Source organism: Xenopus laevis, chromosome 7S, assembly GCF_017654675.1.
Source record: "Xenopus laevis strain J_2021 chromosome 7S, Xenopus_laevis_v10.1, whole genome shotgun sequence".
Classification (NCBI taxonomy): domain Eukaryota; kingdom Metazoa; phylum Chordata; class Amphibia; order Anura; family Pipidae; genus Xenopus; species Xenopus laevis.
Window position 1 is genome coordinate 34,280,811 of NC_054384.1, and position 144,179 is coordinate 34,424,989.

Sequence of the window (144,179 nt, forward strand, 5' to 3'; positions counted from 1 at the left end):
AGGAGGATGGAGCTAAGGAACTCATACAAGTTATAAATGATGTAACAGATGACATCACATAAAATGTTAAAAATAAATTGCTCATCACTAGTAATGATAATATATTCTTTATTCAGTTGCATTAAAACAATACATCTACCACTGCAGATACATATACAGTGGGCAGATGTTTATTTGTTTCTTACCATTTATGTAAATTAACTACATTTGCATTAATATGTGAAAAGAAAGGCCAAATACTTGGATTGCAATCATTGCAAATTTCCCTCTAAGTACATGCCAGCAGTGTAGGTGTGTCGTTAATACAATCTATCAGTAGTTAGGTATTTTGAAACAGCTGTTAGAGTTTTTAGCATTCTGTAGCAATAATAGAGGAAACAAGATTAATGGGCCTATTTATGAAACCTCAAAGAGGAAAAAAACAAAATTTTCAAGCGTTTTATGCTCTGTGGCTGATAAAAATTTGAATCCAAATATACTCCAGCTGGAACCCGGCGAAATCATGTAAATGTCAAATGGTCCCATTAACAATTGGAACATCTTTTTTACCTTCAGGATTCTCAATAATTTTAGTAAATTACTTTTGCACTGGTTTTCATTCGATAATCCGATAAATTCGAGTTTTGGGGCAACAGTTTGATAAAGCCGAGTTTTTGAAGTCTATTTTTTTTTTATTAGTAACAAAAAAAAGTAAACAGAGAAAGTACTGGGCAGATTGTTTATTCCCAGGACTAAAATGTTATAACAGTTCCTGCACTGTTAATTTAGTTTAAATTTGTAGATTAACTTCCGTAGAAGACCAGTCTGAGCAGTGGAAAAGATTAAATTCATTGAGAAAACGATTTATCAAGTGAAAACTTGTAGACGATTTGTAGATCAATTTGAGATGCAATTCACTGTTTATCTCGTGAAAACTCTTTTGTCTATGGGAAAAAACTTGAACTGAATTAGGAGTTTTTTCTCCTCAAATTGAATATTGTCCGTGAGTTTTCACTTGATAGATAACTTATTCTCACTTACTTCAGAACAGTCTCAGATAATTCATAAGTTGTTTTGTTGAAAACAATTGCAGCTGAAAGCTATTGAAAACATTTCCGGTCAGGTAACCAACTGCTGATCTTCAGATAAGACATCTAGGTATGGAATGGCATAACTCTTGAAAGTAACTCTCAAAAATAACATTCCCATAGTTTTTGAGCCAGAGGAGAGAGGAAATGCTGCTAGGGAGGCTGCTGATATGGGGGTTCAACACCTCCTTGGTTCAACGACTAACATTTGTTTGACCTAAGTTAGCTAAAAATAAGGATACTGGAGGGCACCAAAGGGTGTAGCGAGGGTGCCAATGACTGGGAGGAGGGATGGCAAGCCAGGGGATTGGTGATTGGGGGTTTAGGCTAGAATACTATTGGTGGGAGCAGAAGGGGAGGGCAGATATATATACAGCAAGGAGTGCCTTACCTGCTTCCTCTTCCCTCAGGATCCTGGAGCGCTGGTGGAGTTGCAGTCCTCAGTGTGTCCAGTTCTCCACGATGGCCGATTCCTTAGAGGCCCAGGTGAGGGAGAGAGTAAGGCAGCAAGGGACAGGCTGGGTGGATCAGCTTTTAGCTGAGCTGATCCCCTCTCCAGCTGCAGCGGTGTCAGGTCGCAGCAGGACTGCTGCGCGGAACACTGCTGCGGGTCCCGCTCGTCGTTCCCGCCCCCCTCCCGACTCAGTCCAAGTCCCCCCAGGAGTAAGTCCAAGGGTGCGCCTCGCAAGGCGCCCGCCGTTGCCGCTTCTAGGATTCCAGCGGGTAGCACGGTGACAGGAGCGCTTCCTCCTGTCACCACGCATGTTAGGCCCCCAGTCACTAGAGCGCGGGCTGCTGCGCGCGCAGCAGTTCGCGCTTCCCCTCCCGCTGCCACTTCTGTTCAAACAGTGCGGCTGCCTCCTTCACCTATGCTAGTTTCCCGCAGCTCCCCTCCACAAAATGCTCGCAGGCTGCGCTCTGCGCAGACTGCTCCTGCCCCTTCAGTAACCCAGCACACTGGGGCACGCAGTACACGGCATACAGCCGTAACACAGCAGCAGGTGGCCCCAGTTTGTTCCTCTGCGGACAGTTCCCCCGCCCATATGTCAGGCAGCAATAACTCTGGGGTTGGGGGGTTTCCTACAGCTATGCAGGCTTTCCACCATGCTGCCGCTTTACCCACCACTCACAGCACCCCTCTTTCACATGCTACCCTAGCTGGCCGTGGCTCGGCATCTCGGGGGGCTGACACGCGTATTCGCAATAGCCCCACTAGTGGTCATAGGAACAGAGGCGAACGACCCCCTAGGGATACCAGGGGTAGGCGAGGTTCACGGGTCCAATCCCCAGTACCCTCCTGTTCTTCCGCATGGGAGTCTCCGAGGCCATACTCCCCCTCCTCTTCCTCAAGAGGGAGTTCAGAGGATCGACAGGGGAGCAAGCGTCGCAGAACACATCAGGGTTCCAACCGGTTTCACAGCTCGTGCCGGGATGACACCACCTCTCTTCAGCGGAGTCGGGATGCTGCTACACCCTTGCCTTCAAGATCGGGTGGGTATGACTGTACTGGGGCATGGGTGGGTACTGCTGATACTAATAGTGACGTTCTTGTAGCACTTAAGCAAATTTTGGGCAAATTAGTTGCCAATAGTCCTACGCCACCGACTGAGTCCCCGTCGGCTGGCACATACAAAGATATATATTTTTGTGGGGTTAGCCCGCTGGGCTCTCATTTGTCAGCGGAGACCAGGGAAAAAATTTGGAATAATGAGTACATTGATATTTGGTCCCTGATCTCGCCTGATCAAGTGACGGTTGATAAGGAGAGGCGTTTTGACAAAAGCGAGGACAGGAAGCCTAGAGTCGCTAAAACGTTTGGAAATTGGCTGCAAGCCTTTTCTGTGCTTGCAGGGGTTATCGGTCAAAAACATCCTGGAAAGTGCTCTCAACTTTTTGTTTATCAGGACCTTATTTATGGGGCTTATAAAGTGCACGGGGGTTCAGCATGGTGGAGGTATGAGGAGGAATTCAGGAGGAAACTTGCTCTTCATCCTGATCTGGGTTGGGACATGAAAGCTACAGATGTGTGGATTCGGCTTATGATGGCCCAGCGTCCCCCTCCCTTTCTGTCGGGGGCCGCTGGGCACTCACAGGCCAGCTCTGCGGCCCCCAGAAGGCCGGGGGTTTGCTGGTTGTTCAATGAGGGTCATTGCAGATTCTTCGGAACGTGTAAATTTAAGCATGAGTGCTCCATTTGCGGTGGAGCCCACTCAGCCCTCAGGTGCTTTAAAAAGGGCAAGCCACTTTCAGCACCTCAACTCCCAGGTAGAACAGAGAACCCCAGTGAACGTGCTAGCAATGTCACCTTGGTTAGATCAGTACCCCAGGAAGCGGGAAGCCGCCCTGCTTAGATGTGGATTTCTTTTTGGATTTTTCATTCCTTTTCAGTTGAAATTCCAACCCTTGTTTTCCACTAACCTCAGGTCAGCGGAAGAGCACCACGGTGTGGTAGCCGATAAGTTAAGGAAGGAAGTAGAGTTAGGCAGGATCGCGGGCCCCTTTCAATCGTTACCTTTTCCCAACTTGAGGGTTTCCCCTTTAGGTGTGGTACCCAAAAAGGAGCCCGGTAAATTTCGTTTAATTCACCACCTATCATACCCTAAAGGCGGATCCGTCAATGATGGCATTAGTAAGGAGGATGCTTCCGTGTCTTATGCCCCCTTTGATCGGGCAATTGCATTGGTCTGTAAGGCAGGTAACGGTGCACTTTTGGCTAAAGCTGACATCGAATCCGCATTTCGGCTCCTGCCGGTCCACAAAGATTGTTTTCATCTTTTAGGTTGTTTCTTTGATGGTCAATTTTACTACGACATGTGCCTGCCTATGGGTTGTTCAATCTCCTGTTTCTACTTTGAGGTTTTCAGTTCCTTTATAGAGTGGGTTGTCAGTTGCGAGTCGGGCTCTCATTCTTTAACCCACTACCTAGATGATTTCTTGTTCGTAGGCCCGGCGAATAGCAGTAGTTGTTCAGGCCTCTTAGCCACCTTTCGTTTTGTTGCTCAGCAGTTTGGTGTCCCTCTCGCTGAGGAGAAAACAGAAGGTCCTACTGTAGTTTTGACTTTCCTCGGCATTGAGATTGACACCATTCGGATGGAATTCCGTCTTCCCAGCGATAAGATGTTTAAGTTGCTAGCGCTAGTCGAGCAGGTACAGGAGGCCTCCAAAGTTACCCTGAAACAGCTCCAATCATTGTTAGGTCTTTTGGTTTTTGCTTGCAGAATCATGCCCATGGGTAGGGTTTTTTCCCGACGCTTGTCCCTGGCTACGAAAGGAGCGAAATCCCCCCACCATTATATCAGGATCACTCGGCAGTTGAAGGCAGATCTAGAAGTGTGGAAACAATTTTTGCAGGTCTTCAATGGTAGGTCATGCTGGATGAGCCCTGAAGTTTGTAATCACGACTTATCCCTGTTTACGGATGCGGCCGGCTCGATAGGTTTTGGGGCCATCCTTGGCAATCAGTGGTGCTTTGGTGCTTGGCCCGAGTGTTGGGCTGCAGCTGGCCTTTGCAAGAATTTGACCTTACTTGAGATTTTCCCTATTGTGGTAGCGGTGGAACTCTGGGGCGAATGCATGTCAAATAAAAAAGTTTGTTTTTGGACTGATAATTTGAGTGTCGTATTTGCAATTAACAACTTGACATCTTCTTCTCTGCCTGTTTTAGCTATGTTGCGCCACCTGGTCCTGCTTTGCTTGACGCACAATATCTGGTTTCGAGCCAAGCATGTACCGGGGGTTTCCAATTCAGCAGCTGATGCTCTCTCTCGTTCACAGTGGCAGAAATTCCGGGATTTAGTCCCAGAGGCGGAGTCCCGCGGACAGGAGTGCCCAACAACCTTATGGGAGATAGTGGAGCGCAGCTTATGAACATGGTCCGAACTTCGGTGGCTCCAGCCACTTGGGCGGCGCATGGTAAGGCTTGGGCGGAGTGGTTCTCCTTGTTCCCGGTTAACACCTCCTGGGCACCCGATACCTGTTTTCAGGTGGCTGTGGATTACCTTTTGCTACTTCGAGGGAGTGGCCATTCAGTTGCAGTTGTTAAAAAGCGATTGACGGGTTTGGCATTTTTGTTCAAGCTAATGGGGGTTGAGGATGTTACGAAACGTTTTCCCATATTGCAAGCCATGAAAGGTTGGGCCCGGAATTCTGTTAAGAAGGACTCCAGACGTCCAGTCTCGTTTGCACTACTGTGCAGGCTGTTAGCTATATTACCCAACGTCTGTATATCCAGTTATGAAGTAGCTCTTTTCAGAACCGCTTTTGCTTTAGCTTTCTTCGCAGCATTGCGAGTTAGTGAACTGGTTCCGCAAAGCAAATCAAAAGCGGGAGGCCTGTTATCCGGTGATGTGCTCGGTAATTCCTCTTCCATTCTTTTGTGCATCCGGCGCTCTAAGACTGATGTTTTGGGTAAAGGGTGCTGGATCCCATTAACGGCGATTGCGGGCCCTGCCTGTCCATGTGCCCTGGTGTCTCAGTTTTCATCGATTAGATCTCTGGGAGACCGTTTTCTTTCACACCTTGATGGTTCCCCGTTGACCCGCTTTCAGTTTGCGGCCCTGTTTAAGCGTTGCTTGTGTCAGCTTGGTTTCAATCCTAACGCATTTGGAACTCACTCGTTCCGCATAGGTGCGGCAACGGAAGCGAGTCTTTGTGGCCTCAAGGATGAACACATTAAGAAACTTGGTCGCTGGAAATCAGCGTGTTTTACAACCTACGTACGGCCTGATTTACTGACGTTTTAATTTCTTTCAGGGCATCTGCGTGCGACGGTTTGGATGGTGGGCCATTCCTATATTCGGCGGGCTGAACAGAGAGCGGCATTTCGTCCAGGAGGAGACACTTTGGGTTTTACAGGGGTACAGTTTCAATGGCGTGGCATTGGCGGTTTGCGGTGGTTGCAGATCTTACCAGAAGTAGTGGCAATCAGCAGGGTTACACCGCCCCCGGTCATATTGGTCATTCACGCCGGCGGCAACGATCTAGGCAGGGTACGGGTAGCGGAGCTGTTGTCCCTCATCAGGTCTGATGTGGGCAGGTTTAACGCATTTTTCTCGGATATGGTCTTAGTTTGGTCGGAAATCGTTCCCCGGCTCTGCTGGAGGGGGGCGAGAGACCCGGGTGCTATTGAGAGAGCCCGGCGCCTTCTTAATTCCCGGATTTCCCGCTTTGTTCGCGACAGGGGGGGTATTGTAGTTCGCCATAGACTATTGGAAGGTATTGATCAGGGCCTCATGTTGCGAGATGGCGTCCACTTGAATGATATCGGCCTTGACATTTTTCTTGCTGGTTTACAGGATGGTATTGGTGCTGCTCTTGTGCGTTTGGGTGGGGGTCGGAGTCCCGTGTAGGTGTACAGGTACTCCTCCGTGGCGGGGTAAAAGTGTCCTTGCCATTGGTTATCCAGACGGTATTTGGAATGACCTACATGCCCACCGCGGCTGCGGTGGCTGGCATTTGGAAATGAATGGTTGGTAAATTAATGGCAAGTTTTTTCTGTGTACGGTATGAATAAGAATCTGTTTAAATAAAAGCTGTGGCCGACCCTAACCCACTAAAAGGAAGTTTTGTTTCAGTGTTGTTATTTACGCTATGGGTTACATTAGTTAACTGTTAAGTTATCACACATTAAGCAGGCATGCCTCCTCACAGTCGGATCAACAGAAACCTTTTTACTGTTCCAGGTGTATGAGGACAGAATAGGGCCTTCCATATGCCCACAGCATAGGATCTAGTTGCTAGTTTTTGAATTTGATTTAGATTTGTTTATGCTATAACATCAACCCTCAACATCCACCATGGACATCATTCAATCCAATTCTCTTTATCTGGTTTAATGCTGGAACAGTAAAAACAAACTGTAATATAGTTATAGAACCTGTTATACAGAATGCTTGCGACATGGAGTTTTCAGGTAAGAGGTCTTTCTGTAATTTGGATTAAAATACCTTAAAGGGATACTGTCATGGGAAAATTTTTTTTCTCAAAATGAATCAGTTAATAGTGCTGCTCCAGCAGAATTCTGCACTGAAATCCATTGCAAACAGATTTTTTTATATTCAATTTTGAAATCTGACATGGGGCTAGACATATTGTCAGTTTCCCAGCTACCCCAAGTCATGTGACTTGTGCTCTGATAAACTTCAATCACTCTTTACTGCTGTACTGCAAGTTGGAGTGATATCACCCCCTCCCTTCCCCCCCCCCAGCAGCCAAACAAAAGAACAATGGGAAGGTAACCAGATAGCAGCTCCCTAACACAAGATAACAGCTGCCTGGTAGATCTAAGAACAGCACTCAATAGTAAAAACCCATGTCCCACTGAGACACATTCAGTTACATTGAGAAGGAAAAACAACAGCCTGCCAGAAAGCATTTCTCTCCTAAAGTGCAGGCACAAGTCACATGTCCTGGGGCAGCTGGGAAATTGACAAAATGTCTAGCCCCATGTCAGATTTCAAAATTGAATATAAAAAAATCTGTTTGCTCTTTTGAGAAATGGATTTCAGTGCAGAATTCTGCAGGAGTAGCACTATTAACTGATGCGTTTTTAAAAAAACATGTTTTCCGATGACAGGATCCCTTAAAGTATAAATATAATTTAGAAATTATTAAACCCAATAGGAATGTTTTGCATCCACAAAGGATTAATTAAATCTTAGCTGGGGTTAAGTAGAAGGTACTTCTACTTATTATTATAGAGAAAAAGGACATCATTATTAATTTGAAGCTTTCTGGATAACAGGTTTCTGTATAATGGATGCCATACCCGTACAATCATCATACGGATGTTTTGATGGATAATAGGTATGTACCACGTGTTTATTATTATTTTTGCACATATAAAAATGTATTACCTAGGTCAGGATTTACCACTTAGCTCCAGGTATATATTAACCGTAGACTCTATAAAGAGCTGGGGCCCCCTTTTGACCAAATGCTCATGAAAAGGGCAAAATGCTTGTTTAGATGTAGCAGGAAAATATGTAATATTATGTGGGTTTCTGCTACTTTAGAAAAAGATCCATAGACTTCTAAATTATAAAAATAACCAGGTTATTATTTGCTGCCTTCTGGTGTAGAAAAACGGTAGAATAATGTTATAGATCAGGTATAAAGTACATTGGACATCCAATGGCATGCAATGATTGTGGGTATTGATAGCCTGTGACAAAAATGTGTTTCTATAGCGATGACGCACTTAGCATTTATTTTGTACTTGTAACTCCTGGACACCATCAGGTGTTTCCATGGCAACCCTCATTTGAAGTAAATTATTTCTAAGGTTTATTTTGATAAGTACCTCATAGACTTAACAGGACAGGTGCACATATTTTGCATATAATCTTTTAAACACCTTGAAAGCTAGTATAATGCACCTGTGCTACATGCTGTGCAATTTTGTGTAGAAACAGAATGGGTAATGTTACTTCATCCCTTATTGGTTGGTAAGTGAGCTTGAAGATTCTATACCCATTGTACATGTTTAGTAAAATTTTCTAAATTGTGTGTTCAGTTTGAAGTCAATACACTTTTACATTTTGAAGGAGAAATAAAAGTCATTTTAGGCCTCCAGCAACAGTTGTTTTAGTCCTAACAGATAAGTGTGAATATCACATTGAAATGCACAGTCCATGTCAACAATATAATCATTTCAGAATTTCAAACTATTATCTATGGATTACTGCAATCATAATGGACATGTGATTAATATGTAAACTAAAGGGAATAACTCCCATGGCATGAGAGAGAGAGAGAGAGAGAGAGAAAGAGAGAGAGAGAGAGAGAGAGAGAGAGAGCATAATTATTTTAGGAATTGCCCCTGTCTCTTTTGTGAGATGTTAGTCATGTTGACTAGGGATTGTTTAAAGGGATTCTGTCATTTTTTTTCAAAAGCATAATTTTAAAAATAAACAGATTTTGTTTTTCTAAATTTAATTTTGAAATCTAACATGCGACTAGACATGTTGTTAGATTACCAGGTACCCTCAGTCATGTGACTTGTGATCTCAGAAATTTCACTCACTCTGTACTACAAATTGGAGAACTATCTTCCCATACCTTCCCCCCCCACAGCAGTCAACAGAATATTGGGAAGGTAACAAAATAACAACTCTGACAACTTGACACAAGATACCAGCTCCCTGACAGATATGAGAATAGCTCTGAATAGTAAAAAAATACTACTACAACTCCTCCAGCTACATTGTGTAGGAGAAACTATAGGTTATCTGAAAGCAGTTCTATTGTGAACTGCTGGCTCTATTTGAAAGCACAGGATCAGGCACAATGACCTGAGTTGACTGCCTACACACAAATATTACAGCTAAAAATACACTTGTTGCTTACATGTTATGTAAACAGTATAATTTAGAAATAAATACTGCACCATAGAAATCATAACAGAATCCTTTAAACAAACTGAGTTTAAGTGCCAAGTGCCAGCTTTAAAGAAAGATGGGTACTTAACATTGATTGATATTATAGAGTTGCAGCAGGGATGGGGTTCTCTTATTGGTTTGCTAGTAGGGGTCTTTAAAGTGAACCTGTCACCCAGATATAAAAAGCTGTATAATAAAAGTCCTTTTCAAATAAAACATGAAACCCAAATTATTTTTGTTATTAAAACATTCATTACAGTTATAAACTCTTCTAAAAGTCTCAGCTGTCATATATTACCTGCCCCTCCTCTATGCCTTAGGCATAGGGGCTGGGCAGGAAATTACTTTCACTTTCTATTCTGCACTTCCTAGATTTCACTGCACTCCTCATATTTCCCTGCCCTCCTAACCATCTAATTGTGTATCCAGTGCATAGACATGGATATCAGGTGCCCCATTCTGGCACATAAACAAGATTTCGGAATGGTGCAGAGCCTACTTTAATAAAAGCGTCTTCAAAATGGCACCTGCCTGTCTGCTTTGATTTCAAGACTAATAAACACAAGATTTCATTAATTTTTATAGTGTAAGTGAAATGCATTTTACTTAAATAAACTCATAAATTAGGATCTGGAATTATTTATTACAGTGACAGGTCCCCTTTAAACAAGACTGAGTGCTGGAGAGATTAAGATGTGTAAATATGTCACTAGAGAAAGTTTGGGAGAGATCCTTTCTAAGGTACCCCCAGACTTAAACCATTTGGTGTAGCCACAAAAGATGTTCATTTTATTTGAAAATCTGTATGTCTAAAAAAATAAAGTTTGTTAGCACAAAAATAATTTTGAAGTCACAATATAAGTTTTGTCAGCACAAAATTTGACAAAATAATTTATTCAACAAAAGATAAACCCTATTAACAAAAGGATACAAATAACCATATGAACACAAATATACTTTTTTACAAAATATATTTTAGCATGAATTATATTAATACTAAATACATTTTGTGACCACATGAAATAAACAGCATGAATTCAGAAAACACAGAAAATGCAGGGGAAAAAATGACATAAAGCTTGTGTTTTCATCTTTTCTTGCATTTACACAATATTTAAAATTATGCTAAGAAAAGAGAATGGTTTCTGTTTATAAGACAGGAGTTAGTCAGAGCCTGGTGAGGAGCATGCCTCTATACTCAACTAATCAACTTTCATTCTATCTACTGATTTTAAATTCTTCTTCTATGACCTTTTCTTCCACACTGTACTGTATATCTATACATACAGTAGCTCATAAGATTACATAAGATTATTGGCATTTTTTTCCTCTAGGGAATTTTTGACAGGTTTAAGATTAGAAAGCTTCTAATTTTTGTTAAAAAAAAACTGCTCATGGAAAAATAAGTTAATTGTCATTAACCAACAAGCCACAACACTTATTTACTGGAAAGCCAAGTTCAGAAACTCGCTTGTTCTTTCATTAATCTGTTGCCCAAACATAGATGGGTCAAGATAAATTAATCTGCCCCTAGATGAAATAATCTAAAAAAGTGTTTCATTTGCCAGCAATGTCTGCTCATAGTATGGTAACAAGATGCTAGATCTGTGCTACTTTATTGTTTCCCATCCCCATTGCCATCAGGATTGAGTATTGAATTCTTCCAAGGTGCCTTCTGAAAATAGGAAGTGGCTAGTGAGCTCTGTTAAATTGGAAATCGGGAAGTGAGGACTGGCTCAGTAGGAATGCGCATTTGGAATTTTGCACACAAAGAGGTCTGTTACTGGCAAATAAATTTGGTGGCTGTTGTGTGGCTGCAGAACAGAAGATGACCTGTAGGAAAAAAAACTATATTGTTTTGAGAGATGAAGGTTGAGGCAGGATTGCAATCAGACAAGTCAGTTTTCCCTCCCATGCCCCCAGTCCCTTTCCAATATCAAACTCTGCCTCTGATCCTCCGGAAACCTGCACTTTTCACAGTAAGCCCAATGTCTTTTGCAACATCCTGGGCCCAATCACCTGTTGATTTTAGTTTCAGCTATTAGTTTGATCAAATTTCCAAAATCAAGTCCCTTTCAGACATAAAGTCAACTTCATGTACTGCAAAACTTGTCCTTTCCTGGGTGTATAGTACCATACTTTTTTTAATATTACTTTTTGTGTTATTATTTTATATCAATCTCTGGTCTCAGTTATAAATACTTGCTCCCGTTCTTTCAATAAAGTATTGAAACTAATAAAATTCATATCTGAGTTGTCTCCAAATATGTAAGTATATCAGATCTAAGTGCAAAAAAATTTAAACTGTAGTCAAAATTGTTTTGTGTGGTCCCATAAAAACGACTGTGTTTTGTGCCACATACAGTATAACATCATTCTATTGGGGAAGCTGGGTTCTCACATAAATGTCAGCAAATAATTTGCTCCAAACAAGTCATAACCACCTCTCTATTAATTAGAGTATAGCGATGGGCGAATTTATTCGCCAGGTGCGAATTTGCGGGATTCGCCACCAGCGAATAAATTTGCGAAACCGCAGTGAAAATTAGCAATCGAAAATTTGCCGGCATCTGTTTTTTGCAGATATTTTCCAAAAATATGAACGCCGGTGTAAAAAATGGATGCCGGCATCAAAAATGGACGCAGGCGTCAAAAACAAGACGCCGGCGCTGTTTCACAAAACCAAATTCGCCCATCACTATTAGAGTATTCTACATGTGTGAGAAGATATTTAGCTTAAAGATAAAATGGTCCAGTATAATGGAAAACAATGGACAAAATATTCACCACTAAAAAATTTTTTATAGCACATTTTGTATATTTTCTGCAGGTGTCCACTGTCATCCTGTAGATTTTTTTTTATTTTTTTTGGGGGGGGAGCTTAAAGGCACTAGTGGGCCCAAGGCATAGATCCTATTGGTGGACCCTGTTCAGGTTTTCCTCAAATTCCTTTAAGGCCAATGTTCACAAAAATGTTTTTTGGTCAATACACTAAAAAACTGCACATGACATGGGCCTAGTTATGTGTATGCATACAAATTTCGCATTGTGTTTCAAATTTTGTTGTTTAAATAGATATCATTATTTGTGTTTATATCCAAAAATGAATATCATAGGTGGAACATAGCCCCCACATTTCCCTTCTTCATCAAAAACCTTGTTAATGATGTCCCACCTTTCTTTCAATATACTCAAAGTTACTAGTCCCCTTTTGAAAGCAAACATCTTATTAGTTGTTATGGGTTACTACACCCAGACAAACATTGTGTCTTTTGTTACATATGAAAGAAGGACAGAAAAAAATACACATTTTCTTGTACTCTAGGAATTTACTTAAGGTAAATTAGAATATTACTTTAACTGAAGTCATTAAACTAAATTAAACTCATGTTCTTTGGGTATCTAGCATCATTTAATTAATTCCCTCTTATTCCAAGTGGCAGAAGAAATGAAGCATACAGTTTATAGCAGAGATATAAAACACTGGAATTGTTCACTAAAGCTTCTATGATGACCTGAGTTATTCCTATTTCTATTATAACAATTCGTATAACATACACTATGAATTTATCCCAAAACTAAGAAGTAATAGTATTCCCATCTAAAATGAGGGGTCTGGTATTTCTGACACAAATGTGTCAATGTATTAATTGGCAATGTGTATATAAGGACAAATCAATCTAAAACTGCAGTCACTTTTTGTTCCCTTGCTATGAAACATTATTTGTACAACTTTATAATAAGTATTTAGGTATAAAATTCACTGCATGTTTTAGGCTGGGAGGACATAAAGCAGTTTATAAAGTCACCCTCATCATCTAGTCAATGATAAATAATATACAGTATGGTTCCTGATTTCAGTTTGGGCTAAAAGGGATTGTTACATTTATAAATAACACCTTTATTGGAGCTCCCAATAAATCATTTCTGGTCAGTGTTACAAATGAGTGGTCCCTGTTTAAAAGCACAGTAGCCAATCACGGCTCTGCCTTCAGAAAGTGACAGATAAAATACAGTTCCCTGTCAGGTCTGCATAGTTGCTGAATGGCTGTAATTCTTTGGTACAGGTGCTGAGCAACAAATTCTCCTGCACAGCATGGGAAATCAGTCAGTGGAATGGTAGTACAGGTATGGGATCCATTATCTGGAAACCCATTATCCAGAAAGCTCTGAAAAAATAATTTTTACTATTGTTCAAGAAAACATTTTACATGGATAATGCCATACAATACATGTACAATCAGCAAGGAAGAGGATACACCTACCAGAAAAATGAGAATGGCCATTCTCATTTTTCTGGTAGGTGTATCCTCTTCCTTGCTGATTTCTTGCTTGCTACATGAGACTAATGGGTGATTGATTTTCTATGCTACTTTTTAACATTGTATAAATTGCGCCATGTATTGTATGGCATTATCCATGTAAAATGTTTTCTTGAACAATAGTAAAAATTATTTTTTCAAACCACCCTTATGTCCAATTGTTTTGTTCTGAGTGTGCAAACATTTTGACTTAGTATTGATATTGGTTACCTTTGGTAGGGGTAACATTTGTTTTTGCACCTCTTGCTAAATTTTGAACGTTTTTGGTGTGCCCTCCATCCATTATTAACTATATATACCCAAATTTTCCCTGTTAGATATTATTTCCTGCGAGAGTATAGCGCAGCAATAATCCATAAGGGTCTGGCCAAACATGCAGATTCAGTGAGATTAATCGCGAGGAAACTACGGCCGAATTTGGAAAACGAATTGCTCCATATGCCTGCCCCCAGGTGATTTACATTTTAGCCGGCGGAAGGCAGGGGAACGCAGATCGGGGAGATAAGTCACCATGAAGAAGAGGAGATTTGTAGCCTTGTGACTAATCTCCCCGAATCTGGCCGTGTGGCCAGACCCTAAGGCTACGTTTCTTCTGTTTAGAAAGCTGCTTCCCAAAATATTGTCAGTTGGAATTTAAATGATCTTAGGGTCATTTACTGAGACCCTGGACCCAAATGCAAGAGCATTAATAAGTTTGCCCTTTCATGCCCATTTAAAGGAGAAGGAAACCCAGACGGCGCAAAAACCCTCCCCCCCTCCCGTGTGTTGCCCACCCTTCCTCCTCCCCCCTGGCCTACCTGTCCCGCTGGGCAAATGCCCCTAACTTGTTACTTACCCTTCTGCGCAGGTCCAGTCCACAGAGTTCACAGGCACCATCTTCTTCCACGCGATCTTCTTCCTGCTTTGACCGGCATTTTGGCGCATGCGCAGTAGGAGCATTTCACCGGTACGGATCTACTGCGCATGCGCCAAAAGTCACAAAGTTTTATTCTTTTTTTCTTCGTGACTTTTGGAGGAGTTCACCGACGCCATCTTCTTCCACGCGATCTTCTTCCTGCTTTGACCGGCGCATGCGCAGTAGGAGCATTTTGCCGGTACGATCTACTGCGCATGCGCCGGTCAAAGTAGGAAGAAGATTGCGTGGAAGAAGATGGCGTCGGTGAACTCCGTAGACTGGACCTTGCGCAGAAGGGTAAGTAACAAGTTAGGGGCATTTGCCCAGCAAGACGGGTAGGCCAGGGGGGAGGAGGGAGGGTGGGCAACACACGGGAGGGGGGGAGGGTTTTTGCGCCGACTAGGTTTCCTTCTCCTTTAAAGTGTACTTGCGCCCAGCGTCTGCCTGTGCTCTCTGCACCTTGCACCAGGTATAAAATCCCGGGAAACTAGAGGCAAATATTAGCTTGCTTGTCTAAATGACAAGTTAGGGAACAGGTAGGTAGCTGGAGGAGGTTGCATACATGTCCCCCCCTCCCCTTTATGTATACAATGCTACTGATTGCAAGTAAAGATGTATCCATGGTGCAATGGCAGATCTCTGTGCTCCATTTTCTGCTACCTATAGGTCAGGGACCAAAGTGCAAAAGAACAAGCGTTTTCAGCAGTTTAAGGGATTAGCAACTTCCTCTATTACCATGCAGACTGTGATGCTGTTGAATGTTTCTAGCATCTTTCAAATGCCTACTTGCTGAAGCATAAATCAACACAAAAGGATACATATTTTTTTATTACCTGTTATTTTAAAGTAAGGTTTATATATTTAATCACTGTGGTTTTTAAAGTTTTTGTTCTATCTTTGGTGCTAAATAGCAAAGGTTGGTTTGTTATTGTGCTTACAGCAAGTTTGCCACAAACTGCTTTACTTTGCAGTACTTTTCCTTCAGTTTGAGATGGGTGGGGGTTTGATAAGAGCATCTGAACAGATGGTATAAATAGAACCCCTGGGACTCCAGTGGCACTTAATCTAGTGGATAGCTGCTCTTTACATGTGTACTCTTTAAGTGGAGTTACAAACACAGGACATTCAAACTAAAGGAGGTTAAAACAAGGTAAAAACATTTTTTTTTGTTTCTGTTCTTTGATATATAACTGGGATAATGAGTGCTAGCAAAATTGAAGGTCTGACCCAGTGCACAGTCTGCAACATGTATGCAGATGTGGAAAAAGAGTTTACCTCTGCTTACCTCTGTGATGGCTGCTTACCACTTTGATGGCTGTGAGCAAATTGCCACTTTAGAGGCTCGTGTTTGAGCAGTATAGCAACAAATTGGTCTGTGGTTGATTGACAATCTTGAGAGGAGTCTCTTGCTCACTGAGCAGGACCTAGCAGGGTCAGATAGTTTAGTGGGAACAGAACAGCAGCAGGATGATGAGGTAGTTCTCTAAAGAAATAACCATGGATTGCACTGGGGAGGGTGTGGAATCTCTCTGGGTTGATATTTTGACTAGCCAAAAGGTAACAAAGAAAATTATCATTGGTGTATAACTCTCGTGGGCCCTGCTGGCCCAGACCCGCTCCCTGCCCTTGCTGCCACAATCTCGTCTCTGGCCATGGGCGCTACAAGAGGGCAGGCATGCTGAAGGTGGCTGTGGCCGGGGGCTGCCCCAATCTCATTTCTTGCCGCCATGGGCGCTTAAAAAAACAGGTGTGCGCATGCGTGTGCGCTCTCTGCGGTAGGAGCTTGTCCTGAAGTTGTCCCCGGTAGCTTCAGAAACAGGAATGCGCATGCGCGCAAGCTCCGTGTGCATACTGAAGGTGGCTGCGGCTAGGGGCCGGTGATGGACTTGCGACAGGCTCAGGGGGCCCTGAGACAGCAGCCTCCCCCAGTCCAACCCTGTATGCTATAAACCACCTCATATAAGTGATGAGAATGAACCCCAGCTACTTTTACAAAAACAAAGGGCTTCACAACTACAGTAGGTCAAGTTATTATTATGGACAACTTTAGTTATCCAGACATTGACTGGGTTAATGGGGTTGCCAAGTCAAAGCTAGTAAGTTTGTAAATATGCTGAATGACAACTTTTTATTTCAGCTCGTTCAAGAACCTACTAGGAATGACTCTCTTTTGGACCTTGTAATTACTGAACTCATCTCTAGCATTTGTGTGAGATTATGCTGCAGAGGCAATTCTATTAGTGAGTAACAGAAACTAAATTGTAGTGCAAACTTTGACAGTATAAGGGCATCTCTGCAACATATTTAACAGTATAAGCGCATCTCTGTAACATATTAACTGGGAAAGATTTTTCATAAGGTTAAATGCAGAACAAAAATTCTGCTTAATAAATATACGTCACAAAACAAAACCTTTTACATTTATCATGTACAAGGAGGCCAATAAATCATGCAAAAGGCATCAGTCAAGCTAAAATTGAGATGGAAAAGGGTAATGCAGCAAGGAGTAAAAAGAATCCAAAATTATTGTTAAATATTTTAATAGTAAAAAGATGAAGCAGGAAGGGGATAGACCCTTAATATCAGAGGGTAAGGGGTCAGCTGGTTGATGAGAACAGAGAAAAAGCTGAGATTCTGAACTGTTGTTTCCTTTCGGTCCACAAAATGAGGAACCAGCTAATGAAGTTTTCCTTCTTAATAGTTTCATTTCTAGTAATACAACAAATGATGTATGGTTCACACAAGATGAAATTCAAAAATACCTTTCATTTGAAGCAGTGTAGGTGGTTCTTCACAGTGAGGGCAGTGAGGTTGTAGAATACACGTCAGAAGATGATGTGATGGCTCATTCTATTAAGAGTGACTTGGATGTTTTCTTGGACAAGCATAATATCATAAGATATTGTGATGCTAAAATCTATAATTAGTATAAATATTGGTATGTGCAGTTTATGTGAGTGTATGGAGGCGTTGGTGTGAGTGTGTGTATGTATGGATGCTGGGTTTCATTTGGAAGGGTTCAACTTGATGGATTTTGGTCTGCTATAAACCCAACTTAAATATGTAACTATTAAATTATCTAAAAAAAAAAATGTAATTATTAAATATCTATTGCGTTTATGGTATTGAAGTACAGTTTCTACAAGCATTTCTCTTTTCTATTCTATTTTGAAAGTACTTTGATAAACACATAATTGTGGGTCATGTGGTGTATAAAAGAACACAGTGTCAGGAGTGCCTGATGGCGATCCCGTCTCCATTGGCGCTGCTCCCAAAATAGCGGCGCCCATGGCCGACACGTGGGTAGTGGTGCCGGCAGCTCGGCGCCTGCGCAATGACGTCACCCATCTGGCGCAAATATTTGAAATAAAAAGATGCCAAAGTCACAGGTTCAATGCCCGATAATAGGATTTTGTTTCTGCATTCCTGGGTGTTCTTTATTACTTCCTGTATTGATTCCTGGACTTTGACCTTGCCTGAACCTTGACCTTGCTTGTAATCTGCCTGCCTTTAAACCTCTGCTTGGAAATTGACAACGTTTACTCCCGATCCCTATTGGTACCACAAACTTGGACTTTGAACCCTAAGCTTTCTCCTTGGTCCTGACTACTCCCTGCTGGGAGCCGATAGGCCCCTGACACACAGAGATATGACTGCACAATAACACAAATGTTTTTAGATATTGATGGGGTCACACACTTGACTATGTCTTATGTAGTAGCAGTAAAAGCGAGCAGTATGGCAACCACATACAATGCAATGTTAATAGAAATTGCTGGATATTAGGGAGGGGCAAATTTTTTCACCTCATTTCGCCGAAAAAATTACGCCCATAGACTTGTATGGCGGCATGCGTAAAAAAAACAAAAACCTTTTTTGGCGCCCATAGACTTTAATGGGCGTCTGCAACATTTTGCCAGCGACAAATTTTTGCCGAAACGAAACGGGTCAAATTCACCCATCCCTACTGGATATGGCATAACACTGAGCTACAGCATGTATTCACTTGAGATCTGCCTGCAGAGAAAGTCTCTTCTCCATCTGTCGAGTATATCTTTTTTCTCATGCCCTAAGTACTGCTGACGCTTCATTGCTTAAATCAGCTGTTTGTTCTTCAAAAAATTGGTAAAATGCACATTCAGGGACTTCATTAGAATTGAAATATATTTAGTCATAATTATGCTCAGGTAATTGGGTGGTATTTCATAAACAATGGCCCACGATATCCTATACCCGAATCATTTGACTTGTGTAATATTGTGAAAATGCTTCCTTTTGCAAACTAAACTTATGAAATAGCATGAACATATCAGGAAATATTGCCCTTTTACCTCGTACCAGCATTTTAGGGTGTTCTCTGTGTCACTTCTGATCTGATCATGACAGGTAAAATTAATGTTACAGAAAGGAATCTGGTAAAAAAAAGTAAAAGATATGGTTCTGTTCATTTATTGGGTAAAATGCATGTGCCTGGGCTTGTCTGTGAGCACCAGGGCTGAAACTGCGGGTGGGCAGGAAACTTGGGTGTATTCTAAGACAGGGCATAGTTCTTTTAAAATGTAAGTGCCCAAACTATACAAAGATAATGTCCCACAATCCCTAGCAGTGCACTCAAAAAAATTCTTCTACTGCACTTACCATGGGCTAAACTGTCGAAATTCCCCTCTTAGCTCTGACTGTTCCTGCTGGATTTGCAACTGACTGGACCCCACATCCAGTCAGCAACATGTCCACCGAGAGAATAAATGGTACACATGCTGAGGAGCAGAGAATGATACAATGGAGGAGGAGAGATAGACAGTGCTCAACCCCAGGAGAACTTTTTATCAAAGTATGTTGTGCCTGTGTAAACCTGCATTCTGCATGTCTCAGTGTTACTGATGATGTTTCACCCGGTGAAAGCTGCTATTTCTTTTAGGAAAATGTGATGGCACTGGCCAATGGAGGGAGTCTATGCTGTACAAATGATGTGGCTTGGGTGGGGAAGATATGCCCAACTTATATACATGGTAGAAAAATGTAGGCTTTACATGTCCTGTAATCAAAAGAAAATAAACAAGTGGGTATTGTGAGCAGGATCAGATGAACAGACAGTGTTTTAGCATGTTAAAGCCCAATTTATTATTCACAGTTCCAGATTCTGTGAGTGAACAGGTACAAAATAAAACAAAACCCTTGCCACACATGGGCTCTAACTAACTCTCTACTACAGGTCCCCTACTGGGATTTCTGGCCAAACACAAAAGTATAACTCCACAGGGGTCCTCTGGGGTCGTCCTTCTCTTTTGCAGCATGCCGACCTAGCCTGCTAATTATTCTCCAGATCAGACTTTCTAGGTGAATTGACCTACTCAGGGTTGCTGTAGATATGGGAGTAGGAAAGGAACCTAGAGGAAATATATCTCCCTTCAAACTGTTCTCCAGTTACCAGTTCACAGTATGTATAATTGTAAAGCTTACGAGAAACTCATAATAGGAGCTGCAATAAACCGAGAGAAAACAGCCATCCTACTTGCTCATCTTTACCAAACATCCCCAACAGTTAGAAGTGAACTATATGATTACACTCATCTTCTAGTAACAGCAATATGGTATTTATCTACTCAGCATTAAAACTATAATAAGTGGCATCTGTAGAATGGCCTTTATGCTGTGCATTAAACACATTTCTCTATCATTTTCTATATTTCACCAAGATAATCTGTTGATTCTTGAGCTGAAATGCAGAAACAGCAAAAAATATATAAATATATAAGAATAAATCTGAAAATGTGGAAACACATTGTAATTGACTAATTTGTTTGAACCTCTGCCAGATGGGTGCTAAAATAGGTGACCAGAAGTGGCTGCCTTCTCATTCCTTTATAAAAGACACATATGTGCCCCTCTAATTGTGGTGCTCATTGGTAATCATTGCAACTACATGCCTGTTTAGAAAACAGTTCAGCCTCGGTATGCTGGTGTTCTGACTGCTAATAATAAGCCTTACTACATGGAATTTCATGTGTGTCAATTTTAAAGGGAAAATGTGTAGTTATGTTCCACATTAGAAACCCACCAACTCATCCATACAGAACAAACTGTTGTTATACATGGTTAATTGTAATTAAATGTAGATGTATATTGCATATTCATTCAGCAGCATATATCTAACTGATATGCTATTGCATTTTATTTTAGGGTACAGCTACATGGACGATTTCCCCGGATCCAACGCTCTGCGCCAAAATGCAGGCATCAAGTCAGATGCGACGGAAAACAAGGTAAGCAACAGGAACGTCGGATGGTGTCGCATCGTTCGTTCGACGCAACACGACTGTCGGAGGCAGACGCTGCATCTGACATTTGTATTTCTTACCTTGTTTTCTGTTGCATCCAACTTGACGCCTGCGTTTTGCCGCAGATAGTCGGATCCGTCACAATCGCAGGGAAATTGTCGGTGTAGTTGTACCCTTACAAAACGTATCTGATTAACTTCTCTTTATTTACTCAGTTCTTAGTATAAAAGTACATATACTTACATACACACCCATGCAAACAGGCATGGGTGTCTTAACATGCATCATAAAGAGTTTTATACCAGTAACATTGGCATTTAAGTGCTGAAAATTGGGTGGGTAAATAGTTGTATACTGATCGGTTTTAGTATATCTTTATGAATAAAACTCAAGCTCAAGAAAAAATGGACATTAAAATAAATATAACCCAATTTTATCATAGCCAGAAAATTTCACATAAGGTATCAGAAAATGTCCCTGCTGCAATTGTTATGTTCAGCTCAAGTAACATCCTTCTGTTCTCACTGAGATAGATGTTCTACACAGAAGGACAGAGTGGTCAAGCATGATTTGTCAGTCGTGACTTGAGAAAATTACTTGTTCCTAGGACAATTACCTGTCATCCTTGTCAATTAGTAAAGGAACGGTCTGTTGCTTGTGAAGATATCAGAATGAAAAATAACAACTCCAAGTCAGATTTCTGAAACCTAATGTTTATTTAGTTGAGAACAAAGGGAAACCTAATAGGGTAATCAAGGCATTTTCTTCAACATGACAAGTTTGTGTTTATGTTCTTTTTATCAGCGTTGGCCCATTCAGCCAAATACAGTGTATGCCATCAGAAATGTTTCTGCTTTTTCACAGTACAATGGCTAAACACACAGTTCTAATCCATCTGTTTACACAGCTTCTCTAAACATTGAAAATCTTCACAATCTGAGTCACTCAGGTTTTAATAATGTACTATTAATGACTTCAACCCTATATCTATATATATATATATATATATATATATATATATATATATATATACATATATATACATACATATATATATATATATATATATATATATATATATATATATATACATATATATACATACATATATATATATATATATATATATATATATATATATATATATATATATATACATATACATATACACAGTAAATAACAGCCACACTCTGATCCGGATTATTTCTGTGAATATGGAAGCAGGGTCAAGTAATATACAAAAATCTTGTTGTGGACCCGCTCTCCAGTTTGTGGTTAATCAAATTGCTTTTATTAACACACACACATACATATATATATATATATATATATATATATATATATATATATATATATATATATATATATATATATATATATAAAATGTAATTCACCTATGCAAATTTACATATATGTTACCTATTTAAACTGTCAATTTAAAGGGGAACTAATGTCTAAAATAGAATAATGCTAGAAATGCTGTATTTTGTATACCAAATATAAACATGAACTTACTGCACCAGAAGCCCAATTGAACTAATGATTTATGTTTTCAAAGTTGGCCACAGGGAGCTGTCATCTTGTAACATGGTTAAACATCTTTGCAAGACCAAGACTACGCACATGTTCAGTGTGGTCTGGGCATCAGTTGGGAGGTTTAGCTAAGGGATCATCATAAATTATCAAAACAGCACAAGTCAGATAATATCTGTCATTGAAGCCGAAACAGCAAGACTGATTAATAATCAGACTAGGCAGACTGCATTGGGTCTGTGGATATGAATCTCTACACAGTCGCCAGCTGCTTTACAGGGAAACAAACCAAGCTATTCGAGGTCAGGGAAGTAAGGTGGGGGGCTCCCCCTGCCGTTTGAAAATATCATCAGTTTCCCTGCAGATCAGTTAGGGACCGTCTGCAGTTTCCTATCTACAGCTGTCAGAGCAAGTAAAACAAAGGGGGGGGGGGGGGTTTACTGCATACAGCCAAGTTTATTATAAAAATGTTGCACATTTTTTAATTAAAGTAAACTGAAGATAGATTTCTTTTTCATTAAAGAAAGTGAAAATTGGATTTCATTTTTTGCCTTTACATCCCCTTTAAGCTAACCACTAGTGATGGGCAAAACTGGCGCGAAAATTCGTCTGCAAAAATTTGGCGGCATAAAAAAAATGGACGCCAGCGCATGTTCGCCGCTGAATGTGCGCGGGGTCCAAAAAATGGACACCGGCGCCAAAAATAAAATTTTCCGCAGTTTCGTGAATTTCGTGGGACATTTACAAATTATACGGCAAAGCGAAATTGCCCAAATTCGCCTATCACTACTAACCACTTTCTGACTTTTGAGCTGTGATGATAACAGAGTTTTAATAACCTAACGAGGACCTAAGGACATTGGCTCAATTCATTCTTTCAAAGATGATACTAAACTGATCTCCAAACTCTTTTCTAGGAATACAGTTGTCACGGTTTTCACGAGTCAGGATCCTGAAACATATGCCAGGCACCTTTTGTAATTGGCTTCAGATTTGCTTAACATCTAAATTCCACAAATCAGTGAAATTCAAATTGTGGCTCCTCAGCTGTTGCTGAAGTGCAATGCCTAGACTCCTCTTACTGGGCACTATTACTAGGGATTATTTTAGGACCCTATAATATGGGAATAAGATCATTTTCATAGACATAAACTGAAGCTGCTTATAACCGCCTACAGTTATGCCTGAGTGCAGCAACATCTATGGAGCTACAGAATGAAGATCACTGCCTATGCAGTACTTTGGGATGCATTGGGGAAAGGAAAAATAAAGTTATGTACATAAAAAACTAGAATATAGTTTCCCTTTGAATAATTATACACACAAAACTAGAATTATGTTTACAAGATAACGTTTTACTTTCTTTTCCTTAAAGATTATACTGTTATAACGTTCATCAAGGTCTAAAATTGTCCAAAACAAACAAAAGAATGCTCTATAATCAACTGTGTGTGCGCCTGAATTATTTTCTGTATGTCATGAGTAGGAGTAAGTGCGGTTAAATAATTTGTTTCAATATGAGGCCATGGTTGTTGAACAGTCAGCTAAAATGGACTATTGAAAGGAAGATATGAGAAATGTTGGGGCTTGTGCTAGAAGTTTTAACAGTAACATGAATAAATGATTTCAGTAATGAATAAATAATGTAGTGTTGCCCTGCACTGGTAAAAATGGGATGTTTGCTTCAGACTATAATAGTTTATATAAATTAGCTACTGTGTATCTATGGGGGCACAGGATACACAATAGATAACAGATAAGCTATGCCGAATCGCATTGTATACGACCAGGCACGTTTCAGGCATCAATGCCGCCCCAAGGCTTACCTTAAGATCGACAATGGGAGGTCTGGCGAGGGGCACATTGCTAGTGCAGAGTGCGAAATATCGCTCTCTGCGATAGAAAAGCCGAATTTCCAGTTTAATAAACAGAAATTCGGCTCTTAACGTTACCAGGAGCGGCTTTTTGCCACCCCTGGTAACTTCTGGGGAGCTGCCGCCTGAGGCAAGGTACTCACCTTGCCTCATGGCAGAAATGCCCCTGTATACAACAGGGCTTATCTGTTATCAGCTGTGTATCCTGTGCCTTTTCTCCTTTTTTCAGCTTTGAATGGCTGCCCCCACAGCTACCCAGCAGCTTGTTTATATAAACTATAGTAGAGTTGCTGAAGCAAACAAATCAGTTTTTACCAGTGCAAGCCAACGGTGCATTATATTTTAATAAATGTTATACACTTTAATTTTTTGGTGTTACTGTTCCTTTAAGTAATAATTGTGCAGTGAGATAAGTGGCAGAAAATTCAGTGAAATTGATCCCTTTTGTTCTGAAGCAATACTGAATAATTAAAATTCCCGAGTTCTTTGACTTTGCAATAATGCCTTAAAATAATAACATAACAGCAGCTGTGTATACAAACTTTTAAGTTACTATAACAAAATGGGAATCATATATCTAACCATGTTTGTTATTGGTCTTCTTAGAAGATATCTGATATTCAATCTGAGATGCAATTAATCTGTTTTTTTTGCCTTCATCTGGATCAACTAGCAATTGGGGAGTTTAAAATAGAGTTAAAAGGTTTAACTTGATGGATGTGTGTCTTTTTTCAACCTAACTCACTATGTCACTATGTAATTCATATATATACTTACTGGTATCTCATAGTTTATCACACAAAAATTCTATTGAAGTCTAATATGAATTTACTAAAACATTTATTCTCCTTGAATTGAATTTGTCAAGGAGTTTTCACATGATAAACCATAAGATAACTTTTTCTCACCGAATCTGACCCAAATGAAAAAATGTTGCAAAACAGTGGGTGACTTTTTTTGGTTTTGGTGAATTTTTTTCATGGCAACTTTGGAGTCTATGGGGCAAATTCACTAAAGGACGAAGCACCTAACGCTAGCGTTAATTCGCTAGCATAGCACATTTTCGTTAATTCGTCGATTCACTAATGGACGCTGGCGTAAATTCGCTAGTGTTACTTCGCACCCTTACGCCTGGCGAATTTGCGCAACGGACATAACTACGAAAATTCAATGACGCGCAAATTTTTGTGAACGCTACCTTTTACGCCAGACTTCCTTCGCCACCTCAAACCAGGCGAAGTGCAATAGAGTAGATAGGGATTGCTTCAAAAAAAGTTGGCGTTTTTTCTTTTTTTATAGGTGATAAGCTGAAAAAGATCGAATTTTTTTTTTGGGGCTACCCTCCTTCCCCCCTACATTTCCTAACTCATGGCACCTTAACTATACAGTGGGCACATGTGTAGGGCAAAATAAAAATTTTATTTGCTGTTTTGAAGGTTTCCCAGGCTTGTGTAGTGATGCTACATATACCTCCATTGTAGCTTCAATTTGGCGCCGTATGCAGATTAAGCATCGCTAGCGTAACTTCGCTTTGCTTGGCGAATTAACGCTAGCGCGACTTTGCAACCTTACGCTTCCCCTGAGCGCAACTTCGGATTTTAGTGAATTTGCGTAGCGCTGGCGAAAATACGCCTGGCGAAGTGTGGCGAAGCGGATGCTGGCGCAACTACGAATCTTAGTGAATTTGCCCCTATGGCTGTTTTTTCACAGCACAACAGAAAAACTGTTTTGTAGCAAATTTGTACGTGCCGAATACATTGGAGTCTTTGGGTGTGGGTTTTTTTTTTGCGCTGACTGCTTAAAATCCTGCTTGCCTACTATTATACAAGCAAATATTTTAGAATGGTAGATTATAGGGTTTTAAGGACAGTTAACATCTGAAATCAGATATTTGTCCACATATAAAATATTGCTTCTGTGCTTTGTATCTTCAGGGATCATATGTAATCCTGGATAACAGTTCCCATTCCTTTCCATCCAGCTAGCCCACCAGAGACACAGATCATGCACAGATGGGTGTGTGCATGTATGTTCCATTGGAATATGTAGCAAGATGAAGGGAGGAGAGGAAATGTCCAGCCAGGTTACATGGTATTGTCCAAAGAAACAAAGGGTTAAACAAATTGTAATACTTGTAATGCTTAAAATGTTAGATTGTAATCAGCATGACAAATGCTGTTAGAAGGTATTAAACGTCCTTTGTCATCAAATCAATCACTTCAGAGATATATATATTTAAAAATCAATAAAAGGTTAAAAAAAAGCACAATTCTTCCAGCACAAAAGAATAAATGTAATATGTTTCACTAGTGCATAAAACAATCGCAAAGCTGCTTTCGAACATTAGCGACCATGTTTGAACAGTTTTCGACTGAGTAAAGACCTCAATGACTCCCTCTCAAAGTTCATGACCAAATTGCTTTCACGGACATTCTCAGTGTATCTTATTTAAATTTCGAAATCCCAAACCATATTTTGCGACAAAATATTTAACGAAACTGCAGGGCAGGTGTTAAAGTTTCACAATGAGCAATTAAGATTTGCAATGCAATAAAAACCTAACGAAGAATATTCGAAAAGTTTTACTCTTTGAGAATTTTATTGCGTTTCCCCCTAAGAGTGATATTACTGTTCTGGAGTATATGATTTGTTTCAGGACTCCCAGAATGGCTATATCTATGTGTGTTTTGCCCCAAATAACTGTGTTTGACTGCTTCTGTCATCATTTACCCTACTGCCCTGTTTGTTTTGGAAACCTAATCTAAAAGGCACATATCAAATGGAATGGAGGTATGGAAGGCCGGGGAAACTATTCATTTTGAATCTCCGGAAATCATAGATCTTTATGCTCTACGCTAATCCCTCTCTGCGTGTGGTCATTTTATACTCTCTGAGTGGAACCAACAGGCATTGTTAGATTATCAATCGGTTTAAGATATTCTTTAATACAGTATATCAGTTTTGTGCAATGAAAGAAGCAGATACTGAGGTACATCTATAAAATTTCCTCTGTAGGGAAGTGCAAAACACCTATCAAGAAAAATGATCTTCCTTTTGTTACAAAAGAGCCTCACAAATCTGCTTTTTTTTGCTTCAGCAAATGTCTCACGTACATTACATTCATCAGATCTTATAGGTGTTTTGTTCAATTGTTTTTTAATAACCTAAAATACTCCCCATGTTAAAGCAGAAGAACCCATAAAGCTTTGCTTTATCACTACTCATGTCTATGGGGGAGAATAAAAGAGCTCCTGAGAATACGTCCTTACCAAATTATACAAAATGAAATGTTTCATCTTCTGAGTCAGGACTGGACAACGAAGGTAATGAACAGAAGAAGACGACGTGTCTTTCTGTAAGATCACTGTAAGATCCATAGCATATTTTCAACTGCTTGACAAATTATTAAAGACAATAATAATCATCTGAAACATTTGTGTTTTATATGAAAAATTAATGGATTGCTGGAATCTTTAAATGCTGGGTTTGCTGCTGAGATTTGGTTTTGTCCAGAGATCTGAGATAAAGATGTCAGATTGTAATCAGCAGTGACATAGCAGCAAAATAGTAAGAGGACCATACAAATTTTAGAAATTTTTGTCCCAGCCTGATAGCTCATCTGGCGGTTCTTCGGATTCAGGGAGGAAATTGTCAAAATAGCTGTGATCTGTGATTCCCTTGATCTGCAATAAGAAAAATTAAGTCATATCTGGAAAAATCAGCACTGGGTCCATTTTAAAGCATTTATCTCGTAAATTTACCAACCTCTCGCTTTAATGGAGAGAGCAGCTTTCGGCTTCGAAGTCCTTCCCAATTAAATCCTTGATACCATCTAAGGAACAAATATGTGTTTCAGTTAAATGCACCAATATTGATTTTTGGTATCACAGTATAATAAAGGGTGCATTGAGGTCCCCTTTAACACACAAACATACAGTATGAATGGGCAGCTTTAATGAATGGGTATGAATGCCCATTTAGATAACTGCAATAAATAGAGTGCACTCATTGGCAAAACTCTGTCTGCCACAAATCTGCCACAATAAAAACTTTTTGGAAAAAGTTTATTAGTTAAATAAGGTGCTGGAGTACATATCAACAACCAAAAGGTTGGAACCATAAACAGTTTACTTTGCAAACTTTATTAAGACAAATACACAAAGGCGGCATGCTTTTGCAATCAAAAAGCCATTTTTGCTTAATAAGAATATTCTAATATTTAATAATGATTCCTTTTTGTCCCTATAATAATACAACTGTACTTTATACTTGATCCTGATATAATTTCTGATTGATTGCCCTGGGCTACATCACTGGTGATGTTTTTCTCCAATGTTTTACATAGCATGATAAGCCCCTTATGGGTATGGAGATCCAAATTACAGAAAGGATCCTTATCTAGAAAAACCCACGTCCCGAGCAATTTAAATAAGAGCTCCCATACTTGTAATGGCAATTCTGATCTAGAATTTTATCATGTGTTTTGTTTCACTGAAAAAAATTTTTTTTTTACTTTTGGGTAAAACAAATGCAAGAAAAAATGCTCATTGATTCCAATGCATTTGGTTAAAGAAAAAAATGACTATTGACTCCAACGCATGTGGCACAAAAAGTCATTTGACTCCAATGCATTTGGTGCAAGAAAAAAACACTCCCATTAACTCTAACATCGCGATTTCTTTGGTTTTGTGAATTTCACTGCAAAGTGAAACAGAGTAGTTTAGATCATCACTATGGGGCACATTTACTATGGGTCGAATATCGAGGGTTAATTAACCCTCGATATTCGACCATCAAAGTTAAATCCTTCGAATATCGAAGTTAAAGGATTTACCGCAATTCGTTCGAAGGAAAAATCGTTTGATTGAACGATTAAATCCTTCAAATCGAGTGATTAGAAGGATTTTAATCCATCGATCGAACGATTTTTCTTCGATCAGAAATTGCTAGGAAAGCCTATGGGGACCTTCGCCATAGGCTAACATTGGTGCTCAGTAGGTTTTAGGTGGCAAAGTAGGTGGTCGAAGTTTTTTTTAAAGAGACAGTACTTCGACTATCGAATGGTTGAATAGTCGAACGATTTTTAGTTCAAATCATTCGATGCGAAGTCGTAGTCGAAGGTCGAAGTAGCCAATTGGATGGTCGACATAGCCAAAAAAATACTTTGAAATTCGAAGTATTTTTTATTCTAATCCTTCAGTTGAGCTTAGTAAATGTGCCCCTAAATGTCATACCACTCTTATGTATTTGCTTTTATTCAGAACTGCATCCAGTATAGGCCAGATATCTTTGCACTTTTTTTTGCACCTTGCCTTGAAAAGATAAATGAGACCTATAACTTCTGTTTATTTATTTGATCAATGATACCTTAATATTGAATTTAAATAATATTAAACATAAACACGTTGCATCGATTTGTTTTTTATTGTTAGAAAAAGCAGTGTCACCAATTTTGGTATCTGAAAACCAAAGTAGCAAGAAGAAAAATATGATGGCAAATGAAATAACAGATAAAATAATTGATTAGTGCCAGGGATGGAATGACTGATGAAGTACATACTTGTGCTTTCGAATATCACTGATGCCATTTTTACGGTTTCCTAATCTTTCTGCAGGATTTATCCTATAAAAGAGAAAAGGCGAGGTTCACTTTTGCATTTAGATACATTGCAAATGTGTTTTCACTACATAGACTGAGAGAAGTACCTCTTTACTGAGGGATAACAGACACACATCTATGCATATAACAGTGGACTGGGCTTTTTGTTCTAACAGCATGCACCAGAAATAAACAATAGTGATGGGCGAATTTGGGGCGTTTCGCTTTGCTGAAAAATTCACGAATTTCCCAGAAAATTTGCGAAACAGCGAAAAATTTGCGAAACGGCGCCGGCAAATTTTTGCAGCGGTTTCACAAATTTATTCACCAGCGGTGAATCGTGGGAATTCACATCGAATTTGCGCCTGGCGAATAAATTCGCCCATCACTAATAACCAACTATTGTTATTATCTACAGCCACCAAAGAATAGATTTTTGATTCAGAAACATAGTATACAACATATTAATAGAATTTCAAAATCTTCAAATTTCAGTGAATCACATGACCTTAGATTCCCCTACACAACTTTGTGAAACTTTCTATTATAGAGACATGAATGACAAGGAAAGATACTGCCTTGGTCAGATACTGCCTTCGCCACACTTCGCCAGGGTAAACTTCGCACAGCCAACGATAATTCACTAAGTTGCGAAGTTTCGTCGCCAGCGCCAAACACTTGCGAAGTTTCACTACCGTTACTACGCCAGGCATAGTGAAGTTGCACTAGAGTTAGATAATTTTCATATGGCGGTAAGTTACATTTCAATGGACGTATATGTTGCAGCAAATAAAGTACACAAGCCCAGGGAACCTTAATAAAAGAAAATAGAGTTGTTATATTGCCCTACACATGAGCCCACAGTATAGTTTAGGTGCCATATGATAGGAAATGTAGGGGGGAAGGAGGGTACCCAAAAAATAATTACGATCCTTTTCAGCCTATCACCCTGTAAAAAGGAAAAGACGCCAGAGTTTTTTGGGACTTATTTATCTACTCTATTGCACTTCGCTTGGTCTGAGGTGGCGAAGGCCAGTCTGGCGATAGAGGTAACGTTCAGTAAAATGAAAAATGTTGAATTTGCGTAGTAAAGCTCTTTCGCCAGAGCGAAAATTCATCTGGCGTTAGAGTGCGAAGTTGCACCAGAGTCTATTTCCTTCGCTAATGTAATCAAGCCAGTGCCCGTTAGTAAATCGGCGAAGTGCCAAAATGAAGTCACGCTGGCAAATTTTCGCCAGCATTAGCCACTTCGCTCTTCAGTAAATTTGCCCCATGTCTCCTGAGTAATATAAAATTCCTTATAAAACCATAAAACACATAAGTTCAACTGGATTGTGCAGATGTAACCCATTTATTAGGATGCAGGTCCGCTTAATGCAATATTTTGAGGTGAAATGCAGCATCCCTTCTTTAGCCATGCCTGAGAAATTGAGGCTACTGTCCACTCTAAAATATTTAATTGTACTTGTGTTCATCACAATAAATGACTAAAGCTGCTACACACAATCCTATCTTTTTTACACTTTCTGAGTATGAGCATGTGTTTGAAGACTTGCATAGGATATCCCATACAGTACTCAGGTAAATATATGTTGCTATAATCAAAGTTCCTTGACTTTCACATACACAGCTATTCTGCTCCCTCCAGACTATATTCATAAAGGACTAAAGCTGACAACTTCTAGGGTCAGATAAAAGTTGGTCAGTTAGTTCCACAGGGGTGTGGAAGCAGCAGCCGGAGACCTGAGACAAACTCGTTGGAATAAAAAAAGACGCTAAAGAACTCGGATTACCAAACGGATGCGCTGCATTGATTTTAAACCGGTTTTAAAGAAGAAACTTTTGTGAGTATAATCAACTATTTATTAAAATTGTTTAAAAGCTTCCACACATGTCAGGATAAATATACTTCAAGGTGGCACGCAACAAAATTTTGGTGTGAATTAGCACTTAAAATAGTTTTTAAAGTGTATGTGAACTAGGGATGCACCGAATCCACTATTTTGGATGCGGCCGAACCCCCGAATCCTTGGCGAAGGATTTGGCCGAATACCGAACCAAATCCGAACCCTAATTTGCATATGTAAATAAGGGTGGGAAGGGGAAAACATTTTTACTTTTTGTGACGCGATTTCCCTCCCTGCCCCTAATTTACATATGTAAATTAGGGTTCGGATTCGGTTTGGCCGGGCAGAAGGATTCGGCAAAATCGGAATCCTGCTGAAAAAGGCAGAATCCTGGCCGAATCTCGAACCGAATCCTGGATTCGGTGCATACCTAATGTGAACATTTCATTCATAAGTACTACACTATATTATTTTTCTGGTTTTTTCCCCCTCATTGGCTTTTTGCCTTTGAGATATACAGCAGTCTCTCTTTGAAAAGTGTCCCTTTAAATAAATACCTTCCAAACAAACAGGCAATTATTATTCCTTAGCTGATGAGCAAAATAAGCATTCAAGTGCAATAATATAACATTAAAATGGAAGAAGAAAACATAGCCGACCCTTATGATTCACAGTCAAGAGCTTGAAACAGGTTAAAGCATCCCAAAAAAGTGCATATATAAAACCTCAGGCATGGTTTTTCTGATGCAAGGGGTTAAATCCTCTTCTATCCCCATCTATATCAACTATAGTACTACATAAGGTTGTTCCAATCATTTATCTTTTGATTTGCTTTTCTCTATGGCCCAATATAGATTAAAGTTCAACAAAATGTTCGTTTTAATTGCAGACATCAGCATCCACTTAGCTTCCATTTTACCAGCAAAAATGATTGCCATATCAAAATGCAAGACTAATTGCTATTTACTTGTGATAAATATCTAAAAACTCATGCACCAATTCCCTAAACCAATTAGACTACAATGAGGAAAAACCCTTTACCCATTGCAATGAAATGTGCTAGGAATAATGTTAAATCTTCTGTGGACTGAAGACGTGATGATGACTCACACTGCCCATGTCTGACTCAAAGGCGATATTCCCCTGGCTGCTTGTATAGTCTGCAGTCACTCATATTTTGGCTGTGTCATCTATTACAAACCATTTGAATTTCACTACAAAAGTACTATAAAAAAATATATATATATATAAAATGAAAGGGAGCTCTCCTGCTGTATAGTTAACTGCCATTCACACATTATTTGGATTTTTCTACGCTTGAGGGACTGTCTCAGCCTCATGCTCCCATTTTCACTTTTAGGCTCATTTATAATTAGATAGATGCTGGTTTGCTAAGGGACACATTTTTGCCTCCTAGAGTGCCATTCACTTAGCACTTGAAGTGCAGACACAGTAGTTCAATCATCTGGTTCAAGGCACAGGACTTCAAAGTAGCCCTGTACTTATCCCTTGTACTTCTGATGTTTTTTTCACCAAAGATGTGTTAGAGTCCGAAGGCTTCTATAGGAGTTGCGGACCAAGGAGGAAGCAGCCAGTCCAACACAGTTCACAGTATCCGAAGGGTTGAATAAGAAGAATAGTCAAGTCCAGGCAAAAGATCAATTCAGGCAGCAAGGTTTCTTAGTTGATATTACAGGTCAAAGTCAAACACACGATTCAAGAATAGTAATCAGGAAATCACACCCAGGAACACAGTTGGGCAAGGCCTGCAATGTTCTGGCATCTTATATAGGCCCAATTTTGCGACAAAGGAGCTGACGCTACACATTTTGACGTGCTGGCTTCATGACGTTGAGCACGTTTTGATGCGTTGCATCCAAGCTTGATGCGCTGCACTCGTTTTGACGCACTGGCGTCCTCTCTAAAAGGAGAACCAGCTTCTTGATTCCACCCCCAAGTACTACCTATACCCCTCAATCGGGCATTGTAAAAGTTCCCCTTAATTTAGTTTGTTTTTTGGCTTTTTGTGGTGCATAAGGTCCCATAGTCCTGTTGCATTTGCCACCTCTGCAGCTACATCCCTTATATAACATCTTGAAAAACAGGATTTAAATGTTAACTTTACTTGAACAAAACTATCTTATAAATACATTCAGCAATGGATCATTTTTCATAAATCCAAAGGCATCCACTGCACTATTAATCACAGAGATAGAGAGTTCTTTTGCAGAAGCCTGTATTATAATTCCCACAGAACTTCACACCTCCACTGCTGTAATATTGCTGTGAAGCAGAATTGCGCACATTGACAGATAACTGCTAAGTTCAAGTTTGCCAAAGCACAAGGGCTATGATGATAAGCAAAGGCATTTTTCTTTTTCTTTATAAAGAGATGCTCCAAGATACTAATCACAGAAGCTTCAAGTATTCCATGAATAACATATCTCATTGCACGTAGCTATTCAACATAGAATAGACCCATTTTGTGATATACTTGTGATAAACTTATCAATTCCAATGAAGTGACACATTTATTTTATCTAATCACCACTTTATATGCATACATTTGAAAAGTTCATTAAATTTTATGACCAAGGCCTTAACATGCATTCAACAGGGATTTCATTCATAACAACTTTATAATCCCTTTTTTATTATAAACCTTATCTAAAGCTACATTTATTTAGTAAAGCCTTCAGTGGCAGATTTGCATGAGTGGTCCATAACTGAAAGATCCCCAGTATCAACAAATGAGGACACGGCTAGAGCAAGTCCATGTGTATCGGTAGAGGAGATGGATAGGACAGTGGCAGATGGTAAGATCGAGGGTGGGGCAGGGCATAGAGACCTACCATATATTAATTTTCCCTGGAATGCATGCTTATCATGTTTATATTTCCATAAAAGCTTAGTATGTTCTATTTTCTAAAAGTAATCTATTATTTAACTAGGAACAATATACATAGTATAAAAATATAGATTATTACCTGCAAAGCCTCCTGATGACATCTTCAGAGCGTCTTCCAATACGGTGAGGGAAGTCTACTTTCTCGATACCTTTCAACACCATGTTATAAATTTTGATTGGGTCTGTTCCAGAGAAAGGTGGACTGAAAGAAAAACACACAAGCCAGTATTCAGTTTGTTTTAGAGAGATTTACTATTAATACTTGGTAGTATTATCTGTTAAGGTAGAGTGGAGTTCTAATTGGTCACTGGATACTATGATTTGTCCCCCTCACTAAAGTTGTAAAATAATTGCTCAAATTGACAGTGCAGACAGGCCCGGATTTGTGGAAAGGCCACCTAGGCCTGGGCCTAGGGCGGCAGGATTTTAGGGGGGCGGCATGCTGCCCAACCACACCCACATTGGTTCAAAAACACTGAGGATGCGTTGGAGATACAATAATTTTTTAAATTTCCCGTATGCCAATCCCCATTGCTCATGTCCCCCTGGAGGGGACAGGGACGACGAACGGTAGTGGGCCTAGGGGCGCCCACTATGTAAATCCGGCCCTGAGTGCAGATCGATTTTAACACATAACACTTCACAGACAAAAGGTGGGGTAAGAAAGATTAATTGAGCAAAATCTTTTAAAAACTATGTATTCACAAAAGCCTCATTCCAGATTCATAAATATGTGGTTTAGCATTCAATTGTTGTTTCATAACTCACCAATGTCTCAGAACAACTTAGAGCAGTTTAAGGGCGTTGCTGCTATTAACACCATTTTGCTTGTGTAAATAACACCAAATTTAGAATTATTAATTTTAACTGGTGAAATCACTGTTACACTTACTTTATGATGGAGGTAATTGGTCTACAGGTTTGTTTGTTTTTTAAATTAACGATTTGTAATATCTGTGATTTTTTTTTAAGTTTAAAATTGGTCTAGATTTATTAAGCATTCACATGATGCACAAAGAAATTTTGTGTAAAACTTTTTTAGACTTTTCATCTTCAGATTTTTTTTCTTTCTATTCTGTTACTTTCATATATTTCATCTGAATCTACCTGAACCCGAGGTTTCACTTAGTTCTGGACTTGTGGTACTTGCAGATGCTTCTAGCTCTGGTTCAGACAATAACCTTTCATAGTTTTTATCTTACTTCAATTCTAAATCTTCATCTCACTTGATTCCAGGGTCGGACTGGAGCATTGGGGGCCCACCGGGACTGCAATCCAAAGGGCCCTACTGATCACCGGGCCCCCTCCCAACTTTTAAACTATGTCCGCACGCATGTGCGAATAGGCGCGCATCATGAGCAAACAGCCGTGCAAACATTGACTTGCTAACAAGGGGAGCCGTCTGTGCCAACTCAGTCCGACCCTGCTTGATCCTCACTGGACTGGTGCTACTTGCAGATTCATGCTTGTTGCTCTTTTTCAGACAATCTTTCATAGGTTTCCTCTAACTCTTAGGGGCATATTTATTATGCTGTGTAAAAAAAAAACAGCGGGATAAAACACCACACATTGCCAAGCTTCGCCGTTAAAAAAAGGCATTTATTTCTTAATGATTGCTGCTGGAAGCAAGTAAAATAACATGGTAAAAACTGGCGCCCTCTTGGTGTAAAACTACACACACCTTGATAAATTCGCCATTTAGTTTACACAGCTTTTTACACAGTTTTTTCTGCTAATTTTGTTTTACACAGCATAATAAATATGCCCCATAATCTTCCTCTGAGGTTTACCTTGATTCTGGGCTGGTGCTATGCAAATGCTTGTAGCTCTGATTCACACCATGATCTTTAATAGGTTTCAACTGTTTCTGATTCTGAATCTTCCTCTCACTTGATTCTGGACCTACTTGCAGATGCTTGTAGCTCTGGTTCAGACAAAAATCTTTCATATGTTTCATCTGACTCTTTCAGGCATTTATTGAGTGTTTTCACTAATTTAAAGCAGCTTGCTGCATATAATAAAAACGCAAAAGCATGTATAACATGGAAATAAGAAACCAGTTCCCATACCTTCCCGTTAGTAGTTCATATATGAGTATTCCAAGTGACCAGTAATCTGCCCCAAATTCATGTCCTCTGTTCATAATTATTTCTGGAGCCACATATTCAGGTGTTCCACAGAATGTCCAAGTCTTCTTCCCTGGTCCAATCTTTTTAGCAAACCCAAAGTCCACCTAAAATGCATGGATTAAAACATGGACAACAAAACCTGAAAGATTTATAGTTAAACACATTACTATATGCTATTATGCATAGTGTAACCCCCCTCATCAAGCTACAGAGAAGTACATAGGTAAAACACATACATATATAATAATGTTAATATATTTGTAGTATAGTGTAAGTAAATTTATAGAAAAAAGAGAGACCTTAATATTTTGTAAGTGAAAAGGGAATATTCGTCATCAATATGAAAACAAATATTTTAAATTGTGAAAAAAGAAACAGATTAAAAAAAATAGCACATTAGCATGTCTCATAATAACATTATTCAAGAGCAACCATCTGTCCTAACCCAGTAACCCATAGAAACCAATGAGATACTGACATTCATTATTCTAGGTGCACTAGACCAATAAATATTGATTGATCCAGTCATTTAATAGTCATTGGTATAGAGCACCTAGAATGAGGAACACTTAGTTACAAATCCATAGCACATGTTGCCCTTGTTGTCCATAACCCCCAAGTGTCCTATGGCAGTCAAACATAATGGACTTTTCAAATGTGACCTGCATTTCTTAGAGATGTCTTTAGTCTGGATATTGCTAATTTCTGCTTTAGTAAAGCAAGTTTCAAAAGCTACTCAGTTTTATTACAATTTATTTATTTTAGTTGCAGCTGAGGACACTAAAAAGTCTATTTTAAGCAGAGTTCCACGCTCCCTGATTATGAAGAATGTTAACCTCATAAAATATGACTGCAATATTTATAGTACTGACATTTTTTATTTAGTTATTACATTATCTGTTTTTTAATCTTAAAGAAGATATAACCTTTTTTGTAGGACGTCTCCACAAATGTATACTGCATAAATTAAGAGTAGAACTCATTCGAAATAAATGTATCCTTTAACGTATACTATAACTGAATGTACTTTAAACAGCACTGATGCTGTGCGCATATCCACCATATACAGATAGGCAAATTATAGACTCGTTGTATAGTCACATGGAAATGGAGGCAGATGCAAGCCCTGCTAATGGCACATGCAGGGCTAAATTAACACAAAATATTTTGGAGCTTACCATTTTTATATATCCTTCGGAATCAAGAAGAAGATTCTCAGGCTTAAGGTCTCTGTAGACAATGCCTCTATTGTGCAAGTAATCAAAAGCCTCAAGAACACAGCCAGTGCAGAATCGTGCCGTTCCTTCCTCAAATGGACCACTTGTGTATATAAGGACATTCAAGAATACATTAACATTGTTAATAATAATCTCATTCCACAAATGAATGCATCCTCTGAAACAAGGATTGTGTTTTTTCAACATAGTCTCTAGCACAGATAATTCTAGTTTCCTCAGTAGTGTTTTACCACAAAAGGCACAATGTTCTCAATTTATGCTTTTATGCTAATTATACACAGAGTCGGACTGGGCCGATGGGACACCAGGAAAAAACCTGGTGGGCCATGCCGACCCAGACATACTCACCATCCTGGGAGATGCACCATTACTTTCACCCTGGCACTAATCGCGGCTGCAACAAGCCCCTGAGGTGGACCCCCAGCCTGACGCTGCTATACATTTAGGTCTGAGCAACAGAGATGAATTATAACATCGGTGGCACTTTTGGCAGACACAGGACTATACAACTCTTTGGTTTATCAAGGAAAATTTATGTTTGGATCCAAAATCCAATAAATATAGCATAGCCTGACGTGATGAAGCAAATCAAAGTAAATGGTCATTTTTCATTGCAAACAAAAGTCTCAGAAGTCGGCTTTTTTGGGTAAAGGTCCCTGTTGCAGAAAATAATGTTTGACTGAACCACATGTCATGTTGTTCACTCTTTGGGGTATATTTATCAAAGAGTGAAGTTAGAAGTTATGCTACAAACCATGCAAAAGTGAATTTCATAAGAAAGAAATGCACCAGTGGTATAAAAAATGGTTGCAGGGGCCTGGCACGCATAATATCCTCTATCCCCCACTAAACCCTTCCACTTGCGTCCCCCACTCCCCACCTACTTGTGCCTTGGTAGATGGGGGGGGGGGTTTCAAATAACTATAGAAGAAGCAGACCCCATGGTCTATAGCTGCAACAGTTGGTATTATTATATTTTATTCAGCTGAGTGGTTGACAGCAAGCAAAATCTGTCATAATGAAGGCTGATAGCTTTTATTATGAAACAACATCAAATTCTAGATGAAAATGTTGTTTAAAGCCTTGGTTTAATATAAAATGACTGGCAGCACAGACAAACTATATTTTACAGAGATGAAATTTCATTGAAAATTCAACTCTGGCATTTCTTTAGGGATTAACTTCCTTGTAGTTGAAATCGATTTAAGCCCTCGAGAGCAGCCCTGTAAAATTGTTCACTTTTTGTAAGGAAAAAAACATCAGATTTGTGTTTCCTGGGTTCTTTTGCAAAGATGAAAAAGCCTAGTGAACATGGCACAGAATGAAAGCATCAAGGGTTTTTGCCCTATTTAAAAAAAAAAGAGAGTTTGTTTAAAGTTATTGCTGCACAGATCATGATATAAAAACTGTTAGGATAGTGAGAGCTTTATCTCACAGTATATTTTTTATCAAACAATTTATATATTCTGTGCTTTAAATTCCACAAATGGATGTTTGTACCTTTATTCCTCCCATCCACTCAGAACTACCTTTGTCTTACGAATTAAAAAATAAGGTGTTGATACTGCATGAGAGTATGTTAGGACTACTTGGGGGTTATATTCTCAATAAGCAGTCCACCATTTGGTCAGGCCCATCTTAGCTCAGGCCAAGAGGTACTAGTGTTCAAGGCCTCGATCACTCTAGCTGCCTTATTCGCTCGCCACAACAGCCCACCCTTTCACTCATTACCCCAGTCTACTTCACTTGCCACCCATGTCCCCCTACTCAATCACCCATGGGTTGGCCCCATTTGCCATTTCAGGAATAGAGGAAAGACAGGAATTGCACCCAGCTGCCCCTTCTGCCTGCACACCTTGTTCTGCTCAAGAATCCCAATGTATTCAGGCAGGAAAATGTATTTACTACAATGCCACTAAAGGTAGTAGTAGTCAGCTGGCTTTAGTCCACAGGGATTTCCTGATGACACAAATGTGCATTGCCCAACTGGTGATTAATTCAAAAAGGCCCACTTTTAAAGTTACCTTGCCACTTTGTTTGTCTCCTTTCTTCTGTATGATCTATGTATGTATCTTGTATGATCTAGTACATACTTTCCAGCAAAATGTCTGTTTAGGCATGGATTTGCAAAATTTCACCAAAAAAATGAGAGAAGAAAAAATGGCTATTAACTCCAATGCATTTTGGGTGTCAGAAAAAATACCCATAGACACCAATGCATTTTGTCCAAAAAAGACCTTCAGTGCATTTAATGAATTGTTTTAAGTAAAACTATGCTTTATGCAATGAATTTTTATAGTAACCTACACTATTTGAAGGAATAGTTTTCATGTACCAGCCTGTTTATATCTTCACTAAATCCTTAAGGGGAAGGGCACATGGTGTTGGCTTCACTGATCTCAGAATGCATTTTTGTGCGGAAAATACCTATGTAACAGGTGGATGGGTTAGGGTCTTCCTAAACCTTCCCTTGGGTTACTGTACACTGGTTTCGGTACCCAGGCTCTATCTTCAGATGAGTAGGGATGTAGCGAACTGTTCGCCGGCGAACTAGTTCGCGCTAACTAGTTCGCGCGAACTTCGACTGTTCGCGTCCGCCGAATGTTCGCGAACGTCGCGCGACGTTCGCCAATTTGAGTTCGCGTTCGATTCGAATAAAAATCGTTCGACCATTCGACCATTCGATTCCTTCGACCGCTAAAATCGAACGATTTCCATTCGTTCGAACGATTGTAAGCATTCGATCGAATGAAAAGCATTCGATCGAATGGCTTCGATCGTTCGATTCGAACGAAAATCCTTCGATCGAACGATTAAAATCCTTCGATCGTTCGAATCAAACGATTTTGCGGGTGTTCGAAGTTCGCAAACTGTTCGCGAACTGTTCGCATTTTTGCCGGTGTTCGCGAACGGCGTTCGCGAACACCAAAACGGCAGTTCGCTACATCCCTACAGATGAGGCCCCCACTTATGGTATGGAGGAAGGTATTACCACTTGGTATAAGCACACACAGAATTCACTCTTTATCAAATAAACTTTGTACACCAGTGGTTCTTTAAAACAGTAGAACAATTTATTGAACTGATGGTACACTTCTCAATACATATTTAAGATGTGTGCTCAGCCTCAGATGGTACACTTCACGAAGTTAGAAGTGGCAGCATGTCAGTTACACAAATGTATTACTCACAGATACTGCCTGATCCTTTGTTAGACAGCTTTGTGAATTGAGCTGCCTTTCCTGCGTTTGGTGCACAATCTCCATTGAAGGTGACCTCACAGCTGGTCTCACGCTCCAAGGATCTCTCTATCCCTGAGCCTAACCACTTGAGTCCCTAACCTTGCGGCAATGTCACCATAGGGTGCTAACCCTTCACTAACTCCTCGTTGGAGCCTTAGCTGCTTACTAACTTTCCTGAACCTATCTGTCACTCCTATGGTGACCTATTACATTTTCTGACCTGACACTTATTTGTTTCTATACTGAGGCCTACCTCTACCTCAGGCCCTAGCAGCACATTCCACTTCCAAAGGGTGCACAGTACAGAGACAGAACACATGGCAACATCCCTTTTTATAACCGCTGGGGAACTACTCCCCCTCCCCCTTGGAAAAAAAGGACCCAGCCTAGCTGGCTAAAGCTGGCCATAGACGCAAAGATCTGATCTTACGAATCGAGGATTCGTACGATTTTCGGAACGTGTGTGGAGAGTCCCGACATTTTTCGTCCGGCAGAGATCGTCGTTTGGTCGATTGGACAGGTTAAAAGATTTCTGTCGGCTGCGGGTAATATCTCTGCATGTATTACCGATCGAATGATTTTCAGAAGGAGACTGTCACTAGCTTTGGTTGGACATAATTTTCGTATAATTGCTGTCAGGGGCAGAACATTGGCTGATCTGTTCTTTTTGCTTTATTTGATCGGAATGGTTAGTGGCAGGTCGGGAGATGGGAAAGTCCAATCATACTATGATTCGTACGATCGGATCTTTGCGTCTATGGCCTGCTTAAAACATTCACTGGGGCATAGAAACACCTTTACCCTTTTACATAGTGACATCTACTGGCCAGTCAATGAACTGCCAGCAAAATATTTTCACATAAGACAAAGGAAACAGCTTCCCTTGTGTAACTGAGGACCCAATCACAGTTTTTTTTGGCTTATTTATTAATACACGATTTTCATGATTTTTTTCGTTTTTTTATCCGATTTTCATGTTTTTTTTTTGGATTTTTCACCCAAAAGTCAGAATTTTGCCCAAAAACTTCGAGGTATTGCCAAAAACCCAGCGCACATCAAAAAATCATTGGGACTTCTCCCATTGACTTATATGCCGGATTTTCAGATTCTGACTTTTTTATCCACTGGGTTTAATACATTTCTGAAAAATTTGTGTTTTTTTTTTTTTAAAAACGATTTTATGTGATTTTTGCATTCAGAGTTTAGTAAATAACCCCCTAGGTGTCTAAATTATGCCCAGGGGACCAAAAGACCTAAAGGTTAGCAAAAGCTTTACCCTCCTACACCTACTTTTGTGTTTTTTGGGTCTATCTCTGTTCCATGTACCTGCGATCAGGTGGAAGTTGTACTTTCCAGTACAGATACACTGAGATGCGGAAGGGAGCAGATCCGCTCCTCTCAGCTTGCAGAAGAAGCGCATGCTGAGAGCAGCAGTACAGATGCTCCATGTGCCCTTGTCCTAGGGGGTCCCTGCTGTTCATTAGTGACTCCTGGCTTCCTGACACAAACAGATAAATTCAGAGTTATATCAAATTCAGCGTGGCAATCTATGAAACTATTTGCCAAGCTGCATTTTTAGTTTATTGCAACATGTAAACAGTTGTTGATAAGAGGACGTCCACGTTATTAATCATCATTACACGTGCCGCAGGAAAGCACAAGAACAATCTTATTTTCTTTTTTTGAAATTTCTGTTTTTGAAATAATACACTTCTTTAAAGGATGTGCTCTCTTCTGTCATTACGCTCTTCCTATGTTTTATGGAATTGCTTCTTGGCAAATAAAAACTGGCTTTATGTGATATGCAAATAAAGACTTGTACTCTAGAAGATCTTCATTAGCATATAAAAGGCAGGTTTGGGCATGTAATCTTCATTTCCTAATTAAGGCCAATGCTTGGGAGTTCTATGGAAACATGAAGTCTCCAACCCATGCAAACCAGAAAACATTGTGTAAACTCCAACCTGCTTTACTATTCTGGGAGGAAAGAAAACCCCTAACTAAAATTTGATGCAGACTAATAAACTATTTACAAATCTACTATTTATATTATCTCTATGAAATATAAATATGTGAATAAATGATACAATAATTCTATTTTACCCTTATCCTTTTTAAACTGTGATATATAACACTATATTCCAATAAGAATTCGCATAAATCTGGGAAATTTTACATAAGGTTATTTTTTATACAAACCATTTATTAATCCAAGCTAAACAGGCTTAGGCAACAAGACACAATAATCAGATTCATTAACTCACGTGTCTCGCAAAATGCTCCAGAGCTCCCCTCCTAGACACACCTCCAGAAGCATGTAGACATATTTGGCATCCCTGAATGTCCTGTAGAGCCTGCAAAAGAAAGAGAAATCCTCACATCTGCCACTGACAGTCGCCTGCCAAGACTGAAGATCAGTAATTTGCACTGTACTTTTCAAAATCATTTGTATTATTCTGTTATATTTTTAGGCAGCCTTGTGTTGTATCCACTGCAGCATCTTTTTGTAGGCTATCTATTGAAAAAACATCTGTTATGTGCAAAAACAAATATTGCTGCTCAAAAGACACTAACCAAACTTGTATTTGGAAGAGTGCACATGAACGGTTTTAATGACATATTACATAAACAAAGAAAGCTGTCACTTATCAAACTAACAGTAAGCTGAAAAAAAATAAAACAACAGCTTTTTATTCATTTTAAATGTGTGCATTCAAACATTTATAGACATAGACAGACTCTCACACTGTTCTTGGCGAGTCATATGGTGCACTAAAAAGTCATAGTTTGTACAGTCTTTAAAATTAATCTTTTATTTTGCTTTACAGTAGGACATTTAAAGCTGTTTAGTAGTGAAATTATCCAAAAATGCGGTTTATTTACTTGTATCAAGCTTGTTTGGCAAGGTCTCCCATGCCTGGGGGCAAATTGGGCAGATCCAAAATTTGCCTGGAGCCAACTATTAAACCATTCTTTGGGTCTATGGTAACCCATCCCTCAATGGGATTTTCAAACATGCTTAATAGATATCTGCCCAATCTTTGGACAGTGGCAGGTGCTCCATACAATATGTTTCCAACTTTGTCTTGGACTCAGGGGCGTAACTATAGAGGAAGCAGACCCTGCGGCTGCAGGGGGGCCCAGAAGGTATAGGGGCCCCACGAGGCTCTAATTCATATACAAATTCAATACAACTTGGTAAAACAGGTCAATCTCTAGACATTTTTGGGGCCTATAAAATTATTTGCTGTGGGGCCCAGTGATATTTAGTTACACCACTGCTTGGATGATCGAGATTGGTGTATATTTAAGTGAAAGTTTAACATATCTTTGGTTGCTGGCTGTGCTATGTATATTATAATTACATTTAAGTTTAAACTCTAGAAGTAATGATATATATATATATATATATATATATTCTGGACTGTACTCCAATGCGTCTTCAAATATTTAAAAATGCCTTTTTCAGACAAACAGTATATAAAGAAGAAGAATTTAGACTATTCCGTACAATCTAAAAAATAAATATATGGTTAGAGAGGATTCAGATTTGTATGGGATCCATTTTCCAGAAACCAATAATCCAGAAGGTGACAAAATTACGAGAAGGTCATGTCCCATAGACTCCTTTTTAATCAATTTGAATTTTTTAAAAATTATTTCATTTTTCTCTGTAATTATTATAAAGTAACTTGTACTTGAGCCTAACTAAGACAAAACAGAGGCGCCAAAAGGATAAAAATAGCTAAAAGCACTTAAAAACCCAATGGGTAATTCAGAGGAGGTAGTAATGAACTTACCTCCTCCAAGCAGACACCAACGAAAGTGGTAATTTTCAATAATAGTTTATTCACAATACTGTTTTGTGAATAAACTATTATTGAAAATTACCACTTTTGTTAGTGTCTGCTTGGAGGAGGTAAGTTCATTACTACCTCCTTTGAATTACCCATTGGGTTTTTAAGTGCTTTTAGCTATTTTTATCCTTTTGGCGCCTCTGTTTTGTCTTACTACCATATCGAGTCCACCCTGAGTGGAGGGGTATTATCCCCGTTTTCTTCTTCTACAGAGAGCGACGTCTTATTCCTGAGTGGGGTCAGGATAATTTCCCCACCTGCCTATACAGTGGTTGCCTATCAGTAACCCTGATTTGTGAGTATTAACTTGTTTACTCTACCATTACTCCTTGTAAAAATATATTACACTATTGGGGCTCTTGGTGTTCCTTTTTGAGCCTAACTAAGATATAATTAATCCTTATTGGAAGCAAAACCAGCCTTTTAGGTTTAACTAATTTTTAATTTATTTTTTAGTACACTTAGGGGCAGATTTATCAAGGGTAAAATTTTGAAGTGGAAAATACTTTGAAATTCGACCATCGAATAGAATCCTCCGACATTCGAATTCGAAGTCGGAGGATTTTATTCATCGTACAATCGTATTCCTAACATAGCACTTCGGCAGGTTTAAGTTGGCAAAGTATTGAAGTCGAAGTTTTATTAAAGAGACAGTACTTTGATCATTGAATAGTCAAACGATCTTTACTTCGAATCAAAGTCGAAGTAAATTCGAATTCTTATTCGTAATATATTCAATGGTTGAAGTATTCAAAAAATAACTTAGAAGTTCGAATTTTATTACTTCGAAAATTGCCTTGAATTCACTTCGACCCATGATAAATCTGCCCCTTAAGGTATTAAGATCCAAATTATGGAGAGAGAAACCCCCAGATCCCAAGCATTCTGGAAAGCATGTCCCATACCTGTACATGCGCAGAGCGATGGAGGGGAGGGCAGGGGAGATTGCCAGAGGGAAGGGGAGAGAGAGCGGAAAAAATGGAGGGGAGAGCTCCGGAAGGGAAGGGAGGGGAAAGGCAGAAGTGGAGAGCGCTGGAGGGGAATGGAGAGGGAGGGAAAAGCAGCGAACATGGACGAGGGGTAGGCAGAAGACCAGCCCCCCCCCCTTTCGGTGCGCCCTAGGCAGGTGACTCTTCTGCCTAACCCTAGTTCCAGCCCTGTGTATAAGTAATTGTTTTATGCAATCTCAGAAATAAATGTAAAGGGAGAGAGGAATCAGATTGTTATAGGTTTTATTATTATTTATATATTAGGCTCTGCAGATGGAAAACAGACATTATTCTCTTGCACTATGAGCTTCATTAAACAATCTGTTAACCTCTGGCTATGTTTCATTAAGCTCTTCTGGTAAATATTATTTTAAAAAACAAGGCTTCCAGGCATTTTCATTGTACAATTCTTGAAGTACAAGGATTTTATCCAGTTTCCCACTGTTTAGTGAATCTCCACTTAGCATAACATATCCTGCAATCAGTTATATCTACTTCTCTGCTCAGAAAAGATAAAGATTACATTTTTTTAAATTATCTACACTTGTCAGTATCATCATAGATTGCAATGCAATCTCACTGTCCACTTGTATCACTGTCACCAAGCATCCATCAAAATAATGTCTTAGCTAAGCATGCATCAGTATTTCAGGTGTTTTTTTATAAACTGTGTGTCAGTACTGGGGCTTATTTATCAACCCTGGGCACATTTGCCCATGGGCAGTTATCTATAGCAACCAATCAGTGATTAACTTTTTGAAGCCAGCTGCAAGTAGAACAATGAAAGCAGCAATCTGTTTGGTCGTCATGGGATACAAATTTGCCCAGTGTTGATAAATGACCCTCACGTGTGTCTTCTGCGTTGCACTGTTGACAGACTAACACAAACTAACTGGTGTATTAGTACTAGCATGCTCAAAAGATAACAATCCTTATTCATCTTATAATGCAGTTTTATTTATTGTTTAATGACTTTATAATACTTTGAGTGCAAATTACACATTTGTGTTGGACTTGTTTGCTAGAACATTGGTTGGTGCCATCCCATGGGCAGCATTCCTGCAAGTGAAACTGAAGTCTAGGGCCAAATGATTGCAGATCTCGGCCTGTGTTTCTCTGTAGGTTGGAAATCCGCTCCCCTGCTGCTCTTCTGCTCCTGTCTGCCAGCACCCCGAAGCATTGTCTCTGCTCGGGTGCAGGCAGCGTATTTCAAAAACCAGCCCTGTCTACAGAAAAAAGAATGGGAATGACTGGGCAGTGGATTATCTGCCTGCAGATAATCCACATCATCTGGCCCTAACCTAAATAAATAAAACTGCAAGTTGCTGAGTCTACTCTGAGGTCCGATACATAAACTTGTACAAACTTGTATTTAATTTGTTGCATGAAAAGAACTTTTCTTAATATTTTATGAATGTGGGAAAAAAAATGGCAGAGGCCAGTGTGGACCTGGTGTCCTTGTCTATTATCTATACAAAAGGTGCTGCCACTACTACCATTTGAGCGATTCATCCAAAAATATATATATACAGTGTATACTGTATGTGTAATTTGTGTTTGTTTGCTCTAGTTGTATAAACCCTTAATAAAATAAATTTTTCATCTCTTTGCAATAGGATATTAAACACCTGAATACAATAAAGCTAAATTTAATGGCTAGATTTTTTGCAATTCAAGGTATCTTTCCAGCATTAAAGGACAAGTAAAGGCTAATACGCTGGGTGCCAATATGTTAAGTTATCAAAATTTATATAGCCATTCATACACGTTGCCTCAGTTTATATTTATATATTATTTGGAGAATTAAATGTTTGAACTATGCTGCTATTTTTTTTACGAAAAATTAATACTGCTAATTAGAGTTTTATCACGAAAACTATTCATTCAAACCATTTGCCCTAATTAGATTTAATTAGATTAAAAGCCAAATGGGATACAGCCATTATGCAATTATTCGCTTTTTATTATAATGGCAGTTAAAATTTTACACAGGTTTTGATTGTATTCTGTCATGTTAAGGGGGTTACATTTTCTGTATTCATCTGGATTATTAAAGTCACTCTCATTAAATGAGCAACAGCCATTGCTGTACATGTTAATTAGCCTTTTTAATTAAAATAAGAGGGCTCATTTACAACCACAGCCAAATTGTGGTTTTGCAAAACTTGCCACAATGAATGCATTTGATTGACATGGTAATTATGAGGAATAAATGCTGCATTGTGGGCAAAAAACTTGGCAAATTTCATTATAAATTCAACCTTGCCCACTTTGTATAAATCTCTAATGTATAAAAGAGTAGTTAAGTAAAGAACAAAAAGGAGTGGATAGGAAAGCAGAAAGATTGGGGGTGACAAAGGGGAAAGGGAAGAGAGACTTAAAGGTAGGACAATGGGTCTAAGATATTTAATTTTGAATCTTTAAATAGAAACCAAGGAGTTCATATAGCAGAAAATGTATCAAACTGTTCAGTTGCACAGGTGGATAATGCAGTGGTGTGAAAAACTATTTGCCCCCTTCCTGATTTCTTATTCTTTTGCATGTTTGTCACACTTAAATGTTTCTGCTCATCAAAAACCGTTAACTATTAGTCAAAGATAACATAATTGAACACAAAATGCAGTTTTTAAATGAAGGTTTACGTTATTAAGGGAGAAAAAAAACTCCAAATCTACATGGGCCTGTGTGAAAAAGTGATTGCCCCCCTTGTTAAAAAAGAACTTAACTGTGGTTTATCACACCCGAGTTCAATTTCAAAGGTTATAAAGCCATTTCTAAAGCTTTGGGACTCCAGCGAACCACAGTGAGAGCCATTATCCACAAATGGCAAAAACATGGAACAGTGGTGAACCTTCCCAGGAGTGGCCGGCCGACCAAAATTACCCCAAGAGCGCAGAGACAACTCATCCGAGAGGCCACAAAAGACCCCAGGACAACATCTAAAGAACTGCAGGCCTCACTTGCCTCAATTAAGGTCAGTGTTCACGACTCCACCATAAGAAAGAGACTGGGCAAAAACGGCCTGCATGGCAGATTTCCAAGGCGCAAACCACTTTTAAGCAAAAAGAACATTAAGGCTCGTCTCAATTTTGCTAAAAAACATCTCAATGATTGCCAAGATTGGGGGTGACAAAGGGGAAAAGGGGAAAGGGAAGAGAGACTTAAAGGTAGGACAATGGGTCTAAGATATTTAATTTTGAATCTTTAAATAGAAACCAAGGAGTTCATATAGCAGAAAATGTATCAAACTGTTCAGTTGCACAGGTGGATAATACTGTATTTTAAATTAATATTCCAGATTAAAGTGCTTTTAAGTAGTTTATTTTAATATCCCCGATTAAGTGCCTTTTCAATTAACATCATTCTTTTAGAAGATGTACCTGATGATGAAGGGGCAGTTGATTTGCTGTAAAATGTTCTTCTCCCAATATACGTGTTCTTGCTGATGTGTATCTACAATATGCTTCTTTTTAATGCACTTCAGTGCAAAAGTCATATCTTCATCTTTGAGTTTTACCTGAATGAAAAAATATGCATTTTTTAGCACATCAGATTTTATTTTTGTGTGTATGACAGAAAAAACAAATGTGATTCTACCAAGTCAAAAGGATGAAATGTGCCTAATATGTTCAGAATGGGCATTTCAATAACACTTTCACTTTCAGCAACATAAAATCTAGGTTTCTGGCAAAAAGTTCCAGCACTGTGGATTGTTTAGGGCTCATTTACAAGCACTGGTGCTAAATTGCACAAATGCAGTGCCAGTGGTAACCAATAATTGCTGATATGTTGCTATTGGCACCTGTGTTTCTAAATTAGCCCCTGTGTCTTCAGGTTCAATTCATTTAAAGGGAAAAAAGTATTGCTAGCCAATACATGCCTCTGGAGTGGTATCAACCACAAGCAGTTGGGGAAAGTATTTATGTTCAGGTATAGGAATAGTTTTTCCAGAAACCCATTATTCAAAATGCTCAGAATTATGGGAAGACCATTTCCCATAAAAAACATTTTAATTAAATAATTAAAAAAAATTCTATGTAGTAATAAAACAGTACCTGTTATTGATCCTAAGTAAGAAACAATTAATTAATCCATATTGGAGTTCAAACTATCTTATTGGGTTTAATTAATGTTTGGTAACCTTAAGGAATGGTGATCCCAATTACAGAAACATCTCTTATTTAGAAGACCCCCAGGTCCAGAGGATTCTGGATAACAGGTCCCATTCCTGTACTTATGAGTAGAACTGCCGTATATTTTGGTTGTTCATTAAACAGAGGAATATGTATGTATTTGTGGTTCATATACATTAAATATCAATTCATTTAATATTTATTGGCGAAATGTCCTTAAATTATTCCGTTTACAATGTTCAACCCAAAGAAAGGAAATTTTCAGGACGTGAAACCTGAATGCACTAAAACCGACTGGGTAGATTTATTTTTAACCCAAAGCATTTTCCAGCATTAAAGGACAAGGAATGATTAGTAAATGGTAGGGATGCACCGAATCCAGGATTCGGTTTGGGATTCGGTCAGGATTCTGCCTTTTTCAGCAGGATTTGGCCGAATCCTTCTGTCCGGCTGAACCGAATCCAAATCCTAGTTTGCATATGCAAATTAGGGACAGGGAGGGAAATCATGTGACTTTTTGTCACAAAACAAGGAAGTAAAAAAATTTTCCCCTTCCCATCCATAGTTTGCATATGCAAATTGGGATTCGAATTCGGTATTTGGCCGAATCTCTCACGCAGGATTCGGGGGTTCAGCCGAATCCAAAATAGTGGATTCGGTGCATCCCTAGTAAATGGTAAGTGGGGCTTTTTTTGTGGTTTCTTCAGACTTGTAGAATTGCACAATTCACAAGTAATATTTTGCTATTTTACAATTCTATGCATTTGCCAGTTTAGAAAAACATGGCTGCACTAAAAAAAAGTGATCAGTTTAATACATTGCAATGGAGGGGGGCAGGCAATGACAATATGTTAGGCACTTTTTAAATGAAAAGTGAGTTTATCTGTACTAACCCATTTGCAAAATGCATGTTGTATTTCTTTTTATAATGGCAAAAGTATTGGGTTCTCATAGAGTTTGTCCTTTCAGCATACTAGTAAATGATTGTTTAAATAAGTGTCTTGAATTAATTAAGTGCCTTGATTGTGTTAAAAAAGGTTTTAATTGTATTGAAAGAGATGTAAAGTCATTAGAGAGCTCTTTTACAAATGCAATGCAAAATGGAAGTGCAATTTTTGGACACAATTCACCATCTTTTTTTTTCCAATAATGCAGTTTCCCTCAACAATTGTTTCTGATGCATTAAAACACATGTAATTGCACTTGATGAATTGATGGAACAAAATTACTGGAGTGTGCCTTGAATCATTTCCGACAGTCTGCGCTAATATGGTGATTGCACGTCATTTGATAATCAGATCAGACAAGATGGAAATTGTGCTTGACGCAAGTACGTGGAGCTTGTTTATTGCTTTAAATGAATGGCATCAATACATGCAATGATTGCACCCATTTTTGTATAACCAAATTTGTGACTGTCTTCATAAATTATCCATTAGTCAAATTTGTACCAGAGCATTCACCCATGACAACCAGTCAAATGTTTGCTTTCAGTGATCTATCTGCAGCTTACTGAAAACATTAGTCACCAATTGGTTACTATAGGTTAGTACCTAGGTGCAAATTTATCCACAGATGATTACTGAGCCCCTAAAATGTACAATCATTGTATATAAATATACAATATATAATGATTGTGCTTCTTACTATACCCACATTAAAATCATCTTATTAATTCAGAAGTGCCACTTTAACTTATGACTATATATTTCCATAAACAACGAATTTCAAGCCCAGGCCTACTATCTATGTGCTACTATGATGTTTGCTTATGAATCAGTCTCAATAGCAACCTTAAAACAGGGCAGTTTCTGGACAATAGTCTGTATATGTTTGCTTCTTTGATGATTTATTATACTTGTGTGTGTGTGCAATGTTAGGGTTTGTATACATCCTATAATTTCTTTTTTGTCCCTATATGCTCTCATGCAGGCAGTAGTTTCAGTGTTTATATCAAACACAGCCTGCATCAATTTGTTCTCAGCCACTGACCATTTTATGTAGAGACTGTATTTGAAGAATGAAGATGCTGACTCGTGAACAGAGGAAAGTAACATTGAACTACAATAACTTCTGAAAACCATATACTTAACTTTATACGATGTGCGGTAATCTCAGGCCACTATAGTCCATGCAAAAAGAGTGCTTGGCACTTGGAATACTTTGTGGGATAACACTCTACAGAATTTATGGATAACTAGAGAATGAAGGCACAATCTTTCAGAGGGTAATCATCTTACTCAAGTGCAGCAATTTTCACCCTTAAAGAAGAGGGTTACCTCAAACGCAATTTGTGTGCCAATTCCTCTTTTTGTACCTGTGAACAGAAGCTGAGAGAATAAGGGACAGTGTAATCTCACCAGCTCAACACGTCCAAATCCTCCTGTTCCAAGAGTAGTGATGACATCCAAATATCGAAAGGGAGATGTGCTGGAGAATTTAGAAACTATTTCTCTCAGTTGGTTGACCTCTGAATTATCTCGGGACATTGAATGATGAAGGCTTTTTCGCCTGAAGTTCAAAAATACACAGAATCAAATATTTAGTATGATGATATTCCTCGCTTGTAACGTGGAACTCTTCTGTCATCCTCTGAAATTTTGTATCAAAATTTGAACAAATATAAAATTCATAAATGACAATATGTTTGTTTTTCACAAGAATTTTAACAATAATAAATACTAATCCCCTTTATTTTGTTTCAGGACACACAGTGCTTATAGCACATAGCTATGCACAATAGCAAGCCTGGAACTCTGAAAACTTTGGCTTGAGTCCAAAATAGAAAAACAAATAGAACGCTTTTAGAAAAAATGACCTTTCAAATGTTGCTTGCAACCATGGGACTTATGCCATAATGCTATTCACAGCTCCTACATGGTTAAGAATGGAAGCATGTATAGTCCTGGTGCATAATGATGTGTCTGAGCCTCTTCCTACAGTTATTAATAGGTGTGAGAAAATTTAAAGCGTAGCCACTGTGCATATTTTCAAACTAATACCCAGTAGTATTCTTGTTCCTGTCAAAGTTATTAACTGTATTCTGCATCAGTCTACATAACATTGGCTCATCCTTTATGATACCACAGTTATGTAGTAACACTGACAAAGTTGTCATAATCATAAATTCCAATTAGCGTTCTGCATTTTTTTTTTAAATCAATCATCCCATTGATGCATATGACACACCAGAGATCTCAGTAATATAGAAACCCTTCACACACTTGTCACTCTCAAGGAGGAGGACTGGGGGCCCACAGTTAAACAATATATCCATAGGTTCAAAAAATACAAAAATTCAAAAGCAAGAGTGGTATATAAAAAAGTTTTTTTACTGTTATGCAAAATAAATCTCAAGAACAATTCAGTGTTGAATTAACAAATTCTGTATACATACATCATATATTCAAATACATATATACCACCCAGTAGCATTGCTTGGCAAAAAAGGACAACGTGTAACGGATACACCTACCAAGAGAATGAGAATAGCACCAACTTTTCGGCAAGAAAACAAAAATCCCCTTGACAAAGGCCATAGTCCATAAGGCCATTGTAACAACTTACTTCCGTGGTGATCCAATGGTGCGGCGGGGACGCCCACTGTGCCATCGGCGGGGATGCTCGCCTCACCGTCCTCCTGTGCCTGAATGCGCCGGTAACTAGGGCATGCGCGGCGCGACGTCTGATGGATTTATTGGCGTAATGGTGCGAAAGTTTAGATTATTTAAAGGGCCAATGTACTCTTTCTCACTGCCCGTTATAGGATAATCTCTAGTGATTTCCTGGTGGGTCTGACCCTTTATTCTATTTGATTCTGATTCCTGTTGTGACCACTGCCTGGTTTTTTGACGATTCTGACTTCTGTATCCTGACCCCTGACTGGTATCCGACTTCGCTTATCCCTTCTGATTGATCTCATGGTTTGACCCTTGCCTGCCTGACTCCGTTTGTACTCTGCCTGCCCTGACCCGGCCTGATCTGACTAAGATTTCTGTCTACGCCTTGTACCGTGACCGTCTGCCCAAAAGACTTTGCATTATCGTGCCCCTTTGCTCGTTCAGAACTCTTCGCTTGGCACCTCTCTTAATAAGACCTGGCGGCATCCGATTAGCCGAGGGCTCCTCCCGAGGTGAAAGGCGGCTGTTAAAGGCAGAAGCAAGAGCCGAGAACAGGGTGCTTAGCATTGGTTCGGAATTTAGGGTGCCAACCGCGATTTTGGTTTCTGCACCTCATATTTTTCTCTACTGAATATTTTGCTAAATTGGTGTGTCCTCCATCCATTGCTAACTTTGTATGTTTTGGCCCACAGTAAAATCCCAGAACAGTTGATCATGAAGAAAGCCCTAATACATGGCTGTCTTCAGAGGGGTTCCACATTTATTAGGCAGATTGTCTAGGCGGTGTTCCAGGCTTAGGACTTTATAGGGCAACATAAAGTAAACAGAAAAGCACACCCAGGTACAGTTCACATGCTATACTTATTCTACATTTGGTTATAATGACAGTCTATTCTATTGATCATGTAGAGACCCTGAGAATTCTGTGGGTTTCTATACAGGCAGTATTAGCTGTTTGGATGCCCTAGGGTCATTTGTTCACCCAGATAATGATTGGCCCAAAGCATTTCCAGTAATGGGCAGTATGTTCTGATAGAAAAGGGTAGAGCACCATGTGCTCAGGGTCTTTCCTGGGACCTCACCTCACTAAGAGGTTGATACAGGCCCAGGGTTTCCAGTTTTGGTTCAACACTAGATTAGGCTTAGCTAGTGGTATGAGCTCTATGAGTGAAAGGGAGGCCTAGGAAATGAAGTGAGCAGCCCTAGTTCCATAGAGGAGAAACAGAAGGGTTAGGACCCTGTGGTGTTGGAAACCACTAGCACAGGGACTTCTAGTGGACGCAGGGCCGGGCCAAGGTATTTTGGCACCCCAGGCAAGGGCTTCAATCAGTGCCCCCCCACCCAGTCCTGCATTATTGTTACCCCCAACCAGTACCTATGCAAGCGGCAGCCAAAAAAATCCATCATATTGCCCCTAATTTGTACCTGTGCCAGCAGGAGCCAAAAATTTATCATATTGCCCCAAACATCTGTGTACCGTACCTGTGCCAGCAGCCACCATATTGCCCCATGTACCTGTGCAAATTGCTCCCAATCTGTACCTGTGCCAGCAGCAGCCAAAAATCCATCACATTGCCCCCAAATATGTATCTGTGCTAGTAGCAGCAAAAAACCCATCATATTGCCCCTAATTATCTGTTTTCCTGTGCAAGCAGCAGCTAAGATATTGCCCACAAATATGTACCTGTGCCAGCACAGGGAGGTGGGGAGTGCTTATGCCTGCAGTAAGAATCATGGGCAAGAGGGGGTTGAAACAGGCAGTTTATAAAATTTATAAAATTAAAGGCCAAGCAAAGCAGGGTTGCCTACCCCTAGTTCCGACCCTGAGTGGACGAGTTGAAGACCAGATAGGGTGCAAAGATACAAGACTCCACATTGAAGAGGATATTAAGTCATTCCCAAGGAGGAATTTTCACACATGAATGTGGTAATCTATGCCATTTGCTTATCTTATCTCCGTGAGAGAATGTCAAAATTTTTATTGAAATTTACCTCAGGGAGGCATCTACCAATTGCATCAATTCAGTTGTTTTTCGTTAATAACACATTAATTGCTGCAAGAAAAGCTCTGTGGACTGAATCCCAGAATGTTGTGGTTTTTCTGTCCTGTAAATCTCTGCATAAAATATGGAATGAATCCCATTTGAAGACAATTAAGTGGATTGACATTTCTTTCTTAAAACATTAAGTAGCAAAATACTGACTAACAGCACCATCAAGTCAAGATTAAGGAGCCTTTATTACTTCATCACTACTTAGATCACAGACAAACAGCAATGTTTTAGGCCACAAAGTCACTCACAATTGCTGACATTACAACTGTCTGTTAAAAAATGGATTGAAGACTGGCCAAGTAATCTGTCACCTCTACTAAAATTGGCATGCCTACTAAAAACATGATAAACCTACTGCTTGCAGACAAATCGAATAGCTAATTTGCAGCCATATTGGTGCATCTTGAGCAAACTGCAATGGACAGTCGTCGTCCCCCCGATTACACTGGAATTCCGAAGGTAAAAAGCTATTTGCTGACAAATATACATTTTCCTTACCTTCTGAAATTAATGAGAATCCTTCAGTTTTCTTCATAACAATTTCACCTAGGTAGCCACTTGCCAGTACAGGAAAAATTACTTGCCAGTAAGAAAAAGTACTCTTACAGATGCATTAGAATTAAAAAGGAACTTGCAATTTTAAAATATTAATTTTTAACGTTCTTCATACCAACACATGTAATTGTATTCCATTCATACATTTCAACGGAAAAAAGTCATTTGGAGGCAATTAAAAATGCACTTGTTCATTTTCAAATAGTATCTAATGAACAGACTTGAAATACGTTTTTATCTAATTCAAACAATTAATTATTATGCATTACAAATTTTAATAGTAATTGGCAGACCTCTCTCGACCAAAAAGAAATGGCCATTTAATTTCCAATTATTTCTACATATGTGCAATAATTTGCGTACATTTGAATGTGATATATTTTAACTCTTCCAACAATTATAGATTTTCTGATATTGCTTAAGATTGCTAAAAGGGCAATAATGTCAAGAAGGCAAAAGCTATGAATTTAAAAATCATTTTCTGTTTTATGTAAAAGTTTTTCTTTACTTGGAATGTATGAGGTCGAGCTTATCTGTCATAAAGCTCTAAAACACGGCTGCCTTTGCAAAGGACTCACAATAAAAAAACAAATCAGAATAATACAGTAATAATTTTACCTGGCATTCCTTCTATCATGGTCATTAAGTGCAAGCTGGTAGACGTACTGCTGAAGGTAAGTCTGTAGCTCTTGGTAAGTTCCAACCATCTGATTGAAGGTACTAAGCAAGAAATAAAAAAGAAAATCAATCTGTAAACACTGAGGTGCATATCACATAGACATAATCATCTCTATTGCAAACGGCAGATAGGGGTTCATCATCTAGCTAATTGTAAGTATTTTCCTATCATTTCTAAGTGCTTCTGAAATTAAAAATTGGGAGCCTAGGGTTTAGGCTCAATAACTGTATACTAGAGGGCCAAAAGTATTTGGATACCTGCCTGCTCATATCAATACCTTTAGTTTGGGAAAAGGATTTTGAAGTTGGTCCTCCAACAGCTGCACTAGCAACCTCATCCATGTAGATGGCTGATAGGTGCTTGCATCCAGTCACAAGAGGATTCTTATCTCAGCAAATCTATTCTGTAGGTTTCTACTATTTCCATTGGGAACTACAGTTAAAGTACAGCTAACAGTTAAAAAACAACTGTGCCAAAAATGGAGGTACAGAAGCACATGCCTGTCTTATTTATTGTTCCTAGTGACCATTGAAATATTGGTTTTTCGTATCAATATTTTTAATTTTTAAACCTGTTGAAGATGACAGGTGTATACGTTTTTCAGTTATTTATTGCATGCAGTTATAGTTATTATTATGAAGGAACTGTTTTGCCAAAGAAACAAAATGTTTCTGCTTTAGGCATAAAATGTGAGCAAAGAGGAACTACAGACTACAGTTTTCTGTCGATTTTTCTTAACAAAGGAACGAAGAAAGGAACTGGTAAGAGTAAACGTAGAGCCTACATGCCCTGTGGTAATTTTACTTCCAACAGATACAAAGTGCTTCTACAGATTCCTATAGTAAACAAAAAAAAAAAAAAAACGAACCCAGAAGCACAGGATGGTTTCACTTAGTCAGTCATACAGAATTCTCTTAACCCATCTCTGCAGAAAGTATATTCCCTAGTGGTGCTTTTAGCCTAATATAATATGAGAGGTTTTAAAAATATAATACTGAAGATAAGGAAAACCTTTATACAGTAAATCGAAAAGCACTGGCTAGCACAGAAGTTATATAGAATTTTGGTATGAGATTCTGTGCCACTGTGTCACTTTTTTCACATAATTGAGTTTTTAACAGCTGCTGAGAAGCTAAGCATAGGGGTTGTGGAAAATTATTAAGCAGAAAATGAGATTTGCCTGTCATAAATCCTGATGCTAAAGGGCTGATTATTAAATTCTGATGCTAATTGTGCAGGTTTTCTGGGCTGCCATCTACCAATAATCTGAATTTTTTACTGATCAGTCTGATCAGAAATGTCAGTTTATGTTCTCATATTATCTATTAATAACCTAATGTAGATGTTTTCTTGCATGCACTATTATATTGTGGTTTTTGTTTACAAAGAAAAAATGTGATAGTCTGCATGGTATCATTCATGTTAAATGAATGTCAAATGTTTGATCCAGGGGATGTTAACGATCGCCATTGGGGTCAGGAAGGGATTTTTTCCCTCTTGAGGCATAATTGGCACTAGCTTCAGACTGTTTTTTTGCCTTTCTCTGGATCAAAACAGAGCACATATGATATTATATTTTAAGTTTTATTTGTAGCAGCAGCGGTAGGACCTTGCCAGAGTACTGCACAGGAAATTTAAGGAGAGGGAGAACGGAGGCTCTCTCCTGTGACAGCACAGTGGGTTGATTGATACAGATGCTACTACTGCTTGTGCTAGGTGACAGCCTGCTCGGATTTCCTATCATCGAGACACTGCAGATTCAGGGCCGCCAGCGGGGCTGCTGAACTTCTCTCATGGTGGGGGATGCAGCTCCTGTTGGTAGCAGTTTTGGGGACCATGCCTTTCTGTAGGTAGAGGCAGTCTAATACTTAGTGGTGGATATAATGACACAGTGTTGATCTCACATATTCACTGAGGAAACTCAGAGCATAGTAGCAATCTTTTATGGAATTCTGGCTGGCAAGGTCCTATTTATTTGATAAAATGTGAATAAATGCGGTGGCTCCTGGTGTTTCATTAAGATGTGTCACAATAGGGGTTTAGTGGGATTACTGATAGCGAAGGGTCAGTTGAGGAGTCCCCTTGTCATGGCCTTGTAAATAGGATGTTTACAAACCCCATGATGGTAACATATCCCATGATGCCACATTGTGCAGTTTGTTTCAACAGTTGTCTTGGTAGAGATAAAGATAAAGTCCAGCAACCACAATATGTAATTTAAACATTACATTGAGTTGTTTACTCAGCATTGCTCACATTTAGCAAAAGTAATTAGAGATTATTGTACCTTTAACAAGTTAGAAGTACAAATGAAGCAATTATACTAGACTTGCTTTTATTACCTCTCCATTTCAAATATAAACTGTAAGCCCCATAACAAATAAAATCGAATTATGAGACATTATGAGTCATTGCTTGGGGTGTTACGAGATATATTTAAAAATTCTCAATAAGATTTGGTAATGGAGTAAGAAAATATTCTAGGTAGAAAGAACTTTTTCATGTAGCAGTTAATTGTTCATTTTTTATTATACATAAATTATTATATTATTCTAATTGTTAGATGTCAAGGGCGTAAGAACATATTCTAGGTATGAAGTATTGTTTCATACAGATGGCTCATTTATCAACTTTTATTATATGAATAATTGGCCTGAGTCTCCAAATAAGACATTACAACAGATGTCCTAGTTTTAATGAACAAGTCAAACCAGCAAAAGTCCAGAATTATAAAAATAGGTTGATAAGATATAAAGGCGATTTTTAATTACTAACCGCAAAACATGGGATGGTTTTACAAGGAAGTCATGTAAATAGAGTGTTGTGAAATGTTACTACTGAAGTATACACTAATATAGATCAGGATCAGCAGGTTTTGCACTGCCAAAAGGTGCCCAGTGTAATACTTATGAAAGATTCCAAACAATAACTTAGAAAACTCAATGCATTATTGAAAAATATAGGGAAATATTTGAATAATAAATAAATAAATATTTGAATAATGAAGATCTGATTATATGTTTTTTTCTGTATAAAGCTGAAGCTTTCTGGTTTTGAATACAATTGTTTTAATGATCTGTGTCCAATGTATCGAGGGTCTAATGGATTCAAAAAGTCATGCACCGCTTCAAAATTATTATTAGCATTTTCAAACCTTCATTACTGAGATTTGCATCCTAAAAGGATATTGATAGCTTGGCAAGGAGTAGAAAAGGGAACTTTTAATCCAAGTGTCACCATCATTTACTCAAAGAAGCTACATTGAAGGTGTGGGAATGGGTAGTGCCAGTACCTTTGGCTTGCTGCTTATATATAAGAAGAACCCTAAGGGCAAGGCCAGATGTGGCATTTTTGCGGCGTTTTTACGTTGCGTTTTTAAAAAAGAACGGCCAGGCATAAATATGCCACTGAAACCACATGCGACCGTCAACATGCGTTTTTCAGAACGTAGGATTCTTTTCAGAACATGAACTTTTCATTGTTCTCATTGAAAATTTGGACACCATATTTAAAATACGCTGCGTATTTACGCAAAGTGTGGTTTCAAATATGCAGATCCCATAGAGTCTATTGATCTGGTAGTTTCCTGACGTATTGGCGTTTCTGCTAAAAAATGGCAATACTGGCGTCCTGTGGTGGATTTCAGCTTGCAAGTGCCCTGTGTGAATTGCCATAGTGTGTTTTCCATTAGTTTCAGTGGTAGTGCAGTTTATGCATATTTACGCCTGGCTGTTCTTTTTTAAAAACGCCACAAAAACTCCAGCGTCTGGCCTTGCCCTTACCATTCTGAATACACAGACTATGAGAGCAGAATTGTTTTGCTCAAGCTTAATGCATCACTTTTGATTGGGAAGTATCTACAGGCAGAATTTGCCAAAAATTAAGAAACATTTATAACTTCTATTCTATTCTTATTACCTTTATTTTTCAGATGACGGCATTTTCAACGTTTGCTTGTCATTTTTGCTGTTTTTATTTCGTACATTGCTAAGACTTTTTTTTGGCTGTAGAGTATGGTGTGTGCAGGATTTTGAGAGAGAAAGCACTTTTTTTGCAGGTCTATACTTACTCTCTGTCAATGACAAGGCACTGCGTGTCATCCTCTTCAGCAATGATGTTGGCAGAACGAACATCCTCACTTCAAAAAATGATCACAGTGAGAAATTAAGCATTAGAGATTCCATTAGCTATGTTTCACATCCTCAATCATCCCATTATCGATCAGATGATTGAAACAAACTTGATGGAGTGATTTGATGTGGCAAGAACACAAGGCAGAGATAAAAAAAACAGAGCCTTCTCATACAGTATTTGTCACATATTCAGTTAATAGTGTTTCTGATATTAACTCTATTTTCCTCCTGTAACATCACCTTGCCTTGCGCAGTGCGCACATTCCCTTGACTGTTTAATATAAGGGAGATAAAAGAAAGTAGCTAGAGACACCAGGATTTGGCCTTAGTCTCCCGCTCTCCGTTTTGCATCATTTAAACTAAATGTAAATTTGTGTAATAATTATTATCACTAATGACCAAAATGGAAGTGGGATCTGGATCAGAATACATTTCAGTTCCCACAACACATTTTTGTCTTTAGTAACAGTAGTGTATTGCCCCCAAATCCCACTTGTGTGGAAAAAGATAATGCACCCAATTCTGAACATTAACAGGATATTAAACATCTCCTCACTGTTCTATTGCCCAGAGCCCTCATAATCCCATATCTAATACTTTGAAAGATGTGCTACCTCATTCATTTCACACACTAAATTACTTCAGACATGTATTGCTAATTATCCCCTTTAACCCCTAATATAACAAATAAGGAAACAACTACAGCAAGACACTTTCGGGGGAATGTAATAAAAGTCGATAACGGAAAAACTATTCGCAATGCAAAAAGTTATTCCTTTGAGCAAACAAGTTTTGCTTTGTGCAAATTTAATATTTGAATGAACCCCCGAAACTGTTTAGCGACCACTTCCGACAGTGGAAGACCCTTTGCAAATTTTATAGTTTGCGCCAATGCAGTGTAATAAAACGTCTTACTGAAAAAGTCATTATATTTGCTCCAAAAGATTACGATTGCGCAATTATAATTCACAATGCAATAACAGTGTAAGGAACAATATTGCATTGCGAGATGTGGATTTTTAGTCTTATTGGTGCGAATTATTTTGCTCTTTGCAACTTTAATTACATTCCCCCCCTTTATTCCTTAGGACTTTAAATAAGTGTACATCTCTGCGAACGCCAACATTACCATTTAAAGAGGGAGGCTGATGCAGTACAGTACAGTTAAGACTTTTTTTTAGATCACGCCCTTGTTTGGATCCAATATTTTTTCCATTATCCCTTTATCTCAAAACGAGACTAGGCTTATAAAACTTGTGGCATTTTAATAAATTTGCAACATTTGTTCTGTACTTAAAATAGGGTATCTGAAAGCTATGACCCAAGTAAAATCTCCTTCAACTGAGGTGTATTATTTGTAAATGCTTTTGTGTGCTTGACTGCAATGGCTAACAATTTAAGGTCAGATGCAATTTTTTTATGCCACATATTGACCAAGCCAAGGTTAAAACCATAGAATTGCCACAAACCTAATAGCCAATCAGCTATAGGGGTTTTGATAGTATTCGGAAATATATATATATATATATATATATATATATATATATATATATATATATATATATAGATATATATATATATATATATATACAGTATATAGGGCTTGTACTGAATATACTTTTTGTCTATTATTTTATTCACACAATTGTTGCGTAATTTCTTCTTTTGTTTTTTCCATTTGTGGTCCTTGCAAGGTAGATAATTAGATTGCCAGTATATAAACCCCTCCCTTATGCAGGGAACTATCTGTGCCCTTGTAATTTAATAATTACCTAAATTTTAAAATAAAAAAAAAACAGATTTTTGTGATTAAAACAATAAGCAAAAAGTACGTTCAGCCCCTGTTCTATTCCTTGAATTCATGTTGGGGGGGGGGGGGGAATTACCACAAAAGTTGTTGAAATGGGTGTATACAAGTTCTTGTGATACATGTAAGGGTAAACAATTGCATTTTATATCCAAACAGCAAAAACTGTTGGCAGCCACTGTCTGGGGAAACTTACAATATTTATTACTTTCACAATATCTCCTCATTGGTATCTTCTTACCCAATCCATTCTTTCCACATACACGTATAACTATGCACTTGGGGGCAAATTCACTAAGCAGCGAAAATGCACTTGCGACGCCTTCGCCGTACTTCGCCGCACTTCGCCAGGGTGCCGCTAATTCACTAAAATCCGAAGTTGCGCTCAGGGAGGCAAACGGTAGCGAATTTGCGCAAGTGTTAATTCGTCAAGTAAAGCAAAGTTACGCTAGCGATGCCTAATTTGCATATGGCGCTAAGTTAAAGTTGAATGGACGTATATGTAGCAGCAAATACATTACACTACACAAGCCTGGGAAAGCTTCATAAAATAAAATAGAGTTGTTATATTGCCCTATACATGTGCCCACTGTATAGTTTAGGTGCCATATGTTAGGAAATGTAGGGGGGAAGGAGGGTACCCCCAAAAAAGTACGATCTTTTTCAGCCTATCACCCTTAAAAAAGGAAAAAACGCCAGCGTTTTTTGGGACTTAGAAAAAATTTCAACTTTTTGAAGCAATCCCTATCTACTCTATTGCACTTCGTCTGGTCTGAGGTGGCGAAGGCAAGTCTGGCGCAAGAGGTCACGTTCAGTAAAATGCGCTAGTTAGTGAATTAGCGTAGTTACATTGACCCTTCGCCAAAGCGCAACTTCACCTGTCGTAAAATTTACGCCAGCGCCCATTAGTAAATCGGCGAAGTAACGAAATGACATGACGCTGGCAAATTTGTGCTAACATTAGGCACTTCACGCTTTAGTGAATTTGCCCCTTAGTGATAAGCAAACATTTTCATCAAAAACTTGGCATCTGTTAATTCCACTCAAAAAATCCCTTTGACTCGAATATATTTTGACCAAAAACAGTCAGTGTGAAAAAATGCCCATTGACTTTTGCAAAAAAAGGTTGCTGTGAAAAAAACATTCAGTGCCTTTTGAGTGGAAAAAAATGCCACATAAATCATTAAATGACTTCAGTGCATTTGCTGAATTTTTTGTGCATGGGACAGATTCGCTCATAACTACATGCAATACTTCTCGCAAATACTTTTCCAATCTAGTGTCCCTAATTTATTGTTTTTAAAGTATATAATAAGAGAGAATTTTACCTAATCAATGCTTTCTCTCCAAAATAGTCTCCAACTCCCAAAGTCTTAATTTCTTGTGGTTCCTGAGATCCTTCTACTGCTTGTGTTACACACACCTGAGAAGAATACAGTTCAAATGCTCAGTGCAATAATGAGTAATGCAGGAGTGATTACATTATAATAAAAAGGCTGATGTTGCTGGCATGCAGAGGTTTATATACTGTTATGGCAAGTTTTGGTCAGTTCCTCTGCAGGTCACACTTACGGGCACCTGAGCATAGTGGACCAATAATATGCAAATCAACATAAAAGGTAAGGCATGTTTTTGCATGTGTTTTTCCATTCCTTTTGTCTTCATCAGCTGATCATATTTGTACACACACAACAGTATCAATTTTCTGTGTGTAAATATATACTGAAAACAAGAAATCTAACACGTTTCTATTGCAATTTACAGGTTCCCCTATTTCATCCTTGAGAAAACTGGTTGGTATTGAAAAATAAGCATTGGCTGATGTGCCAGGAACACGTTGTTTCCAGGCTTTCCCTTGGGCCTGCCCTAGCAGGTTTATTCATGCCTTCTTGCATTCCTTATTTCCACACAAACCTACAGTATCATCAGCTGCTGCTAGCTTGTTAATTAGTTTGATGAAGAACTGGCAGATCACTGGCACATATGAACTCCAAGTACATTTAATTTGTATCAACACCAGAAGGAGCTTCCCTACAATATGAGCACTTTTGAAGTCCAACTAATAGATTGTGGAGGGAAACTGAATCCTACTTGTCATCTGTCAGTTGGTGCAGAGCGTTTGTAAACATGAACGATTTTAGTCAATAAGGACAAACTGTTATAGTTAAAGGTTTCCTCTCCCTCCAAAAAAACAGGCAATTAATAGAATATATGTCTCTAACAAATTTAGTGTTTTCATTGATTACACTTGCTTTTCTTTTCCCTGCATAGCTTTCTTCCAGATTAAAGGGAGAGTGAATCAGATCCTTAGGCAAGCTCCCCCCTCCCTTGTGTACAAGATTCTTCACATATGATGTTTATTGTGCGGAAGAGGGCCTGGACTATGGGTGGATGGAAGAGGTAAGTGCCCAGCATCCTTCACCTTTGCACTCTAGGCATGTGCTTCACTACACATACAAAACAGAACAAGGATGGCTCTGCCGTTTCTCCACCGCTGTTTTTACACTGGCAAATTAACACACGTGTACCATGGGCCTAGCATTTAGAAGACCCCAGAAAACTGTATACTTTGTGATGATAAAATGGGTAAATGTATCTTTCCACTCCAAACCAACAAACATGATTTTAAACAGACAACAAAGCATGATTTATCAAGACTCGAGTTGGCATTTTTTCCTGGTTTGGAATTTATTACAGGAAAAAAAAATGAGGAGAGTCGCCAGAAAAACTCATTAAGTTGGCGAGGTTGTATAGAAGTCAATGGGAATATTCTCTAAAAATCTAGTTAAAAAAAATGCACATGTTTTGCCAGCATTTTTTTTTCTGCATCTGTGTTTCTTTTTTTATTTCAAACTCATATTTTGATAAATCTGCCCCTAAAAATCAAGAAGGCAAATTAATAAAATGCAGTATAATCATTAAAAGCCAAGGAGGCAAATTCTAACAGGTGACACAATACAATAGTCAGATCAGAAAGGAAGTTCTGATCTATCAGCAGACTAATGCAGCACCAACAAGGCCCTTGCTTGGTACGCAAGTTACTCAGGGTAAAGGGCCATGGCGGTATTATTATAATATATATATATATATTAAATATATACATACACACACACACACACAAGTTCCATAGGTATAAGCACTCCCATGCAGGTATGTATCAGACCCAGGTGCTATTCCTTGGCATTTGTACAAAGTTGCTCGAGAGTAGGAATGCACGGGTACTGAAACGTTGGTCTGTTTCTTTTTAACGTTTGAGTAAATAAAATAGATTTTTTACTAAAATCCCAGTGTGCATACCTACTCTCGAGCAACTTTTTATGTATACGCACACACACACATATATATATATATATATATATATATATATATATATATATATATATATATATATATATAAATAAATATTGCAACAACATATTCCACAGTGCTTGTATAAAAAAAATATACCCATCATTCAAGATTTCCCCCATACCTTATGGGTCTATATAAAATGTTTAGTATCCTACCGTTTAGTGTCTGTCTTTCATTCCCCTTTTATTTTCTTGTATTTCTCTTCTGCTTTACTGCACTATCCCTTTCCAGCATTTCAGTTCATATATGTTTCTAACATTTTTTTTTTACATCCCATATTTCTCCTCTACTTGCTGCACTTCTTAAGGTGATGACACGCAGGACATTTTGTTCATTGCACTCCTCCAGGCAATAAAATGCCCAAAAATACCTTTGTATTGAAGTCCGAATTGCCACTGGCAAACCATTTACACTGCATAATCGCGAAGGACTAGGCAATGTCACACCATAACACAATTCAAACGTTTTACTAGCAGATTGAACATTTCGGACATTTGTTTGCCTATGCTGGAGGAGATTTAGCCCAAGCAACAACATTTCACATTTACCATCTCCCTAACGGCTCTTACACACAGGTGTTTTTTCTGTGTTCTTTAAACACATGCTGAGCCAGAAAAACTAAGTGCCTTATTTTCTGTTCCAATCGTAACTCTGTTTTATGAATATCTGAACGCGCAATAAAGAAACTTGCTGCGTCTAAACAAATGCACCTGTAATAAATCACAGCTCAGAATGCTCATGAGTACAGCATTCACTGCCTCTAATGAATGTAGCTTTGCCCCAGCAGCCGCAGCTGTCATGATTTTTTTGTAAAAAAAAAAAATTAATGTAAAAAAAAAAACAATAACAATTATTAGTTTGATCAAAAACAGTTCAGACTTTTATTAGATATTTTATATTCCTAAATAACCCATTCTTACCTTTCCTTTGGCAATAATGAAAAAGGTGTTACCCTCTTCTCCTTCTCGGATGATATAATCCCCTTTGTCATAAAAATCCTGTCAAAAGAAATATGATAGAGAAAGCTATCAGTGGTCCAGTGGGAACAGGAGGGCTCTGTGTACAGAAATATAGATAGGGTTTGCCTTAATCTATGTAGCAATCTAGCACTCCTGTAACATATAAGATCAGTGCACATGGAGCACCTTCTGCAATCAGCAGATAAAGCGAACCTGATTGCAAATCTTTCTGCTGACTGATCTTAATGCTAGACAGAGCAAATAAAATCAACCATCCCACACTAATTTATCTCACAAAAACAATGTTCTTGATATTATACTGTAAGTCATTTCATTTTCCAAAGCAGGATAATTTTCTCTTCATTTGTACTAAATGATCTCCCCAAATTTAATTATGCAAATAATGACTGAAAAATAATTTTGCCATTTAATTGCTTCTTCCGATTATCTTGGGGGCAGACAACTGTGTGCTTTTCAGAAGCAGACACCGAGATGCCAACTATAAAGGAAAGATGAGCTTATCGATGAAATATTATGTCATGCAACTTATTTAAAGGAGAACTAAACCCTAAAAATATATATATAGGTATAAATGCTGTGTTTTATATACTGAACTTACAGCACAAACCTAAAGTTAGTGTAGTGAAATGATGAAAGGGGTAGTTAAACTTTAAGTAAACTTTTGGTATGCTATATATTGGACATTATTTAGCAATGTTTTGAAATATTTGCCTTCTTCTTCTGACTTCAGATTTCTAATGGGGGTCACTGATTCCAGAGCCAAACAACTATCGCTCTATGAACCTACAATTTTATTCTTATTATTACTTTTTATACCTTATCTTTATATGTAGGCTTCTTTTTTTCATATCCCAGTCTCTCATGCACATCACTGCTTGGTTGCAAGGGTAATATGGATCCTAGCAACCAGACAGCTGTTGAAATTCCTGCAACCAGATAGCTGTTGAAAACTGGAGAGCTGCTGAACAGAACGCTAAATAATTCTAAATCCACACATAATCAAAAAATACCAGTTGCACATTGTCTCAGAATATCACCCTCTACATCCCATTAAAAATCAATTTAAAGGTGAACAACTTCTTTAAAAACTTTAAAGTTGTGCACTTTAAAGTTTGGATTTTGTTAGAAGTGTCAGTGACTCACATGGTCAGTGGGCTCTGAGCAGCTGTAGAGAAATTAAGCTTAAGGGTTGTGACAAATCATCAAGTAGAAAATTAGGTTCATATGTTCTGATGTTATTATAAAATTTTTATGCAAACTACACAGCTTTCCAAGTTGCCATGCAATGACAAAATTCTTTAGTAATCAGCCTTGTATTGGAGGAGTTTTAAATTGTCTATTTATAATTTATTGTGAGTCAGTCCCTAAGTTCAGGTAACTAACAACAGCACAGAGCATGTGCAGTGAATTAGCAGAAAAGAAGGCAAGGAACTGCTAAGTGCATTTGATCCATTCATTTGAATCCTATCAGCCTGTAGTGTAGGACTGGCCTACCGGGATACCAGGAAAACTCCCGGTAGGCCCAGGTGTCAGTGGACCCTCTTGCTTCTAACCATTTGGCCTATTTCATTGTCATTCCCTATTTCTTTAAGGGGCTTAATAATGGAAGAATAGAATATAGTATGTAGAGATAAAAGACATGTGGGGGAATGTAATAAAAGTCGGTAACGGAAAAACTATTCGCAATGCGATAAGTTATGCCTTTGCGCAAACAAATTTTGATTTGCGTGAACTTAATATAGCTTTTGCGAACCCGGAAACTGTTTAGCGACCACTTCCGACAGTGGATGACCGTTTGCGAATTTTATAGTTTGCGCCAATGCGCAGTAAATGTAATAAAACTTCTTACTGAAAAAGTCGTTATGTTTGCTCCAAAAGATTATGACACCTTCAAGCACTTCTTAAGAGTGCGCAATAAAAATTAAAAATTCGCAATGTAATAACAGTTTAAGGAACAATATTACATTGCGAGATGTGGATTTTTATTCTTATTAGTGCAAATTGTTTTGCTCTTTGCAACTTTTATTACATTCCCTGTAGGAGAATAAAGAGGTTGAGTGTGGAGAGGCGGAATAATAGTTTGGAAAGTGAGCCCACGGTTTAAGGTTTTCTGGGGGTCACTGTCACACAGCAGAGCTGAAGCTGAGGTCAGTATTTGGGGCTGATCTCAGTCTGTGTGTGGCCGCACACAGGGTGATCGGATTGAAATCAATTGAGCAAAGGCACTGAGCCTGCAAAAATATGCAGGCTAACTACAACCAGAGTCAATAGCCTGTGTGACCATAGCTTTAAGCTTCAGTTCTTCTTTACCATCTTCATACATGTAAATATATACATAAGTATGAGTGTGTCTGGAAGGGGTCTTGCATTAGGATCTAATCATCAATGAAACAATTAGAGCATAAACATGCTAAAGTCACTGCATACTCAATGAGTGGAATTCTAGAGCACATTGTTACATTTTCTTCTGCATTTTCACAGACAATAGGCATCAAGTTCCCTGAGATTGTACCTTAAATAATTTCATAAATTGCAGCACTTTTGGTCAAAAAACAATGCCCATATGAAGAACAAAGCTGTGTTCATCCCTTAGAATTTAACAAAGCATCTATATTCAGTTCAGCATCCCATTCACTGAATTATTTGCACGTGTCAGATGGAGGATGAGCAATTTGCTTGGTGTGGGACAAACAATTAGTCAAGCAACAGTGCTCTCACCAGCTACTAGATTGTAATTGTTCTCTTTATTCTTGATGAGAAGTGTGTTGCTCCACTGTGTCAGCAGAACTCCACTGCTGCACTGTAAATCCACTAGAATTTTAATGACATTTATTTTTGTGGCTCACAGAAAGTGCTTGTTTGCCCTTCTGTAATTAAATGAATGGACAACCAATTAAAGAAAAAATGTCCTGACCAGATTGCCACTTGTGAGTAAAATGAATATCTTAATCAGATGATGCCACATATTTAAGTCAACTCTCACCATAAGTACCCACTTAGCAGACTTTATACTTAATTTATGGTGAGCTGATGAAACTGAGAGTATGTGTCTGTGTGTCTTTATCTTAGTTATTGTTGGATGAGAGCTGCCTCAGTATGTCAGTTTCAATCATTATTTTCTTCTTTCCCTTTCAGGGTTTCTGGTCAGTTATAAAAACCTGCAATTCAGTAGATAGCTTTGTTTCTATTCAAGATATTCAACTCAATATACTGTCATCTCCATGCCCCCGGCCAGCCATATACTGTTGGCTGTAAGATATGTATGACGTTTTATATTTTTTCTGTTTTATTTAGATAGATATATGGAAAAAGGTTTTGTTAACTTTTCAAACAGCGTGAACATGCATCTAGCATGAATAAATAAAATGTTCTTATATTTTCAGTACTAGGCACAAGAAAGTTGAATGTAGAAATGGGAGCTTTAAAGAGGTGGTTGACCTTTACATTAACTGTTAGGGGCAGACTTATCAAAGGTCGAAGTAAAAATTTGAATAAAAAAAATTAGAATTTTGAGCTAATTTTTGTGTACTTCGACTAGGGAATAGTCCAAATTCGATTTGAATTTGAAAAAATAATTGAATAACAAAATTTATCATGTACTGTCTCTTTAAAAATTTGACTTTGACCTTTCGCCATCTAAAACCTGCCAAATTGCTGTTTTAGCCTATGGGGGACCTCCTAGAACCTATTAAGGGGCACATTAACTATAGGGCGAAGTGACTAATGCTGGCGATGATTCGCCAGTGTGTCGTCATTTCGTTACCATGCCAATTTACTAACGAGCACAGGCGTCACTTCGCTAGCAAAGGAGATAGACGCTAGCGAACATTCACATTCTATCACAAGGCGATTTTTCTCACTAGGTAATGGACGTAACTCCGCAAATTCACTAAGATGCGGATTTTACTGAACGTTACCTCTTTCGACAGACTTGCCTTCGCCAGCTCAGACCAGGCGAAGTGCAATAGAGTAGATAGGACTGCCTCAATTTTTAGTGGAAAAAATTTCTAAGTCCCAAAAAACGCTGGTGTCTTTTCATTTTTTCAGAGTGAAAGCCTGCAAAAGTCCTTAAAAAGGGTTTTCGGTAACGGGGTTGCCCCATACATTTTCTAACATATGGGACATTAACTATACTGTGGGCTTATGTGTAGGGCATTTTAACAACTCTATTTTCTTTATTAAGGTTCCTTACTTACTTGTGTAATGTTATGTATTTGCTTCAACATATCCGTCCATTAAATGTTATAATTTCCCGCCGTATGCAAATTAGCCTGAGCGAAGACCTCTAACAAAGTTGCGTTAGGCATAATTGAATACTAGAGCATCTTCGCTTTGATTGCCAACATAACACTAGTGAAAATTCCCCAGCGTTTGGTACCCTGGACGCAACTTCGCATTTTAGTAAATTAGCATTGTCTGAAAGAATTTTTGCCTGGCCAAGTGTAGCGATGGGTGTGAAGCCATCGCATGCGAATTTTCGCAGGTTAATAAATTTACCATAATTGGTGAAAAAGCAAAAAAATTTTTGGGGAAAAACTTTGATTCGTCGATTCGAATGCGATATTACTTCAATTTGTACGATTAGAAATCGATCAAAAACTGACCTATTCGGCCAAAAAAAACTGATTTTTTTTTTTAAATAAATTTTGGTTGGTGTTTTTTAATTCCAAATTCGACCCTTGATAAATCTGCCCCTAAGTATATTATAGAATGGTTAATTCTAAGAAACTTTTCAATTGGCCTTCCTTTTTCTTTTTTATAGCATATGAATTTTTTGCTTTCTTCTTCTGACTCTTTCCAACTTTCAAATGGGGGGTCGCAGACCCTTTCTTAAAGCAAATGCTCTGTAAGGTTACGCATTGATTGTTATTGCTACTTTTTATGATCCATCTTTCTATTAAGGCCCTCTCATATTGATATCCCTGTCTCATTTTCAAACCAGTGCATGGTTGCTAGGGTAATTTTGAAACCAGATTGCTGAAATTGCAATCTTGATTGCTGCTGAATTAATAAGCTAAATAACTTTAACAAAAATAAAACATGAAAACCAATTGCAATTTGTATCAGAATACCCCTCTCTACATCATACTAAAAGTAGATTTAAAGTTAAACAACTCCTTTATCTATTTAACAAGGAATATACCCCTTTGTGGGTATAATAACATGAACGTCAATGCTTTATTAGAAAATAATCAAAAAAGGGCAGAACCTTTAGTATTTGTGAGACAGGAAATAAAATACGTACAACTTCCAGGCAGTCCACAATCTTGGATAACTTTTCTTCAGGCAAGTCTTTTAAAAGAGAAACACTAAAAAAAAAAAGGCAAAAAAGTTATTTTTTACTGTATAGGATTTTTAAATAGACATTGACAGCACTGTTATTCATTCCCTGCTCCCTGCCTCTGTTAATATAGATTTTCACCCACTCTCTCTCCTGTAATGTCTGTTGCCCACATTCCTTAATGATTTCCTGAAAGCCGGAGCTGCTGACTGACAGAGACTGGATCATATCACAGTGGCGCAAGACTATTTAACTGTAATGTAGAAAGACTCCCACTGTCCCAGATACATAAAAATCACCCCAGACTCTCTGCTAAGCATGAGCATTTTGGTTCAGTGCCTTGAAATTGTCTTCAACGAGTTTAGGGAACTGTTAAATTAGCCTGTAGGGGGTCATTTAAGCAAAGTGCTGCAGAAGACTCATACATTGCTGCTCTATTCTTGTAGTCAAGGGTTGCTTAGCTTTGCAACTCTGCTGTAATCATTATGACCCCCCCCCCTTCCATACCCCCAGCTTTATCTGGCACTGCTAATGAACCAACCCATCACATCTATAATGTCTTATCCGGCAAGTTGCATTATGTAGCTTATAATGTGTTTCAGCTTAGAGAGAGACAGGAGGAAGGATACATAGGAAATCAATAATAAATGCAGAGGGAGCTATAATGCAAACAGAGATTACAGTTAGCTACTACATTAGAAAAGCTTTTAACTGGAAGGATTTATTGCAGATCTCTAATTCTTTCAGATGCAAAGCTGCACTATTACTGGTAGGTAAATGTTTTCTTATACTTGTTTACATTTTGTTGGTCTTGTCTTCATAACTGAAATATGCAAATATTCTTACAGGACAGTTCTTAAATTCTGTATACATTAGGGATGTGGGTTTCTTAAAAGTTTCTTAGAGGTTTCTGTGGAGGTGTGACTACAACTGACATTAGAATACTGTAGTAGTAAAGCAGCCTCATTGAGTTCTATAATATGAGAATCTTTATTATAAAATATAATGGTCCAACATACCTGCGCAGGAAGCTGAAATACTCTTGGTGTTGGGCCTGAGCTGAACTCATCATAATGTTCTGGAAAACCTGCCTGTCCAGGACCCAGATTTTTGAATCAGTCACAGCTGCAAAGCAAACATATTGGTGTTCATTGTAGTGTTAAATGAGATAGGGAAACTGTCATGAGAACTAAACTCTGTTTGCTGTGCAATGTTAAGGCCCTAAACTTTCTGAGCATTGTGTTCCAAAAGTTTCAGTGCTTTGTGCTCAGAAGTGTTTCATTTGCACCCTACTGACACCCCTCTGTTACGAGGTGCTGCACATTCTGAGAAAGATGCAACTATCTGCACTCCATTCTGCACTTGTGAGCACTGGGTGCAAATTGCAGAGAAACAAGGTACAAAAGTACCCTAATATGTTTTGAACACATTTTGAATATATTCTTCCCCAATTTTAAATGTAAACAAAATGCAAAAGCAAACCTGTAATGTTCACTAATTATTCAAAGGAAATTCTATAATTTACTGTCTATTTTCATAAAATAAAAGTTAAAAAACTTTTTTAAACATATTTTCGATTAAAGCATCACCTAAAATTGGCAGATATCTAAATCAAACGAACATTATATATAATACAGGAATGAGAATAAAGATATAATACTGAACAAACTATTTTAGATTTTCAAGTGTCAGTTTTGCTATTTATTATAGCCAAGTTGGTCAGTCATTAAAAGGCAAATGACCCTTTTCTATGATAACAATTTAGCAGCATGTAGTTTTTTTTACTGGTGATCCAGAATAAGCCACCACTTAGTATCATGAAATGTCCATTCCATCAAACAAAAAGATTCGGTACAGTACTCATCATAATATAATGCAACACAGAGAGTGGTACAAATGAGACGTGCAATCATAAAACTCATTTTCCAACACAATTGATGTTGAGACGCAAATAAACTGGCTTTACATGGTGGCAGAGTAAGACTGACAAAGAACACTACAAAAACATAATTTTGACATCAATATGGTTACCTTTAAATTATCTTTTAAGTGGAATTTTGAGTTAAGCTGTAATTTTCCCATTTGCAAATATTCATCTTAATTGTATCTGCAGGTTTCAGAGCAAATTGTGAGAATAACTTACTCTATAACAGGGTTGCCCAAAAGGTATATCGGGATCTACCAGTAGACTTTTAACTGGAGATCAGTAGATTTCAAGACACTGTCAACAAACAGCTTGTCTAAATCACCCTCCTGTTTCATGCATTTCATTCAGATATTTATTATTAAGGTTACATAAGAAATAGTTGTTTGCTAAATATAACAATATACATTTTCCTATGAATCAATATTTAAGTGCTTTTATGGATGTAGATCATAATGGGACAACATCATTAAAAGTAGACCCCACATTAGTAAAGTATGGGCACTCCTGCTCTATAAAAACTTCCAAGTGGTATTTCTGAGTGGTTTACCTGTTTCCCACACTAGCTAAAGAAAATGTGGGAGCATAAGAACCTGTATGTATAGTGTATGGTCATTTGTTCAAGCATTTGTTTTAAGCAATTGCTAGCAAGCACCTAGATATTGTCTGATTGTGGTCATATTTATTATTATTAGTAGTAGCAGTTATAATTAATTTAGTGCCCGTGTTTGTAAGTTAGCATAGTAATAAATATTCTACAGCAACATAGTTATTTAGCGCTAGATTTACTAAGGTTCGAATGGTAAATTAAAATTTTCAATTTTTTTTGGTCAAAACTCACAAATTCCATTTTAAAACCATCAACTCGAATTTCGAATTCGAATGTGAGATTTATCACACCTCCACCCTGGAAACTGTTCTTATTCTACTATTCTCCCTCTAAAACCTGCTCATGTAGAAGTCAATGGCAGAGGTCCCTTGAAAATTCACATTACTCTAATATTGACCTTTGATAAATAACTCCCCTAGTGTAGTAGTTACCACTACCAGACAACCAGGAGTAATGTCAAATATCACAGACATGAAATTGGCAACATGGGAGTCTTCTTTTTTTCTACTGAAAAAGCAGTTGTAGCAATGTGGATAGGAGGCTCTCAAACAATATAGGGCATGTGTATAGTAGCAAAAAGAGCAATAACATATGAAATTTCAACTTCCCGTTAAATTCAGTGCAATTCAGCGATTTTTAATGCCAGTTTGTAAATTCCAACACTGCAGATTCAGTGAACAAGACTTGAAAACATTTTAGTATCCAAAAGTAGAAAAAAGTGCCCATAGTTTTTTGCAGCGAAAAACACCATCTCAACAAAAAATGTTCAAGAATTGTACAATGCAGAACATCAACTCAACAAAAAATGTCCATATACAGTACTTCAATGGGTTTCGCTAATTTTCAGAATTTCTCAATTTTTTCAGCAAAGCAAAACAGGACAGCTTCGCTCATCACTGCTTACAACTGAGGAAAGAATACAAACTTTAATGGATCAATGTTCTGACTAGTCAGAATCTTATAATTAGGCAGTGTTTGGTGTTGTGAGGAGGAGTTGTTTTTAGAGTTAGAGTTGGCTTAAAAGGAGTATCAATAAATATTACATACAGTGAAAAATTTACAATAAAAGAAACCTAAGTAAAAGTAGGAGTATGCTGGGCCCCCATAACTTATACAATCAAAATCTAATGAGCTTTTTAGCTTGGGTAGTTTTTTATAGAGTAAATTATTCTCAAACATGTTACCATTCCAGCAAAGATTCTGCTGTACAAACTGATAAATACACTGTACTCGATAAAGGTCATTGCTAGCTTCATTTAGCACCAAAAAGGGCTTTTGACATCCCCCTACTATACCGCAGTCAGATAATGGCATTAAATGTATTCATGTTTCATCGGTTTGTGATAAACTAGCAAGATAGGGGCTGTCAAGTAATGGACTTGATGTACTCATGGGAAACCATACAAGACTGCTCCCTTTTCGCATCTGAAATTTTAATAAGAGGTTTACAGGAGACTGTGCTTAAAGTGTATTTATGAAGCAGCATGACCATGTACTCTCTACACTTATTTAAATTAAATCATTGGCTTAAATGGCCCAGTGCTGACTTAAAGGCTTACATATTTCATGACGCTGTGAATGGTACTGAACGAAAGTTAGTTTGAGCTGTTTATTCTTAGAAAATTAAAATAAGAATGAACTAAGTATACGTATTTAAATATTTAAAATTATAATGTAATTTTATAGCTGTCAATCCAGCCACTGGAATTTAACTAGCTGGAATTTCAACTTTGATAGGAGAAGTAGTTTTTTCTCACACTTATTTCAGGACTAAATAGTTGTGTTTTAGATATGCTCCTGTTGCACTTGTTAGCACTTAATTCATCAAGTTGTACTTTTTTCTCCAGTTGAGAGGAATGGCAATTGTGACTTTCTGTGCAAAAATATTATGCTTGCTATCCCCATGTTCTTTCTTCCTTAGGAAGCTATTCAGCTCCATGAATTCTTTGATGTTCTTATATGTTTTTCTGCCCTAGTTTACAATTACTGGGCTGTGAAATGTCATCCTCACAATCCTTTATTGCAGCAATGTAGTCTTATCACAAGAACCATATTTTTTGCACTTCTTTTATTGTACTTTATGATACAGTACAGAATCTTCAGTTATTCAAATTTAAGGAATTTATCATACTGTACCTGTACTTATTTTACTTTGAGCTCTTTCTCTCCTTGAAATAAGCGTGTAATGTTATTTTTCTAAGAAAACAATAAATGGATGGAAGGGTAATTTACAGGAACTAGACTTGCTGCTCTAGCTAAGGATAAAGAATGTCTCATCAGCAACATGACATCTTGATTTTAAGTAATACATGCACAACAGAAAGTCCCTCTGGATCATTGCCTATTAGGGATGCACTGAATCCAATTCAGCAGAATCCTTCATGAAATATACAGAAGAATATCGAACTGAATCCAAATCCTGATTTGCAAATTAGGGTAAGGATGGATTAAAGGTTAAATAATGTTTAATGTAATTGTTTGCATGATGAAAAGTCACATGATTTTTAGGATTCAGATTTGGTTCAGCCAGGCAATTGGATTCAGGCAAATGCTGCTGAAAAAGGCCTAATACTGCCCGAACTAAATCCTGGATTTGGCGAATATCTACTGCCTGTAACTATCTGTCTGCCTGTGTGTCTATCTAGTCTATTTAATTGTGTCCACTGTAGGGTCACAATGTGTATTTATACATTTATGTCCTGATAATCTGCCCTTTGCTTTCAATCTTTCAAAACTCAGCCTTGCTAAAATTCTTTTCAAATGACTTATTCAAGATTCTACATCCAATCTTTGTAATTTGCACAGCATCCCTAATCAGGCTAATTTCTAACAGCCACTAAAGACTCATTTTAGAAACATTTTCTCAGAGGTGAAGACGCACCTATTGTGCTCATTCGTTTCAGCTGTCAATAAGAATCCTTTCATTAAAAGATCACTCAGCGGGTACAGCACACTGCACAGACATTTACCAAACTACCTGTTGAGAAGTATTTTCTTCCCTCAAGCAATTGGCATATTTATGACATGCAGACTTTAAGGGTAGGACTACACGGACGATTTTGGAGCAATCCAAAGTGTTGCGCAAAAATCAAAAGCGACAGAAATAAGGCAAGTAATGAAAATGTCGGATGAATGGCAGGGTTGATCCGACGCGTCGCGACTGTCGGATGCAGCGTGCAGCGTCTGCATCTGACAGGCGTGTCGGATCAATGCTGCGACACCATCCGACAATGCATTCACTTACCTTATTTCCGTTGCATCCGATTTGATGCCTGCGTTTTTGCACAGCGCATCGGATCACTCGCCCGTTTAGTCCTACCCTAAACCATCTGAGATACCTCAATTCACTCCCTGAATAATTAGATGCCTTTGAGGGAATGGAGGATCACAAGGAAAAGTGAAGGAGAAGAATAAGACGGGTGATAGTAGCAATAATGTAGGCAAGAAAATAATGGAAGTGGAAGGGACTACACTTGATAGAAAAGGAAACATTTGGGGGGTTATTTACTAAGATCAGTATTTTTCTGGTCGGACTTTTAGGGGAAAACACTATTTTTTAGTAGAAAAAAACTTTTGAGGTTTTCGAGCATCAAATCTGAAAATGTTTTTGGCGACCAATCAGAAAAATTTGTACAATTCAGATTTGAACAAGTTTTTTTCCAACACGAGAAATTTTCGGAAAAAAATCTGGAAAAAAATGTATTGATAAATAGGGACAAAAAGTCCATGCGAATTTGGTCGGAGTAATTGTCATAAAATAGTGAGAACTTTTCAAATTTTAAGAAATAACCCCCTAGACTGGCCACTAGATGATATACCCACTAGATGATATACTATATGCAAGGGATTTCATTATCCCATAACTTGTTATCCTAAAATGCAGGAATACCATCTACCATAGTCTTCCATTTAAGTAAGCAATATAATAATTTTTGACTGATTTTTTTCTTTATAAAAATAAAACAGCATCCTGTAATTTATGATAGCCTAAATCCATGTTGATGGTAAACAATCATATTTGTTTGTTTTTATTTTTTAATTATTCTAATTCCTTAGACAGGTTGTTCACCTTTTACTATGATGTAGAGAGTAATATTCTAACACAGTTTACCTGTTGTTCTTCATTTTTTATTATTTGTATAATCTGTATCTGGTTGCTAGGGTCCAAAATACATTGACAACCAGGGGGTGGTTTGAATGTGATACTGATACATGAATTGGAGAGGTCCTTGAATAGAAAAATAAGTTATAAAAAGTAGCAATAATTATAAAATAGTGGCCTCACAGAGCAATAGTTTTGTGGCTGCTGGACATGGGAAAAACTAAGCTGAAAAGAATCAAAAGAAGAAGGTAAATACTTCAAAATCTATTAAAAAAAATAATGAGGACCAATTGAAAGTATTATATAGTATTTATATAAAAATAAAGTCCAACCACAATAGAATCCATGATTCAACCTTATTTAGTAAGGTTATGGACTTCGAAATTGGATCTTCGTACCTTAAGTCTACTAAAAAGCAATACATATTATATAAACCCAATAAGATGGTTTCACCACCAATATGGATTAATGCAGTCTAGATAGGATCAAGTACAATATACTGTTTTATTATTGCAAAGAAAAAAAGTGAATCATTTTTAAACTTAGAATTATTTGATCAAAATGGACTCTATGGAAGATGGCCTTCCTATAATTTGGATCATTCTGGATGATGGGTTTTCAGATGAATCCTATACCTGTAGCCACATTCAATAAAATCAATAAATTTCCTTTTCATATGTCTGTATCAGTATCTAGATCCCCTATTTCTGCATTGTTTCAGTGGTGTTCCAGGTTTCACAAGATGTAAACTTGCAACATTGCAGAATGTGGAATTCTTGCACAGGATCTTGACAAACTGCCAATCTGGGCAGCTAAGTGGCAAATGAGATTCAATATTGATAAATGTAAAGTCATGCACCTGGGATGTAAAAATATCCAAGTCACTTATACCCTTAATGTGACTGCACTAGGCAAATACATAATAGAGAAGGACCTTGGAGTCCTTGTAGATGATAAACAGTGGCGGAACTACCGGGGGAGCAGGGGGTGCGAGCTGGCCAGGGCCCGCACCCCCCGAGGACCCCCGGGCAGCCCGACTGCCCCTGAAATGCAGGCCATACGGAGGGGGCGGGGGCCGGCTGTACGTCACGCACCAGGGCCCGCCCCCCTCTAGTTACGGTACTGATGATAAACTTGGTTGTAGCAAGCAATGCCAGTCAGCAGCAAATAAGGTCTTGAGCTGTATTAAAATGGGCATAGATTCACGGGAGTAGTAGTTATTCTACAGCTGTATAGAGCACTGGTAAGGCCCCATCTAGAATATGCCATACTGTTTTGGTCTCCAGTGCTCAAACAGACATTATTGAATTAGAGAGGTTCCAGAGAAGGGCAACTAAGTTGGTATAAGGTATGGAAAATCTTTGAGGAAAAGACTGGCCAAGTTGGGGTTGTTCACGCTGGAGAAGAGGCACTTAATGGGTGATATAATAACTATGTATAAATATATAAGGGGATCAATATAATACAATAGCCTTTCAAATGCTTTCTATACGAGTAGGTATTTTCAGCACCCATTATTAGAAGAAATTAGGTTCTGTCTAAATATAGTAGGGTCACTTCTAAACCTAGCTACAGGTGGCAGATTCACTAGGATCTCATCAACCCACAGCAGCCTGGCACCAGACATTTTTATTATGCTTCTTTCAACTTTTTTTTTTTGAAATATAAATGCATATAAATTCGTCATTTAAAAAAGCTTTATAAATCATGGATCCAATAAAAGCAAATCTGTCATGTAACCAGATAAAACAAAGTGTTGAGGGAAGATAATTCTAAAAAAGCTGCTCACACAGCTGGAAGTACTTTTCTCACAATGAAGCATTGCCGCATCTCATTCTATCAAAAAATCTCCACACGGTAAAGAAAATATAAAACCATAAGGGCAGATTTATCAAAATTTGTAAATTCTTTCTTTGATTCTTTTCTGTGCATAAGAAATGCTTCATAGCTTTTCTAGTATTTTTTTTTTTTTTTAGTTCTGGTGTATTTATTATTTGATCAATAGATGAAAACTCCAGCACACGAATGCTTAAGGGTTCATAACCCGTGTTTATTGTCAATGCCAAACAGGAAACAACGTTTCGGGGGCGTACCCCTTCGTCAGGTACCCCTGACGAAGGGGTACACCCCCGAAACGTTGTTTCCTGTTTGGCATTGACAATAAACACGGGTTATGAACCCTTAAGCATTCGTGTGCTGGAGTTTTCATCTATTGATCATTGGTTGGAGGTGCCGTCCTCCTTTAACCCCAAGCACCGGTGAGGATTCTGAGAGACCAGGTGTGCTACTGCTCCTATTTGCTTGAACTGTATTTATTATTTGGCAATTACATTTACGCAAGCATGAAAGCATTTATGAATATTTTTCTTGCTTTGTGCCATCCCCCAGAGGTTTCAATTGTAAAGAACTCCAAAAGGCATCCAAAGTCATATTAGATCTGCTGGAGGAACCTGATTTTTTTTGTAAAAATGTAACTACATTTTTCATCTTAACCTTCAATAGACTGATTACTTAGTACACAATCATGGCTTTTAAAACTAGTTTATGGAGAGGATTTGAATGCTTGAATCAGCAGAATTACCGATTTGTCAGAAGTGGATTCATTTTTTAACTGAACATGGGGTAAGAGACTATGGTGGAAAATTTACTAAGCGGATAAAATTCGCCAGCGACGGCTTCACAGGCAACACTTCGTCAAGTGAAAATTCACTCAGACAATGCTAATTCACTAACATGCAAAGTTGCGTCCAGGGCACCGAATGCTCGCAAAGTTGCGCTAGCATTAATTCAGCAAGCAGAGCAAAGTTGCGCTAGCGTTGGCTAATTTGCATACGGGAAGTTAAAGTTGAATGGACGTATATGTTGCAGCAAATACATTACATTACACAAGCCCAGGGAAGCTTATTAAAATAGTTGTTATAATGCCCTACACATGAGCCCAGTGTATAGTTTATGTGCCATATGTTAGGAAATGTAGGGGGGAAGACGTTTACCCCAAAAAGAAATTACGCTCTTTTGCAACCTATCACCCTGAAAAAAGGAAAGGACGCCAGTATTTTTCAACTAAATTTTGAGGAAGTCTTATCTACTCTATTGCACCTTGCCTGGTCTGAGGTGGCGAAGCAAGTCTGGCGCAAGAGGTAAAGTTCAGTAAAATCCGCATCTTAGTGAATTGGCGCAGTTACGTCCCTTCACCAGAAAGCAACTTCGTCTGGTGATTGAGTGCGAATGAGCGGCAGCATCAGTCTCTTTCACTAATGAAGTTACGTACCGAAATTACATCACACTGGCGAATTTTCGCCAGCGTTAGTCACTTTGCCCTTTAGTAAATTTGCCCCTATGGATTTCAAATACAGAACAGATAATAATAAGTGCACAGGAGTCCGAGACAATATTCTATATGACATGTGGAGGCCCATTTATTAAAATTTTTGTGTTTTAAGAGCTTTTGAAACCATGATTAAACTCGAACTCATGGCATTCTAAAGTCACAAATGTCATGAAAATTACTAAAAGATGCAATTATAAAAAGTATGGGAAAAAACACTGAATAATGCACTAAAAAATATGAATCTCTCTAAAACCTCTAAGGGTAGAACTACACAGGTGTTTTGACATCCGATACCTTCCGTTCTGATGCGATGTGAGGAAGCATCGTGTCAGATGCACGCTGCGACAAGATCCAACATTCCTATTACTTACATTAGATTTGGCGCATCTGAGGTGACGCCTGCGATTCCTTGCAACGTGTTGGAACAGCAGGTATCAGATGCCAAAACGTCCATGTAGTTCTACCCTAAAGACAATTACTAGCTAAAAAAAAAAATTTCCCCTTTAAAACGCTGACCATAACAAATTGGAGTTTAGTAAATAACCCCCTTAGTGTTTTTTGTGGTTTTTACACTTAATAAGTTAAAATTTTTTGAGTTTTAAATATATTAAAAAAACATGAATTTTTAGACAAGGTGTTACCTAATGAATGTCACTGGCACTAAGAGATGAGTAGGCCATTTGTAATTTCCTTTACCAAAATATTAAATTTGACATTCAAATAAACATTTTGCAAAAATTGATGATACAATTCTGCGATATTCTTACATTATATATAACCAAACCCTCTATCTATCCCCGTGTATCTGCACTGACAAGTACAGCTTCCACCTGACTGCAGGTACATGGAGCAATTAGGCCCTAGACCTAAGGGTGAAGACAAACAGAGCTACTAGTAGCAGCAACTTGTCACAGCTACAAAATAGACAGTAGTGATAACTGTATTTGCTAAGACACTATGGGACAGATCAAGATCAAGGGTTGAACTGAAAATTTGAATTCGAAATTCAAATTTTCTAATTTTTTTATGGTCAAAACTGTGAAATTCAACTAGGGAGTTATTCAAATTCGATTAGAGCTTTTTTAAAAAAACTGAATTCCATTTTCGAGATATATCATACTCTTCGAATTAAGATTTAAGATACCTAAAACCTGCCGAATTACTGTTTGAGTCAATGGGAGAGGGGGTGTGTCTAATGAATCCTAGGATTTGAATGTTTCACTGCCTACTTACTTCCCATTGGCTATCTTTCTTTTAAATATCCTGTATGTTATGTTCAATGTTCAGCCTATGACTAAGTGTCCTTAATAGACACAAAACACGTCAGGCCTTGGTTCTTAATTTATGAAAAATAAAATGTAAGCTTTTTCAACCTTTTACCAGCTGACTCCGGCTTTACTACTTCATGGGTCCAGGCTTGTGTCAGCCTCCTTTGAAGTTTCATCGGGAGAGGTCCAGGGATCAATTTGGAGTTGTTTGCAGCCTTCTTGACACGCAAGTTTTTTTCAGAGAAAAAACTCGAAACAAATATTTTAGATTCAAATCGACTCGATTCGGGTTTTCGGGTCGATTTAATTCATCCGAGTTATAAAAATGTGATTTTTTAATACATGTTGATTTGTCAAATTTCAAATTTATGGGAATTTAGGGGAGTTTTTAAATGGGTGGTTCACCTTTGAGTTAACTTTTGGGGGCAGATTTATCAAGGGTGGAATTTGAAAAATGTCAAAATTTGAATTTAAAAAGACAGATTGAAATTAAATCGAAGGTTTTTTTTGGCCAAATAGGTCCTCTAATTCTTTTCAAATTCTTATCGAATTTGGACAATTCCCTAGTCGAAGTTCACAAAAATAAGCTCGAAATTTTCACTTCGACCTTTGATAAATCTGCCCCTTAGTATGACATAGATAGTGATATTCTGAGACAATTTGCAATTATTTTTAATTTTTGTTTTTTTAAGGTTTTTGAGTTATTTAGCTTTTTATTCAGCAGCTCTTCAATTTGCATTAAAAACAATCTGGTAGCTAGGGTCCAAATTACTCTAGCAACCATATATTGATTTGAATAAGAGACTCGAATATGAATAGGAGAGGACCTTACTAGAAATAGAAAATTAGCAATAACAATAATTTTGTAGCCTTACAGAGCATTTGCTTTTTAGATAAAAAACTGGAAAGAGTGACAGGAAAAAGGCAAATAATTATAAAACTATAAAAAATAAATAATGAATACCAGTGGAAAAGTTCCTTAGAATTGGCTATTCTATTACATACTAAGGGGCACATTTACTTAGCTCGAGTGAAGGAATAGAATAAAAAATACTTTGAATTTCAAAGTATTTTTTTGGCTACTTCGACCATCGAATTGGCTACTTTGACCTTCGACTACGACTTCGAATCGAACGATTCAAACTAAAAATCGTTCGACTATTCGACTGTTCAATAGTCGAAGTACTGTCTCTTTAAAAAAAAACGTTGACCACCCACTTCGCCACCTAAAACCTACCGAGCATCAATGTTAGCCTATGGGGAAGGTCCCCATAGGCTTTCTAGCCAATTTTTGATCGAAGGAAAATCGTTCGATCGATGGATTAAAATCCTTTGAATTGTTCGATTCGAAGGATTTAATCGTTCGATCAAACGATTATTCCTTCGATCGTTCGATCAAATGAATATCGCTAAATCCTTCGACTTCGATATTCGAAGTCGAAGGATTTAACTTCGACGGTCAAATATCGAGGGTTAATTGACCCTTGATATTCGCCCTAAGTAAATGTGCCCCTAAAAGTTACCTAAAAGGTGAACCACCCCTTTAAAAACTCACATGAATTTGAAATTTGACCTTTGATAAATGTGCCTCTATGTGTGTTTTAGCAGAGGCAATTCTCAGTATTGTCTATCCATTTTTTCTAGCCACATCAAGCAGTTGCTACTAGCAGCACCGTGTGTCTTCACCCAAAAAGAGCTTTAAGTCTTTTAAAGGATTTGTGTCTAGAATGCATTTGAAATGCAAAAGAATATGGGAATGCAATTTGATATGAACACCCAGGAATATTTCTAATGGGATTAGTTTCTATTTCGGCAGCAGAAAAAATGAAAATAAAAATGCAGAGTAGACAGAGTAAAGCTCATTTTATAATCAGAATTTAAAATGTAAGTAATATTACGTACATGTCCCCCTAACAAGCAATTTGGCCAAGCAGTCTTTGAGTAATTGAGCCTTAAAATAGAAAGCAATTCAAATGATGAGCTGATTTGCTGCATGTTTGAGGCTATCAGAGGACTGACTGGATACATACTTCAGTGTATGATTATCTTAAAATTTGGCTGCATCTTAATTGACTCCTTTATTGTATTTGGTTCATTAGTTTGTAATATCATTGTTCCAATAAAGATAACAGGAAGAAACTGAAAAAAGTAATTAGATATGTGAGAAGACATAATCCTTCATATCTATTGAAATAAAATAATTATATTCCTTCTACTACTGCACTGATGAAAGTGACATTAATTTTTGGGTACTCAATGCAGCATTTTTAATGTCTTTTTATCTACTTTTTTCTATACAGAGCATAAATTATTGGAAGGAGTTTGCATGAATTGTAAATATTTTACAGGAAATATATATATATTTATGAATGTTTTTTCCACGCACACACATACCTTTCACAGTTGCAGTCCTTTTGCAGTTATAAAGAATTGCCAGTTCTCCAAAAGCAGTCCCAGGATGCATCTGCCCCAGCAACCTGCTGTTCTGAATAACATCAAGCAAACCATCTGTAGGGATTAAATAATCCTGTTAATTACAAAACATTTTTTTCTGCAGTGAATTTGCACAGTATGTTTATTGTTTAGTATGCTCACCACTTTATTAATGCTCTTCTCGGATAAACCTCCTTTATGTTAGTTACTTTGCAATGATTTGCAGTGTTAGCTGCGTATAATACACTGCATAGATGGGACTAAATTATGAAATAATTAACAAAATGAACCCATCCTTAAAATTGTTTGTTCATTACTGGCTCAGGGGACAGCTAGTGGAACTTTTGTTGTGTCCACAAAAAATACTATTATAGTTTGTAAGACTATAATAAGTCATCTTCCACTTAGTTAGTGGCAAGGACGGTAATACCCCATACTTGGAATTGCATCTGGCCATACCATACTGTATAAATTCTATAGCATTACCATTAGTGATTGGGCCACAATAAAAGCTATATTTCATATAAGTTGAGGAAGTGATGTCACTGGTAGGAAAGACAATAACTAAGAAGTGCATACTGCACCAGAAAGCTACATATTGATTGGTGCCATATCCACCATGGAGCAGTTTCTTTTACGAATTAAATTCCTTGTTACAGGCTCCATTTACAGGCAATCTATGCTTCGAAGGGAACAATAATGTAGTATTGGCCTTAGTAGCCATGGCAAGTACCATTGCTAAGAGCAAACCAAGACCTACTTCATGTTGAATATATAATGTGAAAATGAGCTTGCATAGCTAGCATTAGCTGCATTAGCTGCAAAAGTATTGCCAACATGATAGTGACTTTTGTGTTCGCAGTTACAATGGCAAAACATTGGTCTACTCGCCTAGCAAAGAATAAAAAATATTTATGATGAGCTATGTCATTTACAGTCTATAGACCTCTTCTGAAGAAGAGCCCAATGTCGCGAAAAGCATCAGGAGAGAGTGGCTGGAATGAGGTATGGCGACAGAGGGAAGACACAGCCTTGTGGTATGTTTTAATACAATTTAATATAACTTTATGCAATGCTGTTTGCTGTGATTATTTTGCACTATTTTTTTCATTAATATATGTTATGTGATCCTATGCTAAGGGGCTCACATGCTAATGTTAATATTGATTTAACTGGTAATTTTCAATCTATACTGTATGGCCAAAAGTATCTGGACCCCCCCCCCCCAATTTAACATTTTATTCTAAGGGTATTCATTTGACGTTTGCCCTCTCTTTTGCTATACTGAGAAGGCTTCCCACTAGATGATTGAACATTGATGGATGGTTTTGGTGCTAATTTTAGGAGATCAGGCCTGGCTCAATTCAGTGTAACTCAAAACATGTTAATTTGGGTTACATATATGGCTCTTTATAAGTTACTTAGGTTCTCCACATCTATCCCAGCAAACCAGTTCTGTATAGACCTCATTTAGTACATAGGGGCAATATAGTACTTAAACAGAAATTGTCTTTCCCATATTTTTTCCACATAGAAGAAAGCATGACATTTTCAATAATGTCATTGTATGAGGTAGTGGCACCTGTATTGGCAATGATGGGTGTGGCCAATTACAATGACTAAAAATGTCCACCTGTTTATCTGTAGAAATAATCTTTCATGTTTGTGGGTGTAACTGCACAGGAAATCAGATCAGACAACTGACTATGAATCTATATCCAATGACTTTTACCGAAGCCAGAATATGATTTATACCAAGTGAAGACAATAATGCTACACCACTACTTGTCAATTTGATTTTGCTGAAACAATGAATAAAAGCAGTTGTACAGAAAACAGAGGTCCCCATGAATCCTTTAATTTGAGTGCATTTGAATGCAATATTCTGATATAGAATTAACAAAAGAAAAAACAACTCCTCCTCACCTGCCAGCACATAGAGATGGTTTCCGGCTGCCCCCTCTTGAATTACAAGCTGTGACTTACTATATACTCTTTCATACATACAGTCCACCATACACCTGACATGTGAAGCCTCAAGCTGCCTTAAAAAGTCATTACTCATAATGGCACCCGTGATTAGCTTCTTGGCACTAGGGAAACAGAAAAGTGGTTTGTTTATTTGCAATAGGTTACAAACATGGAACAAACTTTCTCAAAAGTTTTATATTTATAGAACAGATGAAAACAATTAATTAATTAATTTAATTGTTTATAACAATATTGCAAGACAATTATTAGAAAGGATTATATATACTCTATATATATAAAGAAACGGCATTAGCAAAATATAAGGTATATGTTTTCCTGTGTGCATCAGGCTTCGATCTGATCACTGTGCACATATTTGGGGAAGGTAAAGGGAAGACGTTTGTGTGGTCTGGTTGCAATACACACATACTGTATTTAAACCAAGGTTAAGCTGGGTATATGTCTAAGGCAATTTCCCCTCTAATTCCTTATTATTATTTTGTGCGCACCTTTGTGTGCTCTAGTGAGAAATACAAAATTTAGTGTTTTCACACCAAATTTTTTGTGTGCACCACAATTTATTGTTTGTGTTGGGCTCAAAATTTATGTGCACATGCACGAGTGCACACCTTGGAGGGAACATTGGTTTAAGGCAAAGCTAAGGAAAAAAGATGTATTCAGAAACTAAATGTGTCAAAAAAAGTCTCCCAGAGCCCAACTGATATCATGAAGCCAGTGAAAATGGCTAGTCGAAGGAAATTATGTACCAGCTTCTATGGTACTATGTTTATAGCAAACACTCATGGTGCAATGGGCCACATTCCATTTGATGGGAAAAGCTTATCTCCTAATTTAGAGTCATATGCAATTCATTAAGGAAAACTTATCTCATGGTTTATCACATAAATACTCTATGAGGTCTATTGGAAATAGCTGGAACTGAAATAGGAGGAAAGTTTTTCTCCTCAAATTGAATCTTTCCCATACATTTTCACATAATAAACCATAAAATAAAATGTTCTCATGGAAATGAATCTAACCCAAATGTGATCTTAAATAAGAAGCTGCAACTCTGTTATGTATACTGTTTTATGTGTTTCCTCCCTGTGCATTTTCTAGCAATCAGTGCAATGCATTGCTGACTTACATTCCACTCAAGTCTGTATAAGAGCAACACTGCAGGCACTTTTATTAAGATTTATTTTCTTCCAGCTCTATTAAGACGACTTTTAAAGCTGATTAAAGAAAGTGTCGTGAAAAAGTACTATGGATAAATTTATATTATTAGTAAACAGATAGCTTTGCTTTAAGAGGACCACAATTAAATTTAAGGGAAGCCCATGGGAAGGTTTGGGGCACCAAACAGTGAAAAATAAAATTAATGAACAATGTTAAACCATTCTTCAGGCTGAAAAAACTGGGGACATCTCTATAGTGAATTATTTTTTACAGTTATTATTACAGTTATTATTTTTACCATTATTATACAATAATACTATGAACTTTTACCAAGGATAATTTTGAGCTAAGCAGGCTCTTCTGAATCTGGGCTCTCAGGGCGATTGTCTCTCCGCTCTTCATGTAAGGCAAAAGTGATGTGTCTAATTTACATAGTGAAAATGATACTGACTCTTTACACTTTTTTCCTATGTCTGATAAGATTAGATCTCCAGGTAAGTGTACTTCATTTATAAATCCTGTACACTTTAATAATGGTTGGGAAAAGAAGGTAATGTGATCCTTATAATTACTTTACACTAGAATTTTTTAAACAGAAATTAAAAGAAACTGTAATTACAATGATGTAATGCATCTTTGATGTGTACCTTTTCATTTAAATGTTACAAAGACATCAGAACACTGCTATATTTGCTAATCAGCTCCAAAAATATAAAAGAGAAAATAAATGATAATGCCAAATTTTGCTCTAAATGCCCCTCAGACTGGACTTCCAGGAAAAAATAGCATTGCAAATATCTATTGTTACCAGATTAAAGCCTTTATGGCATTTAGACTGGGCCCCACTAGGGGGAACAGCTGTTTGGGGACCAATGTTCTAAAATAAGTTGGCTAAGTTTTTGGTTTTGTCACAGTCTATTTTGGGCCCAGAAACTGAAAGAATTAATGGACCACATACTCTAACTATCTCACATTCCGTACACCTCTTGGAAGTTACCCCACATTTATGTACAGTATTGGTTGGATAGACTGGTTAATTGCAAAAGCTAAATCATATGCTATTAAATGAATTATTCATTTCCCTTATAAATGGTAAAACTGGGAAAGAAGTTACTGAGCTACAGTGCAAGACTGACACTCAAGTCATAATATTCCCATTGCTAATTTAGACAGCAAATTAATTCAATTTACGTTATACAGCTGTTAAATCACGAAGCACATAACCCATTATTTTAAGCTTACTCAAGATCTGCGATTTAAAATAGACTCTTGTCAAGTGGCTTATAAAGAGAATAAGATATAGGATTATATAGAAGAGTAAGGACACCTTCCCCTTATTTAAATGCAAATTCTTGAATGTGTATATTTTCATGGAAAAGCTAAGCCACTTAGTTTAATGCAAAGCCAGGGTAGCATCTAATCAAAACCCAACTACAGACTGTTTTTTTGCCATTATTAAGGCTCATCAGTGTAGGTTAGAGGTTTCAAATCAGAATATGCAGCCCCTGGGAAGTGAATGCATCAAGCTTGATAGGGGTAAGGGTATTCCATGTTGAATTGGTTTCCTTCTCAGGATTTCTTCTGTTTTGCATTAGAAGATAGAATGGGATCTCCTGACTGTCTATAATGGTCATGTGGCATCACTTCCCTGACTTTGCATATAATAGCAATGATCTATAGTTGTTGTTTGACAATTTTGCATGTCATTAATATTCCCCAAGCAAGCAAGAATGAAAATAAAATACCTTATTTAGCAAAAGAATGTCTCATTCATATGACTCATGTGCCATTTACAAAAAAATATTCTTTCTTCCTTATACATATTCTTTCTTCTTTCAGTAATAGATTACACCCCTATATGCTGGTATTTGTATATTCTATTGAACCATGGGAACTCATCTCCACACAATAGGTACAAAAATTGAACTTCACTTAACATCAACATAACTGTATATGTAATATAATGTGCCACCTATGAGTTCTGTCTCTTGTACAATAACAATTTTGTACTACAACCATTCTTTTAAATGCCGCCAAGCTCCTACCATTTCAAATTGTAATTGTGGTCCTCCAGCATTTGTAGAATTACAAAATCCATCAGAGCCTTAATAAGAATCATTCCCTGTTTGCTTAAAACTGTCTGTTTAATAGTAGCTCCAAAGAGATATTTTTAAAACATTAAAAAAATCTAATTCTATATACACAAAATCTAATAGTAAAGACTAAATATCATTGGCAATATTATTTTATCTACATTTTGTTTCCAGAAACCAGAGAAGAATATTCCCCACATATGGGATGCACCTAGTCAACACCTTAAGGCAGAGATTCTAATATTCAATTTTTACGGTTATGAGAAAACTGCTTTGCTAGTAAGAGGAATGATTTTCATCTGTGACATTTCAGAAAATGGCCATTAAAGTCATGATAGAAGTGTTTAATGGTGCTTTAACCTTTTGAATTAAAATTGATCATCTGTCAGAGGGTAATATTTTGAACCTATGACTGTAAACTACAGAGAACAAATACAAGTTCTAAAAATGTTACAGTAAAAATTTACTGAGAATATTGTAGGTATATTTTTTGTAAATACATATTTTCATGACAATCTGCTTCTTACTAGGAAGAAAATAATTTGTAGATTTATTTCAGTATAAATGTAGGATTCTATTACCTAATTGGCAAACTACACATTTTGGGCCTTATTTATTGAATCCAAATTATTTCAATAATCATTTCAATTAAAAAGTCCAACCAAACTGGAATCCATACTTTGACCTATTTATTATCAAAATAGCACAAATTAATCGATTAGGGGAAAACTCTGAAAAAATCGTACAAAAATTGTATCGTATGATTTTCTTCAGTTTCTTGTCAAATGGTATGATTTTTTTTTGTGATTTCTCCCGAAAAGCCAGATTTTTTTCGGATTTTTGCTGAAAAGTCTTAAAGGAGAAGGAAAGCTACGGAGACATTTTATTGCCAATAGATTAGCTGCAATAGTGCAAGCTAGAATGCTATATTTATTCTGCAGAATGTTTTACCATACCTGAGTAAAAAGCTCTAGAAACTCTCTGTTTGTTTAGGATAGGAGCTGCAGTATTAATGTGGTGTGACATCACTTCCTGCCTGAGTCTCTCCCTGCTCTGGGCTCAGATTACAGTTGAGAAGGGAGGGGTGGGGAAGAGGAGCAAACTGAGCATGCTCTTGCCCAGGGCAATGAGGTTTAAGCTGAAGGCAGGAAGTCTGATACAGAAGCCCATGTGTACATAATAGAAGGAAAGAAATGCTGTGTTTCTTTTGACAGGAGACTCAGAGCAGCACTACTTTGGGGGTTTACTGGTATATTTAGATGGACCTTTCTGATAAGGCTTACTTAGTTTTAACCTTTCCTTCTCCTTTAAACATTTTCGGGGCAAATTCCAGCTCAGATCACAGAAACGTCCAAATAGGATGTATATACAAGCTCGGCAGGTCTGAGATGCCGGATTTTAAGATTCTGACTTATTGCAGCCTCGGGGTTTAATAAATTCCAAAAAATTTAGGGTTTTTTTCCACAAAAAAATCGTATTTTATAGTAAAAAAAACAAAACTGATTTTTTCAAAATTTTTGACATTCGGACTTTGATAAATAACCCCTTTTATGTCTTGTTGTGAGTGTTTTCAGACCATTAATACATAAAGAAAGTCTCATAACATTAGATCCCTGTTTGTTATAAATGAATGTAAAGCTCTGCACAACTTGTTGGCACTATATAAATAAATGATGATGATAAACACCTAGGGTTTACTAAATTTAATTAAAGGGCTTTTTTTACATCTTTACATGTAAAAGATGGAGGGGTGGGGAAGAGGAGCAAACTGAGCATGCTCTTGCCCAGGGCAATGAGGTTTAAGCTGAAGGCAGGAAGTCTGATACAGAAGCCCATGTGTACACAATAGAAGGAAAGAAATGCTGTGTTTCTTTTGACAGGGGACTCAGAGCAGCACTACTTTGGGGGTTTACTGGTATATTTAGATGGACCTTTCTGATAAGGCTTACTTAGTTTTAACCTTTCCTTCTCCTTTAAACATTTTCGGGGCAAATTCCAGCTCAGATCACAGAAACGTCCAAATAGGATGTATATACAAGCTCGGCAGGTCTGAGATGCCGGATTTTAAGATTCTGACTTAATAAATTCCAAAAAATTTAGGGTTTTTTTCCACAAAAAAATCGTATTTTATAGTAAAAAAAAAAACAGATTTTTTCAAAATTTTTGACATTCGGACTTTGATAAATAACCCCTTTTATGTCTTGTTGTGAGTGTTTTCAGACCATTAATACATAAAGAAAGTCTCATAACATTAGATCCCTGTTTGTTATAAATGAATGTAAAGCTCTGCACAACTTGTTGGCACTATATAAATAAATGATGATGATAAACACCTAGGGTTTACTAAATTTAATTAAAGGGCTTTTTTTACATCTTTACATTTTTCATTCTGCAAGTAAAAAGATCAATATGAGATGCTCAGAAAAAGAAGATTAGCAATACATTTGAACCCTTGCAACTAATATATTTTTCAATTTTCAGGGACTGTGATGCTCATAATGAGATGGCATTTTAATACTACTACTACTAATAACAATAATGATAATAGTAGTAGTAATGGTATTATAAAAATAATTATTATTATTACTATTAATAGAAATAATCACAATAATATTCACAAAATGTATTTTTGAATATGTATTAATGATAAAGCATCATTTGACATTTGCAGACCCATAACAGAGTTGGAATTTAAAGCTACTATGAGGACCTTATGCCATTACCTGGAATCTTTCCTGACACATGTGACATCAGGGTTCTGAGAAGAAGGGCTGTAGAAATGTCGTGAAGTTGGCTCAGCTGACACGCCTTCCTTGGCTTTCTGCCGCCTGTGGGACTCTGCCACTTTCTCATTGTTCTGAGCAGGTCCTTGGTTTATAACACTAAGAAGCTTCTTTTTTTGACTGCCCTTTGGGGACATTTGAATAACATTATACCCAAGAGCATCCTGCAGCTTGTCTATTTGAGTAACTTTCATTTCCAGGTCCTTCTCCAGCTGTAGGATTCTATCATCCTTTTCTTGGAGCTCTTTCCATCTCTGCCTCAGTTCCTCTTCCAGAAGTAACACTGTCTCCTGTAACTTGCTAAAAGCGCCAGAGGAGTGCTCACGCCTCCTGGAAAAGAGGCAGCTGTCCTCCCTTTTTGGGGCTCTGATAGTTCCATTTCCCATAGTGTTCTGGTTGAACATCCCTAGGCCAGGAAAAGTTCTCTGCTTTGGAAATGTTTATTTGTGCATTCTTCCTGTGATATTACCTTCAAAGTAAAAATGTTTTTGTTGTCCAAAATGCATCACTCATTCTTCCCATTTTCTGGAATCTCCCAATTACCTAGAAAAAAAACACATTTGTGTTTACTAAAGTAAAACTTTGATTATTGATTTTTTACATTTGAAAGCATCTCATGTCTAAAATGATGTACAATATGCTGCCTTTTTGTTATATATCTACTAAATATTCAATAAGGAAATACCTGTATTTCCCAAGTTTGTGTGCCATTGCATTATCTCTAGCTTCATTTTTTCCCTGTGGAAGGGCCTAACACATGTGGTGCTCCAATGTTACTACCCATAGTTCTTTTACATTATTGGTATCTCTTAGGGGTCAATACTAATGCACTCACTTAACAATAAGAGCATAGAACATGGCATAGAACCAGGGTCGGACTGGGGGGCCCGGGGCCCACCGGGACTACTGTCCAGGGCCCCCTGACCCCCCCACCCCCCTACTGTGATGCGCACTGCGCGCCTGCGTGACGGCGCGGCTCGACGCTCCTGCTTGAAAGGCGCCGCTCAGGGATCTGTATGAATGCCGCTGCACGCATGCGCAGATGGAGCAGCGCGGCGCTTATAGAAATCTTTTTTTTTTTTCAAACAAACTTGTCGGGAGAGGGGTCTGGCCCGGCGGGGGCCCATTAAGGGTCGGGGCCCACCGGGTTTTTTCCCGGTTTCCCGCCGGGCCAGTCCGACACTGCATAGAACATTTACAGAGCTTAGAATGTATCCACAGAATATGGGATACAGTACTTATCAAAGTTATTATCTGTATGTTAATGCCTAATGAACTTAAACATCTGGTTTATGTCTTCTCTCTTCACTGCAAGTTTGTCCTACCATTTCCTAGGGTGCAAGCAAGTTTTGATCTTCAGCAAATCTTGATTTGAGGCCTAGCATTTACAACAGAGAGTATAAAAAGGAACAAAAAGGAATTCATGCCAACCAGTGCTTCCAGCTGTCTTGTTAAAGTGATACTGACACTAAAAAATTAATTTTAGCATATGAATGTACATTAAATGTTACCTATAGGTCATGTTGATCATTTGTTGCTGAGAGGTTTGTTTTTGTATATAATTGTTAGTTGAAGTTCCTAAGCCTGACTCTCTGACTCTCTGACACTCTGACACTCTGACTTTGCCAACCTGACTGTCCCATCTCAGCCTGTTAGTTACAGTTTCTAATGCTAACGGACTCCTGCTGCACAATTATGGCAGCCCCCTCATACAGGAACATGGGGGATCAGACAGGTAATGTAAAAGCATCATGCAAATACGTTATGGCAAAGTTAGAAGTAGCTTGCAAAGCCAATATTATAATAGATGTAAAAAAAAGTTTAATTTCAGGTGTCAGTATCTCTTTAAGTAAAGGTCAGTTTCTTCTGGAGAAACAGTTTCTGAACCACAACAAATGCCCTTTATTTCAGGCCATAAATAAGATATGTACTATGTTGGTCTGGGTCTGGGTTATTTTTGTTTTTGAGCTCATTAGCCACAATTACATTTTGAGTGGGGTGTAGTTTTAATTGTAGTGCATAATCCCTGTGCAGTAAAATAGGGAGCTATATAGTTGCCCATTTTACTTTTCAAATGTTTTAATGCCAGATATAGAAAATGTCCCAGATGCACCAATGATGCCTGCTCGATCTCTAGGGCTTTTGCTATTTTCAGTGTATGATAAGCCCACTCCTTTCTCTACACTGTGGCTTAAAATCTTCCATGCTTTTCTTACTAGTGTTCCTCTGTAAAGGATGAGTTAAAATAATTGTACTGCTCAGTTACATATTAGTGTATACTGCTAATAATTTGAATATGCATCATAAGATTTTGTATGTGAATAGCCAGTGTAGAACAAAAAAAAAAGTGAAAACTCATGGATGAGATTCAATTTGAGAATTCAAGGAGAAGAAAAACTTTCCCCCATTTTTTCCATAGACTTTAATAGAGTTTTCACATGATAAACTGTGACATATGTTTTTCTGAATTGAATTGCATCTCAAATTGAATCTAGTCCATCAGTGTTCACCTGATAAACCTCCAACTGAATTGAATCTGGTATTCAAATGTAAAAAGAGTTGGGGAGCACCACAAGCATCCAAAATGTTACTCGGGGTACCAAGTAAGGGCTGTGACTGGCTATTTGGTTACCCCATATAGATTGGGAGCCTGCACCTGGTTTTTATGCAACCAAAACTTGCCTCCAATCCAGATGAGCCTCATGTTGCTCGCGAGCCACTGGTTGGGGATCACTGTTCTTCAGTGTGAGGTAGACCTTTCAAAAAGATTTAATCTTTTTTTAAACTGATTTCAGGACTACTCTTTTACAACTGTATTTAATTTTTTATCCCACTATAAAGGCAGAGGCATATATGCTAGGACCTTATATAGGCCTGGTCCCAAGGCCGGACTGGGATTCACAATAGGTCCTGGCATTCCAAGTGCACAGAGGCCCAAGCAGTCCCCATCAGCCCAATAAATAATGACTTTCTATGGAAATGTACAGCAGCCCTTCTGGAATTTGCCAGAACACAAACATTGCCAGTCAGGGCCTGCCTGGTCCCATATGTAAAGCCTTGTTTAGAAAAGAGTCACTACAAGCAAATCAGCTAATTGACCTCTTTACTCCACATCAGTGGGAAATAGTAGTAGTCTTTTTCTTAAAATCCTTGTTACTTTAATGTAGCACATATTTCATATGCCTAAAGTTGTCGCTTGTAGTTGCAGAGAAGAAAAGAAAGCAATTGGATGATCCTATCACAGTAGCTACACAGAATCTACACCGCTGTGAATTTCTTCAGATGTCACCTCTTTGAAGAGTTACAATGTGCCATTGTGATTGGATTAGTTGAAGAGTTTCCCACACCAGTCAGTTGAACTGAAGAAGCTGCTCGGATGAGTAGTGAAACGTCTTCATTGATTACTCAGCAAGTCCAGTTGTTTTTAGATTTACCTATACTAGATATACCATGACCTGGATGAATGAAAATCTTCATAGTCAAAAAGAAAGCAATGACATTTTTCCATTACAGTATGTCTCTAAGAATTCAATTAAATGTATTGTACTCTTTTTCTCTATTTCGTTCTCTATCTAAAAGCACACACACACATTAGGTGAAAAAGAATAAAGATTTATAACAAACTAATACAGTTAAAAAAAAAATTCATTTATCCAATATTGTGAAACTACTGCATGCGTGGGATGCAGGCGCCTGCAATAATATCAAGCAATACTTTCTAGGCACCCGGCCAGCTGTATAGGAAAATGTCAGACAGGCTACCAGAAAGGCACAGCACTATTAGTATTAATATTCCAGAGGCCTGATCTGTTCCCATAGATCTTTATGTCCCATTCATTTCATACTCCACTGCACTTTTACTTGGATTTCACTATCCAGTAGCTGCAGCATACACCTCCAGAAAAACATTTGGGAAGTGTGATGACTAAAGTAGCAAAGGGCTTTCTGTAACATTATCACAAACGTGATGTATTATATTATCCGGAAACCCATTTTCCAAGAGTCCATTTTAAGCAAATATTTGTTATTAATAATTATTTTTCTCTGCAATAGTAAAACAGTAATTTGTAATGAAGCTGCATAAATACATATTAGTGGCAAAACAATTCAATTTATTTTTAATTTTCAAATAATCAAACACCTAAGGTATGGTAAACCAAATAAAGGATCACCATAAAATCCCTTATTGAAAACCCCCAAGTCACAAACTTTCTGGAAAAAGCAGAAATTCTTTACTTGCTCACAGATTTACTTCCACTTTGTGCATAATGCAGGGAAAAATTTGCCATGAAGGTAGGGGAAAGAGACAAGTCGACCAGGTGCCCTAGACACCCCAGTCAGCAACACCAGCCCCCCAGTGTGTGCGTGCATGCTCCATATTAGATGAGAAGGGGGGGGAGAGCAACGGGTAAGGGCAGGGTAGAGAGGGAGGTAGAGGTGAGTGACAGAGGGAGGGGAGGAGAGATTTGGGAGGCGAGATCAGTAAGGGAGTGAACCCAGACTTGGAGTTGGCAGAAGACCCTTGAACAGGTACTTGTCCAGCGCCACCACGTTGTTGCACCCTAGGCAGGTGCCGCTTCTGCATTCCTCTAGGTCCGGCCCTGGAAACAAGGAAAAAGTGTTTCTATAGCTCCATTTTCTAATGGAAATTAAATAATTTAAATTAAATGACATACACTTGGTGCACAAAACATATATCACAGTGTTCAATATATGATTTTGCATATCTTGAGTGTTCGCTTATGGCTATGTTCCATTCTCTCTAGAATGTAGCAGAAACTAGAAAGATTTAAGCTTTGAACTCTTTGAGCCCTTATGAAACCCTGGAACTTTCTGCTGCCGGACCTACAGGGAACCTGAACACTTCAAAGAAAAGACTGGTCAGGACAGACAAGATCAAGGTCAAAAACAGGCAGGAGTAAAAAAAACAAAAAGGCAAACTATAACTAAAGGCTTAGCCATGGTCTGTGAATAGAAACAAGCTTTGACATTTAACAAGGCTGCTGACATTATGATGCGTGGTCCTGACTTCATGATATGCACGCCAAAGGAGGGGGCATCTGGAATGCGCATATGCACAAATGCATTTTGTAAAATTGATGGAGAACCTTGGAAGACTCAATTGTTGAACCTAAATTTTGCTTTTTAATCAACAATACAGATCATGCATCAAGGTTCCTTGGCAGTCTCTAAAGCTTCTTGGGGATCCCTTGCTTTTCTTCCAGGCCTAATTATCCCTACCAAGAGCTGCTTCCCTGTCTCTCCTACTGCCAAAAAAGGCCACCTCCCTAATTCTTCATGCCCATTATAGTTTCTGCTTTAAGCAACTTTTCTACTAATTTAAACATTCACCTCCTTACAATTTTACATTTCGCAGAGTTTGCAAAGGAAAATATTTCTAAACTCAGTGGGAACAAATGTAATACGTTAAATAATGCCTCTTAGATACATTTATTCATAAAGGCTATGATCCTTTGCAATTGCTTATGAGTCAGATATTCCTACTGTACATCTATTATCCTGTGAGTCAACTTTTCCCTATTAGACCCTACCTGCGCTGTAGCTACAAGAGTCTCTCAACATATGGATTTCATTAAGAAGAAAAGCTTACATGACAATTTGTTATAATACATACTATGCATGTTCAGAGGCACTGTCCTCTTTATTAACCAAATAGGACTTCTGTTATGCCCATACTGATTGTTTAAATTAATTATCCCAGCAAATTAACTTGTGTTACTTGCTGATGGTATTCATCTAACTCAGTTTGTGTGAATTGTTGTTTTCTCATGGATTCTGATTACATTTTAACTCTAGACTGAAAGACTGAATGCTGTGAGGCATTTGAAGATAAAATACTGCAATTTATTTATTGGTCTTTGATAAAAGAATGCTATTATAACATAAGAGACTGTTTGAGGCATTTGCCTCAGTGGAAGAAGAAATGTCTATGCTGCAAAAAGAGCTGACTAAGAGGAATGGTTTTGTTTTCTGTTTCTAGCTCAAGTGATCAAAACGCAGCTTCTCACCTTGATCGCTTTATATTTTGTTGCATGTCTCATAGCCCTAAAGGAATGCTATGTGGCTTCTGCACGTTTTGAACTGCTTGTTGCACCTACCAATTCTTATAATAGAAAGCATCCTGCATTGAGTCAGAGTTGTTTTTCTTGCTGCTTACAGAATGACATAGTGATCTTCCTTTAGGGCCTAAAAGGCGACAGCTCGACCAGGAAGGTATTTTAGATGCTAATAATCTCAGCTAATTTTTTACCTTATAATTATTGCCATTTCCCATTCCAATATTTTACAGAGGAGCAAACTCCACAACCAGAGGGGAGGTCATATATTATTAGCTTAATGCAAAAAAAGTCTCAATATCCTTAGTATGCTGATAATCGGTCGAGTGCAGAGGACCTCTTGTCTTTGTTACACCAGTGAATACAGTAACACACCAGTGAAGAAACATAACAGCCTTTGATAATAAACACAGTTATTGTATAACCTCTTCGATGTTTACAGAGTTATTTTATAACCTCTCCAGGGTTTACAGAGTATCTAAAAGGTCCCACACCAGTTTTACTCGAAAGCTAAAAAAACACTATATTTAACCATAATTTATTCAGAGTTGATTGTAAAGATGTTTCAATACAACAGAATACACTTTGGTGTGCCCATGTACACCAGTCAAAAAGTATTTTGGTAAGCATGTGTCATAACCGGCACCCAATACCAGAACAAGTGCCAAGTACCGTGGTCTCGGCTCAGCTTCACCAGTAGTGTGACCACCGTTGGGCTTCAGGAGGAGCCCTCAGCTTACTTGGGTGCCACCTGGACTTAACGAGGGGTACAAGGTGAGATGTTCTGGCTGGCAAAGGGGCATGGCTGTTAGCAGAGTCTTTTGGGCCGAAGGTCACTGTACGAAAGGATTAGGCAGGCGGATGGTCAAACAGGCTGGGTCGAGGTAGGCGGATATCAGAATCGTCTGGCAGGCAAGGGTCAGAACCGGATCGACAATCAAGGGGTTAAGCTGGAAGAGTTGTCGTAGGCAGGCAAGGGTCAGGATACAGAATGCAGAATAGTCAGGAAACAGGCAGGAGTCAAAACCGAATAATCAGGACAAACAGATTCAGGGATCAGAAGTACAAGAACCACTAGAAACTAGGCTCTATCACGGGCATCTGTCAGCAGTCAGAATGGGCCTTTTATAGGGGAAATAATTTGCGCCCAAGAACATGCGTTTTCGCGCCAAAGCGCGCTGGCGCTTCATTATCCATTAACATATGCACTCTATCTAAGAACTCCAGATTAATATCATTGAGTGGTGACAATTCAGTCTTGTCATATGTCATGTTTGTTAAAAAACTACATTTCCTATTGACCAGAGGTTCCACATTTCAATGGTTATCATGGTGGTTAGTAGTTGTGGGCTGCAGGCCATCATAAAGTCAAACAGGAATTAAAATAATTTACCAGGGTTTAGTAGACTTCTCAATACCTTACACTAAACCACAAACCGATTATTGCAAAGCAGTGTACAATTTAAGTTTTAAAGACACTTAAGACCAGAATGTAGCTTACTACATGTTAAATAGTGAAACAGCAGTGAAAAACCTAGGTTTTTAAAATGTAAAGATTTTTCACTAAAAATAAATTCAGAACCATAGCTTAAATGAAATCAATCAAAAGTTGTCCATGCATGTCAATTTACAAATTAGATTTGCTGCTGGACATGACAGAGACATGGCTATATTTTAAAAATACAATTATTTTTAAGATTTAAAGATGAAGAAACAAGTTTGATTTTATATGTGCCAGAAGCGAATAGAAAATTGTGTATATTGCTTATAAAACCGAGGATGTTCTGAATTACTTACTTATTCACAATCAATGAACAGTATTAGTTATTGTATATCAAATGTCTAGGGAGTAATGCTCAAATTATCTGTATTGCTCCTGCTATTCCTCTTTTTCAAATAACTCATTCTGTTTTTACATGTAGTTTATAACATTTTAAGGTTAAACTTTTATCAAAGACAGTTTAATTAATAATTACACCTCATCTACACCTCAATCCAATAAGTTTTAACTGAACTAATTCACATTGAGTTAATTCTTAGAAAGATATTGCAATATACAGGGGTTTCACTGGATAATGGTCCTTAATGGTGGGGGACAATAGAGAAACATAATTTTTTATCATTCGTAGTCCCGCATCACAAATTACATTGAGACAGCCTGGAGTCCATAATGCTTATGCCATTGGTGATCTGCCCCTTTGATTTAATTGCCTCTCTGTAGCCTTCACTTATCTACAAACTTAACCTGATGCCTGTGAAGTTCTACCAACTCTCCAGACTGTTCCACTGTCAGTATTACAACTTGTTCTAGTGCTGGTATTCCAGCTTGTGTTACTCTAGTGCTGAATCTCTGGCCCATTCTAGAACCAACTCTCCAGCCTGTTCCACTGTCAGAATTACAACTTGTTCTAGTGCTGGCATTCCAGCTTGATGCTATTCTAGTGCTGAATCTCTGGCGCTTTCTAGAACCAGCTCTTTTACCTTTTCCTGTGCTGGCATTTCAGCCTGTCTCTGTTTTTCCCCTTGACTTTCTTCTCCATTTCCTGGTGTCTGCCAGCCATCTACTGTTTATGGGAAGCCAGGCAATAGAGTTCAATCTCCCTGTTCCTTCGAAGGAGGTACTGTAAAGATGCTTCAGGTTTGTGTTGTATCTAGTGCATTATGTCATTAAACCCACCATATTTGTTTCTAAAATCACTTGATCTCAACTCTGCATTTGGTGCTAAATTCAAATATTTAAAACCACTGACACCAGTGCATTACCTGGTTGTAGGTCAACACTGCTAGTTCCTGGTCATGATTAATGAAATAAGATCTTCTGGTTCTTCAACTCCAGTGTTGTTCCTTACTATCCTTTTCACTGCATGTCATTTTCTTTACAGAACAGGAATGTCGGTGCTGGAAATAGTAATGTGGGGGCACAGATGTGTGATCAGTGTGATCAACTATGGATGGATGTGTAAAGAAAGGAGTCAGGAGAAAGGTCAAGTAACCTATTTCATATGAGAGTGTGCTTGATCCATTACAAAGGTGGAAAGGAAATGTGAGATCAACTGCATGTGTGATATAGGAAAGAAATCATGCTATGCACTACAGGGGTGTGATATAAAGCTGTTGGATTAATTGCAATGGTAGGATATTCAGGCAGAAGCTGTCGGTCTATTACTATAGCTCATTGGTAATAATGATACAGTCCATTATAGGGGTAAGGACGGAAAAACTTGTTTTGAGGTCAGGTAGCAGAACTAAAGGTGAGTCAATGTCTCATAGTGACTAAGCTGTAATGACATGACTCAAGTGTATAAGCCCATGTGAATTAGGAAAAGTGGCTATATGCTTTCAAAGACTTGTGTCTCACTTGCTAAATGATGTAGGCCGTTTTCAGTTGAAAATAATTGTGCAGCACCACAATATACACATAGAAATGGGGGTCAGACTTATTTTGCATATACTATTGTTATACACTCCATGTACAGTAAATATATAAATGTCAGTTTGTAGGTAAGCATTAAACATATGCCCATATATTTCACAAAAGGGGCTATTTAGCCTAAAGCCATCTGCAAATGCTTAAATCTTAGACTTAAGCAGCCATATTGTAGTTTACTCTTTGGTCAACATATATGGGAGAAATTGTGTTTGCGGTGAAAGTTACCATATGTATTGCTCTACTTCATGTAATGGAAGTGTGGGAGGTACAGAGTATTTACTGAATAAAGCATATATGTATTGCTAAGCTCTAGTATATACAAAATAATATTGATTTATTTTACAAACTAAGGCCCTCACTTCCCTTTCTTATGTTCTCAGTGGATTCTAAAGATATCAATAATTCTAAAGCTTGCACTGGGAACTCTGTATATTTCCTATTTCTGAGCTGAGCTATTCAATCACATAGAAGGCTATAAACAATGTTACATTATTTTCCTGTTGCTAATTAATCTTATATAATGGAATTATAGTTACAGGAAAGGTTGGAATGAGGGGGTTGCATACTGATAATCTAACCTGCAAAGACCAAACATGAAATAGCATCAATTTCCCTGATGCCCTGTTTAGCTCAAGAGATAAAAAAAAACAGATTTTCCATGATTAAAACAATATAGTGTATGTTCTGAACAAACACTATTGATTAAAGTCACTTTGAACAAGGGGTAAACTGCCCATTTGGTTACTTCGTCTTGAAGTAAAAGAGTATTATAATGTATTGATCAGTTGATTTGGTTGCGTTTGTGGGGTTAAAGCATGAAAACATTGGATTTCTTTGTCTTTGGGAAAACACATTTAACTTTGCACTTCTTTTCAGATATGAAACAGAGTCCTCGGGTCCCTTCTATTCACAGCTGCGTTGTATATGGAACAGCTCATTGGCCTCTCCAGTTTCCACAGAGAACCCGCGCCAAAACAGGGCCATCACAATAACATGGCTTAAGGCTGTCTGACTGGGAATCGAGAAGCACATCAATAAGTAAACACATCAGCATTAGCTGCATGCAGCGAGTGGTTTCAGACACATGTAAACAAATAAGAAGAAAATAATAAAAAATACTTACTTTAGATGAGAAAATGGTATGGAAAACATGAAAGAGTTAATTTTAGCATGTACCATATTTTTTATACAGTTTTACCAAAAATACTGGTTTGTTAGCAATTGTATTATTATCTGAGACATATTTGTTCTCCTTAGAATTCTCCAACACAGGAACATTTAGGTATGAGAACGCACATAGCAGTAAAAACACTTTGGAGAACTTTAAGATTCTGTCTCATACTGTCATATGTTTTACTTAGAACCCAGTCCTTATTTTCTTCTCAAACACATCATTCTAGAGAGATTTGATCATTATAAGCAACAGCATAACAGCTACGGCACTCCTGCATTTTGTTTGCCATGGTTCTCACAAAATGCTCTTAATCGTCTTATGGCAGACAAAGTAAGTCAACACATTTTTTTTTTTTTTTTTTTTTTTTTTGCAGTTATGTGTAATTTTTTTTTTTTTTATATTTATGTATTTTTATTTTCAAATGAAAAGTTGACATCATACACGTGTGCAAACCGGGAACACCCCGGGACACAGTTATCATTGGCATAGATAGTACTGATGCATACATAAGGCAAACAAGAAAACATATCCAGCAAATTGTCAACCAAAAGGGGGAAGGGAATAAAAATAAAAGGAAAAAAAAGGGGGAACATGAATGCAAGTTAGGCACATTATAGCAGAAGAGCTGTAGGTTAGGATTGTTCAGCGTTACCGCACTCCCAGCAACAGTTTGACTAGGTTAACAACCCCTGAGAAATTTGTCGGTAGGAGAGCCAGAGGGACCAGGTTTTGTTAAAGGCCTTGGATTGGCCAGACTCAATGCTCGTAAGCCGTTCCATTATCAGCAAATTGTCGAGCCGCTTTTTGACCTCACGTATGTCCAAGGTGTTGGTTTTCCAGGCTTTCGCTATTGTCTGCTTAGCTGCAGAGAAGATATAAGTGATCATGCGCCTGGAGTATTTATTGCCACCAGGGACATGTTTGTTTAGCAGGGCTTCAGCCGGGTTTTTAGGGAGAGTGAGTCCCGTGACACTAGTAATAAGAGTATAGACCCGAATCCAAAAGCGGACTGCCACAGGGCAGTTCCACCACGTGTGAAGGAAAGAGCCGGACTGTTTACAAGCTCTGAAGCAAAGAGTGGAGGAAGCAGGATACCATCTGGCAACCTTCTCTGGAACCAGGTACCATTGGTGCAGCACTTTCTGGGAGGTCTCCTGTATGAGAACGTTGACAGAGCACTTAATGGTATTTGTAAAAATGTCAGACCAAGTATCTTCATCAAGACATTGCCTGAGATCCCTCTCCCAATATTGGACGAACTTCAATGACTTGATAGGGGTGATATGGATCAGATGACCATATATATATGACAACGCTCCCTTGGTGGAGACGAGATGCAGGCAAAGATTTTCAAAAGCAGTCGGAGGGGGGAAAGTAGTACCCCCTTTGTGAGATTTTATAAAGTGCACGATCTGCTGGTATCTTAACCATTCCCCCTGGGGGGCCTTGTATTGTTCCTGGAGCTGGGAAAACGATAGTATCTTGTTAGAGCGTGTGAGGGAGTAGATAGTCGACAGGAGAGACTGTTCCCACCAGGCGAAAGCCTTAGATGACTTACCGGGGGGGAAGTCAGCATTGTTGAGGAAAGAGGCAGCCGGTTTATGAGGAGAGAATAGGCCAAAGGTGTCTTTTGTGCGGGCCCACACTGTCAGAGAATGCGCCACTATAGGGTTATTCGTGGCTTTAGTAGGAAAATTTGTAATCCACAGTATATTCCGAAGGGAAACGTCCTGGAGAGAATGTTGTTCAATGTGAACCCACAACGGGGCATCGCAAGGCTGGTGCCAGGAGACTATTTGAGACAATTGAGCAGCAAAAAAGTAACATTTCAAGTTCGGGATACCAAGGCCCCCTTTGTAACGACTGCGACAAGCTGTAGAGAAGTTCAATCTGGCCCTCCTACCGTTCCAAACAAACCTAGTAAAAGCCTTCTGTAGAGTGTCCAGCAAACCCCTTGGAGGGTAGGTAGGCAGAGTGCGGAAAGCATACAACAAAAGTGGAAGAGCAGACATTTTCAAGGCCGTAACCCTCCCCAACCAGGACAAGTTAAGTTTACCCCAGGATGTTATCATGGCTAAGACTTTATGACCAAGTTTAGTATAATTGTCTGAGGCCAGAGTAGAATAATGGGAAGATATCAGTGTCCCTAAATATTTAATGGTTTTTGGCCTCCAGTGGAATTCAAAGTTTATTTCCAGAAGCTTCCTGTGATGTTCTGGAAGGCAAATGTTCAGTGCCTCCGACTTAGAGGAGTTCACCACTAGGCCGGACAAATTAGCATATGTGGAGAGCGTGTCATACAGAAAAGGTAGGGAAGTCATGGGCTTGGTCAGGGTCAAAATAATATCATCGGCATATAGGGCACATTTATATTCTGTCTCCCCCACTGACACCCCCGAAATTTTATTATTAGCTCTAATGGCTTGTGCCAGCGGCTCGATCGCTAAGGCGAACAGCAGGGGAGACAGGGGACATCCCTGTCTAGTACCTCTCAGTATAGGGAACTCCGTGGAACTGAAACCCATGTAGTTGACTCTTGCTCTAGGACGGCAGTAAAGCGCAGAGATGACTTGTGAAAAGGACGGAGGGAAATTAAAAGTTTTGAGGACTGCAAAAAGGAAAGGCCACGATATAGTATCAAACGCCTTCTCCAGATCTAGGGAGAGGAGCATAGATGGTATATTTTTCGATTTGGCAATATGAACTAAATTAAGGATCCTACGGATGTTATCCGTAACCTGTCTCCTAGGGATAAATCCGGATTGATCTTTATGAATGAGGCTCTCAATGACTGTGTTCAGTCTAGTGGACATAATTTTAGCCAGTAATTTAACGTCAACATTAAGGACAGAGATCGGGCGGAAATTTTTACAACAAGTGGTATCCCTACCTGGTTTGGGTATAACCGCTATCTGCGCTAGCAAATCCTCCTGGCAAAACCCACTCTTGCCTTGCATAATGTCGTTAAACATTATAGTGAGCCAAGGGATCAGTTTCAAGGCAAAGGTTTTGAAGTATTTTCCGGAGAACCCGTCGGGGCCAGGGGACTTCCTAGTCTTGATTTGCTTTATAGCTGTCTGCACTTCCTCCGATGTAATTGAGGCTGACATAACTTCAATCTGTTGCGGGGTAAGGGAAGGTAACTTCAAATTTTGGAGGAAATGTGTCAGAGTAGATGGGTCAGGATCAGGACGGTTGCTATATAGAGTCTGGTAAAAAGAAGCAAACTCTAAAGCAATACGTTCCGGGTTAGCCGTCAGCGAGCCATCTTTCAATTTGAGTTGGGTAAAGGCGGATTTATAAGATTTATTAGCCAGCCTTCTAGCTAACATAGTGTCCGCTTTATTGGCCCTACGAAAGAACTTCTGCTTGGTCCATTGTAATTTAGCAATTTCTGACTCAGTCAGAAGTAAGTTAATTTCCGTCCTCAGCTTGTCTATGTCTTTCCTTAACCTGGAATTATGGGGGTCATGGATATACTGAGTTTCCAACTCTTGCAATGACACCATAAGTTTTTGTAAGTTCGCATTTTTAGCTTTCCTGACCCGTGACCGGAGCTGTATCAGAATACCCCGCAAATAAGCCTTATGGGCCGTCCACAGTATCGGGCTGCTAACTTCAGGGGAGTTATTGATGGAAAAGTATGAGTCTATCTCCGACTCTATTTGGTCCCTATGTTGGGGAGAGGATAATAAGGTATCATCCAAGCGCCATCTATTACCGGACGGTTTATCCGTAATACTGGCAAGTTCCAGGGTTACAATGGAGTGGTCCGACCAAGAGCAAGAGCGTATGGTAGAGCGAAGGATAGAAGGGGTCAGCTGCCTGCTTAGTAAAATCATATCAATCCTTGAGTGCGAATTGTGGGGGGGGGAGAAAAACGAAAAATCCTTCTTAAAGGGGTAATGTTCCCTCCATGCATCCACGAAGCCATATTGGCCTAGCAGAGAAGCAAAATAGTGGGGGCCTCTCTTAGGGGAAGAGGAGGGAGCACTAGATTGTCTGTCAACATTAGGATTAACCACCTCATTGAAATCCCCTGCGAGAATAATGGGACCTCTACCCTCCTCCTCCAGGATCGAAAAAAAATCAGAATAGTAATTGCGCTGAGAGTCATTAGGGCCATACACCGTTGCCAGGGTAACCAGGTTGTCTTGGATTTGGCCGACCAATATTAAGTATCTGCCTTCGGGGTCAGATTTGGAGTATGTAAGGTGAAAGTTCAGGTTTTTATGTAAGAAAATGGCAACGCCCCTGTGTTTCTTATCTGTGCTAGCCATGTAGGAACGACTATAGACATGGTGAAAATATTTGGGAGTTGATGTGATAGAGAAATGAGTCTCCTGGAGGAAGAGGATATCGGCTCCCATCTTACAATATTGCCTAAATGCCATTGATCTTTTCATGGGGGAATTAAGGCCCTTAACATTGTGAGTTATACAGTACAGCCCCATGGTGGGGTAAGGAGTGAGCTAAAGACATTGTGCCATACACCTAACCTAAAAGCATTCAGTATACATGACCTGCATTCAAAAAACAAAATATTACACATAACAAAACTGGAAAAACAAAAAAAGCAACTCGAAAAAACTGACCCCTCAATAGGGGGAACGTTTGTAGAAAACACGTCGGGAGGTCTCAGGGTATGACCTCAGTAAGGGGGGAAAAAGCTCCCCAGGGGACCCATCTGTAACAACAAGGACAAAAAAAACAAGGTGCCCAAACCCGTCACTTTATTTTACCGTTCTGGTTCCGGTGCCACAGTGGGGAGAGAGCCCTCTCCTTTGGGCTGCCAGAAGGTGTTGGCGTAGGTGAAGCGGAGGCCGAAGGTGAGTGAAGCTTCAAGCGGGTTAGGAGTTCCATGCCGTCTGAAGGGGACACCGTAGAATATTGACGGTGCTGGTGGGTAAAAATCAGCTTAAACGGGTAGCCCCACTTGTATCGGATCTGATGAGCCATCAAGATGGATGTGATCGGTTTCATAAGCTTCCGTTTCAGAATCGTGGAGGTTGCGAGATCCGCATAAATGGAAAATTTGAAGGATTTGTATTCCAGCATGGCGGAGGCCCTAGAGGCGCTCATAATAGCCTCTTTGGAAGTGAAGTAATGAAGCCTCGCTATGACGTCCTTCGGTGGAGCTCCTTCCTTTCTCGGACCGAGGGCTCGGTGCACCCTGTCAAGCAGCAATTCAGAGGGCGGAACATCAGGCACAAGGGACTGGAGGAGAAGCGGGATCTCTTCCTGAAGGTTCGTGAGCGAATCTGGTAGGCCGCGGATTCTCACGTTGTTCCGCCGCGATCTATTTTCGCTATCCTCCAGGCGGTCTTGCAGTTCCGAGAGCTGTTGTTGTAAGCGAGTAATCAAGGAGTCATGCGACTGGGCTTTGCTCACCAGATCGTCGACTTTGTCCTCTACCGCGGCTGTGCGCTGGCCTAACTCACGGAGTTCCTGAGTCACGTGGTCCGTGATCTTTGTCGCCACCGCGTCCAGCTCAGAGTGTAATAGCTGCTTGAAACGGGCAATTAGCTGTTTATCCCCGGAGTATTGCGTCTGGGTCTCCGGATCGGAGTCCAGTTTATCCGAGTCCGGGTCTCGTTGCGGGGTTGAGGCCGGGGAGGAAGGCGCACTGTCCGCCATATTGGAACGACGACATAGCTCAGGTTTGCGGGCCGGTGTCGTCGTTTGCCGCAGCGGCGGCAGGTTTTTCTTGGGCTTGCTGCTTTTAGACATGGTCAGGGCTTCAGCCAGCCAAAGGGTGAGTAAAAAGTCCAATAATAATGCTCCCTGATAGCTATGAGAGTCCCCTGGGTGCGGAGAGCCGATGGAACACGTCTGGTTAGGTCCGCTGCATGGCCACGCCCCCGTCAACACATTTTTTGACTGTTTAAGTACCACTTTCCCTTACAAAGACAGACAAGTTCTCAATTTGGTTGAGCAGAATGGCACAAACTATCACACAGGTCAACACCATCTGTGACAGTGACGCCTCCGTTGCAGATGCGCTGAATGACTTCTATGCACGGTTTGAAGCACAGAACAGCACAGGACTGCGTCTGATGGTGGTTGATGTGAGGATGACTCTGGAAAGAGTAAACCCACGGAAGGCTGCAGGACCAGACAATATCCCTGGCAGAGTACTAAGAGAATGTGCAGATCAGCTGGCAGATGTTTTCACTGACATATTTAACATTTCCCTGATCACCTCCACTGTCCCGAAGTGCTTCAAAACCACCGCCATTGTCCCACGTGGTGAAGAAGTCATCAGTGTCCTGTCTCAACAACTATCATCCTGTGGCACTCACCCCCATCATCATGAAGTGTTTTGAGAAGCTTGTCAAGAAACACATTGAAACCCTGCTGCTACCAGCACAGGACCCGCTACAGTTCAGATACCGTCAAAATCTCTCAACAGATGATGCAATAGCCACCACCCTCCATCTGGCCCTCTCTCATCTGGACAAAAAAAGACACCTACATTCAAATGCTGTTCATAGACTTCAGTTCAGCATTCAACACTATCATTCCTCAGCATCTGATAGAAAAGCTGAACCTGCTTGGACTGAACACCTCCCTCTGCAGTTGGGTTCTGGACTTCCTGACCGACAGACCTCAGTCAGTCAGGATTGGAAACATCATCTCCAGAACCACCACACTGAGCACCGGAGCCCCTCAAGGCTGTGTGCTTAGTCCTTTACTGTTCACAGCCATGCACCACACAAATCACATCATAAAGTTCACTGATGACACGACCGTGGTGGGTCTCATCGGCAATAATGACGAGTCACCATATAGAGAGGAGGTGCAGCGGTTAACAGACTGGTGCAGAGCCAACAACCTGTCTCTCAATGTAGACAAAATAAAGGAGATGTTTGTTGACTTTAAGAAGACTAGGAGTGACCACCTGCCACTGTACATCGACTGCTCTAATGTGGAGATTGTCAAAAGCACCAAATTCCTTGGTGTCCACCTGGTGGAGAACCTCACCTGGTCCCACAACACCAGCTACATTTACACAACTCGCTGCATCCGTAAAGCCACCAGCATTGTGGCTGATCCAACACACCCCTCACACTCACTGTTCACACTCCTGCCATCTGGAAAAAGGTACCGAAGCATTAAGGCCTTCACTACCAGACTGTGTAACAGTGTCTTCCCCCAAGCCATAGGGCTCCTGAATACTCAGGGACTGGACAGATCTCTCTTACACACTCCATCTTACTATGTACCAAAACTTTACATAGACATTGTATGCCATTGTATAAATAAATAGCCATTGGATACAATTGTTCTCTATGAGCACATTTGCACTTTATCATGTTCTTTATCATGTTCTTTATCATGTTCTCACTACAATCATATTACAATGATACACCCATCATGTCTGACGTTTAGCATTATTTACTTAACTTATTACATCTGCTGAGTGTGCACTGTCTTGTCCTGTCCCTGTACTATGCTGTCCTGACTTGCAGGAGTTGCATATTTTTGCACTTTTTGTCTGTTGTCCGATATATCTATGTTGTGTGTAGCACCACGGTCCTAGAGGAACGTTGTTTCATTCCACTGTGTACTGTACAAAAGTATATGGATGAAATGGCATTAAACTCACTCTTGACTACTGGAAAAATGTATCCCCTCATTCACAATTTTGCTGATTACCAAGAGTGTTGTAGTCAAGACATGTACTATGGCAGCTCCTACTTATGTATATACTACGTATTTCACAGTTTGCCATCTAGCTAAACATTAAATGTGATACAGGTATGGGATCTGTGTTCGGGAAACCCATTATCCAGAAAACTCGGATAATTATGGGATGCCACCTTCCATAGACTCCATTTTAATCAAATAATTAAAATTTTTAAAACTGATTTTCTTTTTCTCTGTTATAATAAAACTATAGCTACTACCTGATCGCAACGAACATACAACTAATCCTTATTGGAGGCAAAACAGGTAACAGGTCCAATACCTGTATAAACACTGTTCACATATGGAGTATTGAGAGGTCTTGTTTATTACAAGCAGATGTGGCACAAGACACAATAGTCACAGAATTGCACTTTGTTCCTATAACCATTCTGTTAAAGAAGCATACTGCATCAATGTACCAATTGCGCCCATGTTGGAGCATCAGATGCAAAGCTCAACGTGTGCACTCGAGTCCTTAGGTTATTATTGGTGATCAATATAAGGCCAAAATATTTCTGTAGCACGTTACAGATTATTTACATCAGTCCCTACCCTCAGCGCCGTTTCTGGGGAAGGAGCTGCCTGAGGCGGCTCCTGCAATGCCGCCCCCCGCACCGACTTACGTGTCGGCGAGGGGAGGCAGGAACACGATTGTGGAGAGCGCAATTGCACTCTCTCGCAATAGCGCAGCCGAATTTCCGGTTTAAAAACCGGAAATTAGGCTCTTAAAGGTGCAGGAGCGGCTTTTTGCCGCCACCTGGAATCCTGTCTGGCGCTGCCGCCTGAGGCGAGCGGCTCAGCTCGCCTCATTGGCGGAGCGCCCCTGCCTACCCTAGTGGATCTTATAATCTAAGGACCATATCACATTCACACTAGGGTCGAATTAATCAGAAGCCAGTTAACCTGTCTGTATGTTTTTTAAGTGTGGGAGGAAAGAGGAGTACCCTGTAGAAATGCACAGAGAGAACAACTCTTTGCATATGGTGCCTAAGCCAGACAAACTCAGGACCCTAACCCTGCAAGAAAGAAGTACTACCCACTGAGCCACTGATGCCTCTCATAATACAGGCAGACTGGGAATTAATTCCATAAGGTCAAGTATTTCTTTTAGGGACATTCCCCCACAAACAACCTATTTGACATAAATCCTGGGCTGCCAGAAAAAATGTTTTGCATACCATATTTCCCCACTTTACTGGAACAGCATAAAATGTATCTTAAAAAAAGCTTTGGCGAAATCTGTTCTCATTATTCATTTTGACAAGCAAATTGCAAACTTCTGATTTTTTTAACTTAAGTCAGCAAAATAAGTAAGTGAATTTTACTTTATTTTGTACTGGACCATGCAAACATATAATCTCTATTTTAAAGCAAATAAATCCCAATTCCCTGCTTATACAGTTTCAAACTATTTAGTGTTTCAAGAACAAAGATACATTTACTTTAAGCCTAGTGTCGCAAACTATGTATTTGCCATATAGGTGCTACATTAAAAATAACCTTTTTCTATCATAACATTGTCTTTGAATGCTATTTATAATTGTTCCAAAAAAAGTATTTGCCTTATGCTTTTACATTACCTTTCTTACTACCCTGTTCCTCTATGGGGGGCTGCCATATCTGTGCAGCAGTAGTCGGTTAGCATTAGAAACTCTGACAGGTTAAGAAGGGAAAGTCAAGTTGGCAAAACAGTCAGGTTAAGGAACTTCAAATAACAATTACTTACAAAAGCAGAACTATCAGCGAAAAACGATCAACGTGACCTATAGACAACTTTTAATGTAGATTAATATTTTCAAAAGAATATTTTTAGTGTCAGTATCACTTTTGTCCTTGGTTTATTGATTATTATTCTCTTTGTATAAGTTTATTCACAAGCAGCCAATCCCCTGCATTACTTAACTGACTTAAACACTAATGACTGGGAAATATAACAGGGTCATTATGTCCCTTGATTTAAGAGCAGGTGTTCGTGCTTTGGGATATATTGAACATATTAAGGATATCGATTATTCCAGTTATCAGGAAAAGGTAGCCTATATGACATTACGAGCCTTAGAAAAAATAGAAAGTGGGAATGAATGTATGAGATTTTATGTGAAAGTGCAATGGTACAAATGTACATTATAGCAGCAGTGTCAGAGGAACAGGAATCCATTATGCACAGTTAATGTGTTTTGAAGCTATCTTAATACACACTTTCTTTTTTTTATGTTACCGAATGTCCAAATGGGTAGTTTGCTCAGGCTGAGGTGCATTCAACCATGGATGGCTTATAATATAGTAATGAATACAAGGCTGTTGCAGTATAAATCAGGGACTTATAATGGGTGTGAATTAAAATGTACCAGATTGAACTGCAGCCTGAATACAGATGACATGCATTTGTTGCACCTATCCTAATAAACACAGTTGGACTCTACAAAACAGAAGGTATTGCTAATGCTCCTGTGTATTAATATTCCCAGCAATGGATACTGTATCTGAGGATGCTGGGACCTGTACCTCAGTGAAATAAATTGGGTGCTGCTGGCATCACATTCTGTCATTAGACTGGCATTATGTTAATAAATTCTCTTTATATTGAGTCTAAGGCAATTCGTTCATGCACAAAAAAATTGCAGCATAATTATGAACGGGCAAAAAGGTAATACTTTCCAATTCCAAGATACAGGTTTCTAAGCAACAGCACCAATGCTAATATAGGAAGGTGGTAAACAGGCAGAGGGGTCAGAATGAAGGAAAATCTTCACAGTAGTTTTACAAGGGTTTTTGATGTTTTGCTGAACCTAATTTGAAACTAGCAGGAAAAAAATAGCACATTAATGGATGGACAGTGCTATTCTGACTTTCACCAGAGGATGTACAAGTAAAAAGATAAAATTGAGTGACCTTGCTTTAGCTTAGTGAAGGAATCCGTAGAATAAATATGTAAAGCATTGCTAGGGATTTCCCACAGACCTGATCTCATCATTCTCCGGAATCCTTAGGTTCAACATAACCAAACAATTATTTATACAGAAAGGAGATGTAATAACCGGAATCGAGGGGTTTCCAGATGAGGGATTTTTCTGTAATTTCGGTCACCAATCATTTAAACATTAAATAAACCCAATAGCATGGTTTTTCCAAAAAATATTACCGGTAATTCATGCTGCTTAGTATTATCTAGTGCAAGGTACTGTTTAATTATTACAAAAGATATGCAATCCCACCCCTGTAATAATAATTACATAAATGATTTGTAACACTTTCCCCTGTGCTAAAGTGTAACTCCCAAAATCCCTCAACTGTCAATTGTTGTCTAGAGATGTTGAGAGCTGTAGGTCAGCAACAACTGGAGAGTGACAGAGAGCTCTGCTATACAATTTAGTATTGCATTTCTACTACAAATTACATTTTATCCTTCTTTAAAATACATATAAAATCCTTACCCCATGAATAGGTCTAAATAATCACATTCTCACTCATATTAACAGTCCCATGTAACAATTATTTCTTATCACATTGACAGGTCACTTGAATAGGTCCAAGTCACTATGTTTTCTATCACTTGAATAGGTCCAAGTCACTATGTTTTCTATCACATGAATATGTCCAAGTCACTTTACTCTCTATCATATTAATATGCTGTCCAAGTCACTATATTCTCTATCACATGAAAGGTCCAAGTCACTATATTCTCTATCACTTGAAAAGGTCCAAGTTAGACCATTATTCCTCACCACATTGATAGGCCCAAGTTACTATATCAACAACCACCTTAAAAGGTCTGAGTCATATATTCCCCATCAAAATAATAAGTCCTAGTCACCATTATTTTTTATCACATTAATAGGTCCAAGTCCCCATATTCCCTGCCACATTAATAAGACCAATCATCATATGCCAAAGCATTTTTACTCTCTCTGCATATTTTACAACAGTGGCTTGTGGGCTGATTTGTTACAGTGCCCCATTATTATTTACTTAGCACAGATTCCCCACAGACTTACAAAATAGAATGTCCACATGCCCCTCAGCTTCATGCCCTGCAGTTAACAGGGGACTGCAACCTTGCTCTGTACCGTGACAGTCACCTTGACAACAAACATGACAGGCAGTGGGACTGGGCACTTTGCAGAGCAGTTGATAATAAAGAGGACTGTCTGAGATTTTAGGAAACTCCCTTTAATGAGTGTCTCTGCATGATTATTTCTATACTGTATTTATGAGCAAAAAAAAATCACCAAAAAACTGTATTTATATACCTCTTATTCCAAATTGCTAATTAATGCCGGTTATTAAACAATCGTGCACAGGATAGAATATTTCATACTCTCATCATGTATTTCTTTTTCTGCTGTATATACTTTATGTTTCTGTCAGATCACTATGCGTGGCTGAATGGAAGTGTTTATATACATCCAGACACTCAGGGTGAGGGAGGAAGAGGAATATGTTATGTCTGTTACCGCTTAACTGCTTCTCTGCCACAGTGCATGTGTTTCGCTGTTATGGTAGCAGAAATTTAGTTCCAATCTCTATAATCTATATGGGTTTAGAAATACTAATATGCACGATATTTACAGCTGTCATGCTCCTTCAGTATAGCTATTAGCATACATATAAGGATATATATATATATACTAATCCAAAGCTATTTCTGCAGAATGACTTGTAGGAAATGAAATGTATTCATGCTTCATAAACTAACAAGAGCAAATGTGATCATAACCATATTTCAGACTGGAATGTGATAATCAGTAATAGCAAAAACAATTCTGCGAATAAAATATAGAGATAGATTTCTGATTACAATCTTGTTTTCCTTTAGTGAATGAACAGACTGAAGCTGGCCATAGACGCAAAGATCTGATCGTTCAAATCCACTCCAGTGCTGTACTGACGGGTTAAACATGAACTTCGGCAAATGTTAACTGGGAAGAGCAAAGCTGCCTTAACATAGAAATACTGCAGTTTAGCCAGCACTTTAGATCAAATTAAGACTACACACACACACACTGTTAATAAATAAATATTTATGTGCACATACAGAATGTCTGTACATACACGTACATACTCATTAGAGTTTCCATAGTGTTTGCTTTGTAATTTTCTTATTCCCTTTCTGCTAGTCACTTGTCCTTATATATTTGGTATCATGGCATCATAACTAATCCTCTGGGACATAAGTCCAGTCTAGGCATCTTGACCTTTTTTTCTAGACATACAATTCTATGATGTCAGTCTATGGCAATTGGCACACTTTGAATCTGAATGCCCCTAAACATAATAGCGGAGAGGCAGCAGGCACGACAAAGTCTCTTGTGTATAATAAGTTGTCACATATGAAAGAAGGTGCAATTAATCCACTGTGCATCTCTGCCCTTATAAAGAGAAACCAAGGCTAAGTTGTAGCTGTTAATGCAGGCAGAGGAATGATGTCAAACTGCATGAGAAGTTTGCAAGTGAAATATAGATACTGACAGCCTGGAAGTCAAACCCACCTCTGACTCCTGGGAGCAGGCAGATAAATCCTCTCCAGTAACAGGTGTAAGGTTTGCTGTGTAGAACAAACCTTGTATGCTGTTGTTTCTCTGGCAAAAGCAGTGTCTCCCAGTCACTGTCAGGATACCGCACTGTGAGGACATCCCTGACTCACATTTTACATTTTCGCTTTGAGGGTTGAGCCACCTTCACTAGAGCCGCGAATGTCATCTCTGGGTTGCAGGCAAAGAAACAAAAAGCAAAAGGCTGAGAAGGTTGTTGTCATATTTTGCATTTTTCCCCTTTACCTCTGTGACAAATGCAGTTACTATCAGGACTAACAGCGAATGAAGAGGTTTCACAGCAACAGCAGCAAAAAGCATGAAATGAGATGGGGAGCAGAGTCAGTGAGTGCCATCTGCAGGGAAACTCCAGCAGCAGAACCAGTGTAACCCTTCCTGTGCTATAGAAAAATGCTCTGCATGCTATATGTATAATTAACCTTTTAGTCTAATGTTCAGGGGGAGTAGAGAAGCTGCTTTTCTTTCTGAAGATTTAAAGAGTCAGTTGTACAAACCTTCTTGGTTTAGAGGATGCATGCACAAAGCCTTCCATTAGATATCTAATTGAATGGTAGCCAAAGATCTATTTATGATTATTCAATGAAAGGCCACAGTCGTATTGACATTATAATATTGCAGAATAATCTGGCAGTGCAGCAATTAACATAGATTATGTAATTCTGTTTGAGAAGCTGCTAGATAAATCTATATATGATATGTAGGGAAAGCAGAAGGCAGCATAAGTAAAGTGAATTTGATGTAAAGGGCAGTTCATAAAACAAACCCTATGAACATGAACTTTATATTGGTGTTTGTAGAAGGCATAAGATCTGACATAGCACATACAGACACAGCACACATAGAGGTAGAAGGATTGGACAAGACATATTTCGCATAATTTAATTGCTGCGTGAGCTCTAGCTTTACTCAGATCTGCTTTACTCTCTGCTTTGCAGTGAAAGGGGAGATACATCTGCTTTAAATGAGAAGGAAAGGCTAAAATTAAGTAGGTTTTATTAGAAAGGTCTATATAAATACACCAGTAAACCCTCAAAGTATTGCTGCTCTGAGTCCTCTGTCAAAAGAAACACAGCATTTCTTTCCTTCTATTGTGTATACATGGGCTTCTGTATCAACTTCCTGTTTTCAGCTTAAACCTCCAGGGCTAGGGCTTGAGCATACTTAGTTTGTGCCTCTCTCCAGCTCCAACTCCCTTTTCCACTCTCCCTCCTCCCCTCCCTGCTGTAATCTGAGCCCAGAGCTATGAATGAGCTCTGGGAGAGAGACTCAGGCAGGAAGTGATGTCACACCACGCTAATATGGCAGCTGCTATCCTAAACAAACAGAGAGAGCTTCTAGAGTTGTTTACTCAGGTATGGTAAAGCAATCAGAATAAATATAGTCTTATATCTTGCACTATTGTTGCTAATCTATTGGCAATAATCTGCATTGGTAGCTTTCCTTCTCCTTTAAAATGATTTTCCTTTTGGATCTGTTGTGTCTGCGTGTATGTAGTAAAATATCTATTGGCAGTGGCCCTACAGGGCAGAAGTGCTAGCTATAGCCTACCAAGGCTGGTCACTACTAAGGCTGACCTGGCTGAGTGACTCTATAAGACTGCAGGCTGCTTTCAAAATCTATGTACAATGCTGCTAAATGACCAAATCAGCAATGCCCTTAACTGAGAAGGATCTAGGGTTTTTTTTGTAGATAATAAGTTGTCTAATTCTGGGCAGTGTCATTCTGTGGCTACTAAAGCAAATAAAGTGATGTCTTGCATAAAAAAGAGCATTAACACAAGGGATGGAAATATAATTTTGCCTCTTTATAGATCCCTGACCTCACCTTGAGTATGAAGTGCAGTGTTAGGCTCCAGTCCTTAAAGGAACAGTAACAATTAAAAAATTACTGTGTTTTAAAGTAATTAAAATATAACCTAGAGTTGCTATGCACTAGTACAACCAGTGTGTCTGCTTCAAAAACACTACTATAGTTTATATAAGCAAACTGCTGTGTAGCTATGGGGATACACTGCAGATAACAGATAAGCTCTTGTAGTATACAATGTGATTCTACAGAATGTAACTACTCTCTACTATATAACCTGTGTTTTGTTTAAATAAAATATAGTAGTCTTCCTGAAGCAAACACGTCCATTTTACCAGTGCAGGACAACAGTACATATTGCCATTTTTTTTAAAACACTTATTTTTAGCTTCAGCCTCTTTCCAGTTTTTAGGTGAGGGTCACTGACCCTCATTTGCTCCATGAGGCTACAATAATCATGTTTTTGTTACTATTTAATAGTTATCTTTGTATTCAGGCCCTCTCCTATCCATCTTCCAAATTCATTCAATCTACTACTAAGTTGCTAGGGTTAACTGGACCCTAGCAACAAGATAACTGCTGACATTTCAAACTGGAGAGCTGCTCGACAAAAATTATTTATTAATTATTTATTAAGTAATTGTAGTTTGTATCAGGCCCGGACTAGCAATCTGTGAGTTCTGGCAAATGCCAGTGGGGCTGCTATAAAGTCCCATAGAAAGTCAGTATTTAGTGGGCTGGTGGGGCTGTTTGGGCCTCTGTGTGGGCTGATTGGGCCTCTGTGTACCTGAAATGTCAGGGCCTATTTTAATTCTCAGTCCGGACCTGGTTTGTATCAGAACATCTCTGTCTACATCATACTAATATGTCATTTAAAACTGAACTGCCCCTTTAGACATACATAGTCTCCAAAATTATCAGTGATCTGATGTTTTCTTAAGTTTATAACAGACTGAGTTTGGCTTCTGAAATGTGTATCAGTAGATGGAGTGAAACATTCAGTGAGCAGGAGGGGATATAGTTAAACTATTGAGCATCACAGAAAGGCTATGGTACAGTACAGTTTGTACCAAGCTATTGTAATTCTATTGAGCATAAATAGTAACAAAGAGCCCCAGTGCCACTTATTATACTAGAAATGACTGTGTGCTTCTGTTCTTCAATTATCTAGAGAACCATAGCTTTCTATGAGCAAGTGATATCCTTTTGGAAACAAATTGCTGACATACAGTACCAGTACTGTACTACCAGTATTCAGTGGATATCAAAAAGACCGGATGGAGCTAGACAGAGACTAAAGCATATTTTTAAAGGGGTTGCTCACCTTCAAACACTTTTTGTCAGTTCAGTTAGCTTCATATAGTTCACAGAAATAAAGACTTTTTCCAATAACTTTCTGTTTGTGACCGTTTTTCTAGTATTGAAGTGTAAAGTTAAATTTTTCACCTTCTAAAGCAGCTCTGGAAGGGGGGTTGCCGACTCTTTAACTGATCTAAATTGATAAATATAGGGTAAGGCCACACTGGGCGTTTTGGGGAGATTTGGTCGCCTGGCGACTAATTGCCTCGTCTTTACGGCGACCAATCTCCCCAAACGTCTTCCCTCACTCTGCGTCGGCTAAAATGAAAAAACGCCGGCTATAATCACACGCGTCGGTTCATTTTCCGAAGTTGCCTGAAACTTCGGGCGACTTCGGAAAACGAATTGCCGCATGTAATTAACGCCGGCGTTTTTTCATTTTAGCCAGTGCAGAGTGATAGAAGGCATTTGGGGAGATTGGTCGCCACAAAGACAAGGCGATTAGTCACCAGGCGACCAAATCTCCCCAAAACGCCCAGTGTGTCCTTACCCTTAGGGGCAGATTTATCAAGGGTTGAATTTTGAAATTGAAAAACTTGAAATTTGAATTCAAAAAGACCAACCAAAATGAAATCGAAGTTTCTTTTTGGCCGAATAGGTCCATTTTTGATCTAATAGGTCAGTTTTCGATCAAATTGAAGTAATAGCACATTCGAATCATACGATTTGAATCATACGATTCGAAGTTTTTCACAAAAAAAACTTAGATTTTTCCACCAATTGACTCCAAATAGGTTCTAGGAGGCCCCCCCATAAAAATGGTGCGCAAGGCCCCCCACACAACAGGGACCACAAAGGGTTACCTTTAGGGAGGCCCTGCCATGTTGTACTTACTTCTATATTGTAGCCCACCTGCTGTAAGTCAGCTGCCAACTACAGAAGGCAGGAGGGGAGCACAGGTGGCTGCATCTTCTTCCAGTGTCAGCATTTTCTTCCCTTATTGGTCACAGAATTTCAAGTCCAGGTAAAGCTGCATGGTATTTGGATGAGCTGGAGGGGAAGTTCAAACCTCAGCTATCCAATCCCTGAGCAGCTCAACCGGAACTTAAACTCTGTGACCAATAAGGGAAAGGAATGGACAGAAGATACCTCCCCCTGTGCTCCCGCCCTGCCTTCCCGAAGTCGGCAGCTCTCAGAAAGCAGGGGGCCCGGCTAATCAAGTAAGTGCGGTGTGGCCGAGGCCCCCCCTTACCCTCGGGCCCCCTACAACTCTCCCCCCTGTCCCCCCCTGATGGCGGCCCTGCCCACAGGTCCCGTGGGCTTTGGGCCGGCCCGCTGAGCAGAATCCCTGAGTTTCATTAAAGGCAGCTGTTAGAATTTATACAATAGTTGCTAATATTACACAGTTAATGCTGAGAAATGTATCAACTGATTGTATCAACTAATTATAGCAAATTATAACAGTTCAGATGCTCCTGTATCACTGAGCTGCCAGACTGAAACCCCAGAGACAGGAACATTAAACATTTTTTGAAAACGGATCGGAAAAAGATTGAAAAAAGTCTTTGTTTATGGTGAACAATCTGAAACAACTGAACTGAAAAAAAGTATTTGGAAGGTGAACAACCCCTTTAAGGAATAAAGATAAAGTCCAGTGGTTTTAGATATTCTTTAACAGCCTTTTATCTCCTTGATGCAGTTGGATGACCATTTCTTGCAGAATCTTTTGTGTACATTCACCAAATATTTTGATAGCTATAATCACTTTAAGATGTATTTTTGTTTAATTATGCAAACTGGTAGAAATGTATACAAGCACATTTTGTATAAATTACTGCAGTCTTATGTTCTGTCATTCAGTTAGAAGGATATATTGTTTATCACAAACACTGTTTAAGTGGCTTGGACGGCAGTAATACAGGTATTTACAAAAGGCAGTCCTCAAGCTGTATTTGTTCTTGACATATCCTTAACGCTGGCTGGCAACAGGCCCGGGAAATTTCCCAGCAGGTTTTCAGCACAAGACAAGACAATTATATGATATCATAGATTTGGCTGGAACGCTTTCAATGGAGGACTGATAACCTCTGTGATTCTTAGCTCTGCACTGCAGAACACCATGGAGCACAACAGCCAGCAACACAAAAGTCTGCCATCAGGTTCTCTTTTGATTCTGAAAATTTCAACTGGTCTAGAGATATGAAAAGGGACTTAGCACCAAGGCAAAGAAAAGAGATACTGATTCAGCAGCAAAAGATACTTTGTTTTCAAGCTCAGGTCATCACCATACTGCCCAGTAGAACATACAACTACATGTACCTTGCAAATAGTATCTAATAGTATCCATGTCAGAACTGAACAGCAGCTCTGGAAGGCAGCATTGCCAACCAATGACCCTGCTGTCCTGTGCTGATAATATATTCCATGGATCAATTTCTGCAATTGTGTTGGAAAAAAATCTGCAATCATAAAAATCTTGTATTCTTGATAAATCACTTTGAAGAAAACTGCTTTTTTTGTGGGCTTGGAACATTACAGATTTGCAGATTTATAAAAATCAGAAAACTCTTCTTAACTTTCTTTTACTTGTGTGAAATGTGAAATGTTGTGATTTTTTATATTTTAAGGTATTTATTAATCATCACTTGGCTTTCCTTGAGCAGGAAAATGCCCAATAAATTAGAATTTTCAATAAAACTTTCATGCAAGAAACATGCATACAAGGGCCATTGCAAAGTGCAATGCAAAGCACAAAACTGCATCTGTTATAAATACTAGTTTCTCTAATCTTGCACCTTGCACTAAGATGTCTCTTTTCTCCATTTTCCTGTATTAAGTGCAGGGTGAAAAATGACAGGGTGCATGGTGCATGCAAAGGAGACTGGGAAAACAGACAGCATCTGCCTTCATGGGGAATTACTTGGGGATTCCCTTTGCTCAGTTCACCTACATACACAACTGACTTGCATCTGCTGTATTTGTAACTCATGTGCTAATACCATTATTTGAACTTCTGCAGATATATGCACCTACCTTGACACAATCAACACAAGGCCACAACTTGCTTTACCAGTGTGGAGGCAAATCTGCAGATGTGTATGGTTGCAGGGTGATTATTTCCCTTTCAAGTACAGGTATGGGACCTGTTATCCAGAATGCTCGGGACTTGGGGTTTTCCGGATAATGGATTTTTCCATAATTTCATACTTCATACTACAAGAAAATCATGTTAACATTGTTCAGATACAATAAGCTGTTTTTGCTTTTAATTATATCAAGTACAAGGTACTGTTTTATTATTACAGAGAAAAAAGAAGTACTTAATTGTATTATTTGAATAAAATGGAGTCTATGGGATACAGTCTTTCCGTAATTCTGAGCTTTCTTGAAAACGGGTTTCCGGATAACGGATCCCATACCTGTACATCATTATGTCTGAGATCCGTCAGCAGTATGTTATATTTTTATAATATATCTAGGGAGCTCTTTACAGTATCATTAACATTAGCCTCTTCCCCTGTGGCACACACAATCTAAGGTCCATATCAGTTGTGCATAAAAATGTTCCATTTTATTTGCCTGCCTATATGCTTTTGGAGTGTGGGTGAACATGGATTAGGACCCCAGTTCTACAAGGTGGTGATACTAAGGGCTCTTACTGACGAGCGGTTGAAGCTGCGCTCCCCTGCGTTCCGTTTTTCTGCGTTCAGCCGCAGGGGTGTGCAGGAATAGACGCATTTAGCTTTTTTCAATGGGGCTGTACTCACACAGGCGCGTGTAGGCACCGAACGCAGGAAAAATGCAGCATGTTGCGTCTCAACCTGCATTCGGCGCCTACACGTGCCTGTGTGAGTACAGCCCCATTGAAAAAAGATAAATGCGTCTATTCCTGCGCTCCCCTGCGGCTAAACGCAGAAAAACGGAATGCAGGGGAGCACAGCTTCAACCGCTCGTCAGTAAGAGCCCTAACCACTGCAGGAGTTGCCAAGAAATCCGATGAGCCTTTAGCACTTACTCTGATCAGTGTGGTAACACATGGTCTTAAAATGAAACATTCTATCTTGAGTCTTATGACAATTATACTAAATGCATTCATGTGGGTTCCCAGTGCTTCTGGCATGTTGCTAATCAGAGTGAAAAATTCTAATTTAAACCTACATGTGTAACCACAAAAGAATATCTAATTATTTAATCTGTGAATGTTCATTGGAAAGCTTCTGTTCTGTGCTGGGGAAAGCTAACTGAATATATCTTGAGCTACAGTGCATCTTTATACTGCACCAAAACTGGTCTGTGAAGCCAGAGGTACATTTCCTAGAAAGAGCATTTCCTTTTGTTTGTTCTGCTCACTAGCTAATGTAGCCTTGGTTTAGTATGCCCCTGTGATCATAGTCGGCTTTAAGCATAATATATTAAGGGAACGCAACCTCATGGTTTGCATTAGATGCACTTAATTTGCATGAAAACGTGAGGATAAAGACTACCGAGAGACGTACGATGTTCAGAGGTCTTGTAATTTTATGTCTATTGTTGTTTTCTTCGGGGTAGTAGCAAAACAGAGGCTCAGAACATTTTTAGAGTCATTGTCTCACTCTCTGCGGAACTGGTAAATAATGCACACCTCTGATTATGGGTTATGGCCATGGTTGCTAATGCAGAACTTTGAGAGACAGGCAATGAAAATGAGGATTATTCCCAAAGGTGCCAATGGCATACAGCTATACTGTAAATCTCAGCATTTAGCTGCTACAAAACACTGAGTGTTGTAGTTCATAGAAGACAGAGGGCCACAACTGACAACCCCCTTGGTCTAATTCACTAACCAAAGCATTGAAATAAACATGTAATAAGTGCATATTTGATTTAGATGACTAAATAAATGACAGAAGAGTTACAAACTGAGTAACTTAATTTAGGTGCCCTGTATCCTTTTATTGAGAAAGAATACTTGATCCTCTACCACAATGTCCACATCTACATTCATTCTATTCCTCCTCTTGGGCAATGTTGGGGCATTTGGAAAGAAACAGTTCATGGCATTCTGACAGTCGCTAATGCACTTTGTCTAACCTCCACTATGTGGCAGCAGAGAATTAGCTTTAAAGCCTGCTGGCACTGTGTTCTCAGATGATCTTCCATCGGGCGTGATTTTCCGCAGTATGTAATAGAGATCCATTCCTTGAATACATGTCAGCAATACTATATTGTAGTTTGAAAACTAAGCAGACTATAAAGGATTGTATTTATTTCTTTGTGAATTCTAATTATTTGTGATGTCTAAAGCTTCTGTAATGGTCAAGTTAGTTATAGTAGCATCACTGTCTGTTTACTCCTTATTAAGGCACTGGCTTCTAATACAATGCTGATAAGGATTGGTCAAGGTTAATCCAGGATATGTGACAGCAGTAAAACCATGTTGGCAGTATTGGTATATTTCTTCCAGTGATTAGCACACATGGAGAAAATAGTAGTTTAATGAGCCGCTCTAAAGCACCAATAAAATATTGCTGTTTATAAGAGTGAGTCAGAATTGTGCCAAAGTGGTATTATTACACAGGGAACATAGAAGGATATTGCTCTAGGCCTCACATCTCAGATAGTGAACATTGCAAACAAAATGCTCTTGTATATTATATCTCTCTCAGAGGTGTCCAACCTGTAGCTCGTCAGTTGTTGGCTCCCAGAATTCTTGGGCGTTTTCCAGATTACTGATCTTTCCATAATTTGGACCTTCATGCCTTAAGTCTACAAGAAAATCATGTAAACATTAAATAAGCCCAACAGGCTGATTGTGCCTTCAATAAGGATTAATTATATATTAGTTTATCTCAGGTACAAGGCACTGTTTTATAATTTTTAAGAAATATAGATTATTTGGATAAAATGGGTCTATGGGAGACAACCTTCCTGTAATTTTGAGCTTTCTGGATAACAGATCCCATATCTGTAGTTCTTTATTATACTCCTATATCTATGGAGGCGGGGCAGAGTTATTGGCAGGGTTGAGAAAGGGCTGAGAATGGACTGGGTAGATAGTTTGTAGTTCGACTACTTCTGGGTTTAAGAGACAACAGGTGCTGACTGCAGAAGCTGGAGCTTAAGTGATGTATTTGGTGAGAAAACATGAAGCAGTCCATGTATTTGATGAGTTTCATGTTTTTGCTAAATTTGAGGAATAGAACACAATAAGAAACCTCTCTCCACCATATGTCCGCACCATTAATAACATGTAAGGTAACTATGGCTACATCTCAAAGGTTAAACAATAGAAGGAACATTATACACATATACACAAGGGGGCCTTATTTATCAAAATCCAAATTTTCCAGACTATTTCAACAAAAAAAGTTTGACCAAACCTTATTTATTTATGATTTTTTTCAGATCAGGGACAAATACGAAAAAACTGAGCGAAAATCCGAATCGTACAAAGTTTTTGACTTGTTCATTTTTTTTGATTTTTTCCTAAAAAGTCCAAATTAGACGGATTTTCAGCTAATTTAAGCGCAGACCAAACTTCCAAATAGTATAGGGACCTCATCCACTGACTTATATACAACCCCGGCAGGACTGAGATGCCTGCAATTTCTGATTCCATCCTTGGGGTTTATTAAATCTCGAAAAATTTGAGTTTTTTGTCCACTAAAAATTTGGATTTTATAGTAAAAAACTAGAATTTTTAAAGTTTTTGACATTCCGACTTTAATAAATAACCCCCTGGAAATCTGAGAAGTATATATGTTAATATAAACATTTGTTTAGCTATTAAATGTATTTGTCCCTTCCCAAATCTCTCTCTAAAGTAGTATCTCCCAATATCATTGCAGGGTTTTCTTCATTTTAATTAAAGTCCAAGACACAAATGTTCAGGCCTAAATAAAGTCTGTCAGTTGTTCTTAATAGAAACCACAGAGTTATTTCCCTTTCTATCATATATATTGATGTCAGCAAGCCGCACATGTTTACGTCTAAGATTTTTGTTCTGGGCTGTGCAGATGATTAAGACAGCATTAGCCTGCAAAGGTTCAGCACTCTGCAGCTGTGATTCATTTAGCCCAACTCTGCAGGACGTTGCTTCTATCATAGACGTGGGAGCTGCTCCGAACGTTTGTAGACCTACGTATATTTCTAAAACAAATGATCTCATATTGAAAAGTTTCCTTAATGGTTTATTAATATCAAAAATAAAAATGATAAAAAAAATTTTTATCCTGTATGTGTAAAAGCAGATTCTTTGTAGCAGAAGTCTTGTTTTAATTGCAGTTTATTTGCTATAAGCTCTGTAATGCTCAGCCATCTTTTGTTTGTTGTCCAAATAATATCTTGTTTTAGTGTTCACTGAACCCTTATACGATATATATAATTGTTGCCTAACCCCCGAAAGCCCAGGCTGTTGTAACAAACAGTGGCGGATTAAGGACATGTGAGGCCCCTAGGCTACAATATCCACAGGGCCCCCTTCTAGGCCAGTACACGCCATTAAAAAAAAAAAAAAAAAGCAAACCACCATGTAAATATGCTAGTGGTTTAAAGCTTAGGCAATGGCACATGACGCTAGCATATTTACACAGTGATCTGCAATTAACTTTTTATTTCACTGTCTACAGAAATTATTCACTGTCTGCAGAAATTATTTCACTGTCTACAGAAATTATTCAGACTGTGGAAATTATTTCACTGTCTGCAGAAATTATTTCACTGTCTGCAGAAATTATTCACTGTCTGCAGAAATTATTCAGATTGCAGAAATTATTTCACTGCAGAAATTATTCACTGTCTGTAGAAATTATTCACTGTCTGCAGAAATTATTTCACTGTCTGCAGAAATTATTTCACTGTCTGCAGAAATTATTCACAGTCTGCAGAAATTATTTCACTGTCTACAGAAATTATTCAGACTGCAGAAATTATTTCACTGTCTGCAGAAATTATTCAGTCTGCAGAAATTATTTCACTGTCTGCAGAAATTATTCAGACTGCAGAAATTATTCACTGTCTGCAGAAATTATTTCACAGTCTGCAGAAATTATTCACTGTCTGCAGAAATTATTCACTGTCTGCAGAAATTATTTCACAGTCTGCAGAAATTATTCACTGTCTGCAGAAATTATTCACTGTCTGCAGAAATTATTTCACAGTCTGCAGAAATTATTCACTGTCTGCAGAAATTATTCACTGTCTGCAGAAATTATTTCACTGTCTGCAGAAATTATTCAGACTGCAGAAATTATTCAGACTGCAGAAATTATTCACTGTCTGCAGAAATTATTTCACTGTCTGCAGAAATTATTCACCTGGCTCTACAGGCCGGGTGGTGCCCCCTGTGCACTGCTGCGGCCTGAAATTCTGTGCCTGGCTGGCTGACTGCGGCCTGCCCATTGACTGGACCAGTGCCAGTGGTGCTGGCTAGCCTCAGTAGCCTGGCTGTTAGTGCTACTGGCTGCTTCTGCCTGGCCTGGCTGGGTGGCCCCGGCTGGCCCCCCACCCTCTGCTTTCTAGCTAGCTGACTGGCTAAGTCACAGACAGTTAGGCCTACGCCTAGGAAGGAAGGTGCTGCTAGCCTTAGTTAGCTTAGCTAAGCACTGTCTGTCTCGTCTTCTCGTGACTTGTCGTCTGCAGCTTAATTTCTTAATCTTATTTTAAGATAATATTCACAAAAGAGTGACAAATCAATTCTCAATTCAAAAGTCTAGTCTCTTGACTAGTCTAGTTGATGCGAGCAACAACCAACAAGAGCAAGTTGCACTGTGACTCTGGTCAGACTGCGCGTTGTGTGTGCCAGCGCGCCAATGTGCTCAACTATATAAAGGCACGGCGCAGGTCAGTGACGTCACCAGCGTGCGACGTGCGTGCGTCACTGCACACTCAGCCAGGCAGGCAGCAGAGCTTCGGCGTATGCGCACACTGACACGCACACGCGCTGCTGTGACGTGCGCCTGTGCCTCCCTTCACACAACTGCCCAGCTGCCCCAGCCCAAATTGTGAGTCTCCTCCAGACCCGACCCGAGGCAGCAAGCGGCAGGGGGCCCCCGGACTGGACTGGAGGATGGTAAAAAAAAAATTAAATTCAGAATTTTTTTATTAAAGTTCATGGGCCCCCTACCCCAATGGGCCCCTAGGCTATAGCCTAGGCTAGCCTAGGCATTAATCTGCCCCTGGTAACAAATATAATTGGTGATCCCATTAGATGGATCTTGTGGACATTGGATTGATGGTGCAAGATTTGCTCTGCACCCTGAATTTGCTTAAGTAGGAATTATAGAGTTATAGAGTTCCCCACTGACTTGCTGCCCTTGGTGATTCCTATCTTGTATGCCTGAAAGAAGCTGAAGCTAGAAGCTGTTAACCAATAACCAACAAAATGTATTTAAATCAATCATGTACAGAGGCAAATATTTAACTGGCTTGCTATGATAACTGCACTGGTGTAATTTAGCACACATGGTTGACATCAGATCTTTGCATTTTCTAATTTGTACCTGATTGATTGAATCTAACATCAGCTTGGTGGCTATAGATAACTGCACTGGCACAATCTACAAACTATTTTAGTCCAATAATGTTCATTTGATTTCCATTTGTAAAAATGCTAATTGTTTGCAGATAGCATGATATTTTAAAAATAACTTTATTTCAACCTTAAAGGACTTTCTTCCCCAGATCATAAATTTGTATTCAGGGCCGCCATCAGGGGGGGACAGGGGGGACAAGTGTCCCGGGCCTGAAGGGGGGCCTGGCAGTGCTGCATTTTTGAAAGAGCCAGGCCCCCCTTACGAGCGCCCCGAGCCGTGCGGCCATTTCGCAGGTTGCCGAATGCGGAAGTGCCGATAAGCCGAAGCCGAAGTCCCAAAGCGGCGAAAAGACCAAAGTCACGAAAACAGCCGAAGTCCCGAAGCGGCAAAAACACCCGAAGTCGCGAAAACAGCCGAAATTAAAGTCCTGAAACGGCAAAAAGACCCGAAGTCACGAAAGGAGGCGAAGTTGAAGTCCTGAAGCGTTGAGTTCAATTCTACTGAACATCAGGTTTTTTTTTTAACCTCCTGGCCACCAATGTACTATTTTAATATTCCATAGGCCCCTGCCACCAATGGTTTTTAAAAAAAAATAACATTTTTTTTGGGCCCCAATTTTTTTTAATTTATAAGGGGGCCCTGACCATCAATAGCTTTTTATAACTTGTGTGTGTGGGCGGTTACTTTTTAAGCGCTGATGTCTGTGTGGTCTTTTAACTGATGTGGAGTGGGCGGGATATGGGGTGGGGCTTGGGCGTGAGGGTGGGCAGGGCCCCAAAAATGTTGGTGGGCAGGGCCCCAAAAATGTTGTTGTACAGGGCCGCGTGATTTCTAATGGCAGCTCTGTATGTATTATCTAAAGCTACACTAAAAAAAACACACTTCTGACTGACATGAAACAAATTAAAGAGGTTGGTCACCTTTAAACACTTTTTTCAGTTCAGTTGGTTTCAGATAAATCACCAGAATTAAACACTTTTTGCAATTACCTTTTACCACTTTTTGCAATTTTTCACCTTTTAAGCGTCTTTGGGAGAAGTGGTCGCCGTCTCTTGAACTGTTTTAAATTGATACATTTAGTTGATAAATTTGTAACTTTGTCCAGGCTGAGCAGACGCCCTGAGTTTCATTAAAGGCAGATGTTAGAATTGATATAAAAATATATAATTGATATAGAAAAGGAATTTCTCATAGGGGCACATTTACTAAAGGGCCAATTGTGTTTTTGTGGTGTAAATTCACCAAAATGACAATTCGCAATAACATCGCATATTTACTAAATGACGAGTAAGACAATTTGCTATCAAAAAAGCTCAGAGCAAGAGAATTATCACGTCAGATGAATTTTCAGCCAGACGAAAAATTTTCAAAGCCTGAACTTTTCTAAACATTACCCTTTTCGTCTATTTCATCAGGTTCTGGATGACGAATTGATAAGATAAACCTACATCCTCAACATTACTATGTCAGTGACATCATATCCTGTATTCCAAATAAGTCATTAAAAAAAAGAAAAAAAGTAGTTCGGGATCTACCAGTAGACCTTTAGCTTGTGAGCAGTAGATCTCAAGACTCTGTCAACAAACAGCTTGTCTAAATTACCCTGCATTTCATTCAGATATTTATTATGTTAAGGCTACATAAGAAATAGTTGTTTGTTAATTATAGCAATATACAATTTCCCATCAATCAATATTTAAGTAATATTTGCCATGGAACAGAATGCTGACAATGCTTTTATGGAAGTAGATCCTAATGGGACAACTTCACTAAAAGTAGACCTCACATTAGAAAAGTATGATATAGATGTACAAAAAAAATCAGGCCTTCCTTTGCAAGGAACGTATTTTTATGTGCATTAGATCAAAAAGCATGTTTGACAATAAAAATGGGGTTTTACTATTTTTGTGTTGTTACTTCTTTATAGAGGTTATATAAGGTTGAGAGAGAGAGAGAGAGAGAACCACGTGTCATATGCAATCAAAAATATGTTTTTCTTTACTGCCCCTTTAACTATAAAGACTCTCCCAAAATCTTTCATACAGTTTGCAATTGTACCTGCTAATTGGTAACTATGGGTTACTACACCTGATGTAAATTAAGGGTTTCTGCATATATCTGGGTCATTTGTACAGTATACCAATAGGTGATATCACTTAAAATAACTGATGCAGGTATGGGATTTATTATCCAGAAAGCTCTGAAATATGGTTTGGCATTTCCCATTAATAGCCCTCAGTATCCTTAAAGCTAGAATTAATTCAAATTGATGGCAAAACAATCCTACTGGTTTTCTTTTAATGCTTAAATGTTTTTAGTGACTTCAAGGCATGGTGGTCCAAGTTATGGAAATCCCCATGATCTGAATAACCAAGGTCAAAGTATTCTACATAATAGAGCCCATACCTCAAATTGTGCTGTATTTTTCTATTTATTTAAAATATCTTCACTGAACAAGCTTTTCCCTATGTGCTCCAGTGTGTCATTTATCATGTGTAATGGGAGGTCTGTTAAACAAGTGTTTTAAAACGGATGCTAGCTTTATTGTTTATGCAAGGGAATTCCAGCCTGAGGCCCATCAGCTGTTACTCAAATACTTACTCATACTCTTCTAGTGCAAAAAATGTTGAAATGGAAGGGAATTGCAGTTCAGTAAATTGAAAGGATATGGAACCCTAGTCTACAACAAAAGAATCACAAATCTAGAACACATTTTATAATCTCATGGTCACTGCAAGTCAAAATGATTTCAAGGTAGCTCTGATGCTAAATCAGGCAATTTACCATCTAGCCTATAGGGTGTTTTTTCGGGCTCTTTGGTGACACATTTTCATCTACTGGAAAAAGTGCTTGCTGTAGCCCCAGTGTGTAATTTGCCTAAATCTATAACCCATATGTAAAAGTTGCATTCACTTCATCTGCTCATCTTGCAATAAGACTAAATGTCTTTAATTGAGGAATTGGCATAAACTGAAGCTGCCCTTGTCCCTACTTTTGTCAAGGTTTGAGAATATGTCAAACATTTTCATATTGAATAAATTGGTATTTTAGATAAGGTGGCCTCGTAATGGTGTCCACATATAAAATAGGTTTTCATTTCCTTAAAGTTCCAACAACAACAAAAATACAAATTTATAATTTGACCGGCATTATAATGTTTGTCCTGGGCATGTAAACATTTTTCTTTGAAACAGAAGCCTAAAAGTTTTATTTCAGGCATTTTGAAATATTTGAATTTCCTGGATTTACTGGAAAAGTATTAGGGAAAAAAGATAGAACAGATGTTTGTAATGCAGCTCATGCCATGCATGGGAAACTACATTCATTTTAATAGTAAAATATGTGTCGTTGTGTGAATCACAAGCAACTATGTAATTGCTTTAGTATCTTATTTTTCAATATAACACCTTTTATTACATTACCCTAAAGGTATGGTTATAGGGTCTTATAGCGGTCCTTTCATTCTCTCTGAGTATAGGGTAACTACATCTCAACTTCATGGCATTCTGAGAAATAATTATAGAACAAAGTCAAGAGATTTCAAAATAACTAAACATTAGTGGGAGATTCTTGACATTTACTAGCTGCAGGGTAAGATGCAAAGTGCAAAGTGCTCCCCAAGTAAAACCCAGGTCCTGAGCATAATGGATAACAGGTCCCATACCTATATTAGCAAAACAGGTTATCCGTGGGAGATGGGTCTATACTGTAAATATTCAAATAGATTCCTGCATCTTGTCGGGTACTGGCGGTATACCTGCAATGTGACCAGGTCTCGACCGTATTAACTACATGGGGTTTATTTTTTAAAGGTTGAGTTTTGTTTTCACTAAAAATAATTTTTTTCACTTAAAAAAACATGGATTTTTCAGGATTTATTTATTATGCCCCAAAGCAGCAAGAAATCCAAATTTAAAAATGCCCTAGCTAAAACCTGTTGAATTCATGTAAAAGTCAATCTCAGAGGTCCCTTATGAAGATGTTTTTTGCCTTCACAATTTTCAGGTGGTTGACACTGGTATTAACTCAAAAACTCAATAAATGTGAGGTATTAAAGGGGGTTAAGCCTATAAACTCAAAAAATTGCGGTATTTAAGCAAAATTAAGAAAAATTTATATCCAAATTTTTCGAGATTAATTATTCAAATTTGTGGATAGGAGTTAGGTGGAGTGGGCTACAGCTGGGCATTCTAAGGGCAACGGAGAATAATCTAAGCTTCCTAAAGCAAAAAAATCAGTGTGATTACCAGGTAATGTGACATCACTTGCGGTTGGTGTTGCAATCACTATGGGGAGTGGGTCCGGTGGACATCCATGCGATTGAGAAAGCAGGTAAACAGGTATCGGTCAGGCAGGTCTCTAATTCAAGGTACATTGAATTAGTACTGTTAGTACTGTGAATACTTTACAATTAATTTTTGTATTTGTCATGATTTTAATTTTATTAAAGTCTGTTTTTATGATGCTCATCAAGTTATTGCATATAATACAACGGTAAGATCAGTTTTTTTAAAAAAATATATTTTTTCTTCATATTTATCTGAAAGGTTTATTCACTTGGGGGCAGATTTATCAAGGGTCGAATTTCGAAGGTAAAAATATTTCGAAATTCGACCATCGAATTGAAATACTATGACTTCAAATATCGAAGTCGAAGTTTTTTCATCAAATTTGGGAATGGAAAGATTCGAAGGATTTCAGCGATCGATCGAACAATTTTACTTTGACTTCCAAAAACTCCCCATAGGCTAACATAGCACTTCGACAGGTTTAATTTGGCGAAGTATTGAAGTCGATTTTTTTTAAAGAGACAGTACTTTGATTTTTTCAAATTTTTTTACTTCGAAAATTCCCTCTAATTCACTTTGACCCTTGATAAATCTGCCCCTTGGTGTCTGGTTTATATAATTTTTTGAAATATATGTAGATATGCAATTGTTACTTTACACATGGAAGCACTTCACAGCTCAGATGTATCAAGTTTAGTTGACATCTTATTCATTACTAGGAATAGTTTATATATATATATATATATATATATATATATATATATATATATATATATATATATATATATATATATATATATATATATATATATATATATATATATATTAGATAGTATTAAACACAATGTCAATAAGCATTACATCTAGAGAATATTTAAGAATTTGACATGGACATACATCTCTGCATTCTAACTCCAAATAGGGTTTACAAAACAGTTTAAACTGATGCCTTTTTATATACATTGTTGCTTTTTAATCTGTTAAGAGATCCCTATCATATACTTTTAAATCCCAGAGTATTCACCTCAAACCCCAACTGTGCTAGTGGTGCTAGCACCAGAAGTACCTCTCCAGTGGGTTATATTTTCTACTCTACTTTATTAGAAGGATACAAAAGCTTTTAATCTTCACACAAAGAGGCAGTGTCCTTCTCTTCAACCCTTTACTGGAAATCATGTGGATCATGACACATTATGGGGTATATTTATTAGTAAATTATCCAAATTCATGGATGGGAGTTAGATCAAGTTTGTTTCTGGTAAAATATGAGAAAAAAAAGAGTTTAAAGGGTGTCACACAATGTTCTTCTACTAGGAACAGAATGCCAATATAACCATTTTTCCCACTTCTCCTTCATTTTTTTCTTCTTTCTCCAGAAGTGACTTCTGAGACACAAGATTGAGTTTGTTACCTGAGATGAGGTTATCACATTGCAGATAAGGAATTCTATAGCATTAAATAAATGAAATCTCCATGTAGGGCGTGACTTCATTAGTAAATCATAACATGAAATTGAAATTTGTAGTTCAGAAAATAAAATACCAGTCCAAGAGTAAATGTCTCTAAAACCTTTCCCTGTTGAAAATCTTATGTTAAACTTTATTAAGGATGGTATGTTTATTGCACCACACTTTGATAAAACTGCCTCTAAGAATTGTACCCATATGTAAAAAAAGGCGTTTGCCCAGGAGCAGTAACCCATAGCAACCAATAAAATGTTTGCTTTTTAACAGATGACCAGTAAATTATACCTACTGATTGGTTGCTCCTGGGCAAACTTAGTGCATTTTATTACTCTACCCACATAGGTTTTTAGCACTAGTATCTGTTGAAGGACATATTTGCTTATGGACTGGTTTCATAAATAATATGCCAGTGCTGCTATTTATTCTCTACTTGGCCAAAATAACACATGGGTGACATTGAGGAGTCCTAACGCTCACTCATAAGGCAGTTTCAATTGACACATCATCTTTCACAGGAGTATCATGAAGATCCTAATTTAAGATCAGATATAAAAGGACTTCCTGAATAAATGCCCAAGCCAGACAGCTGTAATCCTGAAGAGGACAAACAGGCTTCATAACAATAAATAAATATAGTGAGATGATTGGTGTTGGCAAACCATGAAGCATCCATTAGTTACATACCGCAATGAAACAATCACATGTTAGAGACGAATACACAGTTTCCACAATGACACAGAGATGTCACAGGGCTGTTCTGGGTTATGTTGTACAACACGTTTTGTAGTAAACCTCTTTTATTAAACTTAAAAATGATGAATTTGTTTGATATATTTTTGCTGTTGAATCAAACATGTAAAATGGCACTAAAACAATTTTGAAGAAGTTATTTTCCCTGTAACTCAACTAAATCAGTAGACAACTAACAAGACTACAAAAATAACCAGATTCATTTATATATAAACCTGAATTAACTGTTATCTAAGAACTTCCGAAAAGACATGCATTCAAACTAAAAAATAAAACACAGTAATTCCATGTTTCACCCAATGTATGTCTACATTATTTAGTACAGGTATGGGATCCGTTATTTGGAAACGCGTTATCCAGAAAGCTCTGAATTACGGAAAGGCCATCTCCCATAGACTCCATTATAATCAAAAACATGTTTTAAATAATTTCCTTTTTCTCTGTAATACTAAAACAGTACCTTGTACTCAGGGCCGGAACTAGGGGTAGGCAGAGTAGGCACGTGCCTAGGGCACAAAGCTGGGGTGGGCGCCAGGCACGCGCCTCCTCTGTCGCCTACCCCCAGTCCAGTGCCCGACTCTTTGCGGTTCTTACGGATACTTGCGCCACCTTGCACATGCACACTTGGCCTAAACCGGCGCCGCGTCCGCCGGCTTGCCTTGGCGCCTGTGCGGCCCGGCCCTGCTTGTACTTGATTGAAACAATGATATAGTTAATATTTATTGAAAGCAAAACCAGCCTATCGGGTTTATTTAATGTTTACATGATTTTCTAGTATTGCTCCCAGTTTTTCATTCTTAAGATGGCCATATACAGTCTCTTTCGCTCATTTGAAAATCAGACTCTAATCATGCTTTGGTCGGGCCAACTTTCATTAACATATCAGTCAGGCAGGCCCATCACGTGGCTAATTTGGTCTGGAGGGACCAAGCTTATATAAATAATATATATCAAGTCTGAAAAAGGGGATCTGTCAAGGTGTAAAGCTACAAGGAATTTCCATAGTTGCTGTTTATTGACACATTAACACTATACCTCATTGAAAAATATGGTGATGTCCACGTTCTACACAGTTAATATTGTATATCACAGAACATATTTTTAGAATGCGTTAACACTGCTATATTTTGCGTAAAAACACATGTATGTAAAAGGTGTGTAATGACTAAATACAATTGTGGCAGATTGTATGAAAAAGTGCTGATGATCTTTACACAGAATTTCACAACCCTTTTACACAGAAATTCTTTTCTGCATGATTTTTTTTCTTATGCCAAGTCTAGAGTGGGGTAGAATACAATCATTTTCTGCATAAATCTGGTCACAGATGCAAAGATCTGATCGTACGAATCAACATATGATCAGACTTTCCCATCTCCCGACCTGCCACTAACCATTCCGATCAAATAAAGTACAAAAGAACAGATGAGCCGATGTTCTGCCCCTGACAGCAATCTTTACAAAAGTTATGTCGGACCAAATCTAGTGACAGTCTCCCTCTGAAAATCGTATGATTGGCAATACATGCAGAGATATTACCCGCAGCCAACAGAAATCTTTTAACCTGTCTGATCGACCGATCTCAGCCGGAAGAAAAATGTCGGGACTCTCCACACACGGTCCGAAAATCGTACGAATCCTCGATTCATACGATCAGATCTTTGCGTCTATGGTCTTTAGTCTGGCCACTGCTTCACACTCTATTACAAATTTGCTAATTATCTATTAATTATGGGACAACCTCAGATTTAAAGAGATTTTTTAAACATTGTACAAGTATGGGACCTGTTTTTTTACCATAAGTCAACTAGAAAATCATGTTAACATTAAATATACCCATTAGACTGGTTTTGCCCCAATAAAAATTAATTATATGTTAGTTGGCATCCAGTACAAGGTACTGTTTTATTATTACAGAGAAAAAGGAAATTGTTGCTAAAAATTTGATTATTTGGATAAAATTGAATCTATGGGAGATGGCCTTTCCGTAATTCAAATATTTCCAGATAATGAATTATCATAACATACCTGTACTATATTTATTTTACACCTACTTTTTTGGGAATATAGTTCTTATAACTCAATGTCACCTTTGAGTTTCATTAAATTCACGTTTCTTTTACATTAGGGGGTTACATAATTTTTGCTTTTGTGCTATTTTCATTTATAAGTAAACTAAAATTACATTAGCATTCACTTTAATAAAGCAATTAAACAAAGTAAAATTTGTTTGCAAGAATATCAGTTTTAACTATAGCTCATCCAAGTTTCTGGATTGAATATCAACATATACATTTTCCTTTCTGTAGTTGTGATTAATTTGCCTCTGTGTGCTATGTGTATTCTGTTAAATGTTAATATTCAGTGGGGAAATGCAATGTTTCAGGAAGTAAGATTTCCACCCAATTGGAAAAAAATAACGATAACAATAAAAAATAATGTTACAAACATTATTTCTTTATTCGGTACTGCAAGAGCAGTAACCTGCCTGAGAAGCCTGAGTTAAACTACTGTATTTCTACTTCAGTGTAGTGCTGTTTCCTCCAAAACATCCAATGATTATTAGAAAGCCATGTCATTCTTTATGCTGTTAGTCTCGAAGGTTTACAGGTGCAAATAACTGTAAATGTAGACGTTATCAAAGAAATATGCACACAAGATTATTTTACACTTGGAAAGGAATGAGTCTATCAAAGTCTCTTTTTGTCCTTATTTGTTTACATCATCAAACAGAAAATATATTTTACTAATAGAAAGAGCACCTGGAAACAGACAATAGTTCTATTTAGCACCCAAAAAATAACAGACGGAAAACTCATTACAGCAAGACTTCCACCTGCAGAGCTTGTCTGAAGGGAAGCTTGAAGTCAGACATTTTTCCTGATAATTACTCGGGCCATTATAGATGGATGGTTTGGAGGAGAAATATCATCATAACGGCTCCACATAAGCAGAACTTACAGTGTTCTTGTCATAGGTGTTACACTTCCCCCACCCTAGTATAAATAGTAAAGGAATGGTTACTTTTGCCATTCCTCATTAAATGTAGCAGAAGTGGAGAGCTGTATCATGAATTATAATTAGTAGAGAAAAGTAGCACCATGCAGTCTGTAAAGTGCAGATCAGGATGAATCTGCTGAATTATTTTGGAATGAAAAAGCCCTTGGGGGCTGGATGGGTCTTGCATTTGCAATGTCCTTAAAGGCTTAAACTCAGCAGCAGGATACTTGCTTGCAGTGACAGAATGAAAGGTAACATGACATCAAAATGGGTCATAATTCACAGCCAGCATCTGCAAAAATACTGAACTTTTGTGCTGTAAACAAGGCCCTTTATAAAGGATATTTATACAGTACATGTTCCTATTTTAGAAACCTATTTAACTGACTTTGCTAAAATATATAAGCATACATAATTCATCCATAAAACAACAATAGTTATAGTAAAGTATAGAATAGAATTGTGGCATTGTTACACAGTTTCAAGGAAGACCTTTGGCTTTGTGAGAGAAAATAATGATATGCAGTAGCATGGACGCTAGAATAGTGAAATAGTCTGAGTAGAAGCGTCTTTCATTTAAAGAGGAACTTAACAGGCCTGAAAGTGACACATGGCAGCATTGGATGTTAATTGCAGCAATACAGGCCATGTACTGCCTGCTCTGATCACAAAGGTGGCTGTGGATTAGGCATTTGTTATAAGTATGTATTGAGTGTCACGGTGGCATCAGTTGATCATGTGCTAAAGTACCATACACCTCAAGCAGTTGAAAACTTGAAAAATTATGAGCAATGCTCATTTAGAAAGAGATGCTGAGAGATAGTCTCAGAGCAGAGATATGGAATTCCAGTGTCACTGGTTTAAGAGAAGATTAACTGGATATTAGTGATGTGCAGGCTGATACACGTGGGTTGACCATCAGCTGGTCAGGTTTGGGTTCAGGTTGAGATTTGGTCCACCATTGCAAGTTAGGGTTGGCTAAATCAGAATTGGAACATACACTCCTCCACTGCTCACAAGGATTCCCATCTTGGAACCAGAGTCATTCTCAGAAGTAGCCTACAGAGTGAGATGAAGTGGGTATGGGTTGGGTGCGGGTCTTACAATGGCAACATTTTGTAAGGGACATGTACAGTTAAGGTTTTAAAGGTTAAGGTCTGGAGCAGGTTGAGTTTTCCTGACCCACTCATCACTACTGGATATGTAGAATACTGAGAATGATTTCATTTGATAAAAGGGCAATCCATATTGTAAGTAGTTTTGTGTGCAAATATAAATATTTCTCGAAGCTATGTAAATCAAAGGGGTCACATCCCAAAAACAGATGTCCTGCCAAACAGAGCCTCCTGTAGGCTGCCAGTCGACATAGAGCTATCAAATGGTCAATCACAGCATTATTTTGTGCTTTCATGCTTGTGTTGCTCCCTAACTCTTTTTACATCTGAATGTGGCTCACGGGTAAAAAAGTTTGGGTACCCCCAATCTAAAGCAAATGGACTTGTGAGTAATGATTGAACTAAAGCATATCAAGAGGTATGCTTTAGTTCATTGATTATTCGGCAAGTTCTATTGCTCTAGATTTACTTCTACTACATTATCTACTAATTATCTAGTATAAACAATTATTAAGTTATATCTATTTCTAAAAAGATGTAGTTTTTTTCTAGTTTTTTCCTTTTTTAAGGGTGATAGGCTGAAAAAGATCATACATTTTTTTGGGGGTACCCTCCTTCCCCCATACATTTCCTAACATATGGCACCTAAACTATACAGTGGGCACATGTGTAGGGCAATATAACACCTTTTTATTTTATGAAGGCTTCCCAGGCTTGTGTAGTGTAATGTATTTGCTGCTACATATACGTCCATTGAACTTTAATTTGGCGCCGTATGCAAATTAGGCATCGCTAGCGCAACTTTGCTTTGCTTGACGAATTAACGCTTGCGCAAATTCGCTACCGTTCGTCTCCCTGAGCGCAACTTCGGATTTTAGTATATAAGCGGCGCCCTGGCAAAAATTCACCTGGCGAAGTGCCGCGAAGTGCCGCGAAGGCATTGCTATTGCATTTTCGCTGCTTAGTGAATTTGCCCCTAGACCTTTTCCGCCTCATACTGCAAAACTGAGGACTGTTGTTTTCCAGGGGCCAGTCTTTATAATGATGTTCTTGAAAAGCCATAGCTTTAACGTGCCCTGAGATTATTACCTTTTGTCTCAGTTGTTTGCTGAGCGTGTTTGACCAATAGAATATTTTATTTTATACTGCAAGACAAAGTAGATATACTGTAAATATACTGTAGCATTTAGTTTTACTTTTACTATTTTATTGATTTATAATTAGCAGTTTCTCGTGAAAATGATTTACTGTAATCCCTCATTATTTGCAGAATATCTATACCGAGATGGCTTTAATGGAAACAAATCCCATTGTAGTGTATAGTATTTCTCTGCAACATGTTGCACTGTATGTGTATATATTGTACTATTAAAGCTTCCTTTATCTTTATATAGACTACATAAATCAGGGTCCACAAATGTTTTTACCCACTAGAACTAGAAAATAGTTCCAGGGGAGCCACAGGGGGGCTGTGATTGGCTATTTGGAAGCCCCTATGGGTACTGCTAGCCTACAGGAGGCTCTGTTTGGCAGGACACATGGTTTTTTTGCAACCAAAACTTGCCTCAAAGCAAGGAATTCATAAATAAGCACATACTTTGAGGCCAATGGTAGCAACATCCAAGGGATTGGTGAGCAACATTTTGCTCATGACCCACAGATTAAGGAAAACTGACATAACAACTTCAAAAATAACCTTAATAATTTCCTCTGTTTGAGAGAGCTGGAATCATTCCACAATAATTGTGGTGCTAAATATATGGGGTAAAACTTTGCAATGGTTTATAGTAATGCAGGAAGTGTGAACATGTGCATCATCTGAGAACATATTTGCATTCCTTTTAATGGTGATTTAGTGCATGGGCATAATGCATAAGGGAAGCCCTATTCATTTAGCTTGTTCATTGGCATGTGCAGGGTTAGACTGGGGGCCTGGGGCTGGGATTGCTGCTTCAGGGGTACTAACACCCCCGCCCCAGCCGCAAAGACAACTTAGCCCCCCTGCCCCAGCAACAAGCCAGCCCTCTGGCCCCCCATGCATACATTTTTACTGCTCACAGCTGCAGCCGAGCCCAGGGAGATTGGTTAGTGTCAGCGTGAATAGTGGGTTTGGGGAAATGAATCAAAACACTGGTATGGCAAAAGGGTGGCATAATTGGAAAATCAGTCCCTGCTAGTAATGAAGTCACTTGTACATGGATAGGAAACTGGCTACAGGATCAGGTACAGAGGGTGGTTGTTAATGGTACATTCTATACTTGGAGTGGGGTCCCTCAGGGCTCAGTATTGGTTCCACTTTTATTTAACTTGCAGATGACACCAAACTATCCAGCCCAATTAATTCCATCCAGGATGTGGCATCCTTGCAAGGATCTTGACAAACTGGCAATCTGGACAGCTAAGTGGAAAATGAGATTCAATATTGATAAATGTAAAGTCATGCACCTGGTATGTAAAAATATCCAAGCCACTTATACCCTTGATGGGACTGCACTAGGCAAATCCATTATGGAAAAGGACCTTGGGGTCCTTGTAGATAATAAACTTGGCTGTAGCAAGCAATGCCAGTCAACA

The 144,179-nt window shown here is 38.5% G+C and overlaps 2 protein-coding genes and 1 long non-coding RNA gene across 3 annotated transcripts; 2 read left to right on the top strand and 1 right to left on the bottom strand.

The window, feature by feature from the left end:
- Positions 1-1,714: 1,714 nt before the first annotated feature.
- On the top strand, positions 1,715-6,628 carry LOC108697507. Its single transcript, XM_041571114.1, has 3 exons — positions 1,715-2,558; positions 4,842-4,979; positions 5,820-6,628. The coding sequence occupies exons 1-3, from the start codon at positions 1,937-1,939 to the stop codon at positions 6,413-6,415; spliced, it is 1,356 nt and encodes a 451-aa protein (XP_041427048.1). The 5' UTR covers positions 1,715-1,936; the 3' UTR covers positions 6,416-6,628.
- A 21,057-nt stretch (positions 6,629-27,685) lies between these two features.
- LOC108697216 (cGMP-dependent protein kinase 2) lies at positions 27,686-118,644 on the bottom strand. Its single transcript, XM_018227133.2, has 19 exons — positions 118,306-118,644; positions 94,384-94,986; positions 88,344-88,510; positions 86,379-86,492; positions 73,769-73,874; positions 72,714-72,777; positions 67,409-67,486; positions 64,466-64,560; positions 61,267-61,335; positions 57,137-57,238; positions 52,650-52,800; positions 49,537-49,673; positions 43,575-43,664; positions 38,009-38,150; positions 36,771-36,934; positions 34,781-34,903; positions 29,908-29,970; positions 28,113-28,179; positions 27,686-28,030 (listed from the first exon to the last, which is right to left on the bottom strand). The coding sequence occupies exons 2-19, from the start codon at positions 94,845-94,847 to the stop codon at positions 27,935-27,937; spliced, it is 2,292 nt and encodes a 763-aa protein (XP_018082622.2). The 5' UTR covers positions 94,848-94,986; positions 118,306-118,644; the 3' UTR covers positions 27,686-27,934.
- On the top strand, positions 73,316-94,467 carry LOC121396282. Its single transcript, XR_005962956.1, has 5 exons — positions 73,316-73,518; positions 87,355-87,454; positions 90,049-90,061; positions 91,407-91,479; positions 94,332-94,467. It is a non-coding gene; the product is annotated as an uncharacterized LOC121396282 (long non-coding RNA).
- Positions 118,645-144,179: the final 25,535 nt, after the last annotated feature.

Coding starts and splice junctions, on each gene's coding strand:
- LOC108697507 (XM_041571114.1), top strand. CDS start 1,937: ATGCTAGTTTCCCGCAGCTCCCCTCCACAAAATGCTCGCAGGCTGCGC. Junction 2,559..4,841: donor ACCCTTGCCTTCAAGATCGG/GTGGGTATGACT, acceptor TCTCGTTCACAG/TGGCAGAAATTCCGGGATTT. Junction 4,980..5,819: donor AGCCACTTGGGCGGCGCATG/GTAAGGCTTGGG, acceptor AATTTCTTTCAG/GGCATCTGCGTGCGACGGTT.
- LOC108697216 (XM_018227133.2), bottom strand. CDS start 94,847: ATGTTCAACCAGAACACTATGGGAAATGGAACTATCAGAGCCCCAAAA. Junction 73,875..86,378: donor AAGGACTGCAACTGTGAAAG/GTATGTGTGTGC, acceptor TTTGCTTTGCAG/CTGTGACTGATTCAAAAATC. Junction 72,778..73,768: donor TATTTCAGCTTCCTGCGCAG/GTATGTTGGACC, acceptor TTTTTTTTTTAG/TGTTTCTCTTTTAAAAGACT.